The sequence below is a fragment of the Lepidothrix coronata genome, unplaced genomic scaffold (genome assembly GCF_001604755.1).
Source record: "Lepidothrix coronata isolate B3197 unplaced genomic scaffold, Lepidothrix_coronata-1.0 Scaffold261, whole genome shotgun sequence".
NCBI classification, from domain to species: domain Eukaryota; kingdom Metazoa; phylum Chordata; class Aves; order Passeriformes; family Pipridae; genus Lepidothrix; species Lepidothrix coronata.
Genome location: NW_016690441.1, coordinates 167,769 through 293,109, shown reverse-complemented (window position 1 = coordinate 293,109; position 125,341 = coordinate 167,769). Strand labels below are relative to the sequence as shown.

Here is a 125,341-nt window from a genome sequence, read left to right as displayed (position 1 = left end):
CCTCTGCCCAGCCTGTCCCCTCGCAGCCTCCCGCCGCCCACTCCCTCACGCATTCCCCTCGCTGCTTCCCACTCCCTTGTCCCGGCAGGGCCTCCGCAGCACCTCAGCCCTTCAGGGCCTCCCAGCGCCCCGTCCCCTCAGGCTCTCCCCCAGCCCCCACAACCGGCCCGGCAGCGGCGCAGCCCTGAAGGAGCTCCACGGGAGCTGGCTCAGGAGGCACCTGCCAGCCCTCAGCAAGCCAGACAGCAACACACGGGCAGGCCACAGATGCTGCTTCCCAGCTGGCACAGGGCTTGTGGCCACCTCCCAGGGCCAGCTTCTCAGGGAGCCCCACAGCTCCAGGCTCTGCCCATCTGCTCTGCTGCAAGTGTTGAGGCTCCAGCAGAACCCCCCAAGGCCAAGGGCCTTTTGGGCACTTGCCCTTCCCCACTGCACCTTTGGGCAAGTGTTGTGGAGCACAAGGGCCCTTTTCCCCTCTTCCCAGATGCCCTGTGGACACCGGGCACCAAAAAAAACTGTGTATGACAATATTTGTTTAATATTCCGTCACTGGGGTAATAGGAAGGGCTTACAGAGAAGAGACGTCTTCCCCATAGGCTCTGGTGGCCCCAACAGACAGAGCTGCCTGCATCAACTCTCCACACAGCTACAGCAGCACAGGCACACACAGCCTCAGAGAGAGGGCCGGGTACTCCATGCCCTGCAGAGCTGGTCTCGGGGCTGCTGGAACTTGGGGTAGGGAGCTCTAAGAATGTCAGTGTTTTCATGTGTGAGGTCATGGTTCTTGTCCCGTGTCATGGCTTGAAGGGCTGGAACAGAGAGGAACAGAGACAAGGTCAGAGCCCAGATCGGTGGGGACCGGAGGAGCCCCTCCTGCCAGGGCCATCCCCACCCAGCTCTTGCTGTTGCCAGGAGGGAGCAGGGCCCAACGGGATCAGCCAGAAGGTGCTGGCCACCAAAACCCCCCGTGCCCCTGAAATCTCTCTCTGCTCTGTTGGTGCAGGGAGCAGAGCCATGCACACTTGGGGCAGGATTGCAGCTCCCTGCTCAGGGTCTGTGCTCCTCTGACAGCCCCTATTGACACCCACGCTCTACAAGTCTGCTGTAACTATTTCATAGTCTTTGCTGCCATCCAGCATCCTTTTTTGACAATTGCAGTCGCTGAAACACTTTAGCTTTTGGGTTTTAGTCCATAAATGAATCCTTTATTGTGCTGTATCTTTTTGCTTTGCAGCCTTTAATGCTGATTGGTTGCTTGTCAGTTTGAAGATATTTTCTATCTGTTCGCAAAATTTATGTTCAGTCCTCTTCATCTAGAAGTTATAAAATTCTCAGCAATTTGAGCAAAAATCATAGAACCATAGAATCAACTGGGTTGGAAAAGACCTCTGAGATCATCAAGTCCAATCCTTGATCCAACCCCGCCGTGGTTCCCAGCCCATGGCACTGATGCCACATCCAGTCTCACCTTAAAACCTCCAGGGACGGTGACTCCACCCCTCCCTGGGCAGCCCATTCCAATGGCTGATTACTCTCTCAGGAGAAAATTTCTTCCTAACATCCAACCTAAACCTCCCCTAGCACAGCTTAAGACCCAGCCCTCTTGTCCTACTGCTGGTTCCTGGGAGAAGAGCCCGACCCCCACCCGGCTACAACCTCCTTTAAGGGAGTCGCAGAGAGTGAGGAGGTCTCCCCTGAGCCTCCTCTTCTCCAGGCTGAGCCCTTCCAGCTCCCTCAGCCTCTCCTCACACCACTTGTGCTGCAATCCCTTCACCAGCCTCGCTGCTCTTCTCTGGACCTGCTCCAATCCCTCCATGTCCTTCCTGATCTGAGGGCCCAGAGCTGGACACAGCAAATGTAAGGTTATACTCATTGTTTGTCACATACATAACTTTAGCCTGAAAAAATTCTACATTAATTCTTTATTAACTATTTCTACTTAAGTGTTAGTAGAAACATTTAAAAAAACTTATTCATACTGTACATGATTTAACAAACAATGTTTAACAGCCCCCTTTCAGTTGTCCCGTTTCCAAGTCTTGAAACTGGTTCTTCTTTGTTCTTGGATGGCTAATTTCTGTTTAATTTCTCCTTTTAAGCAATACAAAAACATACATCCTTTCCATCTGCAAACTGTGTGTCTTATCTTAAAGGTTATAGGATTCTCAGGCAAGTTTCTCAAGCAAGCAGAAGTATTAACAACATTATTCTTAGGCAAGTTTTTTTCAGACAAGCAAAAATTTTAGAGCATCAATCCCAGGCAGGCCTCTCAGGTAAACCAAGCAAAACTATTTAACAGTATTAACAACTTCTTCAAGAGTAGCTTTGCTTTTGCACTGCAGTGTAAAATATTCCTGCCTAGAAGGACTGTTTCAAAGCACTGAGACTGTTCAGGACAGATGTGAACACACCTTTTGGTGTCTCCTTGCAGCAAGCATTTGGTGACTGACAAGTATTTTGAGCTTCATTTTTTTTAGGAATAACACGCGGTATCTCTGGAAAAGAATCCCTCCTGCCATCAGATCTGTAAGTACTGGATTTACAGCTGTGACCACTGCAGAGAAGACATTCTTCTGGATGAACACTTGGGAGGGTTTTTGGTCACAACAGGCAAATGCTGAACGTGGTGCAGTTTGGTCAGTGGGACAGACTTGGAAGCACTCAGAGGTCCAAAGTGACCTTGTGTGGGCAGCAGGGAATTGCCTGAAATGATTCCTCTGTGCTCAAACACTAATTATGAGAAATGACAACTGCTGCCAAATTTGTGTAGGTTTTCCTGAAAGGATTTTAGGTATCGGGTGTAAATAAAAACCTCATGACAAAACCTTGTAAAAACGAACTAAGTTGTTTGTAGTAGGGTTGTGTCTGTGATTGTATATTCTACATACTGGAATTTCATAAACCACATGGTTTGTTCTGTAACAGCAAAACAGACCATTAGTTACCCAGTTTTTTCAGACTTCTGAGCAGTAATTTAGGGAACTTGGCTTGGCATTTCAGAACCTTGGGACACTCATAAGGTTTATCTGTTACCTGTGACTTGAGACAAATGTTTTAGAGACTGTGAAATGGTAACATGCAAATTCTTGCTACCAGAGGGCAGCACAGACTGCTAAGAAGCCTTCTTATTTGCCATAACAAATTCTCTGTAGCTTTAGAAACAACTGATTTTAGATGCCATTAGTAGTTTAACTCATTGTTTTCCTCAGTTTTTTTCCTGCTTCTGAACTGTTTGACACACAAGCCTATTGCAAGTGGAGAATGCCGTCAGACGCAGGGTTTCCTGAAGTGGTTTATGTACTGGTGGGGGTACATAAGATCTGCATTTGGAAGTGAATGGGGTCTCTGAGGGGTTTTGTCCTGGCAGAGCAAGTTGTTGTCTCTGGCTGCTGAGTGAAATGGGTCAGTGGCTTGTGGGAAGGGGGGGAACTTTGGAAGTGCTCACTTTGGGGCTGGTAGTGGTTTTCCAAAGGCGTCAGAACTGGGAAAATATCCTCAGATTTCCTACCTGTGGAGTTGAGTCTCTGTCTGCTCACAGTGTTTCTGTGTCCTCAGATGGCACCAGGAGATGAGCCCTTGCCCTGGTTTCTCAGGCTCAGACATTGATAGTTGCAGATGATTTTGCAGCTTTCCTTGGGCTTCCTGTGGAAGACGCTGTGAAAGGTACATGGCATCTCTTCCCTGGGTAGCTTTGGTACAGGTGAGTGAGATCAGAGAGCTCTAAGTGATGATTAATAAAAACGTGTATACAGATCCTGAGACTGTTATAAAGACAAGTGATGGGGCAGTGAATAGAAATCATGTCTTTGGATAATGGTCGTATTTTTGTAAATTATATGCCACTACTTATTGTTTATTCTCCCCTTCTATATGTTAAAGCAATTCCATGGTGAGGGAAGAGTGAAAGGTGAAGCTAATTCTGTGTGCTGTTGCTTTCCTGATGTTACTTGTTGAACTGCATGTCTAAATATAAGCATTTTAATAAGAAATCTGTCTTGGAGTTATGGCATACGCCCAGTAAGCCGAGATACTTTTCTACTGGCCTTAATGTGCCTCTTTATTTTGCATTTCTAGCAATCATATAAGGAAATGGTTCTTACAAATGCACAAATGCCCTTCCCGGTGGGCTAGAGCAGGACTGGCCAGTAGACTTTGCAACTCGCACGGTGATGCCTAAAAAGCCAGGTAGGGGGAGCTGTTATTTCATGAAACACCGAGGGCAGCCTTTTCGAGGAATTGGGTGTTAGTTTTGAATTAAAACTGCACAGAATTCTGTTAGGTGTGTTTTGGAGGCTAATACTGCTTATAAACATGGGACAGGTATAAAATGTAAGGAAGTACAAAATGGTGGGTTTGGTTTGGACTTCGGAGTGGTTTGGATTAAACTACATCCTCACGTGAACTTTTTTAAACAAAAGCTGTCAGGATATGCTGTGATTGCTCTGCTCCTCTGCTGCTGGCTCTGATTCAGTGACAGATAAGCTGGATGATCTGCAATGACATTTCTTAATCTAAGAAAGATGAGTAAAAAAATTTAGCATTTTGAACCTGAGAATTCTTTCAGGAGAATTAGAGCATTTTTGGGCAGGGATTTAGTGAATCCTTGTGTTCTAAGGAGCTCCAGTTGTTGATATAATTTCCTTTGCTTTTAAAATTTATTCTGCTGGATCTTATCTTTACTGTCGTGGTGTTGATACCAGAATCTCTGTTCCTGCAAAGCTTGGGCTGCAGAAATACTTGGCTTTTTTTTTTTTTTTTTTGCTAAAGTTTATCTGTATCTGGCTGAGGCAAAAATAAATATTAAGCTATGGAAGCAGGATGGAATGACTGGTGTTAAGCTGCTCTGTGCAGCTCTGGAAGAAGGAGCCAAATTCCAGCATATCTGAAAGGGCCACATGTATTAAGCTAGGAATTGGAAGAGGTGCTGATCACCTCATGGAATCACAGGCTTGTTTGGGTTGGAAGGGACCATGAAGACAATCAGGACTCTGGCATCCGAATTCACAGCAAAGAGCACGTCCAGAAGTGCCTCCTCACCCTCCTGCATGTCATGAGTGTCTTCCACGGCACCACCCGGCCTCTTTGGGAACGGGAACGGCTGCTGGGAGCTCTGGCAGCAGCACCTGGAGAGCAGGTAAAAAGAGCCATAGGATTGTTTTGGCTGCTGCTGGATGTCCCTCTGATTGATCTATTTCACAGTGCGTTCCTAGGGCACATTGGTGGGTGATTCCAAGAATTTGAAAATAGTGGGAAAGCAGTGGGACAACATGTGAACTTGATCCATTTCTAGTAATTCCAACCTTCTCCCACAACATAGTTCTGGGGAAACCTGGTTAAAGAGTAAGGATGCAGAGGAACAATGATCTAAAACCCTCTGGCTCTCTGTCAGAGCAAACCTGGTCATTCCAGTGGATCTCTCTTTGAAACTGTGGGATCTTAGGGTTTTCCAGGAAACAATAACAAGGACAGAGGTGAGGTCATAGGCTTCCAATTCTAATGATTTGATGGACATAGGAATGATTCTTGTATGTTTTACACTCCCCTTTTTTTTCCTGGAATAATTTTAAAATGATTCCTTTAACAAACCACCTAAATTTGAGAATTTAAATTTGAGAGGAAACAATGCAAAACAAAAGGCAGGGAGAGCTCACAAGAATCCTCATGGAATACTGGAGTGGTTTGGGTTGGAGGGGACTATAAGGATCATCTCATTCCATCCCCTGCCATGGGCAGGGACACCTTCCACTAGCCCAGGTTGCTCCAAGCCCCGTCCAGCCTGGCCTTGGACACTTCCAGGGATGGGGCAGCCACAGCTTCTCTGGGCAACCTGTGCCAGGACCTCACCACCCTCACAGGGAAGAGTCAGAATACACCAAATCCAGCCCTTCGCAAAGGAGGAAACTCCTGGATACCTGGGCAGACTCTGCTCAGTCCCACAGGGACCCACTCTGTCCATCCTGCCTGCAGAGCCCTTGGCGTGGATTTGCGGGAGCACCTCAGGCTTCAGGGACAGCACATGGAATCCAGCCCCCGCTCCAGCACCCCGAGCTCAGTGCCTCACCCCCTGCGGAGGTAGGGCGTGATTTCTGGAATTATTTCATTGTGTCTGAAAGAGATGAAAGTGTAATTGAAACAGAGGAGCAGTTGATCGCTGTGAATTCTTCTCCAGAGGCTACATCCCAAACGTCACAAGAGTTGGAGACCCTTGGGAGATGCTGGACAAAAAGATCATCCCTGAATGCCCCTGAGCTTGTTGCCTCTCATGAGGATTTATCTAGCTGCCAGGATGATTGCCCTGCCAGGTATCTTGTTACTCCATCATCTCACCATAAACAGTCCTCCCACTGCTCAGGCATGAGCCAGACCAGCCCTGCAGACATCCCTGCTGCCTGCCCTGAGATGCAGGTCTCAGCAGGGAGTTAGTTCCCGTGCAACGGCTTTTCCTTCAGCCCACGAGCATCTAATTTGATCCAGGGGCTTGCAGAGCACAGAGCTGGCAAAACTCGATGAGCAGATGTTTTCTGAGGAGGCCTGTGCTCCTCTGTGGCCCAGAGAGGAGGATGTCAGTGGCAGCCCCGCTCAGGGATGCAGATCAGTGCAGAGATCAGTGAGAACACGCTGCTGTCAGCAAGAGCCACGTACATGTTGTACTCTGTGCATCACTGCACGTTCCTGCTCCACCAAAGCCTCCCCCTGCAGTGCAGAGGGGCAGGTCACGTGACTGAATTCATCCTTTGCAGCCACACAAATCCTTCGGTGTCACTCCGCAGCGGGTTGCTCTACCCCTTGAGCTGGGGGCACCAGCTGGTATTTTCATGCCAGTTAAGTGCCAGGCTTGGGAGCTTTGCAAGGCTGTTGTGGCACCTGGGTTCACCACGGCCCAAAGACTGGACTATGAGCTGCCACAGAGCAAGGCCTCCTCCTTGGTCTGGGCATCATGTGAATTCCCTGTCAGAGCTCACCTTCTAGGGTGTGGACCAAAACTGGGGGGGAAAGGGAAATTTGGAAAAGCTAATGGACTGCCTAGGCCCTCGATGCTGCAGCCTGGGCTGTGTCTTTGAACATGGAAAATGCCTTTTCCATGGTGCATTAAGGCGGATAAACCTTCCCTAAGAGTCAAAAAAGGACCACATTCACCCAATATATAGCAAAATAATTTTCTGGCTGGTGGTAAACTTACCTTGAAACCAGCACAGCAAGGATGGTTTCGGATAGGCACCCAAAATAAGCGTCTTAAATATGTAGCAAAGGTGGCCTTGCCATGAGGCTTCCTCAAAGCCAGGGACTTCCACATCCCTGGAAGTGTTCAAGGCCAGGTTGGAGGAGGCTTGGAGCAACCTGGTCTAGTGGAAGGTGTCCCTGCCATGGCAGGGTGCGGAACTGGATGGGCTTCCTTCCAACCCAGGCCATTCTATGATTCTAAAATAAGGACAAGCTGGCAACCTCCCAGCATTTCACTTTCCTGACCAAAGCAGTAACTCACCAAACACCTCTCCTCATTGCTCATACCTCTACATTTTCCTTGGAAATGAAACAAAAGCTGGGAAGGTCCATCTCCCCGTGGTGCCTGTCACCACCTCCCTGCCAAAGCTGTTCCTGTGCTGACAGCGGGTGTCAAGAGAAGACACATCCTCCGTGTGAGATGCTGCTGGCATGAGAACCCACAAAACAAAAACATGTGTCACCCGTGGCTGGGCTGGACTTAGGTCCTTCTACTTCAAGAACAGTAAGTCTGATGCATTGAGGAATCAAAGCTGCTGTGCCAGAGGACAAAAAACAAATCTCCCAAAGAATTAGATTGCTCTGAAGGCAGGGAGGAAGCCTAACCCAGATTAACTGTGACCTGGGAGAGGAAACCAGTGAAAGAAATGCTGGTGGTGGTGGATGGTGCTTAAGGGCTGCTTGGCATCCCTCTCCTCTCTGCTTGGAGGACCAGAGACCCCTAAGTGTTAGATAAAACAGGGAAAACCACACACAGAGTAAAGCAAGACAATCCAAGGTTTGGGACCCAGCCCTGAAGAGGAAGAGGAGCTGGCTGGTGGGCAGGCTGCAGCCCCACAAGTGCTGATGCACACTGGTGCAGCCCATGGAGGTAAAGCTGGGCTTTGAGCTGGAGCATCAGTTATCTTGGATACAGGACCTCGTCCTGGCACGTAGCTGCCTGGCTGGGCAGCAGCAGTTTGTCAGAGGGACAGGATGGCGAAGGTCACGTTTATTTGGAGGGGGTTGGATGAGACATGCTGCACCTGGACTTGCTCACAGGAGGATAAAACACCCCCTTGTGAAAGCTGATCAGGCTTGATGCACTCTAAAGCTCTGGTGTCTGAGCTTTGCAGGGCGGGTTCAGATGAAAGGAACACCCTTGGGGTGACAGTGCAGAGGGCCTGTTCACAGCTGGTTTGGGAGCAAGGAGTTAGGACAGACCATCATCCACTGTGAACTCATCCTGTCCGTGTACCTCCTCTCTAGGAGCAGTGATGTGCCAGCCCAGGAGGAAGGGGTCAGCATATGGACCTCAGGGAGCTAGAACATGTCCAGTCAGGCTTTGCTGGCACTCAGGCTCACTCCTCCCAAGTTTTACTCCCACAGACACTCAGACCCATAAAGACCATCCCTGTTCCAGCTTGCTTGGAGCTGACAGGTGACTTGCTGCTCGGTAGCACAGGAATTTTTTAGGGACAAGCACACTGTTGTTCCACCTTGGGGAAATGAAGTGATTTTCACGTGTTCCCACTGCAGGATGAATGAATGAGACGTTTGACAGAGGACACATTCGTAAGGCTGGCAAGCCCGCTGGCTCTGGGTTTTATATGGAGAGCTGAAGGCTGTTTTTCCACTCATTTCTGCCATGAGTGGTTGGAAAGGGTGATAAACAGCAACAGTCACCAGGCAAAGCCATCCCCACCTCTTCCTACCCCAGCACAGGTTGATCTTTCACATCCAGGGACATCCCCAGCCTGAGGGGCTGCAGCAGGATCCCGGCACCACGAGAGCTGCAGGTGCTGGTTGCCCAAAGAGATGCCTAAAGGTGGGGAAAGGTTCATTTTCGCAGAGGTTTCCCATGAACTGAGAGATGCTTCCAGCAGCAGCAGGGAGGATAACAACCTCCTGAGCCTCCACAACCAATGTTTGCTCCCCAAAGCTGAGCTACAGGACAAAGAAAGACTCAGCTTCTCCTTTGGCTCTGTAAAACCAGTCTGGCTTCCTCAGCAAAAAACCCAAACAAAACCAAACCAAAACCAACCAAACAACAAACTCATGAAACTTACAAACTTCAGCAAAACAACATCATATTCCCCAGGAAAATAATTTTCTAGTGCTTTTTTTTCCCCCCTTTTCCCCCAGTTGTAAGCAGGAGCTTGCATCTGGTCATGTGAGCAGCTTTAGCAGATGAAATTGGGTTTTTTTCCTCACACTTGAAAATAACTTCAATACCAAATTAGGGTCTCTCACTTTCTTACTGGTTTGTATTTGACTGTGTGGGAATAACCTGGCAGAGCCAAGGAACTGATGTTTGCTTAAAGAAAAACTCTCCAATAGAGCTCTCCTGCAGAAAAATCCATTGCTCTGAAAATTGCCTAGGCCAAGTTCAGCTGTGTTTCTAGATGGATTTGGGCAAAACCCTTGGCTTCAAAAGGAGCTCCAGCCATTTACAGGGGGAAAATCCAGCAGCTCCCATATGATGCCTCGTCAGCTGTACCCAACACAGTGAACAGCACGGTGGAAACAAAACAGTTTTACTTCCTTGTTAGAAACTCGGGGTCTCCAGACGGAGAAGCCCCTGAGGAATAAATACATACTGGCCACATACATGCTATTTCCTGGGATTTTTTTTTAGTACTAACTCCAAACAAAACAGCCACAATGTGGAGATGCTGTTTATATCAGCTCCCCATCAACTGACAGGATGTTTATAAAGGAGAGAGCAGCATTACATAGCACAGACCCCTGTGCCCACCCAGTAGGGACTCCCATGGCTCCAGGGAGACCTCAGAGCACCTTTCAGTGCCTAAAGGGTCTCCAAGAGAGCTGCAGAGGGACTTGGGAACAAGGGATGGAGGGACAGGACAAGGGGGAATGGCTTTAAACTGACAAAGGGTGAGGTTAGATGGGATATTTGGAAGGAATTCTTCCCTGGGAGGGGGAAGATGGGGAAGCCCTGGCACAGGTTGCCCAGAGAAGCTGTGGCTGCCCCATCCCTGGAAATGTCCAAGGCCAGGTTGGAATGGGCTTGGAGCAACCTGGGCTAGTGGGAGGTGTCCCTGTCCATGGGAAGGGGTTGGAATGAAATGAGCTTTATTGTCCCTTCCAACCCAAACCATTCTGTGCTCCTATGGAAAGAGATGGAGAAGGGATTCAACTCCTCAAATGCATGTGCTCACCTTGAGCAGAATGCAGGGTTTCCCCCTCTTTAATTCAGAGCTCTATCAAATCAGGAGAGTGTCCCAGTTTTCACAGCTGAATTAAGCCTATTCAACTTTGCTCCAAAGATTAAAAAGCAGCAACATTTTGGACAGATCACCTGGCAGGATACCCACAGGGTATTTCAGTGTCCAGCATTGCTGCTCTCTGGGCTCCTTCTCACCCTATTTATCAAACTCTATTTATCACATAAAAACCCACATGGGCAAGATAAAGTTTTTTTTTTCTTATTTCTTTAATAGGGAACCCTAACAAGAACATACCCCTGTGGCCTGGGATATATGGCACATCAATAGAGAACTCTATATTTCCAGGGCTCTTCTCTCACTTTAATCATAACACATGATTTTTTGCTCTTTGCCACTGGGTGCACAATGACCACAGGTTTCCAATGAAGTGGCTGCAGCAAATTCTCAGGTCTTTTTTTCCCCTCCGTATCTTCCTGACTAACACAGCACTCATTCATGGGTATAAATAATTCCCTATAATTCCTTTTTGAGAACAAATAATTCCCTATAATTCCTCTTCAGTTCGTCTGCCGTTACATCATCCTGTCCGCGTGGGCAGTGAGTATTTCTGGCTTCTCCCTGACTCCAGCTCTTTTCAAGCCACCTCACCTCTCTCCCTGTAATTAGTAACAGGCTTTTCCATCACAAAAGTTGGAAGTTTCACTGAACTGTTGAAATTCAGCCCATTTCAAACAGCTTTTATGCAGCACAGGACTTCAAGTTGCCACAGGACTTGGAGGCCATTTGAAAGATTTTTTTTTGATCCTCTTGTGCAAGGCTTGACCTGGAAAACTCCACGACAAGAAAACAGGAGCAACCCAAAACAACGGCTGGCAAGGTCTGTGTTGGCCAAAACACGTCTCGTGCTCCCTGAATTATCTTTTATTCTGGAGAAGAGCGTAGCTGTCTTTCACAGAAGCGGAACATCACGGTTCACATCACAGTTTACTGACCTAGAAGATGAACATTGTGTGAGAGGGGGAAATACCCACATTATTTACATATTTGACAGTAGTTTGTTCCCTGTAATCACAGAAACTGAAAATCCCTTCAAGCAGAAGGGTTTTTTGCAGATGCAGTTGGTCAGGGCTCCAAGTTTCACCTTTTGAATTATGATCTCTCCTACAGGCTGTGGATTAAGACTGTATATATACACTCAGATTATATATACACACAACCTGGGGCGGGCTTGCTTTTGTTGCTGAGATTTTTAAGAGGGGAAAAGAAATCCCACAGAACCATAAAATCATAAAATGGTTTGGGTTGGAAGGGAACTGAAAGCCCATCTTGTTCCATCCCCCTGCCATGGCAGGGACACCTGCCACTAGCCCAGGTCGCTCCAAGCCCCGTCCAACCTGGCCTTGGACACTTCCAGGGATGGGAAGGAGGTTTTGCAGAGGTGTTTTAACATCTTGGCCAGTGCTGCTGGATGGAAAAGGCAGAGCTCTTATCTTTCCTTACTTCCCACTCTGACCTGCCCATCCAGAGATGCTCTTGCTCTTTTCCCTGGCTGTTTCAAAGCCTGAAGTGGTATCAAATGCAACAGAAATACATCAAGAAATATTTGCACAGAGGCAGACAGACAAACAGAAAGAGAAGGAGAAAAGCAGAACCAGGAAAAGCTTCAGGAAAATATTTCCTGGACCACTTCCTAACTGGGGTGCTGGTGGAGTGGGAAGCAATTGGATAAAAGCAACAACAAATAGTTTGAAACTAATGAAAACCATCTATTGCGAGCGAAATTAAAATGCAATTTGCAGCCCTGCCCTTGTTCCTGCAGAGCAGCTCTTTGCACTGATTTGCAAGCAGAGAAATAGGGGTGTGAAGGCCCCAGTTGGATCCCACATCTCCAATCCACTGTGTGGATGCTCAGCCGGGGATGGAAAAGTAACAGAGCAACCCTTGGTTTTGGTGGTACTCCCTGATTTCAGAGTGAGCAGCAGCCCCACCTTGCAGAGGCAGTTTTTACTTGAGGGGAAAAAGATGAATTTGGGTTTGGTGGCTGCCCAAGGGGTCCCTGGAGGAAAAGCCAGCAGATGGTGCTCAAGGATGGAGCCAAGGTGGGATGCTCCTGGGTGTCCCCATGCACAGGAACCCAGAGCCAGCCCCCCTGAGCTTGTGTGAATCACATGGGGGAAATCCACAGAGCTGCTTAAATCAGGGATAGAAACGGCCCAGCTGAAGCTCATCAGCAAAGAACTGCAAAGCTTCACCACTCTCTGCCAGTTCCACTGAAGACTTTTTATGAGGGGCTCAAGCTGGGACCCTTATTCTGGGGATGAGAAGACACCAAGGTCCCCTTTGCATCCAGGCAAGGATGTAGCACACATGGCTTTTTTTTTTTTTTCGTGGGTAGAAAGAGAATTCCTCAAAACCCTTCTGACTCATAGCATTAATCACGTCTAGTTATTAATACACCAGGGAGAAAATCTTACTAAACTTAATCCCAGCTGCCTCTACAAATTACCAGTGTGATGTGATTCAGTCTTTTACTAATTATCAGAGGGTTTGTTGGTGTCTGGGGCTGGAAAGTAGTCTGTTCCTGCAGATGTCACCCCCTCTCCCCAGGTGTCACTCACCCCCAGAATGTCACAGAAGCCACAGAAGGGACCTGTCTGGGTTCCCTGTCACTGCCAGAATGGACAGGGAGCGCTTTTCCAGGGGTCACCAACACAAACATGGAGGGAACTGCTAAAGGAAGGATTGGAAAGTATCGTGAGCAAAAGGGGAAAAAAGTAACCCCACCCCAAAATGCCCTGAGAGTCCTGGCTGGCTGCTCCTCAACTGTGTGCCAGTGACAAAGCCCCTTTTTGGAAAGGAAAACCTCTCAGCTCGGTTATTACAGCCATAAAGGCAGTCAGATGGGAATTGAACGGCTCTTACAGCCTCATTAATTATTGGAGCACTGGTAAAAGTCATTTCAATATTAAAACCATATTAAGACAAAAAAAAGGAACAAATGCTAACACTACAACAAGAAATTAATCTAACTTCCAAGTTAAATATGTTCTTAATCGAGCTGCGATAGGCACTCAACACATGTGCACATTTTACTAGTACTGTTACATTATTTACCTGGAATCCTCTATCTTGGCTGTTTTCAGTATGGTTCTGAGGGTGCCTGGAACTTTCCCATGGTTTGTTCTTCTGGGTTTTTTTCAGTCAAACAAAAATGTTTCCCTGTGCTCCTCCATTGCCACACAGAAAATTCTGGTTTTCAAAGGTGATTCCGAAGTAAAGGCAACAAAGATCCCAGCTGCTATTGAACTAATATGACCAGACCATACTGGTTACCACTGGTGGTGGCAAGCTGGAACCACTGGACCGCATTTGGTGGATGTAATTCTTCATACAGGTAACAGCACCCACAGTCATGAGCTGCTGCTTTACTGGGATGCTGGTGCTGCTGAATCACAGAATGGCCTGTGTTGGAAGGGACCTTAAGCACCATCTCACTCCCAGCCCCTGCCACGGGCAGGGACACCTTCCACTAGACCAGGTTAATCTAGAGCCTGTCCAGCCTGGCCTTGAACACTTCCAGGGGTGGGGCAGCCCACCTGGGCTCTCTGCCTAACATCCAAAATCACCTGGAAAAGCCCTTGGTTTGGATGCTTCTGCTGACATAACGCACCTCCATCGTGCGTATTTTATCCTCCAGCAGCTCTCTCTCAACCACTTTGAGTGAAAATAAAAATTTTAAAAATTAAAATAAAATAAAAATAGGCTGCTTGTCAGTGCTTGGCAGCCGCTCCCATTCCCACCACCTCTGTTCAGCACTCACCGACTGACCCCCAGTGAGGAGCTTTAGCTCCCTTCTGCCAGGCACATCTGTTATTTGGGAACACCCTGCCTTTGAGCTTCAGCCTGACAGATTTGGAGGGGGGACATGACACCCTGCTTGCTTTGAGGCTCGAGGCTGGGGAGGTTCACTCTGTATCCCACTGCGAGGTCGGCGTTCAGTCTCTGCCAGCACCAAGACAAGCACCATTTCTAGAACAAGCTGTTGCATCACTCCAAGGGCTCAGCACTTTCCTGAAACATTCCAGCTATTTCTTTATGGGGCTGGTCTTGTGAACAGGACAAAACCAAGAGCAAACATCATAAATCCCTATTTGAAAGGAGAATTTGACTATTTGATTCCAGGGAGTCCATCTCTGTTCCAGCCTTATATGGAACCAAACAAGAGCAAGAGATAAGAATTAATGTTTCCATACCACTCTTTCTTGAAAAAAAAAAACCAACCAGAAACCCACTCCAGGCTGAAATGTTTGACTTTGGCCAGTGATCTGCTCTCGCTAAAGGTGGAGGAATAAAATTAGTCCCAGATTTAATAGGCTCTGCCAAATAAAAGGTTAAAGGTATTCTTTCCCATTATATAAGTTTAAAAACTTTCAGACTCGATTTGTTGCCTTTTAAACTTTTCCTTTAAACCTATATGTATTTTAAAATATGTATCCTTATGCTAAGGAATTACCTTTTATTTATAAGTTATGCTGTAACATAAATCCCCCACTTCTTCCTCCGCATCTGGGTAGGTAAAAAACTCCTGCTGTTTTCAGTAGGAAACAGCAGATTTCAATAGGAAACTGTTCGAAGAGACTCTCTCCCGCTGTGTAGATGCTCGTGACTGTTCGGGGGAAGAGGCTGAGCTTCTCGCAGCCTCGAGCATCTCGGAACGGCGCTTCATAACTTAGTATGGTCCTTGGCACGTCCTGGCTCCTGCAAATATCCAAGCCCAGCCCTTCCTGACCAAAAGACATAGTTTAATCGACTCCTTCCATTCCACAGGACCTTTGTTTTTTTTTCTTTTTTCTTTTTCCCTTTTTTTATACATTTCTTCTCACAGATAAGGGGGAAGCACTCTGGATACCGCATGGCCAGCGCGGGAAGGGGAAGCCGCACAGTGCGGAGGCGTCCCCCGAGGCCGGAGGGGGGGACGACGACTTTGTGTGATGAGCAGCTCTGACCTCAGCCCCAGGAGCGCCAGCACCAACCATCTGGATCCCATTTGCGGCGCCGGCTGGCCCGGCCCCCCGGCACTGCCGCGCCCGCCGCCTCCCCCGGCCCCGCCGCGCTCAGACCCACGGCAGCTGCCGCGCGGGGACCAGCGCACCCCGTCCCGCATCCCGCCGGTGCCTGCACCCCACGGAGCGAGGCAGGCAGCCACCGGGAAGGCTGAGCAGCACCGCATGCCATGAAGCAAGGGTGAGAGGCGCTTCGGAGCAGAAAGTCCTGGAATAAGCAACTTTTTTTGGAGGTTTGCTCAGGGGTAAGTGTTGCTTTCTGCGCGGGAGCCCTTAGCCTGGGCTATAGCCCCAGCCAGCTGCTGTGCCATTTCCCCCCTTCCTCAGTGGGGTGTTAGTACTTGGGGAGTTTTCAAGGAATTTTGGACAAAACCCATTCCCAGGTTTGCATCAGTGTTGGAAAAGCGGAGGTGCGGGTGGGGGGGAGGGCGATTCTGCCGGCTTACTACTCTGGGAGTCTCCTCCCGGAGCCGATGCACCGCAGTTGTACAGGGACGCTCCTGTCTCTGCCGCTGCAGGTGAATGAATCCATTCGAAAGAACTCAGCAGAGTACTTCCCCTGCTATTACAGGATGGTTTTTGCCTTTGATACCTCGAAATCACTGCAGCAGCAGTCTGATGGGATCAGAGCAGGATGACATGGGAAGCAGTGCCCCAAGGAGGTCATGTAATATTTTGGGGAGCTGCTTGGGCACAAGGAGGTGGGAGCATGAATGGGACCCTGCAAGGAGTGTGGCTAAGGTGGTGTCTCAGTGCCTCTTTCCTGCTCCCAGGGCTTGGGAGGTGTTTGATAGCCACCTTCACCCCTCCTGTCCCAAGGTGAGGCAGGATGAACCTGGCAGAGATGCTGGTCAGCCCATCCGTGCCACTCGAGTCCTGCTGCCAGGCATGTCCCCATGGCTCTGGGGTGGGCCAGCGTGTGGCTCCAAGAATAATCCTCATCCTCCTGTGGTCATCCCCAAAGAGGGAAATGAGCCAAACAGCCTTTCCCCTGAGGGAACGGGCTCTCCAGCCTTGCTGTCACCTCCTGTCTCCACAGCTCCCATCCACACTCCCTCCTGCCTTCCCCAGCCCTCCTGCCCCGTAGCCCCAGTTGCCCTCGACTCCCTGGGGCTTTGACACAGCAATGCTCTTGCTGAGGGGGCGGCTCTGACTAATGCTGGAGACACCCTGCCACCATCCCGCTGGGCTCAGCAAAGCCCTCCCTTCCCAACTGGAGCCTGGAGCAATAAATGGTTGCGGCCAAACTGGTTTCCTGACCAAGAACGGGGGCCAGAACTGGCTGGAGCAGAGGTAGCCAAAGTGCCTCTGGTTCCAGTGGGTGTACTGGGAAACTCTCAGCTCATTTCTGGTTGCTGTGATGACTCATGTGCGCTTTCAGGGGAGGAATCCTGCATTTTTCAAACTTCTGGCTTTACCCCATTACTTACTGGTTTAAGGGGAAAAAAAAAAAGTCAGTGCTTGTGGTCAGATAATTACTGTGCTTACATAGTGCTGCTTCTGGGGCACAACCACCCAGTTTAGGAGGTTTGTGGAGGACAGACAGATGTCTCCAGCCTGAGTTTGTTGCACGGAGCCGGAGGATTCCTTCAAGGCCGTGTAGGAATGCAGTGGCAGAGGAGAGACTCTGCACTTCCCTGGCACCATCCCTTAAATCACTGGTATCAGAGTTCAGGGAAACAGACTTTTCATCCCCAAACCTTCATTCAGTCCTGCTCTTTAGAGAGGTTGACCGTGACCAGGGCTGTGATGGCATTTTTAGGACAGGAGTGGAGGGCTTTGTGCTTGTTGCCACCACATTGCCATTCATTCATTCATTCCCTTTCCGTTTTCCAGCACTCTTCCCAGTCCCCCTTTCTGGTTTTTCAAACATCTCTACCATTTTCCATTCAAATGCATTAACTTGCCCTGACTTCAGGGTGAGCTAAACCAGCCCCTGCTTTACTCCCACATGTCAAAGGCGGGGGGAGGCGGGGGAAGTTCCTCTTCTACTTTTGCTACGTGCCTGTCCTGAAACAGGAGGGAAGGGAAGGGAACATCTTATTCCTTCCATTAGTACAAACTGTGGTAACTGCACAGCCTTGCCAGTCTTGGACTGTATTCCCCCAGCCTGGATGCGCTGGATTTCCAGGGGTGAGGCTGTCTCTGTGCTGGGCGTGCACGGCAGAGGGTGGCAGTGCGTGCCTGGTCTCTGCTGTGAATCACAGCCAGCCTTACCCCTCCGCGTGCCCATCACTTTTTCCACGTTTTTAAGTGCTCTGTGTTCCACATTAAGCAGCCGATTTGTTTGGGTGGAGAGGCTCCGGGAGGCTTCAGTTACTATACATAAAGAGTCATTGATCTTTGAGGGAGTTTCCTCTTCTTTTTTAGCAAATACTCCCTTTCCCCTTATTAACGACTCTATTTTAGTCTCAGCCTTAGGATGAAGAAAACAACTAGATTTTAAGCCAGCAGCATGCTTAGAAGGACAAAAATGAGTATATGATTCATATCAAACACAGCCAGGGAACTAGCCTGGATAGGATATAAACACAGCCTAACACTGTCACTTTGCTGAATTGGAGCTCACAAGGTTTGCAAAATCAGGAAAATTTTCCACCCTTTCAGGCTTGTTTGCTCTTAATATTCAGGTGTACCTTTGTAGGAGCCCAACAAGCCTCACCTTCCCAGTGCCACATGGCAGCAACCTTCATGGAAACGCTTCAAAAGAGTCCATGCAGATTTAAATGGCTCCACCTGTAGCCATGAATAAATCCAGGATCTGTCCTATTCAAGCTCATCCTGAGCCTCTGGAAGTAGTTTTGCTTCTCCTGAATGCCGTGGAGTCAGGTGAGATTCAGTGCTCTGCGATGAAGAGGCAGCCAGGCATGGGACACTTATGTCCCTTGGAAAAGGTAACCCAGCTGTTTCACATGGAAAAATCCTGGCATTTAGCCTCACATGTGCCCAAATCACTGCTAGGAGTAGCTTTTGGCTAACAATTTGCCCAGCTGAAAGAAATGTAACAGGGTATTTATCCAGGCAAGAGAGGAGCATGCCATCTGTGCCTCTAAGGCTCCATATCAGGAGTTCAGATTTCTCCTCCCTGCTTGCTCCACAGCGTGACCAGATGCATATCCCACTGCTGGGGGTGCAAACAGCTGTTCTGGGTGGCTGGCACTCACTTTCAAGCCACTGGCAAGGCTTACAGCAGCCTCTTGTCTTCACTGCCAGTTCCTATGGATGTGGATACAGCAGACAACAGGCAAGCCAAAGGGATTTGAGGCCAAGCAGTTTGGTTAGGAAACAGGGTGATGATGAGATCCCCACAAAGCAAATTGAGATGAAAGCAGAAACAGCTTGGTTTTGACTCTGACATCCCACGAGACAGACTTTTAGAGGGGTCTGGAGGATGCTCACAACATCTCATCTCTTGCGCCATCTCTGGGACGATGCTTTGCCCTCCCTCATCTCCTTTCAGGAAACCTGTTGGGACCTAGCTGCAAATCCACCTCTTTCTCTCAGTACAACATGATGCACCCTCTGTGCACAAGGAATTTAAGAGATGACATTGTTTCTCAGGTTTTTACTCCATATATTCTTTGGGGATGCTCTGGGGCTGGGCAGGAAAACTGGAGTACATGTACCACGGTTTGAGGCAGTGAGGCATTCCTGGCTGTGACAGGTGGCAAAGCTGCACGAGACCAAGCCCAAACCCAGACCATTTGCCCCCAGAAAAGCATACCAGTTATAGCTCTGTCTACCATGCTTGCTTTGGGTCCTCTGCCCTTTCCCAAAGGCTGCTCAGCTCTGCACAGCACGAATGTGTCGCTGGGAGGGGGAAAAAATGTCCCAAATGTCAGTATGGTTTAGACCTTAGAGACCATCTCATTCCAGCCCTCTGCCATGGGCAGGGACACCTTCCACTAGCCCAGACTGCTCCAAGCCCTGTCCAACCTGACCTTGGACACTCCCAGGGATGGGGCAGCCACAGCTTCTCTGCACAACCCGTGCCAGGGCCTCCCCACCCTCCCAGGGAAGGATTTCTTGCCAATATCCCATCTAACCCTGCCCTCTGGCAGTGGGAATCCATTCCCCCTTGTCCTGTCACTCCAGGCCCTTATGAAAATATTAGTCACTGATTTTGGATTTCCTGCTTATCACATGCCAAGAGTCAGTTCTGTCCACCTCAGCCCTTTAACCTTAATAAAAAAAGTATCAAACTACAAAATGCCAGGACAGAAAACCCCTCTGACAGCTTATTGCTTTCTCTTAAGAGTCCAGCATGACAGATAACATCAGTGCCTGAAGCACTGCCCAGCTGAGAATTCAGATTTAAGAGGAATTTTGCAACATTAGTTATTCCCTCTGCATGCTATTGCACCTATCTATATCCCTGCATGACACACATCACATTCCCATAGATGCTTCCCCACCTTCCCAAAGCCAGGCAGCCCAGCTCAGAGGCAGATAGAATGAACCAAAGTGGTATGCAACAGCTGCAGTAATTTTTCCTTGCCTTTTATGTTTTGCTTTCTAAGTCTTCTCATCTTTTGAGATGAGAATCTCAAAAAAAAAAAACTTTTTAAAAGATTTTCTTTTAAACATACTCTAGTGAAAAAAAAAACAAAACAAAACCACATACACAAGCAGATGATTGCTTAGAAAGTGAATTTGAAACATTCCCTCGAGGGAAAATAAAGGAGAAAAAGATGTAAAATGTCGAATTTTATGCACAGAGAAATATGTAATATGCAAAAAATAGCTGCTGGGGAAAATATTTAAGGAAATCACTTCATTGTGTCAGGGATAGAAATGATTGCTTTTTGAGAGCATTATTAGGAACAGATGTATTTCTTCTGATGGAGGACATATTGTAATATTAAGAGGTCAGCACACACTATATAAACTCCAAACACACATAAAACCTTCAGATTATTTAAGTCTAACAAGGAGTTAGTGTTTTAGCACATGAATCATGAAGAAACTGGCTCCCCACGTTTTGGTGCTAGTTCTTAACAGTTCAGGAAAACTCTTTCCTTTCCTAAAGACACTCAGCAGCCAGTTTTTTCAGCTTATTTTTCCAGCCTGCAGTGTTTATATCAAATGCTTCACCAGAGCTTTCACCCCCTCCCAGGACTGCAAGGGACTTTTCATTTAAAAAATGAAACAAATCCACCATAAAATCGCCTTACTCAAGATATAATATTGAAAATCCAAAAACCCAGGAGAATAAAGTTGCAAAACAAATACCTGCCATAAGAATGGATGGTTTTGCATGATGCTGAAGCTCATCACTTGTTGATGAACAAGTCCCTCTGCTTTCACAGGACTATGATGTGACCACGATGGAGGTCACTGAGAAAGCTGGAAATAGATCTGGAGGCCTCCTAAAGGCAAAAATGGGAAAGGAGGTGATTAAAAAGAGTAGCCAATTTATTATTGCTTGGGAAAGGCATTGTATTTCCCAGTCAGGGAGAAGAAATAACAGCTGACTCTGGGTGTTGGTTTGGTAAACTGTGTTATCCAGGTTCCTCTCATGGTGCCCATGGGCTGTGGGAAGGTCACAGGGGATCCCATGGGCAGGGAGGATTTTGTAGCACCAGGGGGTTTCTCTTTTCCCTTCTGCTGCATTTCATGGCTGTAAACAGGCTCTGTGCAGCTGCTCAGTGCAAAAACCCCAAAGCTCCCAAATGTTTGCTTCAGTCTTGTCATTTATTGGCTGGCAAGACATTAATTATCACTGGTTTATCCTGATGCTCTGCTCGTCCCCAGCTGTTGCTGGGATAGGCTGCCAGCATTCTAATACACAGGATGATAACATAACTTCCTAGGTTCTGGAAAAGAAATATGAGCACTTTGACAGCATACATTATTTTAATGGGCTGTTTTTCCTTTGCATGAATTTTAGTTTGTATTTTTCATTCATTGCTAGCAGCATTTTAAATCTGTGGCATCCCAGTCTAAAGGGGAAGGGAGCACCCAAGATTCTTGGATGCTCAGGGTTGAAAGGAAAGACAAAAGTCAGAGGGTCCACAAAAGCTTACACAGTTTTATTGGTAAATTACACACTTGGCATGGAAATTGGTCTGTCAGACCCTGATCTCTGACACACACATTAGCCCCCTTATCTTAGAACCACAGAATCCTAGAATATCCTGAGTTGGAAGGGACCCACAAAGATCATGGAAGTCCAACTCCTGGCCCTGCATGGGCCACCCCAACAATCCCACCATGTGCCTGAGAGCTCTTCTTGGCTTCTACACACTCCCAGTGGGTGCTGCAAGGCAAGCCCCTCTCCAAAAACATGCAGCTCTTCCCTAAACCTCTTCTTCCCCAAGGGGAGATGCTCCAATGGGGTCGAATGGGTGGTTGTCATGAGCTCAGTGCTTTTTTGCAAATCCCAGCTCTGGGACCTACAGAACTTTCTGTATTTGTGTGCTCAGGGGTCAAACCCCGTGGCTAATCCTGCATCCATGGGGAAGCAGAGGTTTTCCCTCTCCATGTGTCCTTTGGGTGAAACTAGTTTTTCCAAGAGCAAGCTGTCCATTGGGGAAACGGTCCAGCAGAGCAGGTTTGCTCCCAGTGGAGGCATTGGGAGGTTGGGCTTGGAGTGGAACAGCCAGGAGGATTGACCGGTGCCAGCTCACAAATGTGATTTTTTAATTTATTTGTGAATGACAGCGATACCTCTGGGCTGCAGCAGCTGCCTGTGTGGATTGAGGGATTGCCAATAACAGGGAAGACTTGCTGTGTCTTAACTCACATTGTGTGCTAACTGCTGGCTCTGGGTGCCTGTCAAATGTCTCTCCATCTGGCATCATTACTGTTGTTATTATATCATTATAATTATTATTCACAAATGTGGGGGGAAAGGTAGAAGGTAGCTTTTTCCAAACTCATAAATGCCAATGTCAGGATCAAGTCAGGTTTTGGGAAACCAGGTGGAAGTTGTCCCCTCTCTTCCACTACCCTGCCCTGTGATAGCCCTGAGGAGTGTTTCTTCAATGAAAGTGGGATTAGCTGCCTATTTCCAAATTTTTCCAAATTCCCAGCTCTTGGTTCCATTTCCAGCCATGCCAGCAATGGCCATCAGTGTAATTACCGTGGCTTTCCTCTTCCCCCTAGCCCTCTGAGGCTCTTGTATTGGTCATAACTCCCTGGATTGATGGAATTGGCAAGGATGGTATTAAGAAAATTGAATTACCTTTTTTTTTTTTTTTATGATGATGACCTGGTTAACAGTTTGATGTATCTGAGTCACTTTTGGCTGATTTGAGTAATTGAGCTCCTTTTGTGGAATGAAAAGTATTAAATCACTGTGTTCCCTTTTGGGAGGATATTTTCTCAGTTAAGCAAGCCTTGCTGGTTTCTGCTCCGTATGCTTGGAAATGAAGATTAAATAATAAATTGGTCATCTCCATGACAACAGAAACACGGCTTTCCTGACAGAGACATTGTTTCAGAAGGCTTGCCAGGTGGATCACAGATAACAAACTTGCTTAAATTATATTTTTGGCTCCGAGAGATAAAATATTATTCCTGGGGCCTTTCCAAAATACGATCAGCCAGCATAGGCTATTCCACCACTGGGGCTGTGAGCCTGGGGGAGTCCAAGGCCTTTTTGCTGTACAGCCAGATCATGTGGTTCAGTTGGGTCTGGAGTATTTAAATTTCCATTTGTACATTTGCGACAGCTGAAAAGGTGAGCTGAGGCTAAGCGAGAGGTTCAGGGCAATTACTGTGGTGTTTAGAAAAAATAAAATAAGAAATGGCAACAGCAAGAGGGAACATCTTGGCCAAGATGTTTCAGCTGGTCATCCGTGGGTGAGGAGGGCAGGTGAGAGGCAATGACATATTTTGATGGTAGAAATGTAGGCTCAGCAATTTCCTGTGTATTCAGTATTACCTGGGACAGCACAGGTGAGAGGAAAGTCATCTCAGTCCACAGGGGTGATTAAATGTCAATTATGTGAGTGAGGATTCCTCTTGCAAAGGGTTGCTTGCTACGAAGTAGACTGTCCAGCAGTAAAATATTTTCTTTCCTGCCAAAATGCCACAAAAGCCTTTTAAAACCACATAGTTTCAGCTTTTCTATCTCATGCCTCATCCGTGCCTGGCCAGCACTGCTGCTGTTTCTCACTCTCCCTGTTTTTCTCCCTTAGGTCTCATACTGGGTGCTTTGAAACAAAGAGAATAAAAGGAAAGCTCAGAAAAAAGACCAAAATGAGGAAACACCGACATTTGCCCTTTGTGGCAGTGTTTTGTCTCCTACTCCCAGGATTTTGCTCGGTTCGTGCCCAGCAGCAGGCAGGTAAGACCAGACTGCTTCCCCTGACTTTGGCCCTGTACAAACGAGCCACTAGCTCACCCTGTTTGTTTCTTAACATGCATGTCGATGGTATGTTGTGGATTGATGACCTTCTGCTCCGCAGCTCCCACCTCGCTGAGGGTCCCTGAGGACCCAGACCTTGCCAGTGCGCACGGTGCCCTCCCGAGCATGTCGCTGGCCCGTGCCGTGCCTTTGAGGATGCTCTGCGGGGGACTGGGCTGTGGGGTGTGCACCCAGGGTGGCCCCGAGAGGGTTTTCATGTGGGCAGAGCTGTTCTGCCCTCCTTGCATGTGTAGGAGGGCTTTTAGCAGTGAGAAGACCACTGCTACTGACCTGCAGGGAGGCTGCTTTAAGAGGAGGTGCTGGTGCCTTTGGGACCAGAGCTGGTGTCACTGCGGGGGGTGTTAACAGCAGGAAAAATATGGAAAACCCATGCCAGCACCCAGGCTGCTTAAACCAAGGAGCCCTTCCTTCCCTGAGAACCACCACAGAACCAGCAAAGCCCTGAGTCAGCAAAAAACGTGCAGGAGACCATGGGCAGCTAGAAACGGAATGAGCCTAAAATTCACATCTGGAGCTGCCAGCGTCTTTGTCTGGCTCAGGGCTGGTGTCCAAACCTGTGAGGGGAGGGGAGAAGCACCTCAGCTCCCCCTCCCTGGGAAGGGTAGGTTGCATGCTGTCCCCTCCTGTCCCCCCCTGACTGCAGTGTCAGGTGCTGACGGCTGCCTGGTTGTTCTCCAGCGCTTCTCGTTTTGCTGCGGGTGATGAGGGGAAGCTCAACTTCACTGTCACCGTGTGGAAGGGGCTGTTGGTTGTTTGTTGGTTGTTTGGGTGAGGAGGAGGAGGTGGAGGAGATGTGCTTGTGCTGATCGTAGAAAATCCTAAACCCCCATCTGTTTTTTTAAAGCTGTCAAAACCGTTGCCGTGGCTGATATAATATTTCTAGTGGATTCCTCCTGGAGCGTTGGGAAGGAACATTTCCAACTTGTTCGAGAGTTTCTGTATGATGTTGTAAAAGCTTTAGATGTGGGAGGAAATGATTTCCGCTTTGCCCTGGTCCAGTTCAGCGGAAACCCCCACACAGAGTTCCAGTTAAATACCTACCCCTCTACCCGAGACGTCCTGTCCCATATTGCCAACATGTCGTACGCGGGGGGAGGCACCAAGCCTGGAAAAGGATTAGAGTACCTAATCGAGAACCATCTCACTAAAGCTGCTGGAAGCAGAGCCAGTGAAGGCGTCCCCCAGGTTATTATAGTGTTAACGGACGGACGGCCCCGGGATGATGTGGCTCTGCCATCATCTGTCCTTAAATCGGCCCGTGTAAACATGTTTGCGGTCGGCGTGCAGGATGCAGTGGAAGGGCAGCTAAAGGAAATAGAGAGCGAACCTTTCGATACGCACCGTTTCAACCTAGAGAATTTTACTGCTCTCCACGGCATAGTTGGGGACTTAGTGGCAAGTGTCCGCTCATCCATGACTCCAGAAAAGGCTGGGGCCAAAGGACTGGTTAAAGACATCACAGGTAATGGCTGGCTGGTGGTATCTGCTGGCATTGTGCTGTTTGAAGCCTTTGTAGGGGCAAGACTGAGATGGACGTTCAGAGGTTTAAAAATAAAGGTTTGAATCATGTGGCCCAGTGTTTGTAGCTACCGAGCGTGCCATTGTTTGCAGACCAAGCTGGCATCCTTGCCAGAGCTGCTGGGAGTTAGCACAGGAGTCCTTGGATGAGCAGCAGCATGTTGTGCCTGTCCTTTGGCACACATGGTATGGAAATGCAAATGCAGGGAGCTCTGCAGTTATTAAATTGCCCCATGCTATTCACACCAAAGGCAGGGAAAGAGGGGATGAACACACCAGACCTGATGGTGACCCTGACTGAAAACCCTCTGGAGACCAGTAAGGTCCCTGCTGATTGCAGGGATACCATGCAGGATGTCACCTTGCAGCTAGTGGGGGGGAGACAGGCAGTGTGCCACTCCAGGAAGTCACATTCTTGGCTGAAGACAGCAAAAGAAGTTGGGTGGAGAACTTCTCTGCTGAAAGCCCCAAGCCTGAGCTGGCCCTTAGCCCCTCTTCTCATGCACTTGGAGAAGGTGTGTGGTTGGAGAGTCACGGGAATGCCTTCTCTACAAGGCACTGGCTTCCACCTGCTGCAGTGCTGGACCCTTCCCATAACTGAAACCTCCCTCCAGGCCACCTTGGCTCCAACAGATCTGCACTGACCACAAGACAGGGGCCCAATTTTCATGGAAAAAAAATGAGACAGTCTCCCTCTGTCCCTCCTGTTTATGAAATTCCAGCATGGGAAGGGCCTTCTGAGCAGCTTTGTTGTGTTTCAAAACAGAAGTCCTGGAGATCAAACCTTTCTTTTTATTCCTGAGACTCCATCTGAAGGTCAATAGCTTGTGGGGTGACGTAAGGCAACGGGAGCGTGATGAGGCAGCGTAACATTAATCTCCCTGTGTTGTCTTTCCTATTAACCCTCACGCCAGCCCCACTGGGTGCTCTCCATCTCTGCATGACACCGAGCAACACCAAAAGGCTGTGCTCATGTGTGTTTTTATTGTGCAAAGCGCTTGACAGGGCAACTATCCAGGCCACGTGAAAGCCACAGGGGAGTAGCTGCCCCAGAAAGATGACAAAAGGCTCACCAATGCTAAGAAAATGATACCAATATACGTGGAAAATGGATGTTACACCCAACCTGATGGCAGCACTGCAGCGGCTGTTGAGCATCTTTGCCATGAAGGACCCCAGTGATTCCTTTCTGAAATCAATAAGGAATTGGTCTGTGGCAGCTGGCTGTCCTCCTCTGGGCCATGCCAGCAGGTAACCCCACAGTGTGGAGTCACAGACATTTCTTTAAAAGCATTAGAGCCAAAATCCTACTTCGAATATATCATGAATTTCCAAGTTTGTTTCTACTCAAAGATATTTTTTGCAAGTATTTCCTTCCCATCCTATAACGCAAACTTAAAAAATCCTACTATTGTAGTTTTATCCCTATGTGACTTCCATGGGCGATACACAGAGTATCACTAAACATGGGAAAAGTTGTTACAGGTCCTAAACCTTGGATGACAGTAGATTGAAAAGCATGGTACAAATAACTGTTTGCATAAGAGTTCAAGAAGTCATTTATTGAGCTGATAACTCCACGTGGCAATAACATGCATAAAAGTGCCATGGATGTTAAGTTAGAAATGAACCCTAAGAGGAAGTGGAAATGTAATAAAATCCCAGTCCCAAAGTGGTTCCTGTAGAGAGAACCAAAAGTGTTGGTCTGTGGCAGTCCCCAGAGCTGACTCATGTAAGTACAACAGTCAGCCCCAAGTTTACCCTGATGGATTTGTTAAAGCTGAGCTGTCTGTCTCATCTGACCTTCCTTGCTTAGTTGTGTAACCAGCATGCTTTTATTTGTTCTCCACACCGGCTTGTTCCATAAATGTGCACTGAAATACAAGGTTTTTTTACAGTGATGACAAATTATCCAACACATCTGTTTCATATCTATTTTCTTTCTGGTGGGAGCTGGTGTGATGGCTCCCATTAGTGGCTGAAATCTTGCTCCTCAAAAGAGATAAGCAGCCTGGGCACAACCACTTTGAGATTTCCCTTTCATTTGTATGATGAAGTAGGACGTGTACATCCCAACTGATAATGGCACAGTAAAGACAGACCTAAGCACCCCTAAATTTTGTCTCCAGGGAGAAATAAATCCTGGAGCTCTTTGCTGAACCCTGTTGAAGTTCTCCAAGCCAACACTGGCTACTGAGTTGGCCCAGGGGAGTGATGGTGCCCTGGAGACCTTGTTGCTGGAATTGCAGCATTATTTGAATCTCTGGAGGGCATTGCAGTGTATGAAAACATTTACAGAAGAATGATCAAACAGGCAATAAATAAACAAACAAATAAATTATTGGCACTGCTGGTTAATAGCAAAGACCTGAGGTTTATTCCTGGCCCTGCCAAACTGCATGTCAGTTTTTCTACTGGTTTCACCTTTGGCTTTCAAAAGTTGAGAGCTGATTGATATTTCTAAATGCTGCTTGTCATTCATTTGCAAATAGTCTGAAATTTGAGTTCTTCACAAGATTGGAGATCCAATAGCGTGGAAATATCCAACCATGCTTTAGGGGTGTTCTTCACCCCTTCTTTTTTCCATGCATACAGCCCTTGGTGATGTTGATGGTAAAATTAGTTGAGCAAAAGGAGGAAGGGCAGACACCAGGGCATTTTGGGTCTGCTTTGGTAAGTCTCACAACAGAAATGCTCCCCCTCAGCACCATGTTCATGCCATATACAAGCTCTGTTTGGTGTGTGTATATTCTCAGCAAATGCTTGTGATCGTCTGGGTATGGTCACAACAAATAGAGTTGGATAATTGTGTCATGACTGATTTCATCACCCTTTTTTAACCTGATTCTGCATTCTTTGATTGAATATCCAGAGTCCATAGGAAAAATACAGACCAGACTCCTCTAGCAATAATCAATCCATCCTTGTGCATAATATTTAAAGTGAGACAATTTTTGCATGGCCCGGGTTGAGAATTGTGTGGGTCCACCTTGCTGGACAAATAACACCGGTTGGATGCTGGCAGCTGGTCAAAGAGTTACAGTGCAAGAAAAGCAACCAAAACCTTTTCAATTGTTTCTAACAAATGCATTTCAAATAATACTCCTTCATGGTGGGAAAAGCCAGTATATTCAACCACTGTGTTTAACCAGAAAAGAGCAGAATTGTGACAGAGAGGCTGAAATGTTCCGTGCATCCAGTAAATCCTGGCTGTTTAGCTTCCAAAAAATAAGAGACTGCGATGATAAAACTCCCGGTGAATATTACTGTCCTCACCTGCCATCTTTGGTGTGAATTGCCACCAAAATCCACCTTTTTCTTGTGACTCTGTCTAAACATTTGGACAGTACTGGTGGAATGGATCTTGGTTTCCCAAATTTTTATTTTGCCAAGTTTTCTCCTTGTGTGCCAGCACTGCTGACCCCTGCGTAAATACAGCCACTGGCTCAGGTTGTGTCCACTGAAACCCTCTCTTGATGGGTCGTGGATGCTACTGGGAAGGGGCTGGGAGCCCGTATTCAATCAGAATGCAGAACTAAGAGGCAAACGTCACCTCCTCAGTGATCACGTGTTTTGTTTTCTCATTTTTGTGTTTCTTACTGGTTTTCCAAGAAACATGTCAGAACACTGTACAACCGCATGTAATCACCCATTTTAATGCTTTCACCTTTTGCATTTCTTTTTTTTAAAGCTCAAGAATCTGCTGACCTTATTTTCCTTATTGATGGATCAAACAACATCGGAAGTGTCAATTTTCAAGCCATACGTGATTTCCTTGTAAATTTGATTGAAAGCCTCAGAGTTGGAGTTCAGCAGATACACATTGGGGTGGTGCAGTATAGTGATCAACCCAGAACCGAGTTCGCTTTGAACAGCTACTCCACAAAAGCGGATGTTCTGGATGCCGTGAAGGCACTCGGCTTCCGCGGTGGCGAGGAAGCGAACACCGGTGCAGCACTGGAGTTTGTGGTGGAGAACCTCTTCACCCAGGCGGGAGGCAGCAGGATAGAGGAAGCGGTGCCTCAGATTTTAGTGCTGATAAGTGGTGGAGAGTCTAGTGATGATATCCGAGAGGGCTTGTTAGCGGTGAAGCAAGCTGGTGTGTTTTCGTTTAGCATTGGGGTCCTGAATGCTGACAGTGCAGAGCTGCAGCAGATTGCTACTGATGGAAGCTTCGCATATACTGCCCTGGATATCCGTAACCTTGATGCTCTTCGAGAATTATTACTGCCCAACATTGTTGGAGTGGCCCAAAGACTCATTTTGTTAGCGGCCCCAACCATTGTGACTGAAGGTATGTATGTCTTTCTAGACCATTGCATTTCCATGAATCGATGAATGAATGAGCTTTTGCACACTTTGCAAACATATTTAGCTCTTTAATTATCTAAAGGATTTTTTTTTTTTCAATTCATCTCTCTGGTCTGGTTATGGACAAACCATGGGAAAGACAAATAGTCCTGTGGCTAATGTGCAGAAACTCGTTGGACCAGTGGGTCATCTTTCAAAAACCATGAGGTTTTGTTGCAATAAATCACATGAAATGGTGTTTTAAAGGACAGAAGCAGAGTATAAAAAAAGAGTATAAAAAGGCTCATATAATCCTTACTGGGGTATCTAAACACCACAGGAATAAACACTGCAGCACTGTCAGCTGTGAAACATTTATGTCATGTGAGCTTACATTATATGTCAGTTGAAAGTGTCACGAGAATAAAATGTGGCTGGGGAAGCTAACAGGGATGTTAATGGATCCCTGTTTACCAGCGTTGAAGTTATCAGCTTGCTAAAACAGTAAAATTCCATACCTCATGGGAGCTGTGGGCTGTCCTTGGGAAAAGGGTGAAATTCCTGCGTTGTTAACTTTGTTAAAAGGCAAGCAGCCCTTAGTGCTTCTGAAGTGAAATCTCTACCTGGCTAACATACATTTCCCTTTGATCCATTAGCTGAGAAAGTTTACAGGTTTCCACAAGGCCACGGGACATCAAAATGCAGGTGTCAATGTTCCACTTAGGTCACTTTGTCAGCCTTAAACCCCATTGACATTATTTCTGGACTAGCATTAAGTTGGGTGCAGTAGAATAAAGAATACCTGGATTTACTGAGCAAGTAGGTGATTACGAGTTTCTCACCTTCTGGGCTTAGGACTAGTTTAAATTCACTGATGGAGAGGTTTTATGAAAGACACAATATGTCATATTTCAGAGGCCCCTGGAAAGGGCCAGGCTGGAGTTTCTGCACTTCATTAACAGGATGCTTAATGCAAACAACACTTTTGGGATCCCGTTGCCAGTCTGGAGTTCTGTACACACTGTTCCTCATGATGTATGTTGACATATAAAACTGCATTCCAGATGTCTTCACTGATCTATGTCTAAACATGATTGCTGTCCCATGGCTCAAATCAAAGGGAGGAATTTGCCTAAAAGATCATTTTATGACCTTGGCTTGATTATTCCAGGAAAGAACATAAAGAGCTTTTTCTTGTAGCATCCTACAAGCACCATATTTAGCTAAGTAAGATGAAGTCAGCATGTCTAGCTAAAATGTGCACGCCAGGACCCCTGCAAACCTCTCTTTCCTCCCCTCTGATTTTTAACAGTTTGAATGGCGAGATTAAAAATGTAGGTACATTTGGTTTCATCTGCACTTGCCTATTTCTCCCTGAGAATGCCAGCTCATTCGTGGGAGGTGCTACAGCAGCACTGGCTCGTGCAATTACATAGAGATGGATATGCTAAATGGAGGAGTTGCTATTTTCAAAGGAGCTTTAGGGAATCTCCTATCTCTAGCAACCATGGTTGGTTTGCATCAGCATCTTGGAAGCCTGGAGTGTAAAACACTGGTTTGGGAGACGCCACAGCCTGAAGTGGGTGCCAAACCCATTGGGGTGCCACATGTTCCTGTGAAATACTAAAGTCACCTCGCTTCACTTTAGCTCTCTGGCTGTACACTCATCCTCCTGGGATGAATGGGTATCTCAAAGTGACTTTCTGCCTCTCTTCTCCTCCGTCCTTCAACTACTGGGGGAGCCTGGATGATTAAATTAGATGAGGTGCTTCACTAAAGGTAGCTGAGATGGCAATGAGGAGGGAACTATGCAGGGCTGGCTTTGCTGCTGACACCCTCTTACATTCCCAACTTTTGGAGTCACAGATGCAATGCTTTGATCCCAAATCCTTTGAAATTCTTGGGAGACTTGCCATCAGCTTTACAGAGCTTTGGATTAAACACTAGGAGATGTGTACAGCCTTGCTTAAAGGCTTTTGCTCTAATTGTATCCATTGACATTAACATCATATGTTGTTTCTTCCTCTGGGTTTTGGTTTTGGTTCTTGCATTCCTCTAAGGAATCACAGTGCAGGATTTGAGACCTGCAAGAGGAATGAGTAGTGGAGGGAGCTCCTCCTTCCTGGCCTCCCGGATCTTTCTAAAGCCCCTTTGATGTTTTCCCCAAACCTCTATATAAAGTCAAAAGCTTCCAGGGTCTCCATTTTTGGGTTTCTAGCTGCTGACAAGCTAAGGACATGCTTTGGACTCTCTTCTGGGTGACGCAAAGCAGAGATTTCGACCCTTGTTATCAATTTGAAAAGTTTCCTGTTTTCAGCCTTCTCCTCCTTGGAGTAACTGATGAGGAAAAAAACCTGGCTGGAGGGATGAATGTCGGAAGTCACGGCTCTGGGAAAGGGATCACAGAAACAAATGCTCATTCCTTTGTGAGTAGCTCTGTTCTGACAACCTGGGCAACCAAATGCAGCTCACTGACAACACACATGAGACTGTGGCTCAGGAAGGGCACCACCACAATCACTTCAGGCTTCTTCTTATCATTTTGTGTCTGACAGCGCCATGGTGGGCAATTTTAAACTTCATTTTTTGATAATTGGTCCTTAATGAAACTCTTTCCAGCACAACTCTGGGAGAGGCTTTTGCAAAGGCTCAGGCTTGCTGGTGGAGGCAGGTCTCTTGGGGTCTGAGGGCAGAGGGGCAGCCGAATCACAGGGGTCATGCCAGCTCTAAATCACTCCTTGGGGTAGCCCAGCCTCAGGCACTCACCCCTACTGAGAAACCTGACAGCCACCAGCCTTTGGGAGCACTGCTGTCCGTGGCCAGCTGGTGTGTGGCCAAGGAGGACTGCAGCCAAAGCTTTGTTCTCTGCTGAAATCCAAAGTAAACAGCCTCCAGGCAGTGGAGCCCTGACAGGCTGAGGGGCTGCCCTTCTACATCCAGGCAGGGCAAGGCAGTGTTTGCTACTGCTTGCCCTGAGGACTGTGAGGTCCCAAACATGCCAGGTCTCCTCTTCCCCCAGGCTCTGTACTGGTCATAGCAGTGAGCCTGGGAGGTGATGGACCTGCCTCCTTGAATATTGACTCCGTCTCAGGAGCTCTTAGGTGGGTAGGTGATTTAAGGACCCCCCAAGTCCATAACACAATGAGTCATAGTGCTCAGCATAACTTGGAAGCAGCACAGGGTTTCCTCTTTAACGTCAATGGCATGAAATCAGGGACATGATGATGTGAATGGGGTCATCTAAAAGATGGTATTAAGATTAGGCCCCGTGATGATCATGTAGAATGCTGTTATCATAATGATATTGGTCTTGCTAATATTTACCTTTTTTAAAATATATTTGCTGTGTTAAATATGATGATGCTTTGGTTCTAATGCTGCACAACAGGGGTTTTTTCCTCCCTAATTATCCTCCTTCAAACTTAGCCAGGGCACTGGAATGCTCTTCCATGACTGGGCTAGCTGTGCCAAGAAAAATCCTAACTTGTTTTTGTTAGATAAGGAATAAAATGTAGGATTTGAAGACCCGAAATCAGGTATGTTAAATGGAAACCGTTCTTTACTTGTGTCATTGGTCTTTGGAACTAATCCTTTTGAGATGCTGAAGCATGATTCAGATGGTTTCACTGCAGATGGAGGGAGCATCAGCTGCTTATTTTATCTCGTGTGCCAGCTAAATGCCAAGATTTCTCTTCACTGTTTGACTTTCATCCTTTGGTTTGACATGTACAGACATTTTAATATTAAAGTGCGTAAACAACAACGTTTTTGCCACTCTTCAGCTCTTCTGTGTTTTAGAAAGGGGAAACATTCAAATTTATTATTAACCCTCTGTTAGAACCTAAAAAGCAATTATGTTTTGAAAGCAGGACCCTTTTAAAGGTATCAAGATTAACAGTACTTCAAGCCAACAAGAAGTTCTAAACATTGCTGCACTGTTGATATAGAAATGATGCTGAGTATGGTGAAGACTTCTGCTAACGTGATGTTCATGTGTTACTTGCAGTTATTGAAGTGAACAAGAAGGATATAGTCTTCCTGATAGATGGCTCAACTGCTCTGGGGGCTGCCCCCTTTAACGCAATTCGTGATTTCGTTGCCAAAATTGTCCAGAGGCTGGAGGTTGGACCCGACCTGATCCAAGTGGCAGTGGCGCAGTACGCAGACACGGTGAAGCCAGAGTTCTATTTTAACACCCACCAGACCAGAAAGGATGTGATGACTAACGTGAGGAGGATGAAGCTCATGGGTGGCACGACACTCAACACTGGCTCAGCGCTGGACTTCGTGAGGACCAACTTCTTCACCAGTGCTGCTGGGTGCAGGGTGGAGGAGGGGGTGCTCCCCATGCTGGTGCTCATCACTGGGGGTAAGTCCAGGGATGCTGTTGACCAAGCGGCAGCAGAGATGAAAAGGAACCGGATAGTGACCCTCGCTGTGGGGTCGAGAAACGCCGACCTGGCAGAACTTCAAGAAATTGCCCATGAGAGAGATTTTGTGTTCAACCCAGAGGACTTCCGCCTTCAGTTCATGCAAGCCATTCTACCTCAGGTGCTGTCGCCTATCCGGACACTCTCAGGAGGACTGATTGTCCAAGAACCACCCTCAGGTAATTAATTGCCTTTTTCTAATTAAGGAAATATGGTTTTTACGTTTATCAACTCTTATTCTATGCCATGTGGAGATAATGGGGGAAAAAAAGCATCAAACACATGTCCAGCATGGTTAAATGTTGTCTCTTTTTTTAGTAAGTGCAGGAACAGGTTGGTGAACTTGGTAGTGTGGTTGTTGTTACAGCTTTATCACCCCTTCCTGAAGATATTTGTCCCGTTTCATGTTTGTCACCAAGGCCTGGATGTAGAAGATGTGCTTTACTAGTTAGGTACCAAAATTGTTCAACAGAGGCTTTTGCCCTCACTTAGGGTTTGTGTAACCTATTAATGGAACACATGGGGAATGTTAAAATCTCTCCTCAGTTTGAGAATCATTGGTGGTGGGTATTTGCTCAGGAACATAGAAGTTTCTTCGGAGTGTGAAGAACATAAGCCCATTTGTTCATGGAGATGTCCAGAGAAAGCTACCCTGATGCTGTTGGACTGAGACTCACCCTTTAAGAACATATTTACAGTTTCCTTATCATTTACTAAGCTCAAGCCCTAAGAGGTGTAATTGAGAATGTTGCAGTGTTGTTTTTCATTTAGTCTGTTTAGAAGATGATCCAAAGCCCCGTGGAGCCAGTGGGTTCTTTTTAGTTGGTCTTGCCATTGACACCAGTAGACTTTGGAAGCAATCCAACTGCTAGGGTCATGTCTTTTGAGGGAGCCTCCCCTGCACTTCAAGAGATGTTCTGGGTGCAGAGAGATTTTATACTAAATTTCTCAGGATTTTTTCCCCGTAGAGAAGCTTGCGGTTGAATCCATGCTGCACTAGATCAGATTTGAACCTTGCATTCCTGTCTCATGGCATTAAAAAACCAGGACTTCTTCCAGCTCCCAGTAAGGTCAATAGTGAGGTTCCCGTTGGCTTAGTGGCTGTTGAACCATGTCCATATTTTTTCTACTTTATAAAGTAATTTAAAATTATAAACCAAGTGCAAAAGAAATGGAATGTTTGGAAAGAGCCCATAAAGAATTAAAGCCTATGGGTGATCTACATACAGAGCAGACATTTTGAGATCAGTTTACCAATACTTGTCCTTAATTAAGATGAATATCACAGGACTTATCATTTAATAAGCTTTGTTTCAGAGTGTGTTTCCTGCTAATACAGTTTTTGCATGGCTATACACCAAATCTTGCATTTTTATTTTTCAATGTAAATTAAAAATGTTCCTATATTTCCCTGTTTAAAGCTCATTTTTGTGCAGCTTCTGTTTTTTCCAGTCTTTTTGTTCTACTGTACTCGCAGCTATTCACATACATAATAAGCAAGGGATCAGATCCTACTCCTTTAAATAATTAATAGCAGTAAGAAAACTGATTTTGACACTGGGCACTTTCATTTTAACTGGATATTGTCTCACCCTGAGCCTTGAATGGCACTTTTCTGGGAAAAATTAAAAATACAGGAAGCCAAGACAATCTGTAAAATCTGAGAACAGTTCCTGTATTCTAAACAGTTGGGGTTTTTCCCCTTTTGTTTTCAATATGTCAGTATTTATGTATTTTATATACAGGACAGCATGCTTACAGGGAAAAGGCAAGCTAGAGAGATGGATGAATATAGTCATAAACACTTTAAATAGAAAGATAATGGGCAGAATTAGCAATGGGCATAAATAAATTTTGAATAACTCTTTGGAGGAAGGCATCCAGGAGGGATGAATTAGATGAGTTATCAGTTCTATGAGATCTTGTTTAAAATTTTGGTGTTTTGGTCTGTGATCTACACATGATGTGTTTAGAGCAAAAAAAGCACAGGGTGATAATCCTGTGGTTTCTTGGGGTGTAGATCTGTGTGCTGAGGCACAGATGCCAGAGATACAGCCCGGGGAGGATTTAACCCTAAAAACAAACCGAGAACTGGCTGGTTACTGCCCAAAGTGGGAAATTTCTCCTCCTTTGCCAGCCCACAAATGGATGTCTGTAACTGCCAACATTAAAGTGCATTAAATGCAGAGATCAGAAGGCAGGTGTCCTCAGGCAGCCACTGCAGTGTTGTCTGAACCAGCTTCTCTGAGCCTTAGTAAAAGTTATTTTTAATACCCACTCAAAACACCAGCCAGTTTGGCTACTTGGCAGAAGTGTTTCCCCATGCAGGTGGAGCCTAACTCTGCCCCACAGGCCAGCCACTGCAGGACTGTGGAAGTCACTGAGGGAGAGGACATGTCTCTCCACCTCTAGGGATGCACGGGAGCATCCCTGTGGAATGCTCAATAAGGGGGTGCTAGCACTGGTGCCAGAAAGCCATATAATTCCCTAAAGCTTTGCTAGGAAGCCCCAGGTCTATGTGTGGTGACTTCCAGATGAGCAAGGTGTCTGTAGGTGTAATTTGATGTTGCTCCACCAGAGTCAACCAAACTGCTTTCTGCTGGTTAAGGATCTGCCCCAGAGCACACAACTCTGGCATCAGCAGCCATTGGAAATATCTGCCACGAGAGAGGCTGTTGATAAACCCGACATTCAGAGGAGTTTTCAGTACAAGTCAGAATCCTTCCCTGCCCCATTCAGTCATTTCCATTAAGGTCCTCGTTTCCTCTGTGCTGATCACACCCTTGCTCTTCTCTCTCTGTCCTAACCAGGTTTACATGCGTGTACGGCGTATGCTGCATGCACACATGAAAAAAAATTTCCGTTTTTGTTTTCTGTGATGTCTCATGTTGTTTTCTGTGCTCTACTGCAGTTCAAGTAACCAAAAGGGATATCATCTTTCTTTTGGATGGATCACTCAACGTCGGAAATGCCAACTTCCCCTTTGTGCGGGACTTTGTTGCCACCCTAGTTAATGACCTTGATGTCGGCAGTGACAAAATCCGAGTTGGCTTAGTGCAATTTAGCGACACTCCCCAAACCGAGTTTTCCCTATACTCCTACCAAACCAAATCAGACATAATTCAACGTATGGGGCAGCTGAGGCCCAAGGGGGGGTCAGTGCTGAACACTGGCTCTGCACTGAACTTTGTGCTTTCGAACCACTTCACGGAAGCTGGTGGGAGCAGAATAAATGAGCAAGTGCCACAGGTCCTAGTCCTGGTGACGGCAGGGAGGTCTGCAGATCCCTTCTTGCAAGTTTCCAATGAATTAGCTCGAGCCGGAGTGCTGACTTTTGCTGTTGGCGTTAGGAGTGCGGATAAGGCAGAGCTTGAACAGATTGCCTTTAATCCAAGAATGGTGTATTTTATGGATGATTTCAGTGGTCTGCCAGCTTTACCCCAGGAATTAAATAAACCTATAACAACATATGTTAGTGGAGGTGTGGAAGAGGTTCCACTCGCCCCAACAGGTAATACCTACCTTCCTTCATGTTGACTGCATTAAGTTATTCTTGTTTAAGTTAATTTCTTCTTTCCAATGTACACTTTGACATCTGTCCAAGCCCTGAGTCATCAAAGTGGTTATGGCTGTGCTTAACTAGGTGATCTTTGAGGTCCCTTCCAACCTAAACCATTCTATGAGTCTATGAATACATGGCTTGACACTGGCAGCTCTTCATTTTGTTAAAGTCACTGCTACCATGCTTTAAAAGCACAGTTTTGCACTTTTTGGTAGGTCAGGACCAAAGGAGGATCCGAGTGAGTCTATGCCCACCAGTCACTGCCTCAGGTGCTCCCTTTCTGTTGCCATAATAGTACCACAACCTGTAAATGCATTACGTGCACTAAATCAGGCAATGGGAGCACGAGCTTTTGGCCACAAGGACTGGTGTGGAAAGGTTAAAGTCACACCAAAAGCACAGAGGAGCAGAGGTACAGGTACAGGAGGCCAAATCCATTCCCAGAATCACTTGGTCAAAGTGATGTTACCAGGCTGTTACAGAGGCTGGATTTGACTCCCTATGTTCAAAGTTATCCTCCAGTGTTAAACCCAAAAGCTGTCGGCAGGTTTAACCCTTTTTAAACAGGTATTTTCTCACTAATTCCATTATTGTGGCTGTGTGCTTATGAAGACATAAGAACAACCAGGATTGGTTAGTATGGAAAGACCATCAAGATTATTATGAAAGATGTTAAGACACACAGATACGAGATGCTTGGGTTTATCTTGGGTATTCAATGAGATTAAAAGGGCATCAGATGGAAACAGGTAAAAGTTTTTTTCTCCTCTGAAAGTCATAACTCACCTATGGATTTAGACGTTCCTTGTGATGCAAATGGGAGAAGGTACAGAAAATGCTTTGTGTATGTGTGTATGAACTAATCTCTATTTGTTTTCTACTGAGCCTTTAAATAGAAAAAAAACCCCCAACACTGCTGTTTTACTTCGTGCTTGTATTATTGACATATTGCTAGACCTTAAACATCACTGGATCAGCCAATTTATGACATGATCTGATGTGATTCAATATGTGGTATGTCTGTCTGGTGCCTGAATTTATTGGATCTTACGATAGGGGTGTTCTTGGTTAACTTTCTTTCTCAGATAAATAAGTCAAAGGGGCTGTTTAATCCTGTAGACTTTGAATACTTTGGTAAATGAGAATATTGAAAGATTGAAACCCAGCTGACTTGTAGAGAAGTTTCTAGGTTGTTGTGTAAGGAGAAAAATGCCTTCATATCTCTTTTCCCCCTCTTTTCATTTGTGAATTTATTCTAGAAAGCAAGAAAGATATTTTATTCCTGATTGATGGCTCAGCCAACCTCTTGGGTAGCTTTCCTGCCGTCCGGGATTTTGTACACAAAGTCATTTCTGACCTGAACGTGGGTGCTGATGCCACACGAGTAGCAGTAGCTCAATTCAGTGACACCATCCAAGTTGAATTTGACTTTGCCGAATACACGTCTAAGCAAGATATGCTTCTCAAAGTGAAAAGGATGAAGATTAAAACTGGGAAGCAACTGAACATTGGAGCTGCACTTGATGAAACTATAAGGAGGCTGTTCGTCAAGGAAGCTGGAAGCAGGATCGAAGAAGGGGTTCCTCAGTTTTTGGTCCTCCTCGCTGCTGGGAGATCAACTGACGATGTGGAGGAACCATCAGATGTTCTGAAGCAAGCTGGAGTTGTGAGCTTTGCTATCAAAGCCAAAAATGCCGACCTTGTAGAGCTGGAAAGGATCGTTTCCGCCCCTCAATTCATTGTGAACGTCGAGTCCCTGTCTCGGATTTCAGAGTTTCAGCCAAACGTAGTGAACCTGTTGAAAACTGTCCAGCTTCAGCCAACAGGTATAGGGAGCCCTGGGGTTTCCAAGAAGCTGAAAGAAATTACTTACCTGCCCCATCTCAATTGGCAACTGAGGCATTTGGGTCTGGTGGTGTTTGAAACAATTATGTAGAAACTGCTATTGCACTTAGATTTTCCTCTCCTCAGACCCTGATCCAGCAAAGTATTAAGGTTCAAATTGAATTTTAAAGATAAGTAAGGAAAAGGCCTTTTGTTCAGCTGGAAGAGCTGCAGTTGGTGCTGTTACATGGGTACAAACCTGAAATAAGGAGTCATTGCCTCAGAGACAGTGCGGTAATTGATGTGCAGTGCTGGGCAAGGGCTAGAAGAAGCAGACACAGGCTTGTCTTGATTTCTTTTTCCATCCTCCCTTTTCTGGAGGAGTGGTAGTGTGTAAGGAGCACTGCAGAGCACTGGATTCACTCTTGCTCTGTTGTTTCTTACAAGATACGATGGCAGTTCCTAGATTTTGTTCCTACGCACCAATAAATTAGATGCTCTCGACTCTATTATGGTTGAAGCTCAGTAGATGAGATGGATTAATTGAAGAATATTAAAAAAAGAATCATAAACAGGATCACACTGCCACAATTATAAATTCAGTCTGTGGTGCTGGAAATCATGAATGTACAGCTGTGTGATTTCCTGAGGCAGCCCTAATTTGAGCATTACCTTGTCTTCGAACAGGGGGTGGAGACAAGGAAAAGTGTAATAACATCCACATCATCTCTTCAAAAAAGTCCTGAGCAGATGGACTTAGAATCATAGAAACATAAAAAAGAAATAGGGCTGGAAGGGACCTCAAAGTGCCATCTGCTACAAGCCCTTGCCCCCAACAGGATCTTCTTGTCCAGAACCAGCTGACATTGGTCTAATCTGTTCTGGAAACCCTCTGGTGGAGATTTCCCAGCCTCCATAATCAATCTGTTCAATCCCTTTGATCTATATCAATAAACATTTTCTCTTAATGTCAAACTTCTGCCTCCTTAGTCACAGTTTAAGCCTTTTACATCTCCTTGAACTCGAGAAGGATACAGATGTCAGCTCACTCCCGTGTTTTGTGTGCTATGCATGTCTTGTCTCTGTCTTCATGTCACCAGCTCTGTACCCAGCTCATTCAATCTACCTTGGTAGGCCTTGTAGATCTTATTCTGCATTTTCACCCTTTCCTCTCCAACATCAGCCTGCTCCAAATGACCAGAGTGCAGCAATCGCATCCCCTGGTCATCTCTTGCCCCACCCTTTCCATGCTGATTCATTACCCTTCTCATATTTGTGCAGTTTCTGCCTCAACAAAGACTTGTGCAGCTAGTGCTCTTGAATTCCACCCTCCCTTTTCAAACCATTTGTGTCATGTCAAGATCATTTTGAATCCCTTGGACCACCAAGGATAATTGTGCTATTAGCTCACTGATAGCTGCATCCACCCACTTTTCCTAGTATTCTTGGCTAAAAGAGAGACACTTTGTTAGAGTGTCCATATTTTTTTCTTCTTTATCCACTATCTAGACACTTTTAATAGGACTTTTTCCTGCTCCTGAATTTTAGAGGAAGTATATGAAATTGGGACACACCAGGCAACATCTGCTCCCTCTTCCCACCTATATTAATGTTCTGGTCCTATGCATTAATCCACCAGGTTTCCAACAGTCCTCTTAAATAATAAATTTGATCTGAAGTCTGCATTAAGAATTCAACTGCCCTTGTTATTTCTTTATAATGTCTAGCATTCATAAAGCAGATATTTAAGATTTTCTTCAGAGAGACAGATCATGTTCCTGCCAAGATATTTTGGGAATGCTGTCCAGCAGTTGGTGTGTTTNTGCTTGGTTAAGCCAAAGCTTTGCAATTCTGCTGATCAGTAGCAGAATCCATCAATAATTCTCTGATCTTTGGCAATTCATGGTCTTGGAGGTTTTTCTATTTTTTTTTTTAATAAAGAATGTTTGTTCACAATTAACTTTTCTTTTTTCCTCCCTGAAAATAGTAAAAAAAAAAAAAACCAAGCAAAAAAAACCCAAAACAAGCAAACAACAAACTCCTGCCCCCCTCCCCCCCAAGTATCTAACATTTTAGAAGATCATTTCAGCATTTTCAGCTGGATGTCCTTTCCAGCTATTTCTTATTTTTATTCTGGGCATGTGCAGAAGTATTTATTTCTAAGTCCAGTGGTGCCTCAGAAAAGCTCTTCTCTCCCTCTCTTCACCATCTCCCCGTGAGCACTCCCTGCAATATGCCATTTCATCCAGAGACTCAGAGTTTGCTGCGAGCAAGATATTCCTGATGCCCCAGACTCCTCCTGCGTATTGCAAAGCCAAATATCAACTTCCCAGCTCCCTTGAGAGCAGATGGCTTCTCCCAGCCTCAGGTAGGAGATGGCACCCAGAGTCCCTTTGCATCCTATTTCCTATGAATCTATGATTCTATGACCCGATGGGTAAGGCATGGCATCCACTGCACTGTGGTTTCCACCAACTTCCACCCATCTGCCTCTTCACCAGGGATTGCATCCAATGGCAAAGGAACTGAACCACTTGTCCTGACACCTCGCTTTCTCCTCCCCGAGCTTTTGTACTCCTTTGGTTTGATGTACGTGGAGAATATTAATCACTGCAAAACAGCATCTCACTTATTCCCCCCTTCCCTTACTTGTCTCAAACAGTAGTTGAGAGAGGTGAGAAGAAGGATGTGGTGTTTCTAATCGATGGCTCGGATGGTGTCAGAAGAGGTTTCCCTTTACTGAAGACGTTTGTCCAAAGAGTTATTGAAAGCCTGGACATCGGTCGTGACAAGGTCCGTGTCGCTATCGTACAGTACAGCAACATCATACAACCTGAGTTCTTGCTCGACACCCACGAGGAGAAAGCAGATCTCATCAGTGCCATCCAGGAGCTGAAGGTTATGGGAGGATCTCCTCTGAACACTGGAGCAGCCCTCGACTATCTCATCAGGAATGTGTTCACGGTGTCGAGTGGCAGCAGGATAGCAGAGGGCGTCCCACAGTTCCTGATTCTGCTGACTGCTGACCGGTCCCAGGATGACGTGAGGAGGCCCTCGGTGGTCCTGAAGACGAGTGGCACGGTGCCCTTCGGCATTGGGATTGGAAATGCTGACCTCACAGAACTGCAGACCATTTCCTTCCTACCGGATTTTGCTATCTCTGTTCCTGACTTCAGCCAGCTGGATTCAGTGCAGCAGGTCGTCTCGAACAGAGTCATCCGGCTGACCAAGAAAGAGATAGAGTCACTTGCCCCTGATCTGGTTTTTACATCTCCCAGCCCAGGTGAGAAGATGTTTGTGTCTGCACCAAGAGCCAGCAGCAAAATATGATGTTTAGTAACATCATGGTTGCAACACAAACCGAGAAAAGCAAAGATGGTCACGGCTAAGACTCCCAATCAATCTTGGTCTCACTGTTGATGCACTACTTAGGGTTGGTAGGAGCTGTGTAATTAAGCTGAGCCACCTTTAAGCCCAGTCTTTCAAGGTGGTCCACGCTATATCCACATGGAAGACCCAAAAAGTGAATGCTATTTCCTTAATCTTATTTTAAATGGATGGATTTTAAATCCATGCTATTCCTTCTGGAGTGGAAATTGCATCATTTAGATGCTACAGGAACACCATCACACTGCTATAAATCAAGGTCAGCTCTCTGCTATATGTAAGACATGCTGATTTTTCTTGTATTTCCCACCCTCATTCACCAGGGGAAGGGAAATTTGAAGTGGGCAATGGGAAAAGGATCAGATCTTCCATTTCTGGTCTCACTCGGAATGAAATACAGCCAGTGTATGCCTGAGGTGAAGAGTAACCCAGATCAGTCCCTTAGCAGTTCACCATCCTACTCTGTCTGTTCCTAAGCCAGGCCACCTTCCTCTATCCTCATTTATCAGTGAGATATACTGTGATAATTCAAGTTCTGACCTGAATTACCACTGCAAAAAATACTTAATTAGGAATCAAAAAGTCATCCTGGAAAGGCAGAAGCTGAGAGAATAATAGGATAGAAACTTTCCTAGAGAACAAACCCAAAGAAAGAGGGGTAGTTCTGAGTGTAAAACCATCCCAGGCTGCCTAGCAACCTACCCTGAGTAAGGACTATCACCAGGATATGTTTCCTTGGGTGGACATCCCACAAGGAGTTATTGTTCCAAGTGTCCCCTGCTCCCTCTTACTTCCTTTGCTCTGGAAGTTGCTGTTCTTGCTCCCCGGGGATGTGCCTAGCAGACTGGCCCTGCCTCTGTCTTGCACCCAGAGCTGCCTGCTGGGGCTCCCAGGAGATAATCACAGGCAACGAGACAAGGAGCATCCTCCCCATGGCCAAAGGCAGTGGTGTAGATGACGAGCTTAGCTCCTTTCCATGAGCAATGCCTGGTGCACCTTCTGACCACTGCCTTCTCTCCCGCAGCGGGTGTGAGGAGGGACGTTGTGTTCATGGTGGACGGCTCCCGCTACGCCGCCCAGGAGTTCTACCTCATCCGCGACCTCATCGGGAGGATAGTGAACAACCTGGACGTGGGCATTGACACCACCAGGATCTCGGTGGTCCAGTTCAGCGAGCATCCCCACGTGGAGTTCCTGCTCAACACCCACTCCACCAAGGACGAGGTGCAGAGCGCTGTGAGGCAGCTGCGGTCCAAGGGTGGCCAGCAGGTGAACGTGGGGGAGGCCCTTGAGTTTGTGGCAAAGACCATCTTCACCCGGCCCTCCGGGAGCCGCATAGAGGAGGGTGTCCCTCAGTTTTTGATCATCCTCTCCTCCCGCAAGTCCGACGATGACTTTGAGAATCCATCGCTCCAAGTCAAACAAGTGGGGGTGGCACCTATGATGATAGCAAAGAATGTGGATACTGAGGAGATGATACAGATTTCCCTTAGTCCTGATTATGTATTCCAAGTCTCCAGCTTCCAGGAACTGCCCAGCCTCGAGCAGAAGCTGCTGACTCCTATTGAAACCCTGACTGTGGACCAAATCAGGCAGCTGCTGGGAGATGTGCAACCCCCCATAGGTAAGGTGCTGTCAGGACTGGCTGTCTCCAGGTTGCTACTCAAGTAAATGTTGCCCAAAAAGCCTTCCCTTAAGTTGAGGTTTTCCTTAGACAAAAGCAAATGTGCAGCACATGTACAGTCTTGGAAGGAAACTTCCAGATAGGTGGAAATTCTACTCAAGTACCTAAAGTACATTATAACTTATAATTTTCAAGTCAATACATTGCCTATTTCGGTTTTCAGTTCAAATTCTGCAGTGTGTACAGTTGCCTATTCCCATCTAGCAGCTCTCTAGGAAACAGACATAAAGCTGGAAACATTGACAAATCCAGATTAGAGCATTAATAAACAAAACAGATAAGGCTCTGAGTGATGCATGCTTCAAATATCAGGCAGACTGTTAGCACACACATGCCCACTTGCACACAAGCCCTTCTGGAGAGGGCCCCCAGAACACCATGACTAAAGTTGGCTAAAATATGTTGTGTGACTTTACCTCACATGAGAGCAGATAGCACAGAAATCCTCCAGCAAAGCTTCAGCAAAGGCTTTGTCACACCAGTAATTTCCTCTCTTCTTGCTTCCCCGCAGATATTTCTGGTGAGGAAAAGGACATTGTCTTCCTCATTGACAGCTCGGACAGCGTTAGGCCTGAGGGGCTTGCTCACATTCGGGATTTCATCAGCAGGATTGTTCAGCAGCTGGAAGTGGGGCCAAACAAAGTGCGAATCGGGGTGGTACAGTTCAGCAATAATGTCTTTCCTGAGTTCTACCTGAAGACCCACAAGTCCAAAAATGCTGTCCTGCAAGCCATCCGCCGTTTGAGGCTTAGAGGGGGCTCCCCCCTGAACGCTGGCAAAGCCCTGGACTATGTGGTGAAGAACTACTTCATCAAGTCTGCGGGGAGCAGGATAGAAGATGGAGTGCCCCAGCACCTCGTCGTCATCCTCGGAGACCGGTCCCAGGATGACGTGAACAGGCCTGCTAATGTGATCACCTCAACAAACATCAAACCCCTGGGTGTTGGAGCCAGGAATGTGGACAGGGACCAGCTGCAGATCATTACCAACGATCCTGAGCGCGTGCTTGTGGTACAGGACTTCACAGGACTCTCAACTTTAGAAAAGAGGGTACAGAGGATTCTTGAAGAGCTTCCAATACCTACAACAGAAGCACCTGGACCATTCTTACCTGGTAAGGCTGCTATTCTTCCTGTAGACTTTTCTGAACAGAGCACAGATTGTATCTGTACAATGTGAAAATGATTCCATGATTACACCTTTTGATTCCCATCCCTTTAGTCACATTGATAAAAAGAACACTTTGAAACGCGTCTTGCTGAGCATAGGAAAGAATGGAATTAAATTAGAAAGGAGATAAGGGTGTCTATCACAAAAACAAGTAATGCTGTATGAAGTGTTATACAAAATCTTTCTTCTTGTGTGGATGTAAAATCCTGCCAAGGGTCGATGAAACTAAAGTGGTAGAAAGGAGAGAGAAACTTCACCTTGCAAAGTGATGCTTCACAAAGCACTAAGCCACTTAAATATTATAGATGCTGCAAACAATTGTTAACAACTGTGTTTGCTTTGTGGTTTTTTCAGGAGGTAAAAAGCAGGCTGACATTGTGTTTTTGCTGGATGGCTCCATCAATCTGGGGAGAGATAACTTCCAAGAAGTTCTTCAGTTTGTCTACTCTGTGGTGGACGCCATTTATAGGGATGGGGACTCTATCCAGGTAGGACTGGCCCAGTACAACTCAGATGTCACCGACGAGTTTTTCCTCAAGGACTACTCCACCAAACCTCAGATTTTAGATGCGATCAACAAAGTCATCTACAAAGGTGGGCGAGTGGCAAACACTGGCGCAGCCATCAAGCACATCCAGGAAAGACACTTTGTGAAGGAGGCCGGCAGCCGAATCGACCAGAGGGTGCCCCAGATCGCCTTCATCGTCACGGGTGGGACGTCCACGGATGACGGGCCGAGGGCCTCCCAGGAAATCACGCAGAAAGGCGTAAAGGTATTCGCAGTGGGCGTGAGAAACATTGACCTGAAGGAAGTCAGCATGTTGGCCAGTGAGAGCGCCATGAGCTTCAGAGCATCCACAGCCCAGGAGCTGTCTGAGCTCAATGAGCAGGTCCTGGTCACGCTGGAAGCCGCTATGGAGGAGACACTGTGCCCAGGAGTAACAGAGGTGACAAGAGGTAAGCACAATTCTTTTGTAATGTGCTGAGGTCGTTCCCAAGGGTGGCTTTAAATATCCAAAGTGTTTTGATGGACTTATCCATTCTACTCTTGTGCTTTGCCTACAGCCTGAGGTGCAGCATGGGCTCATTCCTCCTTCATGAGTGTGGTGGGGGACTGCAAACCTTTGGTACAAGAGCTGCCTGTTTGTGTGTGTAACATGGTGTAGCATCACCACAGAGGTGCCATCGTGGTGAAATTCATTTCAGATGTGACAGTCAGGCACTAAATCACTGGCCTCCTATCACTGTCTCAAAGGGGGTCCTTTATTTAGCTGCCTTTGGACTAAGTCTCACCTCCTTTTTCCCAGATGTGTAGGGACATGATAACAGTATCATCTTAACAGACAAACTTATTCAGTGCCAAAATGAAAAGTGATGGTCCTTGTTTTGCCCTTGGTGTCTATTACAAGCTAATTGGACTTCTTGGCCATTCGGGCATACAGAATGTGCTGGAAATCACAGAATCATAGAATTCTAAAATGGTTTGGGTTGGAAGGGACCCCAAAGATCATATAGTTCCAACCTCCCTGTCATAGGACACATTCTGGTAGACGAGGTTGCTCCAAGCATCATCCAACCTGGCCTTGAACAGTTCCAGAAATGGGGCAAACTGTGCCAGTGCCTCACCAGGAAGAATTTCTTCCCAATATCCCATCTAACCCTGCCCTCTGGCAGTGGGAAGCCATTCCCCCTTGCCCTGTCACTCCATGCCCTTGCCCAAAGTCCTTCTCCAGCTCTCTCATAAACCCTTTAGGCACTGGAGGGGGGAAACAATTTTTCTTGCCAGACCATCCAGGGTGCCCACTGGATCTCACAACAAGTACATGAGGAAAAGCCAGGCCGTGAGTGGTTGTAGATTAAGGCAGAATTGCCTTAAGAGGGAATCCCATGATTCGGCTGCTTCAGAAGCCACGCAGGGGAATTGCGGTGAGTAAGTGAGCTGGTATTGCTGTCAGATCTGACTCCCAGCAGCTGGTTTTACTTACTACATTACAGCCAGTCCTACTCCCAGCGTGACTGAACACAGCTCAGCCCTCTGGCATTGAGCAGAGGCGTCACCTGAACTGCTGGAGAAGCTGGAGAGTCATAGCAGCCCTGAGCTGAGCAGCAGCTCCAGCTGAGAATGAAAACTGAGTGCAGGGAAAAGCAAACCACTGCTGGTGGTAACCAGGAGCGCTTCCCAAGTGCAGCACCAGTGGGACTAATATCAAAGAGAATTCAAACACCTCCCTGTTTGAAAGCCTATGTAGGAGAAGATGTTAAATCCTGAGGAAAGGCATCCAGCAGCCTGATTTCCCCATGCTCCAGACCAAAGGGCAGCTTGGTGGCTGCAGGGTGATTCCACGCCCCCACTAAATATTCCAGCAGAAAGGCAGACTGTGCATCACCTTGTTGGCTTGGGCCGAGCATCTTCAAATCCTGTTTCTTCTCTAATTCCCAGCTATCTCATATAAATCCTAGCTACACCTTTCAGGGATTTGGGATCAGTTACCTGGTTGTCACCTCCCTCTGCATCCCTGAGGCTGGAGGACTGTCACTTCAAGCACAGGCAAAGGGTATAGGTACACTGTGCAAGTACTGACAGGTTTTCACGCAGTGGAAAAAAAGGAGCAGTCTTGGCTGCCTGGTGAAAACAAAAATTTCTCTTGGACTTGGTTTAGGCAGCTCCTCCCAATCAAAAGAAAAAGAAAAAAAGAAAAAAAAAGTTAAAATTAATAAAAGGCAAATTTTTTCAGGTTATCATTGCTATGATGAAAGAAATAGAAGGCGCTTGTGTATCAAGTGCTGGCAGTTCTTGATGCAGAATGTCTTCACTAATGACTAAAAGAGTGACTAAAAAAGCCATCACTTGAAAAACAATCATCACATTGCTCAATGATGCTCTTCTCTCTCTCTGCATTTCCCTTTCAGATTGTGACTTGGATGTGATACTTGGCTTTGATGTCACGGATGTTGGGCCCGGCCAAAATATATTCAATTCCCAGAGAGGTCTGGAGTCCCGGGTCGAGTCCGTGCTGAACAGGATAACGCAGATGCAGAGGATCAGCTGCACTGGCAACCAGGCACCCAACGTCAGGGTGGCCATCATGGCCCAGGCACAGGGGGGACCCGTGGAGGGACTGGACTTCTCCGAGTACCAGCCCGAGCTGTTCGAGCAGTTCCGGGACATGCGCAGCCGCGGGCCCTACCTCCTCACGGCGGACACGCTGAGATCCTACCTCAGCAAGTTCAGATCCTCGCCCTCTGGCAGTGCCAAGGTGAGTCAAATCCAAGGCCACTGGGGGGGTGTTGGCCAGGGAAGCTGGCTTCTGGTGTATTTAAAAAAAAAAAAAGCGACTGTAAACTCATAATGATTTTTCAAAAATTATTCGTTAAATAAGTAAATTTATTCACCATAAATTTGGTCACCTAAACCCTGCCTGTTTCCGGTGCTCCCACTTCATTGTCAGGGTCCTGTCCTGACAGCTGATTGAGCATCGCTGCAGCCAGTGCCCATGACCACTGCTTGGCTGCAAACTATTGCTCTCCAGATATTTCCCTGATCGTGCTCTAGCAACAAACACCTGCATGAGACAATGTGTGGGAACCTGGCACAGAAATCCCTGGAAAAAAACATGGCCTGGAAAAGGCGTAGCAGTTCCCCCATCTCCTCTCAGACGAAGCATCCCCTGGAAAAAAGGCCCTTCAGGTTGCACTTTGATTGTGTTTCTGAAACTTTCTGATATAAACTTATTTCTCTCCCAGGTCATAATCCATTTTACTGATGGTGCAGATGACCCAATAAGTCTGCTGGAAGCTGCTTCATCTACTTTGCATGCAGAAGGTAAACCTTTTACTCTTCAAGGCAGTGATTATAGTCCATGTTTACATGTGGCCCATTTTGCCCCCATTTCTCATGAATCCACTGGCTTTGGGCAGTAAGGAATAAGGATTTCATGAGTTCTACAGGCACTGGCTGTTCTTCACTGCCTTCCTGTGATATTTAGCTGCCTGCAGCCACCTAAGCACGTGGGTAACTCACACTGAATGTGCCCGTTCTCAGTCGAATAAGCTCCTTTTGCAATCAGAGAGGTGGATAAGGATGTGTCATCACCGGGGAAGGTGTGCAGGCTCTGCAGAGCACCTCACCCCATCCCAAAGCCCCCTCTGCTTCCCCCCTCTCAGGTGTCAGTGCTCTCATCTTCGTCGGGCTGGACCGAGTGAGCAATTTTGACAGAGTGATGCAGCTGGAGTTTGGCCGTGGGTTCACCTACAACAGACCTCTCAGAGTTAATCTGCTGGACCTGGATTTCGAGCTGGCAGAGCAGCTCGTAAGTAACTTGGCACAGGCAGCGCTGCCTTGTAATGCTGGAGGGAAGCCCATGGCTGGATCTCCTGCAGGGCTGAACCGTGGCTGAATTACACCCTCTTGGCTCTGCTCCTCCCTCCTCCCTACCTCACGTCAGCTCTTCTTACAGATGCCACAGCAAACAAAGGAAAGAGCAGATCATGGCACTGCCTGGTCTCCTACTGCTCCAGACGAGTGGGATGGGATAAGACACCATCAAAAGCTGCCGTGCCAAAAATCTGCCCTCTGCCTATATTTATACTGTTGGGGTTTTTAACCTTATGGTAGTGCCTTGTCATACCTGGCCAGTGTTAGAGCTTCTTGCAGAAGCACTGCTTTCTAGGTTTCTTTCCCCAAGCTGATTCTGTTTAGTTAGTTTCTACTTAATATTTATGTAATCCGAAAAAGCAAACAAACAGTAAGTCACTGTATTTCAGACGCGCTTTTGACAGACAAAGGAGTTTCCCTTTAAGATCCCTGTCAATCCAACCCATTCCATGATTCTTTCTTCTTCAAGATTTACTGCCCTCCCATATACATAGACCCTCTTGAGTCTGTTAGGCTATTTGCTCTCAACCTTGGAATGTCCAGTTCCCCCCAGTTTCTCATCTGCTACCAGCATGGTTGAGGTCCTTTTGCAGTAGATTTAATAAGATTGGGCTTAACCACTGATCCCTGTGGTAATCTTGCTAAGCCCTTCTCCGCACATCAAAGTGCAGCCACTTGGGAGTGAACCTTGGGTTTTGGGATAAAAGCTAGTCTTCAGCCCATCCCCAAGTAATTCAGCCTAGGAAAACCCTTCCAAAATGTAAATGTGCAAAGCTGGCAGGAAACATTTGCAGCCAGCAATGTACTTGGCAAGGAAAGTGATTTTTTTTTTCTTTCCATCGGATGATGCAAAAACCAGCTGCAATTTCTCTGGGCCCATATCTTTCTTTTGAATTTTTTTTTCTTTACTATATACTCACAAATGGTTCTCAGCCTGCATGTTGCTGGTGAGCTACTCACTGCCACAACTTTCTTGTGGCCTATTCCACAACCTGGATTGGTTTCTTTGGAGCTGAGATTTCTCTCTTCAGTGACAGGCACTGCTCTGGGGACTGATCTCCTGCTAAATGCACTCTGTGAATTCTGCCCCACACAGTTCCCATCTAAACCCTCCTTCTGATGTCCAAAATATAGTGTTGGCTTCTTCTTGCTAACCATGTAACCTAACCAGTCTGCCAACACCCCCCCCTCTTGCTGTTGGGGGTGTTTCAAGGCAGAGGGACCCCAAAATGCTGCTGGGTCAATGTTATGTTTGTCACAGGAGCAGTCCCACAGCCTTGCAGGAGTTATGGGGCTCTGCCAAGTTTCTTACATCTTAATGTTGTGTCCTGTGTTGTTTGCTGCAGGACAACATTGCAGAGAGGACGTGCTGCAAGGTCCCGTGCAAGTGTTCAGGACAGAGAGGGGACAGAGGTTTGCCAGGCCGCATAGGACCAAAGGTAGGTCATTTCACCTGGGGATAAAGGGTCCCTGTGCAAGGGACCCTGGTGGTGATGGGTAAGTGATGGGAAGGTTGTAGTGGGTGGTGTTAACGAGGGGATCATCTCCACCCACAGTGGGTGATGTTAACGAGGGGATCATCCCTCATTTTAAAACTGACCCTGGGCCATTCGTGGGGGTTGAGAACTGCTCTTCTTCCCTTTCCTCACAGCCTCTGTGTTGTAAAACATCCAAGAGGGCAGGGAGGAGTGGCTGGAAGGAGGAGGCGAAGCATTTTGTGGAACGATTTTGGGACATCAAAAGGAGATGGTTTCTCTCATTAACTTGTTTACTCAGATGACCAAGTTGCTGCTTTGTGCAAATCTAGGGAAATCTGGAATATCAATCACAGAACTATGAAAGAAATGCATAATCCTCTCTGTTGTCTTCTAGGGTGTCACAGGTGATCTTGGATATGGGGGCTATCCTGGTGATGAAGGAGGACCGGTGAGTGGTTGTCCCTGCTCAAGCAGGGACCTCACTATAGCAAAGCATTTAGAGGCTTTTCCACTAAATATTTTCTGCTGGGGATGTGGGTGTGGATTAGAAGAGACAGAAAGCAGAACTTTGAGGTCCCCTCTCCCAATAGCCTGAGTAGCAACTCAGGTCCCAGCTGCTCCTGGGATAAAGTCAGTCAGGAGCTTCTTGAGAGCTGGAGAAGCATGATGGGGGGAAGAACTCCCATTACTTGATGTGACCCAGGTCTGTGCTGTTTCTCCAAGGCAAATAAAATCCCCAGCTTCATCAAAGCTGCAGCCTATGCCAAAGTTTTCCAGCAGCTGAAAGCTTTGAGGTAGTCCAAGGATGGAACCAAGAGGGGTGTTTCCATCACATGGCAGACAACATGAGTCCCATGACTTCTTACTAGCACTGCTTCATCCAAACTCCTCATGAATCCCACGTCAGCCCTGTAACAAACATCCCCGAGGCATCACTCCCGGGAGGTGAAGCCGAGGCCAATGGCACAGGCCGGGGCCAAGTGCTGCAGTGAGACACTGCGTGCAAGGCAATGTTTTCCTGGGGCCTGGAGGTCAGGGTGGGATTAGACGCCTATGCAGAGCTCTGGGGGTTTCATCTTGTAATTTTATTTTTGAAAGAGAAGTTTTATAAAGCTCTTTCATAGCTGAGAGTTTGGGAAGGATGTTTCTCTCCCAGTGATAAAGACTTGCAGTTGGTCTCCACGTGAGGAAAGTTGTGGGCAGGAGATGGTGGGGTGATCAGGTAAAACCTGATGTTCCATTTGCTCCTGTGCCTCCAAGCCACCTCCTGTGGCAGTTAGCCACAGAAACTCGCTTAGCAGGCAAACCCTGACCATTGCTTTTTCCCCTGCATGCAACAGGGTGAGCGTGGACCACCAGGTGTGAACGGGACACAAGGTTTCCAGGGATGTCCCGGGCACAGAGGAACGAAGGTATGTGTGGCACCAGCCTGCACAGAGCAGACCCAGAGTCCAGTAGGTGGGAGTCCACCAAGGGCAACTCCTGCTGCTTTAGAAGGTCACACAACAGCTGCCATGTCCACTCCAGTGGTGGTGTCCACCTGGCCAAGCACCGAGGCTTTCAGCACGAGTCATGGCTTTAGTGTTGCTGTGAAGAGCAAAAAGGAAGCCCGGAGACACCCAGGCTCAATCTAAGACAAGGCTGATCTATTTTCTGCAGTCTGGCTCTGGGGGAAAGATTTGGGAAGAGATGGATCTGTTCTTAACACCAAAAAGTGGCTCAGAGCTGCGACAGTGTGTGGATGGAGACAAGTGAGCCATGGCTGCGGCTTTAAAGAGGAACCTTGAGCTAATCGTTCAGGATGTTTCCTACCATTTGTTCTGACCACAAGATCCTCTGTCAGGGAGAAAAGGAATGCATGAACCAAGCCCATTAGTTGCAGCTGAGATACTGAGTCTCTTTAAAAATCTGTCCAGCCTTGTCAAAGGCACCAGGACTGACTCTAGATTAATATAAAAATGGATGCAGGGAGAAAAAAAAGTCAGTGGAGAAAGAGTTGTGGCTAAGGAGTGAGCTATTTTACTGGATCAGCTGGATTAACCCCACAATCCACATATTTTATCTTGGCACAAGCCTTGAGGAGGCAGCTGAAGAAAAATATTGGCATAAGAGGAAATAGGCAATGCCCTGGTCCTGGCTCTGGGTCTGCCACCAAGCCCAGCTCTCCTTTCTCCACCACTTCCCACAGCAATGAACTGGACAAAAATGGAGTAACTCCCTTTTCTGATCTCTTTAGGGTTCTCGGGGATTCCCAGGAGAGAAGGTAGGGAGCTATTTCCTCATGCCATGGCGGTGAGCATGAATGTATGGACACATCAGGATCCCCCTCCCTGTTCCCTTTTCCCTCAGTGAGCATTTGCCCTTTGCCTCTCTTCCACAGGGTGAACTGGGAGAAATGGGCCTGGATGGTATTGATGGAGAAGAGGTCAGTCATTTTAATTGCTTTACTCCTTATAACAAGGTGCTTCAGTGAAGTGTTTAAGGAGCACTTTGGAAGTGGCAAATATGCTAAAATATTCTTCTTTTTTTAGGGAGACAAGGGTTTGCCCGGCTCCTCTGGAGAGAAGGGATACCCCGGCAGGAGGGTAGGCTTTAATCACAGTGGAGCTAAGGGATGGTGTCAAGGTGGATTTGAGCCAGGGGAGGGGGGAAAGCCATCACGCTGCCCTCAGGGCTGAGGGCCTGGGCAGAGATGCTTTTGACAGGCAAGGGCTGCTCTCCCAACCCTCTGTGTCTTCCTGCAGGGTGATAAGGGAGTTAAAGGTGAACGAGGAGAGCGAGGTGACCGCGGGGTCCGTGGAGATCCGGTAAATACTGCTGAGACATCTGCTTGATTTTCCACCCACTTCCCACCACTCCTGGGTGTCATCAGCTCAGGCTTATTAAATGGTGCTTGACAGTGGCAGGTCCAGTGACAGAGCAGGAATTGGGAGGTGACATGTGGGCACCACATGCCTCTTCATACCAACCTGTCAATCACTGTTTCACTATATTAAAATCCCCCTTCCACCCCTTCTTTGGTATTATTATTTCTCCCTTGAAAAGCTGTGTCTGACTGAAAACAGCAATAATACTTCATCTATTTCAGTCAAAAAAGAAAAAAAGAAAGAAAAGTTGGTCCTGAGCTCTAGCAGAGCAGTTTATGATGCCTGATTTTCATGTCCCACTTACACAGATGTTTCTCATTGCTCTGTTGCTTTCAGGGAGATTCGGGAGCTGATAACACTCAACGAGGCTCCAGAGGCCAAAAGGGTGAAATTGGACCAATGGTAAAATTTCTTTGCTGTCTTGTGTTGTTTTTTGGTTTTTACAACAGGATGGGAAAGAGAAAGTATGAAAAAAGGGTGCTGTCAAAACCGTGCAGGTTTCTTAAACTCATCATGCCTTGTCAGATGGAATGGGGTTTTTTCCACTAAAAAATGCTTCTGGTTTGCAACTTTCTCTGTGAAGATGTCAGTTTAGAAGATGTTTTGTGTACAAGGTACCTTTTCAAAAATAATTGTTATTTTACAATGTCTTTTTTGATATTTTCACTGAAAACAACTTTGCATATGGAAATTAACTTCATATGTTCTTGTAGGTCATATACAGAAATGGAGAACTGTTTAGATGATACCAAATCTGAACCTCCTGATTCACCTGAAACATTGGGAAAAAAACCCCAAAACACACTCTTCTTGGAAAATTTCAAAAATCATATGTTTTAAAATCAGCTCAGAATAAAAATGCATCTTAAAATGTCAGAAGGGACTTCCCAAAGAATGGGGATGTCAAATTGTGCTGGCTCAGAAACTTGATTGAAAGTCTCTGTGACTTGATAGAAGGATTGTCACCAATGCAGGACTATTAAGTAATGTGTGAGAACATGAAAGGATCCAATTTTTGAGCTGAACATATTTTCCCAGTGCCTGCTCATCTCAGGGCTCTCACCTGAGTTTTGTTTTTCCCTTAGGGAGAACCAGGACCACCAGGGCTCAAGGGCCAAGACGGTGGAGTCGGGAGGAAGGTGAGCTGCCAGACCACCAGTCAGCAGGGGCCAAGCTTAGATTGACAAAAACTTTTTCCCTCCTGCCCTTCCATGTACTTTGTTTCACAACCATCAGGGATGCAACCACAAAAACCAACAAAGAAAAAAAAACAAACACCCAAGCTCAAGAAGAAAAAGCCTGGGGGCTTCCCTGCTTGTTGTAGGGATTTTAAAGGTCTAACCCTGAATTTATTAGCATGCAAATAACTCAGTACTCAGATTAGTGGAGCTACAACTGATTTCTGTGTAAGGCCAGGCTGGACGGGGCTTGGAGCAACATGGCAGGGGGAGTGGAATTAGGGTCTTGAAGGTCCCTTCCGACCCAAACCATTCCATGATCCTGTGATATGCATCTACATTTGGCTGCTGGTTTTGAAAAGGCAAAAACCAAACTGGAGCTGGTGTGACTGGAACATCTGGAGATGCCTTCCCTGCTCCCATCCCAGGGATGGTGACACACTCCTGCATACATGAGGGAGCAACACACCTATGTGGTGGAGTGTTGGGGGATGTGAGGAGGGAGAAAACATGCCAAAGTTTGATTAGAGACAGCTGGCCATCCAGATTTCTCTCTCCCTCTCTCCCCAGTAGTTTAAACAATTCAAATTTAATTTTGGACTCAGAGCAGCATAGATACATGGACATAAAAGCAATAGAGAACCGTGTGGTTACATACTCCAGTAACAAGCCTCATTGTTTCTCCATTCCAGGGTATGACAGGACGAAGGGGACAGATAGGGGTTAAGGTAAGTGGTGATGGGGACAGCACCTTGGGCTCCTGCCACACCATGGACCAGGCAGCCACAGCACCCAAAGACATGTGCCAAGAGATGGGCCCTCTCTGCCTGCTCTCTCCCCCAGATTTCCCTGCTCCTCCTGCTCAGGCTCATCTCCATGTATGCTTCTAGCTGGACTGGGTGGAGAACCAGCCATTCTGGGGCTGCCTGTCCTCTGCAGCATTCCCTGGTCAGATGTTTTGTCTCCATGTGCTGCTGGAGCAGTGTAACAGGGTCAAAGCATAAAGGAGGTTGATGCCCATTGATTGTAGGGGGGGAAATTACCCCACCCATGCTGTGCTTATTCTCTGCTATAACTATATTCTGAAAAAGGAGCCAAACCAAGAAAAGAAACAAACACCATCCCTCCCCCCAAAAAATCTGTTCTTCCCTGCTCTTTGTGCGGTTGTAAATGCCCTGAGGTCTCCTTTCCCTTTGCATGATGTTGACCATGTCCCCCCATGCCAACCTGCACTGTCCTGTTCTGTACTTCCAGGGCACCGCGGGTGCTCCCGGTCAGGCGGGACCGGCTGGAGAACAAGGCATGCGAGGGCCTCAGGTCAGTGAGTCTGCAGCAGAGCAAATGTCTTGCCTCATGGTGCTGCTGTGTTGTTTCATCACAACCACTTACCCAAAGAGTCTCATCAGCAGGGACTGTCAGGGTTTGGGTATTTTTGGGTGTGCTGTGGCCAGGCTGTGCTTCCCAGGGACATCAAGCCTGGAGCATTCACACCACCCAAAGTGTGATGAGTTTACAAACCATCTCTCAGGCACTGCAGCATTTGCTTTCTTTGGGGTCTTGGTGTGTTTCTGCCTGTGTGTGTTGATAGTGTCTCTTTTCTCTCCATGCAGGGTCCACCTGGCCAGCTTGGCACACCAGGCATAAGAGGAGAGCAGGGTGTTCCTGGACCCAGGGTAAGCCTGCTGCTGCTTCTCAGACATTGACCCAACTATATCCTTGTTGAACTAACAAGATTCAGCCATGTGTCTTTCCATTCCCTAGGGCTCCAAGTCTGTTCCACTCTCTTATAACACACTCTTCCAGCATAATTCTACTCTCAACTTACGCTAAAGATTTCTTGATCAAGAGTTATAGAAGAAAAAAGTTAAAAGCAACCACAGAGGGGTCAGGACTTCAGTGTTTGGCCTGTTATGGTTTGCCATTTTAGTTCAAAAACATCCCTGAGTGATGGGCAGGGCATCTTCTGTGACCTTTCACCCTCTGAAGCCAGAGCATAACCATCTCACGTGCTTCCTGGGGGCCCCCATGTAGTTATTTCTCTTTCCTACTACATGGACATAAAGCCAGACAATACTGCATTTCCCCATGATTTTTCCCCTCCTGCTTTCCCAGGGGGGTTCTCTAAGGACAATAGGAGGTTGCTGCTGACATTTTTATTGAACTGAGCTGGACATCCAGCTCTTCCCAACCAGGAATCGGACTTCTGAATTTCCTAAGGTGTTTTGAGAGGCACCAGCCCTACTAGTCAATACATGATTTCTGTGGTCACCTCATTCCCTGGTTTCTGGCACTCAAGTTTTCTTGACAACATACCTCTCCCCATTTCCATTCCAGGCTGGTGGTGGACCTCCAGGAACCCCAGGAGAGCGTGGCAGGATCGGTCCCTTGGGACAGAAGGTATGTCTTCATGAGCACTTGGCATCAGCAAACAAAACAGCATTGAAAAGCTTCTGGATTTTGCATGAGCTTAAAAAAATATATGAGACGAACCTCTTACGCTTGTCCAGTGTGGAGTGAAGCAAGGTCAGTGCTCTGGTTGCCTCATTAGGCTCCTGTTTCATCAAACAGAGAGGCAAAAGTAATCAAGTAACTGGGCAGATTTTCAGATGATGCCCACATGGGAAGGTTGTTGTGCTGGATCTCTCTAGACCCTCCATATGATTTTATCTTTCTTGAAATCACTAAAGGTCCCACTAAAGAGCAAGAATTTGGCAGAATTGCTGGCTGTGTAGGTCCAGCCGTGCCTCTCTGCCACAAGGACCACTGCAGACTGGTCTATGTAAAGAAACCAGTGCTGATGGGGTGGGAAAGGCTCAGAGCTGCCTGGAGTTCCAGCACATGCTTTAACAGATGCTCCTGTTCACAGGGTGAGCCTGGAAACCCAGGACCCAAAGGGCCGAATGGACAGCCAGGCCCACGAGGAGAGATGGTAAGTGTGGCCACGCCCTCACACCTTTGAGGACACTTAAAGAAGAGTTTCTCAAAGGCCTGTGCTTGAGTGGATTCTTTCTGTTGATGCTGTTGGACCTGTGGGGTTTCAGCTATTTATATATGACTTCATATTAACAACTTTGGCTTTCCAATTTTAGGGTGATGACGGACGAGATGGAATTGGTGGCCCAGGTCCTAAAGGCAGAAAGGTAGGTGTATGCTCAGCATACCCAACTCCTTAACAAAGACAAGGAAGTTGCCAAGGTCTCCAGTGCAGATGGAGAAGGGCATTTTGTAAAACAGATTCAAATAAACCCTTCTGTTGTTTCAGGGAGAACGTGGCTTCGTAGGCTACCCAGGGCCCAAGGTAGGGTGCAGCCCATGAGCTATGCATTCCTTTTCCAAGGAATGTAGCCATGATCCTGCAGATTTAGAGCTATAATTTGTGTTTTTCCCCAACCAGGGTGGACCTGGTGACCGTGGTGTTGCTGGAGGCCCCGGCCCAAAAGGAAACAGAGGCCGCAGAGTAAGCTGGATCATGACACAGCTTTTCCCTTCTGCATGAACACCCTGAAAAGATGTACACATCTTTTCCCCCAAGTGCTCCTGGCAATCCTGCAGACGTTCACAGGTAGAACTTCTCTTTGTCTCTAGGGAGATGCAGGAGAACCTGGGGCACCTGGTCAGAAAGGAGAGATTGGATATCCTGGACCATCGGTAAGTGTTCATGGCATTGCTGATGGAGCCTCTGGCTTCACCCTAGGAGAGAATCCTGACTGAGAAATGTGGTGGTCCCTATTGGTGCCAGGCATTGAAAAATAAGCCCATCACCTCCTCCTGCTGATTTCAAGTTGGGCAAATCCCTCTTTATTTGTCTTGGATGTGACTCTAAATTTCTAACTAGCTGTTTATCACTGATAAATATTTACCCATCCTCAAACCGAAGGAAAAATTCAAGAGACACATTCTTACCAGGCACTAGGATTTCCCCATGGCAATATGCCCCTTAAAATTCCTTCTAGGACATTCTCAGCTCCTTATTATTTATCACCTCACACAGGATATGGTCCATGACCAAACCTGGCTAGCACAGAGCATCCTAAAAAGGCCAAGGTGACTTGAACTTAGAGCATCATAAATTATAGAAACAAAAAGTCATAAAATGGTCTGGGTTGTAAAGGACCTTAAAGGTCATCTAGTTCAACCCCCCCTTTTGGGTTTGGTCTCAGCTATGTTTACTCCCCACATGGGAAAGCACTTCCCCCTGTGCTGGAAACACACATGAAAACAGACAGGTTTTCCCTTGGCTTCTGCATAACCTGTGGTTAAATAATTATTCTGACAGTGTTCATGTGGCACCCTGAAAATACACACTGCTCTGAATTTATTTATTTTATTTTTTTTAAACAGGGGCTTAAGGGCGATAAAGGAGAATCCAGAGATGTAAGTGTGGCATAATTTCTCTCTTGTTTTGAAATACTCTTTGGTTGGCTGTGTGACATATCTCCTTTTTCCCCCTTTCTCCCTCTCTTTTGTTTTGTGAAGCACTGTGCGCTTGTGCGGAACATCAAAGACAAATGCCGTGAGTACATCAGCGCTTTGCTAAGTCCCTTTCTCTACCCTTCTTTGCCCATCATGTTACATGACTGGCACTGACCATGCTGCTTTTTCTCTCCATCTTTTCCACAGCTTGCTGCTATGGTAAGTCACATTCAGCCCTTTAAACCCCAGGGTGACCGTGTGACAGAATTCTTGCCCTTCCCACATGCATGGTATGAATGATTTACCCCTGCTGAGGACGTGGTCCTTGCACCCTGACAGCTGTTTGAGGCTTGATTTGTTCCCAATGCACATTCCTGGCAGGTCCCAAGGAGTGCCCTGTGTTCCCAACCGAGCTTGCCTTTGCTATCGACACCTCCTCGGGCGTGGGCAGGGAAGTTTTTAATAGGATGAAGCAAACTGTGCTCAGAGTCGTCAACAACTTAACCATCGCTGAGAGCAACTGTCCTCGTGGTGCCCGGGTGGCTCTGGTCACCTACAACAATGAGGTCACCACAGAGATCCGCTTTGCTGATGCCAGGAAGAAATCCAGCCTCCTCCAGCAGATCCAAAACTTCCAGGCAACCCTGACCACAAAGCCACGCAGCCTGGAGACTGCCATGTCCTTCGTGGCCAGGAATACCTTCAAGCGTGCCCGAAGTGGCTTCCTTATGAGGAAGGTGGCTGTCTTTTTCAGCAACGGAGACACGAGAGCCTCCCCGCAGCTCAACGATGCCGTGCTGAAACTCTACGATGCTGGGGTCATACCCGTGTTCCTCACCAGCAGGCAGGATGCGGTTCTCAGCAGAGCTCTGGAGGTTTGGGGTCGTTCACCCTTTCTTTCCTTTTCTTCTCATGACCTCAGTCTGGTTTGTGGGGGAGACTGATGGCATTGGATCCTACTGGCAGTGAGGGGCTGGCTTCCACAGGCCTCTCAAGTGCTTCAGCACTGAGAAAGCATTGCTGGCCAAACTCATCCAGCGTGCCTATTGGGAGAGAAATCCTAATGCCACAGTCACCACAGCGCGTGCTGTGAAACGCTACTGAGGTTATCATGAGTCATTTGTATTCCAGACCATGGCTCCAGGGTGCCAGGTATGGTATGAAAAGAAGGAAGGAGTCTCCATAGTGAGAAAGGTCTGGCAGAAAAGGGTGGGAAGACTGGAAGTACATTAGCATAGTTGGCAGAGGGAGAGTGGACATGCAGAGATTTAAAGCCACAAAAAAGCCCCAGACAAGCACGCTGAGCACTGGTTCAAGCACTTGATCCTTTTCTTGGAGCTTGTGACTCTAAACTAGTCCCACTAACACATGTCAGGGCCATGAGGCTCCTCCAAATGGGATCCACCAATGCCACTGTGTTGGGCAGAGAATCTCTCAGAGTTGTGCATTGCCTTCCCTTACTCTGAGCTGAAAACAAGAGAAGGCAGCATTGCTAACACTATGTTTCTGTTTCCATCTAACCAGATCAACAACACAGCAGTTGGCCATGCCATTGTTCTTCCAGCCAGCAGCAGTCAGCTGAATGAAACTATCCAAAGGCTCTTGACTTGTCACATTTGTCTGGGTAAGTTATCCAATTTCTCCTCTAGACAGTGCTAAATCCTTCTGGTCACACAGCAGTCAGTTGTAAGTGGTGCAGAAGGGAAGCCCAGCTGGGAGTCAGCCCTTTTGTTGATGAAGAAAAGGGATTCATGTTCTTGGGTTGAGCAAAAAACATTGGCATTGTTGAATGAGGCACACTGGGAGTTCTCAACTTTGTAAAGAGAAGCTCCTTTTTAGTCTGGTTCCCACTTTAACAGCCCAAATACTGGTAGCAAAATGCTCTCAAAGATGGCCTTCTGCCATTTATGACAGAGTGCTTCAGAGATCCTCTTGGACACAGAAGCATGTAAGAGTTCTAAGTGCATAACTAAATGTGTTGTGGTGTGAAATGAATTTGGTATCAAGTAATGGACCAGCCAATGTCCATGGCTTGATAGTATTTCATATGATGCAAGAGATTTTTACAAAGATAAAAGAGGGTGATTTTTAGTTCCTTCAGGTGAAACCTACTGTATTTCTTCCTTAGATGTGTGTGACCCCAATCCAATCTGTGGTGCTGTTACCCAGAGACTTGGATTCAGAGACAGAAGGGCAGCCCCAACAGATGTTGACACTGACATAGCCTTCATCATGGATAGCTCAGAGTCCACCACACCTCTGCAGTTCAGCGAGATGAAGAAGTACATTTCCCACCTTGTAAGTAACCTGGAAATCAGCTCGGAGCCAAAAGTATCCCAGCACCACGCAAGAGTGGCAGTTCTCCAGCAAGCTCCTTACGAACACGAAACCAACTCAAGCTTCCCACCAGTAAAAACTGAGTTCTCACTAACAGATTATGGATCCAAAGAGAAGATCATTAACTACCTTCACAACCAAATGACCCAGCTGCACGGCACGAGGGCTCTGGGCAGCGCAATTGAACACACGATAGTTCATGTTTTCGAGAGTGCACCAAACCGTCGGGATCTAAGAGTCATAGTCCTGATGATGACAGGCACAGTGAACAAACAAGAACTTGAGTACCTGCAGAGGGTTGTCACCAATGCAAAATGCAAAGGGTACTTCTTTGTTGTCCTGGGCATCGGCAGGAAGGTGAATGCCAAGAATATCTACAGCCTAGCCAGCGAGCCAAGTGATGTGTTCTTCAAACTGGTCGATAAACCAGGAGAGCTTCATGAAGAGCCCTTACTGCGTTTTGGCAGACTGCTGCCATCTTTTATCAGAAGTAAGTCTAACATCCTGCAGCCAAAGTGTTATGGAAGGGGCAACTCAGAGGGTTTAATCTCACAGGTCTGGTCTACCTGCCTGTTGGCGGCGGGGGGTGGCTCTAGCATGGCCATCTCTTTGGGCAGTGGGGCCCACTGAAATTAGTCTCTTTTTATATCTTCCATTCTGTTTGGTGCATTTATGGCTGCTCATAGGTTTGCCTAGTTGAGTAAGTCTGGGGTTTGTTCACTTTGGACTCCCCATCCCATCCCATCCCATCCCACATTGGCTCACCAAGTAGAGTTTGTACTTCTGTCTGCTTTGACTTGGTCTCCATGGGCTCACCTGTGGGATCTGACCTCATCCTGCATGGCTTGCCACTCACATCTGCAATATATCCCATAGGGTCTGGTCCTGCTGAGGCTCTTGGCCCTTTGCAGTCTGCCAGCACTTCCTTGGAGCTCCTTGAACACCCAGTGAATCTTTCTTCCCAGTATCAGCATAAATAACACGTCTAGCAGGCACTTGTATGGCTCAGGCTGAGATCTGGAGTTGCTGCATGCAGACTTAAGGACCAGATGGACAGGATTCTTTGCTCAGGGATAAACAGTGCTGCTGAGTCTGGGATGTGCAGACTATGCCTTGAAAATTTGCATCTCAGCTTAGCTGGAGACCCCAGGCTGGATCTCCAGCAGCCAGGGATCCTAAACACACCCAACCAGCAAGGACAAGAAATGGACCTTCTCTAGGAAAGCTAGTTTTTCTCTAGGAAAACTAGCTTTTAGCAAAAATTCCTGAAAATTAGACTAGTGGGCTGATAAACCACTGATTCAGGAATGTCTTGCACTAAATAGAAAGCAAATATCTGGAAATAAATATTTAGGTTTTCTCAGTTTGCTTTTCCCATTAACTGCATACAGCAGCCCTGGAAACTTCTAACTCTTGAGAAAACATCATCTGTGTGGCTGGAAGTGCCTTGTTATAAGAAATCTGTTTACACCTGACAGACTAAGACACACAGCCCTCTGGTATCTTGTAGTTATGGCTCTCATGTTTGTAAACTGGAATAACAAATCTCCCAGCCCAGGGTGCTGCAGCAGCCACACCAAACATCAAGAGACATTCCATAGCAAGCAAGAAGAGAGAAGTTGGGGTTTTTTTTAAATGAATAAGAAATATATGTAATGTATTGCTGGTGGGTAACCACCATCCTCAACACCAGTGTTTAATGTCTCTCTCTGTCTCCAGGTGACTTTGCTTTCTACCTGTCTCCAGAGATAAGGAAACAGTGTGAGTGGCTCCAGAATGACCAGCAAGCCAGGAGCCAGCACCCCGTGCACACCGGGCAGAAAGCAGTGTAAGTACTGGTTTGTCTGCCAGACAATAAGTGTTGCTTTTTGTCTCCCTCTTTATCTCAGAGAGAAGCCTTCACTTCACAGTCCCTGTTTGGAAAAAGAAAGAAAAAGCAACATCAATACCAACAATCAGGATTATCTTTTAATTAATATAATTTTAATAATATTTTAATTAATTTTAATAGCTCCCTTAGTGCTGCGTCAAAAGAGCAATAGAGATATCTGACAGAGAGGGGTAGACAAGTACACATATGATTTTCAATTTTGGTTCAATTTCATATTTATATATGTATAAAAATATGAAGGACATATATACTCCTTTGATTGCGTAAATCAGGAATTCCAGAAATTACAATTAATTTGGGGGTTTCTACTTAACACATTATTTTCAGAGGCTGGGCTGCCCTGGATTATCTGATATAGAGATTCCACCACAGAATGCATCCTAGTATTTTCTGAAGAGAAGTGAAGGCTTGTACCACCAAGACTCCCTGCTGGCACAGAGCTGTGCTGGCTTTAGAAGGTTGAGCCCCTTGAAATTAGGCATGTTACAGACCTGTCTACTGAATCACAGAACACTTTGAGTTGGAAGGAACCTGAAAGCTCATCAAGTTCCAAGCCCCTGCCACGGGCAGGGACACCTTCCACTAGACCAGATTGCTCCGAGCCCTGTCCAAGCTGACCTTGAAACACTTGGAACACTCTTACGTGTGTAAGGTTGGTGCATAGATAGACTTGTGCCCTGAGTGACGAGCAGTGCTCTGCAGCACTTTTCAATGCTTGGTTGTGGGCAAACCTAAAGCTGGCAAAGACTATTGACCTCGGGTGGGTTCTTGCCAGTGTTTTTTATGTCCTGTCCTCTCTGCTTCCAAAATCCTGCTCACAAAAAGAAGAGCCGTCTCAGCTGCTTTTGCTTCGGCAGGTACGTGGCACCCAACGCGACCCTGAACCGGACCCTCAGTGCCAGCACCACGCTCAGCGCGACCATCAAGCCAGCAGCGAGCGCCCGTGCCAGAACCACCACTGCCAGCACCACAGCCCAGAGCAGAGCCAGCGAGCAGAGCACGGCCAGTGCCGTGCTGCCAGTGAACGCCACCGCTCCGAGTGCAGCCAGCACCACCACCCACGCCAAGGCCACCGCCCGCGCCACCGCCAACGCCACGGCCAGCGGCAGGAGGAGACAGGGCGGTACGTGAGCAGCTCTCCCCACGCCAGCACTGCCTCCCCCTCGGCTGTGCCACAGGGGCTGTGGCTGTTTTTCCTCCCCAGGAGGATCACACCTACGGGAAATGTCAGTAAGAGTCCAGATTTTGTGCTTGCAGAAACAAGTTTTTAGGTGCGAATCTGGAGATCTGCACTGGGGGGTTGACTTGTCAACTTGTGTTGAGAATTTTGTGCAAAAATGATTGGGGGACAGGCTGACCACAGGCAAAACATAAGAAGAACATCTAAACCTGGGACAATCCATCCAGCAACAGGGAACTTCTCCTTCCAGTGTGGCCCTTTTGCTTCCTCTGATTTCCTCGCAGCATTACCCCTTGGCCAAGCTTCTCTATTTATGGTGATTCATACAATGGCATTGTTTGAACTCTGTCAGCTAATGCAAATAATTATTTCATCACTGAATCAGCATGGAGACCTCTTTGGGAACTCTAAAGCTCTTTCATGTGAGCACAGTTCACGTAAAAGAGATTTCCCACGTATTTTTGCAAGGGGGGTACAGGCAGATCTGTAGTAGCTGAGCAAGTAACAAGAACGTGTCAAAGCACAGGGATGCTTATCCAGTCACTGAAGGCATGCCTCTGCATAAATAATGAATAAAAAGCAATATATAAAAGAAATCAGCTTTTGCAAGGTTAATGCTTTCAGTAAGCTTGAGGAGAACAAATACTGCTGGTTGTTTCTTGCTCTGCTGCTGCTTTTCAGCAGCATTTATAAAAGTCTCATTCAATATTCTGCCAGAGCAGGAAAACCTTTCCCTAATAGCTTCTTTGATCTATCTAAGGTTGTGTTAAGCTTATCATCCCTGGAAGTGTTGCATGAGTCTTGGAGCGACCTGGCAGAGCGGAAGATGTCCCTCTCCAGAAGGGGGGTTGGAATGAGATGACCTTCAAGGTCTCTTCCAACCCAAACCATTCTGTGATTCCAAGTTCAAGCTTAGGCAGGCTTGGCTTGAAGGTCTTCAGCAGCTGTGAATCCATTGCACCCTAGAGCAGGATCTGACTGGACCCATTTACAGTTGTTGGGAAAGTGCTGGGAATTTCAGGCTGTGTAAATCTTGTAAAAAAGAAAAAAAACAAAACAAGCTTTGCTTTGCTAGATTGCAACAGATGATTAGAAATAAATAAATCATCTAGGCTATAGAAAACAAAGCCCCTCTGCAGTGTGCTGGGTTGAGCACCTGAGATAGCAAAGTCCCAGCCTTGGTTTCACATGCCTTGGCTGTCTGTGGACTAGGAAGAAGATCCTGCAGCACTGAGGCACATTTTCCCTGAGACCTTTCCTCCCTCATTCATTGTTTTATTCTGATTTTGCCTTGCAGCAAAGACCCACGACCTCCAGATCACGGATGTCACCGAGAGCAGTGCCAGGCTGCGCTGGGCCAGCCCTGAGCCACACCAGGCCAGCATGTTTGACATCACTGTCACCTTGGCACACGACCACTCCCTCGTGCAGAAGCAAAACCTGACTGGCACCGAACATGTGATCCGAGGACTCAGAAGTGGACAAAAATACATCGCCGTTGTTACCGGCTACCAGAAATCCCAGCCCAAAGTAACCTACACAGGGACATTCAGCACCAGTGAGTACCTCTTAAAAATACTTTGTTTTTTTTCCCCCATTGAATGGACACAAAAAAATGGGGATAAAAATAAGTAAGGGACAGGGAATCAGTTGGTAGCAACAACCCCAGCCCTGGCAATGCTCAGTTGTGTTACTGCATGTCTGCAATCCCCCAGACCAGCAGCAGGTTATGAGATGGGGCAAATGTGTTTCTTTGAAAAATGCAAGTTAAACTTCAGTGGGCTTGAATTGACACAGACTGTGGGATAATTAAAGGCAGTCCCAGAGTGGAGTTTGTTTGTACGTGCTGGAGGGTTTGTACAATGGTGCAAAAGGTCTTGGTGGGGGTCCAGCCAGCACTGCTGCAATTAATAAGAGTCAAACTGGTAAATTCAGTCCAGCCCGATTGCAAAATAAGCAAGAAAAGCTCCTTCTCCAATCGCCATTTCCATATGCTCCTGTCTACTTCCCATACTATCAAAAAAAAACCACAAAGAAGAGATTAAATGGAGGGTTTAGTCCTTTGGGGATCTAAGCTCCACGTGTACAGATCTCATGTGAACCTCACCAACCTGAGCCTTCTGGCATGGCCAAAAGTTGCTGCTTAAGATACAGTCAGGTTTTTTTAATACAGTTTGGCAGAGAGGTGACTTGGCTCGGTGGTATGAAGTTTGTGCTGGTTGTGCCAGTGCTGTGTCTGGCTGCTTCTGGCACTTCAGATCCAGTTTCAGTGCCCACGGAGAGCCTTTCCTTTGGCTTCGGTGGGTTTGGACCAGTCTCTTACCTTCACAAGCAGTAAACATGCCCACAAAAATGTGGAGAAAAGACATCAGTGTGGAGAAGTAACATTTGCAAGTGCTGAGTTGGAGCTCCTGATGCCTAGGGAAGCTGCATTTCCCATAGAATAAATCTTGAATGGGAACAAACTGAGCAGGCAGTGGTGACACCACATTAGCCCACAAGCTGTGACCTGGATACTGAATAGCATTGTCCCCTTACCCACACCCATGCTGTCCACTAAAGAAAAGCAAATCCAGCCCTTCCTGTGTCTGCAGCCCCTTGCTACACTCCAGCCCCGTGGGAGATGAGCCACAGGAAGGGTCACAATGCAGTGGGGTGCAGCCATGCAGGGCACGTTGCAGTATGAACCGTGTTCTTCCCATCACGAGGATTTTCTCCCCCTGTGACAATCCTCAGTGTAGTTCCTAGTGGAAAGGGAGGTGTGATGGGAGGAGTGTTGTCCAGGAGAGCCGTGGAATGTACAAACAGTCCTCGAGGGAACAAGAGAGGACCCATCACGGATTTGCTCACCTGGAGGATGCCATTTTTATTCTGTTGTCTCTAAGACCAGAAGAGCAAAGTTAAACTGGCTACAGAGAGGCCACATGCAGCTCCTGAGCCCCCACCCAGTCAGTGCTGTGGGGTGAGAGGGGACCCTCCCCAGCGGTCATGTGGGGCCCTGAGGATACTGTTTGGGATGACCCCTGAGGATGAGCTGGGTTGTGCAGCAGAGCCGCTGGCTGGGAGGGAAGGGAAGCCCTCCAGGCACAGCTGGGTGGTTGTGGATGACTCATCCCATCAGCTGCCTCCAATAAACATTTCTGAAATGTATGTGTAGGGTAAACAGACCCAGATCTGACTCCTGCAACTCGTGTGCATCCCCTGCGCCGGAGCTGGGGCCAGGCAGTTTGTTTGTGGCTGAGCTGAGGGCGCTGCTGCAGATGCCCTTCCCTTTGGCTGACCCCCTGCTCCTTCTCCACAGAGGCCTCGGCGCAGACCAAGGTGTCTCTGGCCAACATGATGCTCAACACCGAGCCACTGGAAGGGCCTGACAATGGTGAGTATGGTGGGAGTGCAGGGCTGGGGGGCTCTGGCAGGACCCCACTGAGAGCCAGTCTTCTTGCCTGCTCCTAAATCCGTCCTGTCTCAAAGTCCTCTCGGGACCAGAGGATCTGTGAGTCCTTTGCTTTGCAGAGCCAACAGATCGTGACCTAGATGACGTCCTTGGCCATGTGGGTATGAGCCCTGTAGTGGGGTCTCTGCCCCGTGAGGGATCCAGAACGCCCTGAAGTTGCTGTGGTCTTCATGGGGAACTCAAACCAGGTCCTGTTCCTATAATAAGGATGGGTGATGAGCCACAACCCAAGTGCTGGCCACTCTTCAGGGACAAATTGTGTCCCATGGCCTCCCTGGCACATGTAGATGAAGGTGTGGATACAGAACATCACCTGATGCTTGCTCATTCCCTCCTTCCTCATGTGGGGCAAAAAACAGGTCTCAGCCTCTTGTTTTGTCACACAGCTCCCAGTAGGGGCTTGGCCAGACTGGACAGGGCTTGGAGCAGCCTGGTCTAGTGGAAAGTGTCCCTGCCCATGGCAGGGGTTGGAACTGGATGATCTTTAAGATCCCTTTCAACCCAAAGTGTTCTATGATTCCATACCCAACAGCCAGAGATTGTCAGGAGTCACATTTGCATAAATTAGACTAATTGGTAGCCTCCCTCCAGTTTCACCCATCTGCCCATCCCCTGCTGCTCTGCCATGGGTGGTGTATGTAGTAAACTGCTAAATGAGTGAGCTGTCAGCTCCTACTCTGTGGTTGATCCCATTAACCTGTGTTAATAACCCACAATCACTGTAGCTGTTAATCGTCATTTCATCGCTTTGGTTGACATCAAGCCCATTATATCAGCACTATTACACTCAGTTGTATCATCAATGCCAGGCTGCAACTCTTCCTCCAAGGACCTGGAAGGGCTCTCAGCCTTCATCAAGCAGCGCATCCAACCATGGAACTGTTGTCCAAAATGCATCCCATGTTTTTCTTTAAACATTTTGCTTGCACTGTGGCTCATTTTCTTCCCGTGGAGATGCTGCTGCTCAGTGTGCTCAGCCAAGAATTGTGAAGCTGCTGTTGAGCTCTGGCTGCTGCTCGTGCTGAGTGGGACAGACATGGACCTCACGCCTGGCTGGTGGCACCACTGGAGGGGCCGAGGGCTTGTGCCAGGCAGGGATCATCTCATTTCTGCCTTCCTGCATGACCCGTCATCCCACCCTTCCCATATATTCCCGCTCCTTTGGTCCCTCTCCCTGGCACTGACATCCCCTCAGAAGCCTTGTCCCCACCCTCGTGGCTTCATTTAACCTGTTGTGTGCCAGCCCTTTGGAAATAAGGTTTGTAGGCTTTTCCTTCTCGAAGCAAGATGGATGTGCTCGCCCTGTGCTTCCACACAAACCTCTCATTCTCAGCTCCTCTTGATGGCCCACTTGCAGCAAATGCCACTGCCCGAGGATTTATGTAGCTGACGAATGGAGGGAAATATTCCCCAAGGATGCTAATATGAAGGGTTTGAAGGTTTTCACCAGGCTGAAGACCTTAAAGAGGGCAGGGAATTTGGGAAGGGTTTAGCCGAGTGTCTGTGCAACAGGAGAGACCCACATGCAAATCTTCTGACAGACCTTGGAGGAAGCCCCAAATTCTGCCCTCCTTATATAGGTAAAATAGCATGGATGGACTAGCATTGCTAATAAAAACTCTGGGGTATGGACCTAAATTATCTATTTTGGGGCCAGGAAGGCAGCGTATGTTTAAATCTGCACCAAGCCTTCAAGTCCACCAGGTGCAGCTTGCTTTCAGAGATAAACACACTTAAAGATTCAAAGCTGCAGCCAAGACAAATAGCTTTAAGAATAGATGGAGGGGAGTTGTGTGAGGGCTCAATCCTGAGTGCACCAGCAGGGAGTAAGGGGCTCCCACCACGCTGCTCCAATTTGGAGTTTGGATGCATGACAAAATCAAGAGCGAGGAGAGGTAAGCTGGAGGCTGAGGGAAGTTTGCATCCAGCAAGAGAAATCACATGAGAAGGAAATGCCACCAGTCCTGTACTGGGCTTTGTTTTCCTTTTTTTTTCTTTTCAATCTCTTTGCTTTTTCAGCTTGTAACCCTTTCAGAGTCACTTAACCTTTGCACCTTTTGACATGCAGATTGGCCAGACCCTTGCTTGCTGGACTTTGACATGGGCATGCAGTGCAAGGACTATCAGATTGTGTGGTTCTTTGACTACAAACACAAGTTCTGCAGCCAGGGTTGGTATGGTGGCTGCGGAGGTAATGCCAATAGATTTGAGGCCGAAGCTGAGTGCATTAGCAAATGCTTAAAGCCATGTAAGTACCACATGGGGATTAATCCTTCTGTATTTTATCCTGTTGTCAAATGATATTTGGATTGGAGAGAAAACATCGTTTAAATCCTAACCCATGCTCTTTTTCCTCCAGCAGCAGCTGAGAAAGCCATGCAGCAGCATGAGAACAGATTATCGTCAGGTAACATCCAAAAAAACCATTAATAATCACAAACCAAGCAAATCCATTCTCTCACCTTGACCATTTCACAGCATGTCCTAGCCTGTCTGGGCTACCACAAATAATACAGACTTAGTTTTCCCTTGCTCCTTGACAAGACCACGCCCAACCATCCGCTTTGCATGAGCAAGTCACCTTTGCATGTGTGTTGTCACAGCAAGACATGCTTTGTTTGCACAGCCTGACTGCAAATCACGGCTCTGTGGCAAAACCACTCGGTAGATTTTGTGCAAAACGTGGGGTTGGTGAACTGGAGCTTGGAACGGGCCCAAACCAGTTTCCGTTTTCATTGCATGACCAACCAATGCCACCACTCTGCTGAGATGCAGAGAGTTCCAAACATTTCACTGCCAGTAACCAGAACACTTGATGGGAAGTGACTCCAAGAGACTCAGGCCTTGCAGGCAGATGTTTTCATTTTGCACCAAAAGATAAAAATCAAGATTGAGGGAGGAGCACGCGGGAAAATGGCAATGACCTCCTCTCCTCAAGGAGTTTCTAAGGTTAAGGGGTTGTGTTTGCAAACCTCTTCAAGACCTGGGATGGGAGTAGAGACTTCCAGTCACCACTGTGGTGGTTGAGCAAGGTTGGGATGGGAACCTGATCCCAGCAAAGCCTCCTTATCATAGCAGCCTCCCCCTCCCAGTGGTGTTTCAGGGCTCTCTGCAGAGATGGGAGGAAAACCGAGGAGTGAAGACAGCTCTGGTACCTAACGGCAGGGCATTAGTCCTTGAGGGGTCATGGCAAATTAAGGACCTCTCCCACCTTTTTGATTTTCTTAGGTTTATTTTAGTCTCATTAAAAGGAGGTTGGGAATTTTAGGCTTGGTAATTTTTGTCACTGGCAGCCCGAGTCCAGCTGTGGTTGCCCCTAAGGAAATGTGCAGGCAAGTAAGGAAGAGGCCACCACCAGCCATGGAGATGTCTGGGGTGGAAAAAGGAGATTTGAAGGCGCTTTGGGGATTCAAATGGGCATCATGAATCCCTTGGCTGCAGTTTGAGGAGTTTTCAGCCAGAGGAAGCAGCGTACAGCCTGTACAGCAGAAACCCATATCTTCAACCTAGAGCAGGACTGCGCCCTCACAGAGCAGGGAAGCCCCCCCACTGTGGTTTTCTCCAGAGGGCCCTGCTTTTACCAGCCCCAGCCCATGGGCCAGCCCCTTCTGATCATCGTCACATGCCTTGATGGTGTTTCCAGCAACTGTTGTTGAGGCTAAAATGGTATTTCATCAACTTGGCACCGTTCTGCCCCAGGCAGATAGTCAAGAAAAGCAGCTGAGGGGCCCTGGAGGGACGCTTGTGTCTCTGCCCGCCACGTTCCACTCACCACTTTGTCCTCTTCTCTTTTTCTGAAAAACCAGAGCTTGAATCCACCACAGAAAAAGAGACACAGGATTCACGTGCAGCTCAGCTTTAAGATGCTGGGCACTGGGTTGGGCTCCCAGTTCAGCCCATACCAGGCACAACACTGAGAAATGAGTTCTTTCTCAAACCTTAGGGTTCTTGGGGTACAAAAATATGCACAGACCCACCTTCCATTTGAAACCTTTTAAAAGCTGTGATAACCTTTATTTATTGACTTTATATACATATATATATATTTCATGTATAGATGTGGCACTTGGTGGCGTAGTGGTGGACTTGGCACTGCTGGGGAATGGTTGGACTCAAGGGCTTTTCCAACCTGGATGGTTCTATGATTCATTTATTATTATTTTAATTTTTTACCATGTGCCACTGAGGAGCCCAGGCACATTTACTCCATGGGGTGAATTAAAACCCTAGCTTGCCATGGCTCTCCCCATCTTTTGAACTTGCCAAAGCCAGCCGCAGCTTAAAACACATTTTAACTCCTTAGTTCTTGCTCTCCATCAATTATTTGAAATTTTTGGAGAAGCTTTTTCTTTCATTTCAAACTGAAACAGGAGAAATTTAGGTTAGATATATAGAAGAAATAAATTCCTGTGAGGGTGGGGAGGCCCTGGCACAGGTTGCCCAGAGAAGCTGTGGCTGCCCCATCCCTGGAAGTGTCCAAGGCCGGGTTGGACGGGGCTTGGAGCAACCTGGGCTAGTGGAAGGTGTCCCTGCCCATGGCAGGGGGTGGGATTGGATGAGCTTTAAGTTTGCAACCCAAACCATTCTGGGATTCTGGGGTTCACTGTGTTTTGGACTTGGGGTTTTTGGTAGGTTTCAGTTGAAATGCCCTCCAGGGGTTGAGCCACACTCATGGTGATGTGAAATTGGAGAGTGGCACAAGCCACTCATGGGAATATGACTGCAGACAAACTGAAGATTAAAACTTAAGTGAATTTTCCACAGCTTTCCTGAAGCTAGTTCTGCTTCTGAAGTGGTGGTTGAATTTCCCTATGCATCTGCTGATTCTGAACACTGATTCCACCTTCCAAAGGGATGAAGGGGGGGGGGAAGTTGGGTTGCCTGGATACTAGTCTACAGAGAAAAACTGTATTATACTTCCTGAATGTTTTGGTTACTGGTTGGATTTGATTCCTGTGCAGGATTTGGGGTAGAGTAATTTCTGTGTTCACATCTGCTGGATTTCAGAGTTTTGGAATGTGTGGAAGAAGGGAGATGAGCTTAGGGAAAAAGAAATCTGAATATAAAAAAGGCCAAGAGCCTGCCAAAGGCATGGGGAGGCTTTTGGCTGTAGGAGCCCAAAAGCAAAGCTGAACTGGAAGGTCATACCTGAGGATGGGGGGGGTGCAAGGTCTGTGACATTCCGGACATTTCCTGTCCATCCCAGGAGCATCCCAGCCTCACTGCAGCATTCCTGAGCTCTGAGCAGCTGCCAGCACCAGCTGCAATTTCCTTTAAAGTGAACCTGCTGCCCAGGGTCCACTGCCTGACCTACTTTCCAACTGGGATTTCAGGGATAATCCTCTGCGCCCTTCTTCCTATTAAAATGTTAGAGGGGTTTTGTACACCTTTGCTTTCAGCAGGCACTAAAGAAACTTGCTGGCAAATGCATCTATGTATATATTCACCCTCTATCTATATAGTCTTTCCTATATTCTTTTGTGTAGCAGAGACCAGGTAAGATCTTTCAGATCCTTGCAAAATGCTTTTCCTTATTGCTTGGGACAGGTTGAGTTAACTCTGCTTTTGGGGGGGGGGGAAGGAAAGAAGGTAAAGGCTTTTTTTTTTTCTTAAAAAAGGGTCCTGGTTGCAAACACTCCTCTAGCAAGAGGAACTCACACTTTGTCTGTTGTGACTCCCCCTCATCCAGGATGGGTATGCCCTGCTGAGCAGAGGTGGCATGAGCTCCTGCTGCACCCCTGTGTGCAAGGGAGGTTTCTGACATGGTAAATTAATGGCTAATACCAGATTTCATTTTATTTTTTAAAAGTTATTTGGAAATTTCATTTTAACACATACAAGTGCTTTGTTATTTTGTTCCCTGCTCACCCAGCAAGGGATGCAGGAAAAAGTGGGCAGTGTGTGGTAGATCCAGGAGCATCTTCACATGGAAGATTTCTCTTTTCAGAGGAAGGCAGGCATTTTAACAGGAAAATGATGGTGCCAATACATTTTCCCTTGCAGCCCAGCCAGTCCTCTCCCAGATCTGAGACCTGCCAATCACTTCCTGCAGATCCAGGGGATTTGCAGGCGACTGCTGCTGTGCAGTGCCCTTCCTTCATCTCATCATCACTCCATGGATACATGGCAGCAACATGGATGAGGGCTTTGGATCAGGGCTGATGACTTCCAGGGAAAGACCTTCTCTTTGCAAGGAAAGAGATGGGATTTAGTCACAGGAGACTTGCAAAGTCAATGCCGTGGTTGCCCTGCCTGAGCTTGCATGCCAGCCCTGCTCACAGGCATTTCTCTGTCGTGCAAACGCGGCCAGGAGAGGCTGCGCTTCACCCAGGAGTGCTATTGCTGACCACTCTTGCTCCTGCTTTTATCTGCAGCCGTGGATATCTGCTGGCTGCAGAAGGACGTGGGGACCTGCAGGGACTTTGTGCTGATGTGGTACCACGACCCCAACACCAGGAGCTGCGCCCGGTTCTGGTACGGCGGCTGCGGCGGCAATGAGAACAGATTTCACACGCAGAAAGAATGTGAAAATTTTTGCATCTCTGGTAAGAAGGGGTCAGCCAAATCCCTGGCATTCTCAGTCCCTTGCATGGCTGTTGTGGGGTTGTTTGCGATGCCGGACTCCTCAGCAAGCCCTGGCAATTAACTCAATTACCTTCCCCCAGTGTCCTGCATGGAATAACCTTATTTATTTCCTCTTTCTCCATCAAACCCCTTTCAGGGAACATCAACTCTGGTGTGATGACGACGATAAAAACATAGAGCCCAGGGCTGGCCAACACATACCTCTGAGACAGCCAGGAGCATCACCATTGCCACCTTGCCCCTATAGAAGCTAAGGGTATAGACGACCTTGCACTGTAATATTTCATGCTTTTAACTTCCAAGCAAACCCTGAAGGAAGGGGTTTGCTGCATGACCTATCAATATGGTGCTAAACTGTTTGTGGACTGAGTGCTACACATGCCAGGGTTATATTGTATAGCTTCAAAATTGCCAAATATTTACCTAATTGTAGACTTATTGTCTCTCAACGTGTCTCTAAATTACCCTTTTTATCCTGATTTCGGCAGTTTGCCTGTCTAAGGCACCATAAAAATGAGTAAAAAAAAAAAAGAATCATAATAATTTCACTGCAACTTGCTACCTGCTTGCTTTGAACCTTCTCATAACTGAGTGTACCTTTACAGGAGAAGCCTTTGTGTAAGAGAGTGGCTGATTCAGATAAACAAGTGGTTCCATTTTCACTCTTCTTCTTTTATTGTTTTTCTCCTTTTGCTGGATTAGATCTCAAACTAGATCTCTTGTATACATTTGTTACACATGTGGCCAACCGAACTAGCAAGGAAAAGGAAGCAAAGTTTCCGAATGCAAATGCACTGCTGGGACCAAGGCCTCAGTTAACAAATTTTTAAATTGTGGTGTAGGATGCCTCTGGCATTCTTCTGATGTTGTATGTTTTATAAAATACGAAGCAAAGCAATCTGGGGAGGGGGGAGCGGTGGGTGGGAGAGGGATTTTATTTTTATTGTGAATTCTGTGTCAGGAAGTCTATACAAAGAACTTTTAAATAAAGTCTAATGGAGGTTTTGAGAAACTCATGGGTTTGTCTTTGTTAAAGCCACAGTGGGTATCAGTGGAGTGGTTTTCCAGGGTTTGGAAAGCAGTTATTTGCTGGGAAATCCCCCTGTCCCTTAAAGGCAAGATGGATGTGGTATGGATATTCAGGGGAGCATCACTGAGATGCTGCTGGTAACCTGGAGTTTTCCAGCTTGGAAAAAGGTGGAAACTGAGATGCCTTGGTTGTGAAATCTCCATCCGGGAAGAATTTAAACTCAGCTGGACATGGCATGGAGCAACTTGACCTCAGCTGGCTTTCAGCAGGGTGTTGGACTTGGATGTCCCTTCAACCTCTGTGACTCAATGACCCCATAAGTATTTTCATCTGTCTCCTTTGCTGTCCACAGCCATGATTTTGACCTTTGGCTATTCCTGTCCTTATCTGAGTTCAGCCAAGGAAGCCAAAATTCACAGAAACAATGCACATTTCCCTGCCTCTCCAAAAATCCCCCCTGAAAAACCTGAAGCAGATGAACGTGACCACCCCAGGTCACGGGGCAGCTCTGGGCTCTGGGGCTGATGTTCCTCAATTTCCCCGAGCCCCCACTGTGGTCTGCAGGTGGGGGTGGATAACATTTCCCATTTCCTGCTGGAGGTGCAGGGAAGGAAGAAGTGAGCCTTGCAGGCACATGCCATGGAGAGGACAACTGAACACCAAAAGCAGGGCAGGCCCAAGGGAGAGGGCATTGACTTCTGGAGAACTGGGTTGTATTGATTAAATTTTGGGAAGCAGACCCAGGGCTCCTTACAATTTAGGGCTTATCCAGTGTTTTCCTCCATGGGTCAGGGTGGTACTGTCACAAGGAGAAGGCAACTTGATGCTCTCCTGCTCCACATTTTGAGGTGATACTTTCTGAAGCACTTTGGGTGGGTCTCCAAGGACCACGACAAGAGACATTCCACGTGTGTTGTATACGATGCCTTTGGAAGCACCTCCCCAACAGGATGATTTGCCCTCCATAGCACCATTTAAAAGACTGAATTTAGCTGGTCCAATGCCTCAGGCTCCTTGTTCAATGCTGCACACGATCAACAGGATTCCGAGAGCCTCACCTGGACTTGTCCAGCTGAGTGGGGCTGCAGGTCCCTATGGATCTGCAATCCAACAGGTGGGGCAAGAAGAGCTCGCGGGGCTGCTCTGGGCTTTGTTCCCGTGGGGCTATACAGCTTTAGGCACCCCATTCTTGGCATGCAGAGCAGCCCAGATCCCAAAACCTCCCGTCAGTACTAAGCCACTTGAGTGGGGATAGGGCACAGCAGGACAACGCTCGGCTGGGGATGAGCCGAGCCATGGCAGCGGCACTTGGGAAACTGCACTGTTTATTTGGCACCCTGTCCGAGCATATCACAAGGGCTTCCTTAAAATAGAGGGGAATGGGTGAATGTTATTTATTTATTCTTGTAACCGGGTCTTGCAGCGGCTGCTCCCGGCTGCGGTTGCTCCCGAGGACACCGCGGTCCGCCCTGCCCCTCACCGTGAACGGAGCCGTGCCCCAAACCCCCTTTTCTGCTCTCACGGGGGATAAAAGCTGCACTGAGGTTAAAGTGATCCTTCCCTTCGTCCTCCCACTCCTCTGTAGCACGGGAGAGGTTTCCCAGTGCCTGTGCCGCCTCCGTTTCCCGGGAAAGCTGCTTTCAATGAACCGTGCAGACCTCCGGGATGCGAAGGCGCAGCCTGGGCTTTCACAACTTGCCGGGCGGGGGAAGGAGAAGGAGGCTTGGGAAGGGGGCCCCTCATTCCCTCCCATGCCTGGGGCGTTGCATCGCCTCTCCCGAGCCTTTTAAGGAAGCACGTTACGCCCCGGGCCCCCGGCCAGCGGCCACGAGGGGCTACACATGGAAGTCATCTGCAGCTGGGAGCGCATCTGCCAGCGTGGCTGCGGGACCAGACCGGGAGTAAAAATAGCTCAGCGCGTTCTGCTCCCGGCTGCTCATGGGGAGCCCCGAGATCCACGCCCTGCTGCTTTTGGGGTGGCCTTAGAATCCCCGCTAAGCGGGATCTCTTATGGAGGCATCCTGTCTAAACTTCCTCCATCAAAAGTGGCGTTGCTTCACCCCTGCCCAGGGATGGGACAGCAAAGACACAAAAGTCAGACTCCAGCCTCGAATTTCCCTGCGAGCTGAGGGCAGGTTGAGGAATAAAAGAGCTTCTCTGGAGTTGCTTTAAATCCCTGGAGTTTTACAGGAACGGGTCAGGGAAACCTTCGCAAGGCTGATGGAGGTTGAGTTGACCCTGACTTGGAGACCTGCATAAAGTCCAAGTGAGCCTTGAATTTAATGCTTTGTCTTCAAATCTGTGTTAATTCTGTCCCAGTCATAGAATCATAAAATGGCCTGGGTTGGAAGGAACCTTTAAAATTAACTCGTTCCACCCCCTTCCACCAGCCCAGGTTGCTCCAAGCCCCATCCAACCTGGCCTTGGACACTTCCAGAGATGGAGCAGCCACAGCTTCTCTGGGCAACCTGTACCAGGGCCTCCCCACCCTCACAGGGAAGGATTTTTTCCTAATACCCAATCTAAACCTACTCTCTGTCAGTTTGAAGCCATTACCCCATGTCCTGTCCATTCATGGTCTTGTAAATAGTCTCCCTCCATCTTTTTTGTGGGGTCCCTTCAGGTAGGGAGGGGTGAATTACAATCAGCAAAGCCAGCAGCCCTTCTTTTACTAGTGACCCTCGTCATGGAGTATTTCACAGTAAGGTTGCCCAGAAGAAGCCACAAAATCCTACATCCCCTCCTGCATCCACACCTCCTCCCTAGAGGGAGTTAAACATTGAAAGCAGACCCTTAAATTTAAGACATCATCACCATTTAATGCTTGGTTTGGTGCCCTTAATGCTGTAGCTTTGCATTTAATCCTGGCCTTCTTGAGACACCTTTGCAAGGAGAGGCAAAGTGGCTTTGACACATTTTATTAGCCAGTATTAAATTTATTACATCAGTAAAGGAAGCCAGTCTAACAGTCCACAGATGTACACATGTACCTGCCTATCCTGTATCCTTCCAGTTAAAGAGGGTTTTCCAGCAATACCCTACATGGCAAGTGTTGACATTGCAAGGTCAAGAGTTGAAGGAAAAGGATGTCTTCCACGCTGGGTGTTCCTGGAAATTAGGACTGTATCCAAGTGCTTCAGCATAGATGCAGATAAACTTTAAGCAGTTGAGCCTGGAGAAAAGGATCTTCACATAACTGGGGCAGAAATATGGGCATTTTCTTGGCCAGGAGTCTTCTGTGTGGCCACCACCCTATCCTTGGCCCTTCCTTCTGCTTGTGAAATGGAAGTGCTACATCTCCCAACCCTAAAATCATTAAACTTCTGAGTAACAATAAGGTGGGAGAAAGGGATTTGAAAGATCCTAGATTTTCTAGGTGCTCCTTTGCTTTTTGATTGTGTTTTATAGCCTCATAAGCTCTTCAGGGCAGAGTGGTTTCCCCCTGGGAGCAGCATCTGGCTGCACGAGCAAGCACCATGCCTGCCATCTGAGCCGACCCCAGCCCAGTATCCTGGGTGGCTTTAAATCCTGGGATCATTTTAAATCCATGATAATTTCTCAGCCCTTGCCCAGCAGCTGTGGATCACTCACAAAATGGCAAGAGGGAGCTTGCTGGAAGCACAGCCTTCCCAAAAGCAAAGCCCGTGGCTAAATCGGACGTGGCGGGACAAACAGCCGCGGGAATGGCTGGGACTGTGCTCCAGCTGTGGGATGATTTATGGGACGGCAGGAGCGCAGCTCTTCCTCGGCTGAACGGGGCAGATCCGAACCAGATGTCTAACCTTTATCTCGACTGCTGAGGAGACGGAGGAGCAGACAGGGGAGAGAGAAAGACGTTGGAGTTTCCATTAGCTGCCGCTCCGCTGCCTTCCAAAGCCAGCTCAGAAAGAAAAATGAACACCAGGAGCCAGGAAACTTTGCTTTGGTGAACTATATGTTTTGTTTCGCCCTCCGCTGCTATAGCAACCGCGCTGAAATAAAAGTGCGGCCGGCTGCGGTGACCTCATCCTATTGCTCCACCAAAATCGGGTATTGTAAAGGTATAACCTGGGCAGAGGATTGAGGACGTGCCTGCCGCTGTGCTCTCCAGGACAGTGGGGCTGGAAAGGGCAGGAATAGGGGGAACGAGGGCAAAAGGTTGAGGATTTTTCCCGCCTAGAGAGCAAGAGACATGGGGGGAGATGTGGGAGAGTGGTGGGTGCTGCCTTGTGCTCCCAGGGAAGGGGCAGCTTTTGGCCATGGGGGATGAAAAGCTTTTGGGAAGGCTCTGTTGAGGGGGGAGGTGGGACAAAATGGGGAGTACTGCGTCCAGCTCTGGGGTCCCCCAGCACAGGAAGGACATGGACCTGTTGGAGCGAGCCCAGAAGAGGCCACAGAGATGATCAGAGGGATGAAGCACCTCTGCTGTGAGGAAAGGCCAAGAGAATTGGGATTGTTCAGCCTGGAAAAGAGAAGGCTCCAGGGTGACCTAACTGCAGCCTTCCAGTACCTGAAGGGAGCTTGCAAGAAAGGTGGAGAGGGCATGGAATGACAGGACAAGGGGGAATGGCTTCAAACTGCCAGAGGGCAGGGTTAGATGAGATATTAGGAAGAAATCCTTCCCTGGGAGGGTGGGGAGGCCCTGGCACAGGTTGCCCAGAGAAGCTGGGGCTGCTCCATCTCTGGAAGTGTCCAAGGCCAGGTTGGATGGGGCTTGGAGCAACCTGGGCTGGTGGAAGGTGTCCCTGCCCATGGCAGGGAACGGGACTGGATGAGCTTTGAGTCCCTTCCAACCCAAACCTAGGGATTCTCTGATTTCCAAACTCCTAGCTCCGTGCCTCACAGCCAAGGAAATACCCTAGGAATAACATCCAGCTCTCACTCATTGAAAATTAGCTTCCAAACATGGGATGAAAGCACACCAGTGTGCTGCTGGGGATCCCCTCTGAGATGGGAGTGTCTCAATTTTAGGATATCCCAGTGAGCAAAGGCCAAATAAGCCATTGTTCTTGAAAAAAGGTAGAAATTATTTTAAAGTCTGTGAATTTATTTATATATATAATATTTAAAGCTTATAAATAGGTTCTGCAAGATGGTGAGCATGGCCAATGAACTGAAGAGGAACTGAAGGCCTGGAAAAAAAGGTTGCTAGGGACAAAATCAGTAGTTTGTTATTTCTAAAATACCCCTCTAGCTTTCCAGCAGTGATTAATTCGGCAGATGGGGAGGTTGCGTTGGAGGTTAATGAAAAAAATGAGCATTGCATTAGACTGACTGGAATATTGCAGAGGGCATGACACAGCCTTTGGAAACAACTGGAGCACTGTGGCCACTCTTCTATGGCGTTTGGATTTCAGGCTCCCCTGCTGCTTCCCTGCTCCAGCCCTTAGGAGATCCTTATATTTACTGATGGCAAAGCTCGGATGACAACGTTCCCACTGACTGTCTAGCAGCTAAAAGTTTAAGTGCCATTTGGAAAGGAAAGTTAAATGCTCTCACTCACTGTTCACACATTTTTTCCCAGAAATCTGGCAATTTTTGGGGCAGGAATGATTTTCTAAGGGAAAAAAAAAAAAAGATAATCAATGGTCTAAAAGGGAAGTTTTGCAGCAGGAGGATTAGTTACAACGAACCTGACCTTTCCCATCAAAACCCACAGCTCCACAGATCTCATGGCATTGCATTTTGCCCCAGTTCATTTTTTTTTAAGGCTGCTAGAAGTGAGAAATGATTTTGGAAAAGCCAGAATCCTGCCCTGGGTGCTGTGCATGGCTCACTGGGTGAAACTCCAGCTCCCAGACTCCCAGCACTTGGAGTTACACAGGGGTGGTTTTTGGATAAACTGACTGACAGTTTGACACACAGCAAAAAGTTGCCAGATCCCAAAGCCTTTTCCAAAATAATTATTCAAAACCCCCACTTGCATTGTACTCCTTCTTTTTCTCTGTGCTTTCTCATCCTTCCTCCCTTTTCCTTGTGGTGCAAACCACGGGCAAAGGCACCACAGCTCTGCATCGTCCTCTGTGCCCCCCTAGCAATAGATGTAGGTGGTCCTGGGCTGGCAGAAGCATTATATTTAATGCTATTTCTCCCTCAGGATGGATTATTTAATGCTATTTCTCCCTCAGGATGGATCATTTAATGCTATTTCTCCCCCAGGATGGAGAAAGGCAGAGGGGCACCTCCAGAGCAGCCTGGAAGCTGCACCTCTTCTTCCTACCTTAAAAGCCTGTAGGTTGTAGGTGTCAATCCAGGAATAAGGCAGCAGGTTGGCCAATGAGACACCTAAAAATGCAAATATTACCCTGAAAAACCACAGTGGCCAAACCCACGAGGTCTCTGAGGACAGTCACAGCTTCTCACACAGGTATAACACAGCTTAGGGACCTCTGAACTCATGGCAGCTGCCATGAGTGACATTAGGTGACATTTTCAGATTGCCTGTAATTTTGGGAAACATGTGCTAATTGTCCTAGCAAGCAGAATTAGAATTATCTTCCCAAGAAAGGCTTTTTCTTGAAGTCAGCTGACTCAGAGCATCCTGCCAACGCAGCCCAAAGGGCCCCTTTATGCCCACTTCCCAGCAGGACAGGGTGGATCAGTTGGGTTTAACTCCTAAATGCAAAAGCCTTGTCAAGTGCTAGAAAAATATCTGCAGTTTGGAAGAGCTTAACAAGCTCTGAAGTACTTGGGATTAAAGCCAGCTTCATCCTGGAAGTGGGAGAGGAGCAAAGAAGGCAGGTGTCAATGCCTGAGAAGGGCACAGGTCCTCAGGGATGGGGTTAATCCCAGATTAAACACCGTGATGAGAAGACTGAGGAAAGACCTCATAAGAGGCTAAAACTTCCTCAGGAGGGGAAGTGAAGGGGCAGGCCCTAATCTCTGCTCTCTCTGAGCAGGAATCGGACCTGAGGGAATGGCTGGAGCTGTATCAGGAAAGGTTTAGGTTGGATCTCAGGGAAAGGTTCTTCCCCCAGTGGGTGGTGGGGCACTGAACAGGCTCCCCAGGGTTTGGTCATGGCCCCAAGGCTGCCAGAGCTCCAGGAGGGTTTGGACAATGCACTTGGGAACAGGGTGGGATTGTTGGGGTGTCCTGGGCAGGGCCAGGAGCTGGACTGGATAGTCCTTTTGGGTCCCTTCCAGCTCAGGTGATTCTAATTTTTAGTGGTTTTTTTCCCCAATCTGAACAAAGTCATATCTGCCCTATTTTCCTGCCCCAGCTGCCTTGGGAAGGGATGTAGGCATACAGAAAAGGATGGTTACTCTTCCCACCTAGGGCTTGCATCACCTCACAGCTTCAGAAACCATCAGCCATCACCTGCATATCTGCTTTTAACAACCCAGGTCTTTTTTCACTTTTCCACAGCTTTTTTAATCCCTCGTCCATTTGGCCCCCCTCTATTCAAAGCCCCCACTTTTGAGACCCCAGTTCTGCCACAGACATATGAGCCATTGCTGGACAGAGAAGACTGAAAACAGTACCTCGTTTCCACCCCTCCTCTTCTGCCACTGCAACAGGCAGAGCAGCTGGAATGCTGCATCCTTTTTCTAGTTTTTTGGGGGGAGAATAAAAAGGCATTTTTGTTTGCAGTCTGGAACCAAACTCATTGCAAAAGAGCAGCTGTACTCTGGTCAGCCCCGTGCATCGTCCCTGCAGCTGTGTTCCACCGCAGGGACATCTGATGCTGGTGGTCACGTAAAGATGGGCAGGAGAACATCCCCCTCACAAACTTCCTTTGGCAACCTGTGCCCGGGAGTGCTAAGCTCTGCTCTTTTCCAAGGGGACTTGAGGATTTCCCAAAGCAGTGCTGTGCTGATCCCTGGATGCCCACGTTCCCGGCTCCCCTCCTTGCAGCGCGGGCTCAAAACTTTTTCCCAGATGGGTTTCCCTATGTGGGGGCAACTCATCCTGAATCACAGAATCTCAGATGGGTTTGGGGTGGAAGGGACCTTAAAGATCATCTCATTCCAACCCTCCTGCCAGAGGGTTTTCCTTTGCTACACGCTCCACAACTGTGCATCCTGCTGAATTCCTCCAGGCCTGCGAGAGGCTGCATGTGATGAGTTTCCCAGCCTCAGCAGCAGCATGGGAGGAGTTGCAGTTCCCAGGCACTGCCAAAATCCACTATCTCCCCATGAGTTTTCATCTCACCTTTGCTCCCTTGGCATTTTCAGCGGGCAGGGAGAGGTCCAAGCCCTGTTTGTCAGCCCCCAACCTGCCGGAGGCACAAAGGAGCTGCAGGAACTTGGCACAGCAGTGAATGCTTGAGCCTTCCCTCAGTTCTGGGATACCAGGGGGGGAACAACCCTTTGGCAGGTACAGAGTAGAGAGGACTAGTAGCAAGGATTTATTTCTGCAGAAGATGCATCTCCTAAATGACCGCCTCCTCCTCCCCAGCCCCAGCTCCCTACACGTCTGTCTGCACCAGAAATCTCAGGAATTTCCACAGCACTGCTCTCAGGAAATCTCTGCATTTCTCACAGACATGCCTATGAAGGGACACCGATTGCACAAGATGGTCCCAGCACGGGGGAAGTGAGAGTTCAGAAAAAAAAAAAAGAGACAAAAATCGCAAGCAACAATTGCTCTTGGAAAAAGCAGTCAGAAGTTTGAAGCGTATCCAGACCACTGCTCTGGAAATCAAGTTGAAAAATCTTGTGACATCAGGCTCTCTTAGGGGGTCGCTGCTATTTCCCAGCTGTAAAACCCTGGGAATGTTGCTAGCAGCACATGGTGGATTTAGAAGAGCTAGAAAGACAATGCTGCAGTGGCCAAGCAGCATCTTATAGAACCATTAAGGTTGGAAAAAGTCATTATGACTGGAAAACACCTCCAAGATCCTTAAGTCCAACCCGACTGATCCCCCATCTTGTCAATTAGACCAGAGTCCAGTCGTTCCTTGAACACCTCCAGGGATGGGGACTCCAGCATGGGCAGCCCCTTCCAATGCCTGACTATCCTTTCAGCAAAGAAATTCTCCCTAATATCCAGCCTGACCCTGCCCTGGCACAGCTTGAGGCCGTTTGCTCTTGTCCTGTCCCTTGTCCCCAGCAAGCAGAGCCCAACTCCTCCGGCTCTCCCCTCCTGTCAGGGAGTTCAGTGGTCATTGACCACATTGTGGCACCTCTGGCAGCTCAGTTTTGGAAAGCACGAGACACAAATAACTCTCTATAGGTAGCAAATCTCCATGGGTTTGTTCTGAAGGTCCAGCTGCATCCCAGTTTCACCCACCTCTGGCCTCAGAGAGCCTCAGTGGGAACTTTTGCTGTGAGACAAAATTGGCACCTCTGGACACCTGATTTCAGGCCAGGCACCTTGAAGGAGATAAATATTTGCATTTTTGAAACGAGCACACACTTATTCCAAGAAGTGTCACTGGAAGTTTATGGATATATTAGCAAGTCACATGTAGATGGATAGAGATGGTTATCCCAAAGAAGGTAGCACAATCCTGAATTGGTCAGTGATTGTATCCCCTAGGAATAAGACCCAACTGCCCTATTTTGGAGGTTGGAAATGAAAAAAAAAAAGAAAAAAAGGAAATTTAACAATAAAATATATAAGAGGAGTTTGTCCTGCTTGCTGAGCAGTGGGAGATGATGGATACTCCACGGACATGGAGCAGCAAGAGAGGCACTGGGCTGAGCTCTGTGGTTGAGCATCATCTCCCTGCCTCCCACACAGATCCGGGACCCAGCCATGAGCTGCGTGAGCTCATCACTGGGGGGGTGCCAGCCTGACCCAGGAGGGAAGGGAAGGAGAGGAAAGGCAGCACGAGGAAAAGGAGGATCAAAAAGAAAAAAGGAAGGAGGGGGTTGGGGTAAGAGAAAAGAAAAATGGAAAATATATGTGTATTTAAAAAACTAAACCAAAGGAAAGAGGAAAAAAGAAAGAGGGAAGATAAAAAAGAAAAATGGGAAGTATATGTATATGGAAAAGGAAAAAGGGGAAAAGATAAAGGAAAAAGGGAAAGGAGAAAAGGCAAAAGAAAAAATAAAGAAAAAAGGAAACAGACAAAGGAAAAAGGAGAAAGATGAAAGAAAAAAGGAAATAGGAAAAAATAAAAGAAAAAAAAAAAGAAAGAGAAGGAAAAAGAAAAAAAGGAAAGAGAAAGAAAAAGAAAGAAAAAGAAAAAAAAAAGAAAGAAAAAGCTTGAGGCTGAGTCCACATGGACCTACAGCAACTCACGGAAGGAACAAGGAGTGGGATGGGGACGAGGGCAGGGCCAAGGGAGTTTTTTCCTGCTGAAAAGAGTCTCCCTGCCAAACCCAGAAACGGAGGGGAAAAGTCTTCTTAACTTCAATGCCTTTTGAGCCCATATGAAATGGAGCTTTGAGCCCTGTGTGTACAAGCAGGGAACTCTCCTGGCCCAAGGGGCTGAAAAGGGGCTGGCTTTGGGATTTCACAGACCTCTTTGCTCTCCATGAGACTGGCAGGGGGCAACAGCCACAGCACACACTCAGACAAGGAGGGGTAAAAGTAAATAACCCTCTCTGTGGAGAACCAAGTGTATTTTTGAAGACCCTGCTTGGCTGGTCTCCCCTCTGAGCTGGTTGAGACAAGGGGATGATTTGTGGCCACAAATCCCTGCGTGAGATTTGGAAGAGGTCCCTTGCTGACATTACAGCTGCTGTCTCCTGCTTTAAAGGGCAGGCTGGGGGAAAAAAAGGAGAACTTACTTCATCAACAGCCACAGCAACTTTAACAGTCATGCAGTTGCCATTGTCTGCTATGGTTCCTGCATGACTGGGATTGCACCATGGAGCAGGATCCCATGGGAAAGCCTGTGGGGCAACTCACCCCCTGCCTCTCCAACAATACAATTGCATTTTGCCGGGAAGGTTCTACAAATTCTGCAGAAGTGTGCTTCAGCCACAGAGGAGCTCAGTTACAAAACCCCCATGTACTCACAGAATCACAGACTGGTTTGAGGTGGAAGGGACCTTCAAGATCATCTACTTCCAACCTCTGCCTTGGGTACTCAAGCTGTCCTCATCTCATCTCACCTCACAATAAGCCACCGATAAAGCCTCTTAACTATGCTCTGGGAATCGTAAAAGCACCTTCAAGGCAGCATTTTATCTGTACTGTCCCTATGGGAACCAGGTTGGAGCACACCCACAGGCTGGCTTGGGCAGAGCCTGGCGATGGAGGGGGGTTTGTACACCCAGAGTCAGCAAACTCTGCCAACAAAATTGATGATGCCATCACTGGGGGACTGAGAAGAACCCAGCCCTCGGGTAACTACAACCCATCTGCACTGTGACTTTTCTGGAATTATTTTGTTAGCAAGGCCAAGTGGATAAGGAGACTTTCCTCCCAGTGGCAAATCCAGCCCTGCTGATGGCCTGAAGGATGTGAGAAGTGAGTGGGGTTCAAGCATGTTTTAAGCTGTTTCCCTTTAGGGTGGGAATCAGAGATGTGCTGTGGGGAGCTCGGGGTGGAGCAGGGGGCTGCTTCTCCATACAATCCCCCTGGGAATGCAATCCTACCCTAAAGTGGGAGATTGGCACCGAGATGGGGCCTTTCCATCCTTCTGCAGTAATGACCCTTCTCATTGCAGCCTTTCCCCACATTTTTTTAACCCCCATGTTCTCACACCATCCCAGTCCTTAACCACTAAATAAGCCTTTATACTGGGTGTCCCTTGCAACCTTACCAACATGGCTAATTCCTCAGGACACAGCAAAAACAAGTCAATAACTCATCCAGCTCTCCAAGCCCTTGGCTTTGCCATTTTTCAGAAACTCAGGGGTGGATACTGGCTGATCCAAGGCAGAAATTCTAGTAATTTCCTCCAATTAGTATCTTTTTCCTTTACTTCACTGATGCAATTTTCTGCAGAGAGCTTTACTGCATCATGAGGTGTCTCATGTTTTACAGGGACGGCCAAACACCTCCTTGAAACAGCAACTGACTGCCCAAGCTGGGCTCAAAGAAACTCAGTGCTTTCTAGTAATACTTTAATCTAATAATACCTTAATCTGGGAAAACTTCAAGCTTTGATTTAACTTGGCACCCTCTCATTTCCTGGGGAGTTTACTGTATGAGAAGACAAAACCACTCCTCCGTCCCCCAGTGGCACAGGCTTGGTTGAAAACGTGTCCCCAAAAGCTTTGCTATTTAGCTGCTTTCTCCATAATTTTTTTGGATGAAACAATATTTCTCAGAGAATAAAAGCCAGATGTGAGAGCCCGACATTCCTGGCAGCCACTCAGGGTGGGAAGCTGGCAGGTGCCAAATGCACAGGGAGATATGGACTTACTCAGTCTCACCCCTGATTTCTTATCATCCCACTTTCCCACACATCCAGCTCCTTCACTTCCATTATCATCCAACAGCATCAAGGATAAAAATACATTTATTTCCATGATTTTCCTGATGTTATTCTGGCAATCAGTAGGATAAAGATGAGAGACTCCAAGGGGGTGATGTTGGAGGGCAGATTTTGGGGTGTGGGAGGAAATCCTGAGGTAAAAAAAAAAATGCAAATTTTGGGGTGAAAAGACAGATTTAGGGGCTTGGGAGAAAATTCTGAGATAAAAGGGGCAGACTTTGAGGTTAAAAATGCAGATTTTTGGGTGTGGGGCACATTATGAGGTAAAAAAAGGTGGAATTGGAGGTGTGTGGGGAAATCCTGGGGTAAAAAAAATGCGGGTTTTGCAGTCTGAGGCAGATTTTAGGGTGTGTGGGAAATTTCTGAAGTAAAAAAAATAAATGCAGATTTGGGGGGGGGAAAGAGCAAATTTTGGAGTGTGGGAGGAAATTTTGAGGTGAAAATGCAGACTTTGGAGGTCTGAGGCAGATTTCGAGGTGTTGAGAGACAATTCTGAGGTAAAAAAATTCATATTTTGGGGTCCAGGGCAGATTCTGGGGTGAAAAGGCAGATTTTTGGGGACAGGGGGTGGGGGAAATCCTAAGGTTAAAAAATGCAAATTTGGGGGATCCGTGGCAGATTTGGGGGTAAAAAAAGCGTATTTGTGGTTTGTGAGGAAATTTTGAGTTAAAAAATGCAGACTTTGGGATATGAGGCAGATTTTGGAGTGAAAAACTGCTGATTTGTGGATCTGAGGAAGATTTGGGCATTAAAAGCGATTTTGGGGTGCAAAGGAAAATTCTGAGATAAGAAATGCAGATTTTGGGGTCTGGAGGCAGATTTGGGGCTGAAAAGGGTAGATTTTGTGTAGAAGGTGCAGATTGTGGAGCCTGGAGGGATATTTTGAGGTGGGAAAGCCCAATCTGGGGTGAAAAAGGCAGATTTGGGGCTGGGGGATGAGGGCAGAGGTTTCTGGGCCAGCCCAAGAGAAAGGCTGCAAACGCCCTTTGCATCCACCCTTTGCTCTTGCTGTTGCTTCTGACCAGTGCTGGGAAGTGCTGCTGGGTGGTTTGTGTCCCACAGAGAGAAACATCTTTCTCCTGGATTTTTGCTTGAGGTTGCTCATTTTCATCTGATATGCAAAAATCCCTCCTATCTCAGATGCGAGACCTCGGTATTTTCTTCAGTCCTGAACCTCTCACATGATTGCACTGGCACAGAAGCCAGAAAAGTTTAGTCATGGTCTGTGTCCCTCCTGTGCCAAGGAGGACAGAAATGAAAACAACCGCTTTCAAAGACAGTTGATGGACTGAATCCCAGCCCAGAGCTAACAGGCTGGAGACACATTTGCCCCAGGAATCCTGTTAGCCACACACACACACCTTCTCAGTCAAATAAAAGGAACCTCCCATTCCAAAAACCTGCAGTTTCAGGCCAAAGGATTGAACACAGGAAAGAACCACAAGTTGAAGACTTTGAAAAGAAGTTTGTGTTAGAGAGTATTTCCCACCTTTCTCAGTTTCCTTGAGCTCTGCCTCAAGGAAATGGCAATGATCCTCCCTTCTCACAGCACCTGATGCTGGAGACCTCAGATCCCTCTGGTCTCCTGCTCCATCCTTGCCACTGCTCCTAGGGAAGCTATTCTTCCATCTCTGCCTCAGCTCTTCCCAAATAAACTGAGTCAAACCTCAGGAAAATCCTGATGTTACCATAAATATAGGGGGTTTTAAGGAAAAACTTGACGAGGACCAAAAAACAGATTGGGAGAGATTCAAGGCGTGGAGGGACATCTATGGCAATTAAATGGACATTCTTATACTGGATTGGACACTACCGGATGGACAGTTTTTCCCCAGTTTCACCCCAGTTTATTGTTATGTTGTTGTGAAGTTTCATATACCTCTGTTTGTTGTTGAAAATTTTATACCCTCCATATTGTTCCCTTCTTCCCTCACACTTCCCTGCTTTCCCGCTCCTCTGCACCTGATTGGCCCCGGTTTGCTGCAGTGCAGATGGAGCTACCATTGGCCCTTTCCCCTGGAGACTCAAAGTTGCCACCCACTTTTCTCCCTGTCTCCCAATCACCACTCCCCCTGAGCTGCCTGTCCCATGCTCCTCCCTAAGCCTGAGTCCACCCCCTGAAACTACCCTATTTAAATCCCTGTTTGCTTTAATAAAGTTTGGCATTGCTTCCCGACCTCTACTGTGTCCTGACCCTCATTGCAGTGCCGTGGTCCCATTTCCCTTTCCCCCCGGACCGTGGCAAAAACTCATGTCATCTTTCTTTAATTTATTCCCTTCAGTGTTAGGAGTTTCATACTGAATCTCATACTGAATTTGATATCTGCGAATCCTTCCCCAGGAAGGACTGGGAACTCCCCATGGGCTGGGATTTCAGGGCAGATCCCAGACCCGTGTATGAAAAGTGGATAGCTCCACAATCCCAGTGACTGCTGTGGCTTTCACTCTCATTTTTATTTCTTCTGAAAGAAAGAACAAAGCAAAAGAAAAACCCACTCAATGCTTCCCTTGTTTTTAAAGCAGAAATTCCTAGTTGGCCTGTTGACACTACCTGAACCTGTCTCTGCTGTATGTAGTGCTCAAAGGGGGCTGAAATGAAGTCTTGTCCCAGAGCAAGGGCAGCCGAAATTCAGGTTTCCGCACACCAAACTTCATTCCTCTGCCCTTCAGCTCCATGCCCAGGTCACTGTGTTGGAAGACACAGCTGCAAATGTCCATTGCATGGATCATGGCAGGACTTTGCCCCTTTTTTTCTGCTGAAAAAACACACTGACTTTATGTAACGTGTATATATCTATCCCTGGAGATACATAATGGGTTAATCCATAGAATGACTTCAGTAATCGGGGTCAGATGTGCATGAATGACTCAACTAATGTGTTCATGGAACAAATATCCCTGTTCCTGATCCCTGGCCTTAAAATAAGTGGAACCATAAAGTGGAAGCAGTCATGTGGTCCCTCTTGGTCCTGACATCCCTACCTCTGCTCCTTACCTGCACCCTGCTAGAAGCAGTTCAGCTACATCTCTTCAGATTTGCTTGTATTTTGCTCACACATTCAGGACAGGAGTAAATGAGGGCTGTGCAACAGAACAGTGAAACTGGGTGATTTGCTAGCTAGCTCTAATTTAGTTGGACATCCATACCTGACATGCCAGAGGACACATCTGTGTGGAAGCATGATGTGCAGCTTAGGGTGGGCTGGTGCCAGATTTGGCTCTGAAACTAAGCTGTGGAGAGAAGCCGTGGACTGGATGCAATTTCCATCAGTTCTGTAAAAACCTCGCTTCTGAAGACTTTTAAAGGTCTTGAAAATCTCCACTGAGCCATGTGAAGGGCCAGACTCTAGGAGGGGTATGAGGTGGGTGATAACAAGCAGGGCTGAAACCCTCAAAGGACTAAGAAATATGAAAGGCCAAGCTGAGCTGGACTGTGGGGGCAAGCAGTGAAACTCCACATGATGTATCCCAAAAGAGAGGAGTTTTGCTCCAGAAAGCCAAGACAACAGGTCCACAGATACCATCAAGGAGCTTTTAGGAAGAAAATGCGTGGCAGAGAAAATTCTAAAGTGGTGAGGGGCTGGGCAAGTTGTAATGGGAAAGAACAAATGAATGTGGAAAAAAGTCCACGACAAAATAAGAGCTTGCACTGGTCATATGGCTAAAACTATGGGGAAACTCATATGGAAGGAGAAGCAATTCAAGTCCCTAGTCCTTAAATGGATAAAAATGCTCAGATACATTGGAAGCAACATCAGGACAAATGCTGTCCACAAGCTCTGGCAAGGCAGAGGCTGCACCGTGAGCAAGACACTGCCAGCCTCGAGGACATCTGGAAGGAACTAGTGTCCAGAGCTACTGCTAAACAAATGTGTTATCTGGTTAAATAACTTACCTGGAAACACCTTCGTGATACAATCCTGCTGCAGCCACTTAAGGGGGAGAAAAAAAAAAAAGAGGTAAAAATTGTGATAGAAGAACATGAGCAGCACCTCAGGTTTCGGGAAAGTCATGTTGCCCAAAGTCTTGGGGAAGGCTTAAATGGTGAGTGAAGTTAAAATTAAAATCAAAATAAACCTGCAATCTTAGGGTCCCAAACAGAGAGAGGGAGGCTACCTGCTCCTCTGGATGGAATGATGGATCATTCCCAGGGTGAGGAGTCCCAAGGTGTATTTGGATTTCCTCCACCGTCACCTACCAGTCATTTTCCCCACACTGCATAGGTGGACCTTGACTGCTCTCCCCTTTCAAGGAACAGTCTTTTGCTGCTTAACTGTGCAAATAAATTCCAAATATAGGATTTTCCAAGTTCCAGTTTTAATTTGTTGTTCTACCAACATGCCCGAAACATTTAAGCCCCAGGGAATCTGGGAGCAATATAAGCAGTAACAGACTAACCAGTAAAAAAATCACCCAAACAAAACAAAACAAAAACAACAAAAACCCCCCAACAAACAAACAAAAAACCCCCCCACAGAACAGTGGCTTCTTTTCAAGAAAGATACACTATTTAGGTTTAAGTCAATTTACTGGCAGTTTCAGGTAAATTATAGGAATTTTATAGGGTGCAAAATGCCCTGGTACTTGTCAGATATATGGCAAATAATGCTGTTCTCCTCAGCCAGGAACAAAATGTGAGGATATCTCCATTTTAGGAAGTGAGCTGTTATTTCACTTCTTCTGGCCAACAGAAGCCCTTGCACAACACACTTTACTGTCTCCAGTATTTTCAGTTTTCAGCAGATCTCCCTGTTCCCTCTGTGTTCAGTTATGGTTCCTTAAAAACACTTAAAAAGAGAAAGGCAAGATACGAGGACTGATTCTGGTGGAAGGTGTCCCTGTCCAGGGCAGGGGGGTTGGAACTAAAATGATCTTTACAGTCCCTTCCAACCTGAACCATTCTGTGATTCTATGATTTCAGAACCATCTCCTTCATAGAGTGAAAAGATACTGTGCAAATGTGAAATACTGCTTCAAATCATTTACTGGCTGGTGACAAGGTTTTGATCTGAGCTGCATAACAAGCAACCACAAGACGTTGTACAGAGAAACACTCCCCCCAACAAGGACACAGAACCCCACAGAAGGCTGAGGGACAGTGAATAACACAGGGGCAGGAGGAAATGTGAGTGCCAGTCGCAGCAGCTCCAAACTCAGAGATGTAAGAAGCAGGTAAACCACGTGCATGGCCAGTCCAGGTCAGCCCAGCCCCTTACATCTTCACCTCATCAAGGGTGACATGTCAGGCACTCATTTTATTGCACTTCTGCCTTGCAGTGCTTCTTCAGTGACAAATCACAATCATTAAGGTTGGAAAAAACCTCCAAGATCATCAAGTCCAACCGTTAACCCAGCACAGTCACGTTCACCGCTAAACCATGTGCCCAGGTGCCACATCCACATTCCTTTTGAGCACTTCCAGGGGTGGTGATTCCACCACATCTCTGGGCATCCTGTTCCAGTGCTGGAATATCGGGTCTGGACAGAACTTGCCGCCATGCAGAGACCCCCCCAAGGGTGCTTCAGCACACAGCCCTGCTCCCCTGCACAGTCACAGCCCCACACAGAGTTTCCTCAGGGACATCAGGAAAGCAGGGAGCTGTGGCAAGGGTTTCTGCTTGCAGATATCACTTACCAAAACCTGGCTTCATGCCAGTGGCTGGACCAAGCTAACATCAGACCAGTAAACCAACCCCACGGGACAACAAATCTGGCAGAGCCTTCCTAACACACTGGATTAGTTGGGCTGCCCCAAGGCCATCGGTGCTTGGCCACACGCCAGCATTTGTCTCCAAAGGAGGCACCTCAGTGAAGAGTGGTAGCACAGCACATGTGGTATGATGGGACCATCAGAGAAGTACTGCCCTTCTTGCTCTCAACATGGAAAGAAAATCACTCCATCACCCGAAATGGTCCAGCAGCAGATCTGGCTTCCAGGCCAGTGGGACCATGAGGCGTTGGAAGATTTGTCCATCACTTAATGCACTGCCCCAGTGAGCTCCAGAGAGCCTGTGCTCAGCCCCAGGCCCGTAAGGAGGGAGGAATAAAGGGCTGGGAGCTCAGGGCTCAGTGCTGTTTGGAGGTAGGACATCCACACTTGGCCCAAAGCACTCTCAGGGCAGCTGCTTTGATCTCTCTGTGACTGCATTAATGTGCAGAGCAGAAATATCTGGCGGTCAGCTGGGACAACATACAGCACAGCTGGGGACCCCAGAGGAATCTGAGGCTTTCTGAACTTCTGCAAACACTTCCTTCTTTTTTTTTTTTTTTCTCCCATCCCTTTTCTTTTTTCCCTAAAAAGTGTGTTTCTTTTCCCAGGGAGAGATATCAAGCTCATGATGTAACAGCTAAAGTGACGGCTGTTCTTTAAGATAGTAGGGATGTGCAGTCACAGAAGTATGAAAAATTATGGGAAAAGTATCTTTAATAAATCAGCCTCCTCTCATCAGCATACAGAACTGATCTTTAAATCCAAAAACTGCCTTCAGATACACACATTAACCCCAAATCTCCAAACATCACTTGTATGTGCCCAGATAATTGTGCCTGGCTTAAAACAAGAAGTTTTACTTTTTTTACTCTGTTCTTGTACTGCATTGCAGAAGGAATTCTTCCCTGTGAGGGTGAGGAGGCTCTGGTACAGGTTGCCCAGAGAAGCTGTGGCTGCCCCATCCCTGGAAGTGTCCAAGGCCGGGGTGGACGGGGCTTGGAGCAACCTGGGATAGAGAAAGGAGAAAGGTGTGGTGGAAGGGGGTGGAACTGGATGAGCTTTCTGGTCCCCTCAAACCCAAACCATTCTATGATTCTATGATTTATTTTATGATTAAAGCACAAGTCACTGTTCAGCAGCTGGGCTACTACCAACCCACTGAGGTACCACTCGGCAGTGAAGAGACCCATAATGGGTGAATATATTTGCACTTCTGAGACTTGTCACAGTTATAACAGGTTTTTCCAGCATAACTGAAGACTCTCAAGTCTGGAGTTTCACAAACCAGGGAAGCTTCTACCTGTGCTTCCCTCACAGAGTGGGACTAGTGATACCCAGTGTCCCTGGATGCTCATTTTCCGTGCATCTACCCCAGTGGCTGTTTTCTTTCCATCCTCACCCACTAAGCTGAGGAGTCTAAAAAGAGCCTGGGCAAGCTCCTAATGCCCTTTACTTCTCTGTGCCTTGTGCTAGGCTGAGCTGAGGCTATGGTTCAGTGTTTCTGAACACCCATTTCACACACTATCTGGCTTACAGAGTGCACCAAACCCTCCTGAAAAGAGAAATTAAGATAGTAAGGTCCTTCAAGGTCCTCCAAGTTAAATGCTCACCTAAGCTAGGCATGCAGGACTCTTTATCTGATGGAAAGAGAAAGAAGAAGCCTCACAGGGTGAGTCAATCTGTCCAAAGATAGATGGGAGGGATGCATATTTGAGACAGCCTGCCATTCCCTTTGGAAGACAAATCCCACTTTGCAATATTTTGCATTTTTTACCAACAACACAATAATTTCCAGATGACTTTTGTCCTTCTCTGCAATATCTCCAATGTGTTTGGGAGCCTTGTAGAAGAAAGGGCCTCTTATCCCCGTATGCCGTGAGTCATTTGGAGGAAAGGGAAAACCCTTGGAACATGGGGATGTAACTGGTTCACAGGGTTGCTTGGAAGTCTGAAAGAGCTGTAGGCGTCTGTGGACATGGAAATCTCTGCAGGGGTTGGGGGAGGGCTGGGAACAGTGACCAGTTAGGGCCTGAGCCAAACCAGGGCAAGATTTTTGCTCGGTGAGTCTGATGACTGTGTCTGTTCACCAAGGGAGAAATCTGGCAAGAGTGTCACCAGGATGACAGATATGGAAAGTGTTGGCAAAAGGCACAGAGCCAAAGGAGTGGAAAGAAGGGAGAAGGTCCCCACAGAGACTATCCCACGTCCTCTCTTCCCATCAGCCAGTACTTATTGGATATCCAACAGGCTGGGGCCAGCTCGGGGTTTCTGACATCCTCCTTTTCATCCCTAAAGAATACCACAGGCTCCTCTTAATTCAAAGCTCCCTCGATACAAATTATAAGTTCAGGTTACATGGGAACAGCGGGACTGAGGTTTCAGGGCACCCAGAATCTTGCACACAACCTGTGTTTTGCCAGGCTGAAGGCCCACATGGCTGACACATTGTCCATGCTGAGGTATTTCAGTTAGAGGCAAGACTTGGAGAGAAAGCCAAATTATTTGGCTCAATAACCTTGCTGGAGGCCTGAAAAACCTGCAAATGGCCTCTGCAAGGTCACTTCTAGACACTGGTAGGAGAGAGGAAGTGGCAGGGAAGAGTGAGCATTACAGGATTGCTCTGGGTTTGCGGTCACATGAAAAACATCTTTGGCAAGAGATGAGCACATCTCTCCATCACCACTGGCAGTCCCCACACCAAGAAGCAGCTCAAGGCTACTGAGACAAGAGGGGGAGAAAAAAACCACAGGGCTGGGTGGGCCATGTGAAATGAGATTTTCAGCCATAGTCATCTTCCTTACCTCCCGTCCTGGTGAAAACAAGGGTGTGATGCCATCAGCAAAGGCTTCCCACAATGAGTTGCATTAAGATGGAAGAGGTCATTGCTGTTGGGTACAGCAATGCATGCAGCTCTTCCCATCAGCTAAGGCAGATGCTTCTCTTGGTGACACCAATCTGAAAACAGGACAGAGATACAGCTGATGAAAACCTCACAGAAGAGGGAAAGCCAGCCCAGTAGGTAAATCTTACCCATTCCAAATGTCCAGGGCAGACATCCCAAAGGCAGGTAGCAGCTCTCCAGATAACCCTCACATCTGGTGCTGCCATATGAAGTGTCTGAGGCATAAGTTTTCTGCAAGATGTGGTGTTTTGTGTACTGGCATCGTCTCAGTTACGTGACTGGCAGGGTGGAAAGTCAGCTAAAAGCACTGGGCCATGTGCAAAAGAAAGTAATAGCATGGATTTCCCCCTGGAGATCAAAAAAACCCTCAACAATACCCAGCAGATTTTAGAAACAGAGGTTCCTTGGGTAAAGATAGCCCTGGCCAGCTGATACCCTGTGCAAACCCTCTCCTCTTCCTCAGAATAAATACCTCTGTTTCTATTCAGAAGTGATATTTGAAGCTAAGAAACACCAAAAAAAGTTGAGGACTTAGGTATGGACTGACCTTCACCTCTGTGTGAAGCTTCAAAAGACCTGCACACCTCTCAAAAGGCTGCCAGGTGAAACTGGGCAGATTTCAGGCAGAATCAATTTTGACCAGCTGAAGTTCTTTTCAACTCACTGCATTTCCCTACTGCCCTAATGAGAGCGTTTGTATTACCACAAGAACTGCCCAGCGTAAGTTTTTATTATGTGATAAATAAAAACAATGACAATTCATCTCCTGTTACAAATGATTCTGCTACTGACATGCTGAAGCTGTCACAAGTCTAGAGGTCACCAAAGGATTAAACATATAGGTTTGGCATTTATTTCTTTTGATGAAAAGGTATATTAAGAAAAAAAATAGTTGTTCCCAGATACATTTGGGAGCACTGGAAAGATGTGGGTAAGTGTTGCTATGCAATCCACTAGCATGAAGTAGTCCTTTGTGGCTCAAAGAACAATCTCCAGAGTTAAAACTAGTGTTTTTGTCAGGATAAATTCCTCATGCCTTTGAATAGGAGCTCCAAAGAGATGGAAAGGTCTATTTACTTACATCACTCGACCTCTTGTTTCTCCCGAGTTTTATTAACAGAACCCTGCTTCTATGGATTTACTTTGAACAGCACATCAAAAGCACTGTTAGTGTAGGAGTTAGAGCTACATTTGGTTGGAGAACCTTGTAACACGAATTGTTTCCTAGAAAGCTCAGAGAATGCTAAAAAAAACAACCAAACAAAGACAGGAGCTGACCTGGCCCAAACATTTGGTAGGTGAGACTTGAAGGAAGCAGCTCCCTGGCAAGCTGCAAGTTATCATGCTGTCTTAAAACAGACTGTTTATTCTAAGCCTGGGTAACCACAACATGAGGAAAAGCTGGAGGATGGACTGTATTTCTCAATATAGAGAAAGGGCAAACCCTTTTCTAAGATCTTTCACTTTAGGATTTGCTTTACATGGAGCACCTAATGCTGCTAAACAAAGGCAAGACATCACAAAGCACAGACAGCAGACTGAAATGTCCCCAGAGCCCAGGATTTCCATGGCAATCTGGAATTTAAACCGGGGAAACCTCAGGCAGGTTTCCCTGAATAGGGGAACGATTAGAACATTTTGAAAGCTCTACACCCTGCTGCAGGGGAGCTCTGTCTCCAGTCACCCTCTGTGTAAATCTGTCCTAGAGCACTGGCAGTGTTGAGAGTCCAGTGAGTAACTCCCTCTAATTCCTTCCAGGGGACTGAAGGCACGGCTCTGGGGCAGGCAGGAGTTGCTGTCTCCACTTCAAGCCTGACTCCACTGCACCAGATTCCTGCTTGGGCATTCCACAGATATTACAATCCCTACCCTCCCGTTGCAATCCGACTGGCCAGTCCTCACCATTCCATCCAGTTTCACCCCGATGGAGTGAAAAGGCTGCTGGCAGTGAAATCTGGATGTGCAAGGATACACTTATCTACCTGAGCAGGACCATCAAACCACAACAGGCTGCTTAAGCTCTTTATTACTCTCAAATCCAGCTTTTAAGTTTAGAATAACCCTGGTAAGCTTCTAATTCTAAGTAAATTCAGAAGTATGCATGTCCTAACCATCACTCTTGGGATAACCTTCAGAAAGTAAGAATTTTGGATGGCACGAAGCTGTTGAGAAAACAGTTTTACACAGGATCATACCAAATAATTTCCTGTGATGCTACAGCTGAAAATACCACAAGTTTAAAAGAGAGGAAGGGAAAATTCTGTTTCCTCAAGGACACAGCACAGTTTTAAACAGGACAGAGTGGATGCTCCTGAAAGAGCTTTGCAAGGTCTCTATAGAAGGTTGGGATCTGGAAAAAACATTGGCAAGACAGAATGGAAAGCAGAGGTAGGACCTGTTGGAACTGCTGGGAGTCCTGATGCTGCGTGGGAGTTCTGGGACAAAGGTTTTATCACCCTTTAATTCCCTGCACCAGCTTTGGAAAATAATTGCTCTCTCTATTCCCAGGTTCTCCACATGTAAAATAGGAGGATTAACAATCTCTCTCTGACTCTGGGTGCTTTTGTAAGTCAAGTGTATGTAATAACATATTATAAAATCAGTAATGTTAAATTATTGCAGGTTCTTATTGCCAGACCCCATGGATCATAAAACAGGTTTACAAAGGAACTCTCATACCAGTGAAATGAATGCCTGCTTATCCCTACAAAAAGAATCACACTCAGGTGGGCTGGCAGGTGTAGTTTTTGTTCTCTGGAAAACCTCAATATTTTTGTATAAGCTCTTAGAAAGGCAAATTAAATAAAAATAGCATTGTGGAAATTAATTGGTGAATTACTTAAAAAAAACCCAAAACAAACCACAAAAAAAAGCCCGAAACCCACCTGAAATATCAATGTAGTTTGTTCTAGCAATGCTGATTTCTTTTTCTGATAGCATAAAATCTCTTCTTCTTAATGATGTAGAGATAATTTGTTGCAATAACAGTAAAACAATAAATCAGACTATTAATATACTATAAAAATAGCATAGTCTATAGCATACTGAAGTCAGATTCTAATAAAAGCATCTCCATCAAAAAGGCAAAGCAGCATAGAAAAATGAAATGTTTTGACACTGTCAAAACAAAAACTGTTGTGTCAAAGCCTGGGAAACCCACGCCAGCCGAGGAAAATTAAGCTCCCTTTCCTGGCTGCAGATGAAACATCCAGACAATTTTATCACAAGCCTTTCTGTCTCCCACTTGAGCCAGACTCCTGATAACTGATCCATGAATACAGCCTCATCCTGCCTGTCCCAGAGAAGCCAATGGCTGATGTTGCTTGCCCGTTGCCAAACTACAGCAGCACATCCCAGCTCTCCTCTGAGCACTCTCAGCTGCTTTACAGGCCAGGAAGGATTTGTTTACGAGTGTCTGACAGCAGCACTAAGTGGCCTTGCCCCATACAAGAGCTTCATTAAGGCTTCTGGGGGGATTAGATCCATGGGGCCCCCTGTGTTCCTGTTAGAGCCCCACTTCCTACTTGGAGACCAGCTCTTCCCAACCTCTGAAACACTCCTCAAAGGGGTAGCATGAGTATCCCAAAGCAGAGTCATTCCACTCCCTTTGGATCAGAATTGCAGAAAGCAGATGAAATCCAAGGCGAACCCTTGAGCATTTCATGGGAACATTCCCAATGGCTCCAGCAGGGTTTCATTTGGATTTCTGGGCTACAGCCCAAAACACCAAGCTCTCCAGGTAACTGGTGGGTTTGAGTGCCAGGGAGATCCTTGGAGATCCTTGGCTGCAGGTGGAGGCAGTCCCTTCCCAGGGAAGGCACCAAGGAAAAGGTCACAGACCACTGCGATGTTTTTGCCTTTGTCATGCAAATCCAGCTCATCTCCCCAGCGCTCAACAGCCCGGACCAGCTGTGCAGCTTCCTCAGGCAAAACCGCTGGAAGCCGCTCCACTGTAATATTTCATAAAATCCTACACCCTGCTCTGTGTCCTTGCATATGTATGGATAATATTTGTTTGCCCCACATGTCGTATGCTGCAGAAGTATTTTCTATTTCCTGGCAATCCTGGAAATCATTAATGACCTCAGAGCATAACAGATGGTCTTGCCCTGTTTGTAAAAAAAAAAAAAATCACAAAAGGAGGAAAGTTTGCAGGATCTGTTCAGAGTGTCCTATGGCCAAGCCCTGCTAGTGAGAGCCCAGCAGTCCAGAGGGACCCACTGTAGGCTGGGACACAACCTTTAGGGAGCTCCTTCTCAGAGCAGAGACTGTCCCAAGGCTTTTTGTAAACACCTGGCTAATGTGTGCTGGGCAGCAACGCTACCAGACGTGCAGGAGAAGCTGCCCTGCTCCTCTCCAGCTCAGGCAATGGGTTTGCATGAAGCTGAGCTTTCCTTCATGCTTTGACAGGAACAGCACATGGTGTGCTTTCACACTGGGACAATTTGGAGATAGGATTTGACTGATGGGAAACCCAAAGGGGAAGACCCGGCTGGTCCTGAGCAGAGAGAGGAGGATGTGTGCTCCTTCTCTCACTGAAAGGGAGACCATGGGAGCAGCTATAGCCAGGACCAGGAGGTGGAACAACCTCTGTTCTAGAGAGCTGACAACCCAAACAGCTGAAGAGAAAAGTACTACCCCACTTAATTACAGGAAAATTGAATCAGAGAGGAGTTTAAAAGGTAGGCTTGAGGTTGCATGGAAAAAACTCTGGCAGAGCATGAGCTGAACTTACTGTCCTGAAAGAAACCCACATCCCAGCCCAGCCCTTCACACCATCTCTCTGACCCCCAGCACAACTCCTGCACTGGATCTGTCCTCCAAAGGGTGCCAGCAATCCTGGGGAAAGATTTTCCTGCTGGAGAAGAAATAAAGGGTGGGGTGGGATGAGACTGACTGTGAGGGAATTGGGATTATTTTTATCATTGTGGCGCTTCAGACTTTTTTTTGGTCTCTCTCCATTTTCAGCTCTGCAGATGAAGTAGAAACTACGGTTATCACCACTGAAACTTCTTTCTGGCACTTTGACTGCTGCCCTGGTTCTGACCCCTCTTAGAAGCAGAGCGGGGAAGAGAGAGGAGCCAGCAGCTGCAAGCAGCACAGCCGTGCAGCTTCCTGAGCTGCAGCCTGACAGCAGGCAGAAGTTAAGGGCCTCTCTTTCCTCTGTACCACTGCTGTAGGACTTACAAGGATGCAGTCATCCTTGGTCCTAACTTCTGGAGCAGATTAGCTCCTTTTCACTTCATTAAAACCTTTCTCAGATGACCAGCTCATTTGAGAAGGCACCTAAAAGCAGCTAGAGGAGCCTTCAGCACCCACAGTTGAACAATCCTCCTGTTTGTTGTAGTGTTTCAAATTTTCAACAGCCCCTTTATTTCTGTTTCTCTTTTCTTTTGTAAGCAGTTTTCTGGGAGCAACAACCTCTCCCTTTGACCTCTCACATAACACTGGGTGCAGTGGGTGCTACGCCTGCCCAAACTACTCAAGGAATTCAACAACAGAGCCAATGCCTGCTCTCCCAGATTCAGTCCTGCCTGTCAGAATTGTTGGTTGTTAGGATTGCTGTAACATTTGAAGGCCTCACCACAGAGCTTTTTTACCCCAGGGATGTCACATGGATTCAATCATCTCCCAGTAGCCACCCACAGCTCTCCCAACAGCTGCACAGAGAGAAAAATACCCGCAGCCATGACTCAAAAAGCAATCACAGTTCAAAACTCTCAAAGTCTAAATTTCTCTGTCATTTGGGGCTTTTTTCCCAAGTCTGCTGACTGCCTGGGACTCTTCCCACTGATCTAAAAGGTCAGGGATTGGGTAAATACAACTAGGCAGGGACTGCATCCCCACTAACTGCTGAAAAGCATCTGTCTGCAAGGTGAACATCTTGCTCACCACATGCCACAGAATTAATTCTTCCTCTCCTTCTCCTCCCCACCTTTCAGACCACGCTGCACAACATAGTCCTGCACCATGGCATTAAACTTCTCCATGAGTTTGTGGTAAAAAAGACTCAGGAAGGTTTTTGGTAGTAGCTTGGGGGTTTTGTTTGGGTTTGGGGATTTTTTTGTTTGGGTTTTTTTGGGTTTTTTTTGGGGGGGGGTGGTTGTGTTTTCTTGGGAAGGGGTTGTGGTTTTTGTTTGGGAGATTTTTTGGGGGGTTTTGTTTGTTGTTTTCAATGGGAAAAGCCCTCTCCAGCATTTCCCCACGATGCTTATGCCCCCTTGGAAAGCAGATTGTGGGACTGTGATGCTCATGGTCCCCTTGGAAAGCAGATTGAGGGCCAACCAGCAAGAAGCTGGGTCCAAGTGGCAGGTCCTGTGGAGCTTGGGATCTCACCCAGGGAGCTGGGGAGGTCATCTCTGCCTTTGGCAGTGACGGCAAAGAGCGTCTCAGGAGAGGTGATTTCAGCTCCTGGCTTGAACACAGGCCTCCTGCCTGACTTGGCCAACTCAGTCTTTTCCCCTTTAATCCAATATTTCTTTTGCTCTGCCTTGTCAATATGTATCACAAGTTTTATGGAGGAAGGGCAGGGTTAGGCATGTGCTTTCTGGGCTTTGCTGAACCATGGTTGTGACTCCCAGGATCTGCTGGGTACAATCCCACTGTCTGCCTTCCTGGGAAGCTGTAAATGCCCTTTCAGCCCAAAGAGGACCCTGGCTCTGCTTAGTTTTCTGAAAACCAATTAGTTATTACAGACATGCCTCAGCTATTAGCACATCATTAATCAACATATCACAAATAAAGAAGCTCTTTTGCTATTTCAGGGCACCCTCCAAGTAACTGTTCTAATTGTTGATAACTACTCTGCCTATATTCTTGTGATGTGCTTTCTTGCTGTGCATTTTTGAATGCAGTTTTCTCCCACTCACCTCATGATAAATCTTTGGGTTTTTTTTTTTTTCAGAAAAAGAACATGTGCTTTTATTAGAAAAGAATTTATCTACATCAGGAAGGGTTTTCTTTCAGGGCTGGGGTAAATTTTCTAGTTAGGCAAAGGGAGCACGTGCAGCCTTAACCTGAAAAGCAGCATAAATTTTGCTTTATGCATCCAATGACACTGAGAAGCACTTTAAAGAAGGTTTTCCAAACCCCACAAAGAGTTGGGATTGACTCAGATATTGTCCCTAGAGTGCCATTCTCTGCCCACGTTCTCATTTGGGAGAAAAACACGACCTTTCCAGGAATATTTCTGAGATAACTACTACTGTCATGGTACTGTTAACAAGCAAAGCCCCATTTGGTTCTGGTTAGCCTAAATTCTAACAGTGCAATCAAGGCACCATGGCCACTATGGTAAACCAAGAGGTGCACCCAGAGAGCAGCTCTCAGCATTCCTTCAACGGGAGAAGCAGCCACCATAGAGGGACTTGGGCAGTTAAAGGAATTACAGCAGCTGTGGGGGGAGTTCAGATATGTCTCCTGAGGGAGCTGGGGGGGCTCAGCCTGGAGAAAAGGAGACTCAGAGGGGACCTTTTTGCTCTTTCCCACTCCCTGACAGGAGTGGGGAGCCGGGGGGGGTCGGGCTCTGCTCCCAGGGAACAAAGGACAGGAGGAGAGGAAACAGCCTCGAGCTGTGCCAGGGGAGGGTCAGGTTGGACATCAGGAGGAATTTCTCCCCGGAAAGAGTGGTCAGGCCTTGGCAGGGGCTGCCCAGGGAGGTTTGGAGTCCCCATCCCTGGAGGTGTCCAAGGCACTCAGTGCTCTGGGCTGGGAGACAAGGTGGGGACTGGGCACAGGGGGGACTCCGTGGGCTGGGAGGGCTTTTCCAACCTCAGTGATTCTGTGATTCTTTACACTAACAGAGTGCAGGTTTAGACTAGATATTACAAAGCAATTCTTCCTTCTGAGAGTGGGGAGGCCCTGGCACAGGTTGCCCAGAGAAGCTGTGGCTGCCCCATCCCTGGAAGTGTCCAAGGCCAGGTTGGACAGGGCTTGGAGCAACCTGGGCTGGTGGAAGGTGTCCCTGCCCACGGCAGGGGGTGGAACAAGATGAGATTTCAGGTCCTGCCAACCCAAACCATTCTGTGATGGCTGTGTGACCTTACACCGAGCAAATCCTCCATCCTTCTTTTTGGAAAGATACATTGGGCTTGCCAGTGTTCGAGCAGTGCCTCTCCTAGTTTTTCAGCTTTCTCCCCCACTTCAGTGCTAAATCTCTCATGATTAATTTCAGCTGTGACCTAGAAAAGAAGCAGACCTATATTCACTTTTTATGTATTCCTTTCCCTTCTCCTGAGCCAGCAGTCAAAGCTTTATGAGCTGATATTTTCCCCTCCCACCTCCCTCGTGCCCTGACTTTGCAATGAGTATTTGCCTCAGGATTTCACACACTCACCCCTCAAGAGGTGCCTGGTCTCTTCCACTGTGCACATGATGCTGTCCAGGTTTGCACACTGTGATTCCCTAGGAAAGGGGAGCCAAGAGTTGCATCTCAGCTGCTGATAGGAAATCGGTTCCCATCAGTTTTCCAGTGCACATCCCCAGAGAGTGAGTCAGGGCTTAAAAACTGACTCCAAAAACCAACAGACAGGAAACAGAAGAGTTTCTATTTAACGAAGCAAATACTCCTGAGACAAGCTGGGATGAGGAGGAGGAGGGAAGGGCCTTTCCAAGACTCTACCACGGAAAAGGAAGAACCCGTGGTGTTAACAGGGCTGCCTTTTGTCTCCTTCCCTTATAATTTCTGCAAGTTCTTTTAATAGAGATGGACAGAGCTGAAGGCTCTCTGGCAGCTTTGCTGCCTTCATATTTCTGTTTCTATCATCATAAACCCAAGAAAATCCAGATTTGCACCTTTCCAGCCATGTATACATTATTAACAGGACCTTTGGGATGCACTGCTTCTGCCATGAAAGCAAATGTCATCTTAAGAACAGTTAATTCTGCTGACTAGAAGGAAGTAACAGCACTTATTTTTGTTCCCTGGCAATACCTAAGCCTTTGAATGATATCAGATGGGCAAGAGTCAACAACCCAGCCTGAATAACGGGTTGCTCAGACTGCCTATAAACAGATTTTAGTGTCCCTCTTTTATATAAAGCTACACAGAGCCAAGGGGTCTGCTGGGGACTGACACACACATGCCTGGAACAAGAGGGTATTGAAGTAGCTGTAAGTCCCTCTAATCCCTTCCTACCAGAGGAGCCACCAGGATGCTTCAGCTCTCAGGGTGGCTGGGTGGTGCAGGAGCAGGAAACAGCAGCCAAATTCTTCATATCTCCTCAGCCTCAGCTGAAGAAAAGCCCCAAAGCAGACGGTAATTAAGCCCCAAATATTTGCATTAGATTGAAAATATGGTTATTTTTACCACACTGGCATGCAGAGCCAGGAACACAGACAGGGAGAGGCAGCTCTGTGCTGCCTCCTTACACAGCTGGAGCCCTTCCATCTGGGAGATGGTAAGATCCAATAAAGGTTAGCTTTAATGGGCTTTTCACTCAGACTTCAGTGCTTTTGTGAAGCCAGATGATGTTGAGGATACTGAATTGCTTCCATAAGCTACAGGAAAAAGCTGTATTAACTCTTTTTGAGAGGACACAACATTTTCTAGTTGAGACTCGAGGAACAGGTGCCAGGAGCAGTGGATTTGGAGTTCAGTCCTTCTCCAAGAACTGGGCAAACTCAAACACACCCATGGCCCTCTGGGCTAGGTAGCAGCAAGGAGGGGGTATGACATCATACCCTGCTGGCTGTCCTTCCTCAAGCCAATGGAGAAGACAACTGTAGGCAGATGAGTCAACCTGGGCTGAAATCTGGTGGGAATTCTAACCCAGTAACCATTTAGGGTCTTATTGTTCAAAAAAATCACATAATTTTATGTCCCCTCATCACCTCCTTCTTGGTCTACTTACATTAGAAATATTTTGGGCAGGAATCACTCACTCCTTTTATCTCCCTGTTTAGGGCTTATCATATCAAGTCTGTCTCACATAGTGTCATTGAAAGAGGTGAAATGCCCAATCTCTTCATTAATAAAAATAGGATAAATGTAACCTACCCACTTCATTTTGGTCATATGTTACATTTACAGCCTAATGACACCGAATTCTGGGACAGGATAGGAAGAAATTCTTCCCTATGAGGGTGAGGAGGCCCTGGCACAGGTTGCCCAGAGAAGCTGTGACTGCTCCATCCCTGGAAGTGTCCAAGGCCAGGCTGGATGGAGCTTGGAACAACCTGGGCTAGTGGAAGGTGTCCCTGCCCATGGCAGGGGATGCAACAAGATGGTCTTTAAGGACCCTCCCAACCCAAACCACTCTATGGTTGTTACTGGTGATAATTTTAGGAGAAACTTGTTCCCCCTGAGACTAATGTTGCTATCTCTGCTTTAGAGCAGAAGTCTTTCAGAAAATGTCCTGATACTGCAGGACCAAGGCTCACTTAACTCAAGATCACACATTCATATATCTGAAAAGTCCACCTTTTGTTCAGATTATTTCTTTGATATCCATTTTACATGATAAACAGAGGTAGGAACATTCAGGTGAGCTCACAGGAGCTCTGTGCTCCCATGTTGTGGGCTGAAACACATGGGGAAAATTTTATGTTCCCTTGGGGCTCTTGTTTGGGATTTAATTTCTTGTGTTTAAAGAGAATTCAGGATGGTGAGTGCTGAAAACTTGGCTTACTCTGTCAGATTTTACAAAAATCCTATTGTTGCTCTTACCCTGGATTCACAGAAATCGAGATCATCCACCCCTTATTTCCACAGAAGTGGAGTTCATAGGGTAAGTGCTTTGGAAAAGTCCTGCCTTACATCTCACAGCTGCTAAAGGTTTATGAAAATCTTGTCCCCTGTTGCAGGCCATAAGAGATGGGCTCGTAAGAGATGAGATGTTTGAAGAAATGTCCCACATAACCTGGCAATAATGATAAGGAGGAGACTGAGACCATGTAATTAGGTTAGAATCTGCCCATTCCTCACTGTGCATTGAGGGTAACGAAGGTCCAGCTCACACCACAAGGCACAGCAGGGAGCAGAAGCTGTCAGGGAGTTTAACAGGACAGGATTTTGCAACATGCTACAAAAAAATTCCCAGTCAGTGAGCCAACAGGAATCAATCTTTGTGTCACATACTGTATGTACTGGGGCAGGGTGCCCAGCTCATCTGGGAGTCTAAGTTTGGTGATTGAGTCATCTCAACCTGTTAAATGGGATCCAAAGGTTTTCCCACTTGGTTTGAGGGAAATAGGCACACACATAACTGATGGCAAGGCAAATTTCCTTCTGTCGCAGCTCAGGCAGGGTCAGGCTGCACCACTGAATGTCAATATCTCTTTACATTTGTGCTTTTTTGCTGCCCACAGAATGAGTCTGAAAAACAAATAAGATTTTCCCCAGGAGTCAAAGATGTCAGCAAGTATCTGACAGACCTGGCACAGTGGTGAATGGCAGCTCAGTGAAAACCAGCTCAGTGAAACCCAGCTCTCAGAGGGCTGGGCATAGTTTTTGCATAGACCTGAGCCTTCCATGCAAAAGCAGATTCATTGCTGCCTGAATATGCTGCGAAATTCCAGAGCAAACAGCAGCCACCCTAGAAAGGGGAAGCCCCACATTGTGGTCCAGCCGTAAAAAAGCTAAGAAGTCCTTTGGGAGGTGTGGTTGGCCCAGAATTCCTCCCTCTTGTCAGCCCTTAGAACAGAGCTGAAATACAGGAGCACAGACCATTCGTGCAATAATATAATGTAACATCATCCATGCAGTAACAGTGCTCTGAGACACCATGGATAGCACACGTGCTCCCTCCTGGACCAGATTATCCCACCCTGCCATGGAACAGCCTCTCTCCTGTGATTCAGTGCTACATCCTTGCTGTCCTCCACACTTAGCCCTGACACTGGGCACTGCTTGTCCCTCAGTTATAAATTCAGAGACTAAGGCCAGATAGAAACATTACATTACCACAATCAAACACTGGTTTTAGTCTAATTATCCTTTGTTATGCTTCTCTTTCCATCTTATTTTAAAGTCCACAAGGGGTGAGGAGTACCACTTGGAGAAAAGTGAAATGCAATACAGTCTAAAGAGTCAAACCAAAAAAAAAAGCCAGTAGAAATGTCATCTCATTTTAATCCAGAGCTAAAATCTTTGTCCTTCCAGAACATTATAAACACACAATTTCCTTTGGAAGCTGTTAATGACTGACTCTGAGACCCACAGACAGAAAGAAAGACAAGACAACATGTCTTTTAAGTACTCAAGAAAGCCTAAAGGAGGAAGTGGGAGACATGTCTGGAGGAGGAAGAAGACACACAGAGCTTTTAGGCACAGCCTGCTGAGAGAGTGGTATGTTTTTGACAAGGAAACTGTTTGTTTCTTTTGGGATCATAGCAACAGGACATCACGGACATGGTGTGCGAGCAAATAATGATTTTTCCAAGGAATACCTCTCTCCAAATAAAGTAATCAATTTCTCATCTTAATGGAAAAAAACAAATCTATACAAACCTGCCAGGCCAGAGAGACAACACTATTCTCCTCCAGCACCTCTTCTGTTTTTCCAAAAACATTTCCCAGCTCTAATTCCAAGGTGGTGAGTCCTCTTATCCAGATAGTTGAGCAGCCTATTCTTGAGAAACACAAATCACAGATAAGGAGGTGACCCAGACAGTTCTCTGAAGGAGTAAAAACCCTGTGTTTGTTTGCTTTCAGCTGCTTCCTCCAGGCCATCCCCATGGCTGCTGCTGGGAACTGATCCACCAGTCCTTGACCTGCTTCCAGCTCAGATATGAGCGACTGTCCCAGAGCAGCTTTGCAGGTAGCAGCAACCTTTTCTCTGGTCTCCCTTACCTGTTACAGTCCAGCTGTCCCCCAAGCCTAGACTAAGATGGGAGAATTTCAAGAGAAATTTCAAGGGCTCTTCAAGATTTCAAGAATGTTAGGGGCTCTTCTCCAGCCCTTGGCTGGGTTCGGTTTCACAGAATCACGGGAGGGGTCAGGTTGGAAGGGACCCCAGTGGGTCAATGGTCCAACCTCCCTGCTCAAACAGAGTCATCCTGGAGCACATTTTACAGGATTGCATCCAGATGGTTCTGGAGTACCCCCAGTGAGGTGCCACCAACTATCCTGAAGTGGGCTGATAGCAGAAAACATCCCAATGTGAAGAACGAAGTCACCAGCACCAGTGATCCCACTCCTGTATGTCTGTTTGCATTCCTCCTTTCTTTTCCAGCTCTTTTTGGCTTGGCAAACAGGAAGAAACAAATGTTATAGCTATCCCAATCTCTTTTCATGGAATCATTTCAAATGACTTCTTGAATCACTTCAAGGGCTTCTTTTGGAAGTACTTACAGAGGGGTAAATCCTGTTACAGACTAAACTGCTGGGACCTTGCTATGTGGGAAAACTGAGAGTCACATTAATCGGCAGCTTAACTGAAATCTTCTGCTCAGCCTGGAAATACAGCTGTCTCAAGTGCAGCTGTGACACCTGAAAAATTTTAAGGCAGAGACATGGTAAAAAAAATCTGTAAAGAGCTGGAAATAAATAGACTCAGGTAGTGCCTGGGTTGAAAATCGCTGAAGGGCAAAAGGGTGTAAGGGGAAATCACAGAATCACAGGATGGTTTGAGACCACATCTTTCCATCCCCTGCCATGGGCAGGCACACCTCACACTAGACCACGTTGCTCCAAGCCCCATCCAACATGGCCTTGAACACTTCCAGGGATGGGGCAGACACAATCCACAACATATCAGATGTTAGGAAATAAAATTAAGAACATTTGTGCTAATTTTATAGGCGATAAAGACTGTGGAGAGGTAAATTATAGTAAGTATGGGTCATTAATACACCACATGTTGAATTATTTTCTGCATTGGTGTTTTGCAGCAGAGCCAGGGTGAAGCTCTTTATCCTGGGACAACAGACACTAAGTGGTGCCTCAGGTTTTATTATTTATAATTATTTAGATTTATTATTATTATTATTATTTATTTATTCCCACATAGTAATTAAGAAACTGATGCCAATGAAGTCCAAGATGAGTAATGCCCTGAAAACTCAGGGTCACACACACTACTCTGTTTCTTTGTTCCCTGATACTTGAGGAAGCAAAAGATTGCTTTAAGTGCTCATTGAACAGAGGATGCTTTCCAGTTGACCTGCTTAATGCTCAGGATGGTTGTGAATCAATTGTAGAAGTACCAATTAGGTGCTGAAAAGTGCATATAATTAACATTCACAATTTAGGGACATTTCCCTAAAGCAATGTAATCTTAACAATATATTTGTATTCCACAATATCAGTTTGATTCTTTCCTCATCTTCCATCCAAATCCAATACATACCTGGTTTAGTGGAGTAAGTCTGGATGATTGTATTAGAAAGAGACTTCAAAAAGCTTTTGGTTGAGGGTTTCTGTAGTGTATCCAGATGCTTTCATGACTTCATAAACATGACAGAACTCATCCAGCCTCAGCTCTGAATGCCTGTTCTTAACAACATAAAAACTTTGAGGAAATCAGCACCTTAAAGAGAATCTTGATTGCTCTTGGAATACAAATGAAGGCTTTTTTTTTTTAAGTTTCAAAACTTCACTTCTGAAAGAAACAGAATAGACATTTCTCAGTACATAAAAAAGTATTTTTCAAACTAAACATACTGATAAGAATGTGTTCAGAAAAGCAAAACACATGCAGAAGGACTTTAATGGCTGCAGTTACTTTGGGAAGGTAAATCCTTTGAGCCCATTTGTTCATCAACACAGCAACTTGCCACAAACTCTCCATCCTCATTCTTGTACTCAGATGATTTTGGAAAAAAACCTGAGTGCTATCCATTTCAAAGTGTCCTTTACTATTTAGGTACAATCACAGGAAAAAAATAGGACACTTCTGAACGTACAAAAATAATTTCAGTAATCACAAACATTACAGGAGCAGGTTGAAATGACTGACTACATTGCTATTGAAGAGAAAATATTTTGAAAGGGGAAGGGAGAGTTCATTTCTAAAGAATTTCAGAAGTCCAAGATGAAAACTGTCTCTGGGTGGGGAAGAGCTTGATTAGGAAAACATTTTTTTAACTCTTATCCAGAGCATTACTCCAGTAGGATGCTCAAGTTTATGTCTGACCTTAAACACACATTGTCACTGGGGCCAAAATCTCCCCTCTGCCCTGAGGGATGTGCTTAAATGCCATGATAAACTCAAAGGAAAGCTTCCTGGTTGGAATCTGTCAGCCTGTTGACTCTGTCCCAGACCTTTACAGCATCCCTGTTCAGCTCCTTCACTGTGGAGCTTAATGCTCCTTCAGCATTAACACTGGACAATCCTTATGGACTGCTGGCACCTTTTTCTTTCTTTTTTTTTGGCTCAGGAACCAACCTCATTATTTGGCTTGATTTATTCAGCATTCCCACTGTGCAAGGCCAGGGAAGAAGTGTGTTAGCTCTTTCTGCAACAACTCAGGGTGTCGTTGGTGTCCAAGTCCTGGCTGGTTTGGGACTCTGGTCCACGTGTGATTACCGACTGGAATTTGGTGGGAGGCTGTATTTAATACCACCCTTCCTTCCAGAGAAATAGGAAGGCAGAGAATTTTTGAGGACCACAGGTGCTTTATAAAGTCTTACCACAACTGCAGGAGTGTAGACAGCAAGAAGACAGACAAATTAGCCAAAAAAGAAGGATTTATGTAGGCAGGGTGCCTGCAGTGCTGCACCCCTACTCTGTAACATGCAGAGCTTTGGGCAAGCATCACATCTCTGGACCAGCATCTACAGTGGCACTGCTGCCCTTTCCTAAGGGACCACTTACAAGATATCCTGCAGGCACTGGACACCCTCACCGCCTTTGGTGCCAGAGGTACCAGTATGAGACAGGATCAGAGGCAGAACACATGTCATACAGCTGGAGCTCTCACTGCTCATCTCCAAGGCCCAATATCAACATAGAGACTCCAACCTCAGGGCTTTGGAGAACTAAATAGAAAGGGAAAGAAAGCAAGAAGTCAAAAGCATCCTGTCAGGCCAACGTCAGGGCTAAACATCCAAAAGAGACAAAAGCCTAAAAAAATCATAACCATGACACTGAGTCAGTAGGGATAGAAGTCACACACATACATGGGCTCTACTTGCTCTTCCAGCACTCCTGAGATATAAAGCATCTTTCCTTCCCTTCTCCCTGACCACCAGCAAACAGTTTTGCTAAAAGAGTAAGGGTCCTGTAGCAACTCAATCTATGCCAGATCTTTGCTGTCCTCTAGTGCTGTCACCAGCTTCTCCCAAGTCATTCCAAGCTAAACAGATGAGGATTTTTACTGTCTCTTTACAATCCAGTTTTTCCATCTGAAAGAGGAGGATAACTGTATATAACTTTTTGCTCCACAGGGGCCACTGAAGGCATAGATATTAATGTTCAGAGATGCCCAGACATAAGACAGTCAAAGGAGCATTTTCAGGGAATTTTGTGCTTTTAGTCCCAAAACAGGGAAAAAAGAAACTGGCATCAGCAGTGACATACCAATGTAGCCTGATGTCATAGAAGAGACATCTTCCAGTGACAAAGCTTGTTCAATATTTTAAACAAATTTTAAATTGTGTTTAGTCTGGAAGTGATTATTTTGCTTATTCAGACTGATGTTTAACCACACACTGAAAATATGATCAGGTGGCCCAGCTCCAACACAGGAAAATGGATCACAGTACCATAACCAACAGTGCATTACACAGGACTGAATAATACAGATTAATACACCATCATTAAAATCCCACAATTTAAACTCTGGAGCCGAGGTTTTATAGTGGTAGGACAAGCGTGATACATGTTCTCCTTTTTCAAATCCTGCAATGTTTCAGGATACATGGGAAAGCAGATGTTTTTAATAGTCTGAACCTTAAACAAGCTTATTCTTCCAAATCAACTGCATGCAGTCAGGAGTGAGACACTGCTGCACGAATGGTCAAAATGTTCCATCTGTCCTGACTCCAGTGGAAAATGTGTATTCTGACCAAAATAGAGATTTTCACAATAAGACTTATTTTTCCCTGTAGTGTCCAAGGCCAGGTTGGACAGGGCTTGGAGCAACCTGGGCTAGTGGAAAGTGTCCCTGCCCAAGGCAAGGGGGTAGAATGAGATGATCTTTAAGGTTCCTTCAAACCCAAACCATTCTGTGATTCTGTGATTCCACTGTCCTTATGCAGAGTAAGTCCACGGATACTGCTTGGCCATGCACCCACTGTGGTGTCATCTGAGATGGCAGAGCCAGGCCCAGACTAAGGGGAACCTATGGATGTCCTGTGCACTGACTTAAATATGCTTGAGAGACATCAGTCACACTGACAACTCGGAGAGGTTCAAGCAAACCTAAGGCTGCCAAAGAGGGTGTTCAGAAAGCAGGAGGAGAGAGCACATGCAAATCTAGAAGCAAAACTGGAGAGTAATAACCTCTTGGAAAGAAGAAAGTCCAGAGGACTCTTAGGAAGGATCTCAGGAAGCACCATTTTACAGGCGGGACCACAAACATCTAACACAGGAAAGCTTTCAAAAGAAGTGTGGCGTGGGTTTAGACCAGAAACTATAAAGCACAGCTGCTCTAATCATCTTACTTTATTAAGAGAGAAGTGAGAGATGTCTGTTGGGAATATTGCTCCTTCTCATGGCCCAGAGGATGCAGGCTGAAGGGATGATCCTCCCCTCCCACTCAGCCCAGAAGGCAGCGACCCCTTGAGTTAAGCCAACAGAGTCATGTCAAGAGCAAGCAGAGAGGAAACCATTCCCAAATGCTACTCACATTACATTAGCTACCCATGGATCTCTCTGTCCACATCTTCCTCCATGTCATACCCCTGACACACCTGTCCCCTGCTCCCTGTGCCAGTCAAAAGCCCTATCAGGGGAAGATTACAGAATCACAGACTGGTTTGGGTTGGAAAGGACTGTAAAGTCCATGTCATTCCAAGCCCCTGCCAGGGGCAGGGGCACCTTCCACTAGACCAGGTTGCTTATATATTGTTTGTTCTGTCTTCCTTGAGATCCTCCTGAAGGATTGGAGGTTTGAACCCCACTGAAGGGGTTCAAACACACAGAGTAGGAGCATGCAAGCAGCCCTCTGAATACGCTACCACCTAATAATGGGAGGATGCTATCTTCTCTTAGGCAGATTTGCTGGGGGACCTCAGCCATCAGGTAAATCCTGTGCTCTGGGCTTGCCTTAATGGATACAGCGAGGGACAGAGCCAGGCTGGGGAGGTTTGGGACCAGCTCTGCCACAGTTGCACCCAAATCCTTGAACACTGACCTCCTTTCCCAGCAGCAGCCGTGCTGGGCACATGCCACACCAGATGCAGGAGCTGTACCAACATGGAAAGTTGTACTTCTGCGGTGAGGCAGCTCCTGAACAGGATGATTTGATGGGGATCTCAGTTTTGTATCCAGTAACCGAAGACTGTGGTCTAAGTGTTGTGGGCTGCTCGCTGGGGAACAACTGTGAATGCCCGGTCAGACCTGCTCAGAGGAGTGTTTTCCAGGGATTTGTAGGAGCTGCACAGCTTAGGTGACACAGGACATCCCTACTCAGAAGTGCTGAGAGGACTCTTCATCATGGGGGCAATACCAGGTTAAAGACATGGCAGGAAGAGAGTAGTGAGCACTGACAGAGAGCAAATCCCATTTATTCCCTTTCACAGGTTCCCACTGAGCTGTCCAGTGCCACATATTAAATACGTGCTTCATTCAGCAGAGCAGCAGCTCAGCTCCCTGATTTCCTTAAGACAGAGGATTTTATCTGGAGCAAACTTCAGCTGGGCTGCAAAGGTAGAGAGCAACATGCAGCCCTCGGGGGCAGTCCACATCGGATGCAAGCAAGACAGATATCAGCAAGGCCTCTGCCTCCCAAACCTCAAGGAAGATGCAGTTGCATCATGTGAAATCCCTTTAAAGACATTCCCTAGCTTTCCTTCACAGTGACAGCAAGGAGGGAGGAACTGGCAGGGTCCCTGCTCCCAGCTGCACGCAACTAATCCACATGAATTTTTTTTCCACCTCAATTCCTGGGAACATTTACCGTGGAAGAAGCCAAGCCTTTTACTGCTTCCAACTCCAAAGATGCTTCTTCTGCATCATCCATTTTCTACCAGCTGTTCGAGCTCACAACCAGAGTCAGACCAGTCAGAGCAGAGCTGCAGGACCCTGACTCCCTGACTCCCTGATGGAGTACAGGCTGCCTCCTCCATCCCAGGTACTTTGGCTTTGCCCTCCTTCTTCTCCACATTGATCAATTCCTGCCTTTCTCTTGTGGGTACTTCCACTCACAAGCATCTGCCAGCTGCTCAGAGTTTCCCAGAAAAGCCCTGGCTTCCCTGAAAAGCCTGTCTCCAGCTCAGAAATGTGCTTCCCTGCCTACAGCACAGCAGCATGGGGGAGTATCACCTCACCCTTGGGCAGCCAGAATTGCACAGCAAGACCCATCCTTTCCCTCAGCAACAACATACACTATTGTAGGTACACTGGGTGCTGCCATAGGTAGAAGTGTCTTTGGACTTGGTCTGTCAGCCCTGCTTGGTGCCAAAGTAGATGATACCCACCAGGAATGGAACACTGGAATAGAGGTGAGGAACAAGGAATCACCCTGTAACTCAAGCTATGAGCAGCTGGCTGAGCAAATGGAAAGGTGGACCCTCAAGAGATGTGGGATCTCTTCTCCACATTGCCATGTGCCCCATGAAAGGGCTTCAGGAGAAATCATCTTTCTCAGGGCTTCCCTTTCCTCCACTCTCTTGTTGGCATTTCTCCTCTCTTTAGCCATCTTAGAGTAAGGACCTGGTTCTCACAGGAAGCAAGATCATAGAATGCTAGAGTGGCTTGGCTTGGAAGGGATCTTAAAGCTCATCTTGTCCCCCACCCCCTGCCATGGGCAGGGACACCTTCCACTAGCCCAGGTTACTCCAAGCCCTGTCCAGCCTGGCCTTGGACACTTCCAGGGATGGGGCAGCCACAGCTTCTCTGGGCAACCTGTGCCAGGGCCTCCCCACCCTCACAGGGAAGAACTGTGTCTATATATCTAACCTAAATCTACCCTCTTTCAGTTTGAATCCATTCCCTCTTGTCCTGTCACTGCAGTTCCTGATGAAGAGTCCTCTGACTTGGAAGATTGGTCTGAGGTCTCCAAACAACCTTTTTCAGACTGTCTCCACAGGGGAGGTGTTCCAGTCCCCTTAAAAACTTCATGGCCTCCTCTGGACTTGCTCCAACAGTTCCATGTCCTTCTTACATTGGGGGCATCAGACCTGTACCCAGTATTCCAGGTGGATCTCACCTGAGCAGAGCAGGGGGGGAGAATCCCATGCTGCTAGGGATGCAGGTATCCAGTGGTTTCATTTCTACCAAGGTAAGCAAAGGTGACGTGACAGGCAAACTCCTACCTACATGATCCAAAAGCCAGAATAACAGACCAATTCCCCTGTCTCCCAGATATTCACCCCATCTGCTAAATGAAACCTTAAGTACCAAGGCGTATTTTCCAGACTACAACCACTTTCCCCTGACTAATTTAATCCAAATAATAACAGTATGAATTATTCTTCTCCTCCCCCCCATGACTCCTGAATTCCCACGCCATAGCTCCTCATTAGGCCTGGTGTTAATTAGAATGGACTGTGAAGTTCACTACATCTGTGCAAAATAGTGGGGGTGGACAGACACATGATCTGAGCTCTTGTGAAACCTCCAGGTCCCAAAAAATGACCCAAATAATGGTGATAGCTTCTTCAGTAATTTCTTTTGATATTTATCTTCCCATGAAGTTCAGTAAAAAGAAAAATAGAGAGGAGCTTACAAAAAAGTAACCTCAAGCGCTTTGAGGAAGAGGGAGTTATTTTGCTCAAAAGCCTTTCATTAATAATCCCCTTAATAACAGGTTTTATTAGCTTGTAAACGTTTCCTTTTGCTCAATCATTTGATGGCATCCTTGGCAGCAACACCCCATAATTCTTCCTAGCGTGTGTGTCAGCCTGCTGTTTAAAGTTTAAATTAAAGCAAGGCTTGTGGTTGAGGCTCTAGTTCACAAAAAGGGAGGGAAAGCATCAATCTTTAAAGTAACAGTGTTCCTATTAGTATGGTAGCTCCCTAGGACAGGAAAATCCTGGAATACCACCCTCTTAAGTAATGGATTCAAACTCTGAACCAAAGACCTTTCCATCCCTTCAGATCTGCATCCTCACCCACTCTTCCATTGAAAAATCCTAAGCACTGAAACAACTGTAAAATCAGGCTGGGAAGTAAATGTATCTGTCTCTAAAAGCGGGGTTGTAAAACAGGGCAATAAACAGAGCTGATTTCACAGAATTACACCAGAAAAGAGCTGTATGCAGTGCTTCTGGGAATCCTATCTGGAGTTCTTTGAATCATATCACAGTTTGGATAGAGAGGAAAAACAGCCTTTCTACCTGGATCCTGCTGACCTCTCTGGATCACAGAATACCAGAAAGGTTTGGGTTGGAAAGGACCTGAAAGCTCATCCAGCTCCAGCCCCTGCCATGGACAGGGACACCTTCCACTAGCCCAGGTTGCTCCAAGCCCCGTCCAACCTGGCCTTAGACACTTCCAGGGATGGGACAACCTGTGCCAGGGCCTCCCCACCCTCACAGGGAAGAGTTTTTTCCTAATGTCTCATCTAAACCTATTCTCTGTAAGTTTGATGCACTAAAACTGGTGAACTGCATCTCACACACTGGTCAGTTTGATGCTTGTACTCTCTCTGGTCTCCCAAAGGCCCCACGGAAACTTTGTGGTGCAAACAAGAATGGAAGCTGTAGGACTTTGGACCAGCTCCTGATGTCTCTCCTGTTTCTCTCTTGGCTTGGCTACCATGGAGGATTCTGGAGAAAAATAGCAGGACACTGAATTAATATTCTCAGCCAAAAAAATGAGAAGGAGGCCTGGCAAGTAAGTTTTCACTCTCCCCATGATTCACCAGGAAGTCAGACAAGGAATGTCTCCACCAGGAGAAAAATAGGCTCAGCTTAATGGCATCTGTAATGGTGACATATTTCTTTATGAACTGCCAGTTAGTTACTGGAACAACCTCAGCACAGAACAAGAGTGACTTCTAGTGCAGTCCAGGAATATGGCAAGTGTTATTGCTTGGCATTATCCCTACATGTGTTTGAGTTCATCAGCCTGTGCTGCCTAATGCAAACTAGGCTAGGTCTGAACTGCAAAGTGCCTGCAAAAGTGACGAGATGTGGTGGCCCTGGTGAAAGTAAAAGCCTTGTCTTGTTCCATCTTACAGACACGGCAAGCCATCCCAGGTAACTTCATAAAGCAACAGTGCACACCACACACGGCTGCTGGTGGCAGCAAACTGGATTTCCTGAATGCAGACTTTTCAACTACAGTGGTGTAGTTACCTCACCGACCAGTTTGAGAGCTAGAGTGCTGCCTGCATGATATTCCTGATGGAGGCTGAAGCATCTCCTCTCCACCTCCCTCACTGACCCTTCAGAGCCGCTCTGGCACTCTCTCCAAATCTCTACCCCTTGACCATGCTAGGAACAAGATGCCCAGATGTCAGATCTGACCCAGCAGAGCCATGCTTATGCTCTTAAATGTGGAAGAGTTTCTGTTTTCACCTGTTACTGCTTCACACTAACTTTGCCATTTTTGAACCTAATGACATTCACACACAGCCTGGGCAAACTAATCTAGCCCTGCCCAAGCTGAGATCTGCAGGCTTCCATCGACATCCCACTGCACTCAGACAGGACTGTGTTACCAGCTCAGCAGAAAGCCATGGGACACCAGATGTTCCTAGCTGTGTGGAGCACTGATTCCTCTCTGGCTGCTGGGACACGAGAGACAATCCATCAGGAATTTTTAGTCACCTCCTTTGCTGTGTGACCAAATTTGTCTCACAGCATACATCGTGTCACACAGGGTCCTGCTTCTATCTCTTGCCCAATGGTGACCTGGTGGAAGTCAGACAGATGACAACAGCCTGGTTGATCTAAAACTTTTAAGAACCAGAGCCCCACCATGCCCAGTACCCTCTTTCAGAGTCCTGTTCTCTCTGCCTGTGTTTTTTGTAGTTTTACACTGTCTTCAACTAATGGCAAGTAAAAACAAGCCCCTGGTATGCTTCTACTGAAAGTGTTTTATATAAAACTGCAGACAGAGAGGAACAGAAAATGATAAAATTGAAATATCAGAGTGGGGGGGAAATAAATGGTTAATACGGTTCGTACGTGGTGCTGCCTTCGTGCAAACACGATGTCAGTTGTAAACTGCTGGCAAGTGAAACCAAGAGGGATGGATCTCAGCTGAACAGTATATATTCCCTGGGAAAGAGAACACAGAAGTTGCCCATAACTGCACATGGCTATCCTGTTTGTACAAGATCAAATTCTTTCCTGTGCACGTAGCAGCCTTTCCAGAATCACAGTCCATGACGTCACCCAGTGCCAAACGCCTTCCTTGTGGCTCTGCTTTTAACACTGGAGCCCCCAAAACAACAGGAGAATATCACACACAGTCACTGTAGGTGAAACCCTGGGTGTCAACTCATCATGGAATCACAGAATGGTTTGGGTTGGAGGGGACCTTAAAGATCATCCTGTTCCCCACCCCCTGCCATGCCCAGGGACACATTCCACTATCCCAGGTTGCTCCAAGCCCCATCCAACCCAGGTCCTGAACCCTTCCAGGGATGGAGCAGCCACAGCTTCTCTGGGCAACCTGTGCCAGGGCCTCACCCTCCTCACAGAGAAGAACTTCTTCCTAATACCTGATCTCAACCTACTCTCTGAGTTTGAAGCCATTCCCCCTTTTTCTATCACTCCATGCCTTTCAGAAATTCTCTCTCCGTCTTTCTTGCAGGCTCCCTTCAGGTACTGGAAGGTCTTCACTTCTGCAAGCCAGGATTTCACAGGGAGATTATCACATCCCACCCATTTAGGGATCCAATGAAGCCAGCCAGATCATCCTCCAACCACCTTCCAAGAGGACCAGGCACCACAGAAACCTACTTTAAATGCTCTAAATTGCCCCAGTCAGGACCCTTTCCCCACCCCGGCCTGAAGTGCCTTGGAGACCTGAGCATAAGTGATGGGAAAGTTTGATCGAGTTCTGATACCCGAGTATTCCAAGCCCATCAGCAAACTCTGGTATGTTTACAGCCAGGTATTCAAAGCCAGAAGGAAAACCACAAAGCACCGAGCCTTCAGCATGTTGATCTCTTCAGTCCCTGCTGATCAGAATGCCTGAATATGTTTTTGAACTTCAGGTGCTCTCCACTGCAAACATACCCTGACATATCTTCTCCCTCCACAGAAAATATCCTTTGAATAACAGTTGGTTTGAACGCAGGGAAGAGACACTTCTGTCAGGGGCATAAGTTATTTAGAAATATTTCACTAGAACACTGGAGCAAATAGAGACCTCATTGAAAATGAGAATGCTCATAGGGAAGAGTGATTCCATATGAGTTTTAAGTTTCAAATTTCACAAAATGTTTTGCTGTAACATTTTTCAAGGGAAAAGTTCCAAGTTTAGAGCCTGAAATGGTTTCATTTAAAACAATGTTTCTTTCTTCTACAGATTTCTGTTTCCAAGCTGGGCTGTTGAAGATGGACTGAAATGTAAGACATTTTTCATGTCCTCAACAGGTCCAATAATATACTTTTCTCTTTTTATTAGAGGTGTGATTTCTACCCCGTCAGATTCCAAATGGAAAAAGAGATACAGCTCATCTTTTTCATTCCTATTTAAAAAACTCTCCCCCACCCTGACACAGTGAAAAGAAAAAAGCCAAAATAGCTTGTTCTAGGTGTGTTTGTGCCTCTGTCTCCCAGATAAAAAAGCCCAGAGTGCCTCAGGCTTCCTAACTCAAGTGTATGACTTTGCCTGGAGCAGTGGAGCACATTCAGTTTGGAGAGCAAAGATTTAAGGCTAAAAAGAAGCTGGTTTGGTTTAGACAAAAGCTGCATCATTCACCCATAGCTCTGTTGAACTCTCTGCTACCAGAAAACCTCCAGCAATCACTGGAAGACAGTCTCAAAGACTTTCCTGCAATGTCCATAAGAAATGGCTTTAATACCACACCCAGCATAAGAACTTGCTGTATGTTCCAGGCTGCTGCCAAGACTGACTCTCCTTCCTGCATCTTTAGTTCCTGGGCAAAGCTTTATTTCTAATCTGTACATAATGTTCAGCTTCATCTCTTGCAGTTTATGAACTTGAACACAAAGGCAATTCTCATTGCCACTGGAAGGAGTGAATCTCCCCTCATTCCCTGGAAAAGGAAAAACAGCATCTGCCAAGGCTGACACTCCAGCCTAAAGTTTTCATATAACACAAGGAAAAACACCTCTATAACTTCCTTACAGTTGATGACAACCAAGTCACCAGAGACATGGAGTTTATTTCTAGCTCTGACACAGACACCTGATGTGAACTTGCACATTCTTGAAGACCTGTCTCTGGCTGAACCAACTCTTTAAAATCTGAGTAACTCATCACATTGAATAAATCTGTAAGGGACATAAAATGCTACTCTGTCCCTGAGAAAAAGTCAGAACCACATCCCGAAAATTCTCTGCAGCTCAGTGCTCAACAAAATAAGCATCTTGACTCTTTGTTTTCTAATGCCAAATTTATTTCCAAAACAAATGTTCCTAATCTTTAGTGCCAGCCTAACTTGTGAGTGGTTTATCACTGAGTCAGAGAGAAGCTGCCTCTCACCATGGCCAAGATTCAACCCGGCTAATGGCAGGTACTGAGCTCCTTGAGTCTGCTCGAGTCTTTACGTGACTAATGAAGGGACAGACAATGTTGTAAGGCAGTTCAGATGTTGATAGAGCTGAGTCACCCCTTCTCTGTAACCTGAACATGCCAGACATGACTAGAAAGAAAATAGTAACCACTATTTTGGGGGCAAAAGCCAATTTTTCACATCCATCAATCGCTAGAAGGCCACACTAGCCAGACTGTAAACTCACTGCTGTGCTTTATTAAAGACCTGAACGCAGCAGGAGCGCAAGAACGTTTCTATGCCTGAAGCCTCAGCCAGAGCCAACCCAGCTAAATTTTCCATGGAAAGCTTTAGCTTGAGGGAGGAGAGCAGGGTGGAGGTGACAGTATCAGTCACTTAGTGACAAAGTCCTGCCTGGCACTGCCTCCTCAAGGAATGAGCCAGCTGCAGTCACTGCTGCGAACCTTCAACCTCATCAACCAACTGAAGGGGCCCTATTCATATCTGAGCAATACTTATTTTAGCCAGGAGATTCAGCCCTGGGAATCTCTTTGAGGACAAGATAAGCCTAGTGGGATTTGGCCAGTTAATGCCTATCCATATCACACGGTATCCAAACACCAGCTCAAAGTACAGGACAAATATCCTTCCATTACACCTAGGAAGAAGAACAGGCAAGAGATTGCCCTTATTTCACGGATATGGGAAAAGAAAGAGAAAGACTGTGGCAAGAACACCACTCTTACTACTCCAACACAAGGGCAATCAATACCTGTACCTTCATGATTAATGTCCCCATTATAGGGTGGTTTGCTTTCACCACTTCACATCAGCAAGAAAATCACAGTCTTCTCCTTTCCAGGCTCTGCTAATATCCTAAAATCACAAGAGCTTTAGGTGTTGCCTGACACTCACACCCAGGTCCTTCAAATGCTCCATGCCAATAACAACACCATTACCTGACTCTTCTCTACACAGTGAGCTCGTAAATATCTACAGAGAGAACAGAGTATCTGGCTTGATAATCCCTATTTTCTGACGCTGAGTTTCCAGCCCGTGAAACATCACAGCTCAGACTGGTGCCATGTCCTCACATTGCCAGAATATGTTTCATGTCTGCCCCAGCAGAAGGGTTCAGATCCACCTTTGTAGCTTCAGGCTTGGTATTTCCAGATTGGGGTCTCCACACCTTGCCTCCACCTTGGACCTTGTGCTGCTCCCTCAAATCTCAGCAGTACCAACAGCACCCAGCTCATCCCCTTCGCTTCCCCAGGGGCCACAGAAGAAGCTGTGCTGACCAGTCTCACTTCTGATAGCCAGTTCTGTGCAGGCCAAGGAGACTTTCCTCTCAGAGCTGTCCTGCCTTTAAGAAGCCCAGATTTTAACCAGTCACACAAGGAGTACAAACAGTACAATCTATTTCACTGAATATAGTTTTGCCACTGTCTAAGAGTTCAGACAAATGATTGAACAGGTCCTATCTGGCAACAACACACACAAAACCTAAAATCAAGCCATTTTAGAGTGTCTTACACATGCTTTTAGGTGCTTAAAATAGGCCACACTGCAACAAATCCCTGCCACTAGCTAAGTGTAAGTAATTCTCCTTTTTGGCTTACTATCAAACATACATCCGATGAAAGATGAGCACAGTCCCATAGGAAGCCATCAGAGCTGAGAAAGCTCCTCAGGCACCCACTTGAGAAATTGATACTTCTTCTTGCCAAGCTGCAAACTGATGGGTAACTCTGACATCTTTCTGCTGTTGCCCCTGTGTTGGTGTTGACAGCGGGAACAGGAGAGAACAGAAGTCACTGAGGTAACTCGAGTACCTGATGCAGGCACATACGTATTTACTGCTTCAGGTCAGCTGCCTGTCTTTTCAGAGAAGTCCTAGAGTCTCTCATGTCCTTTTCTTTATGCATGTCAACCTGCAGGACAGATGGAAAAGATTCTGGAGAAAAGGTGGTATTTGGTGTGAGTAAGAGTGAAAATATTTTGGCTGGGAATGAGTGGGTATGCAAAGGCGTGGGAGTTGTGATTCATGAAATGCTTCCCTTCCCCAGCAGTTCCCCACCTTGCAAAGAGCAAGTCGCTGGCGCTGGGGAGCAGGAACTCAGTGGCCAGGCATTTGGCAGGAATGTTTCTGGGTCAAGAGCCAAGGCTCGAGCTGCGTGTCAGCCAGAGCGTCTCCTCAGAGCAGCTCTGATGGAGCATCACCAGGAACAAAGCAACACTTCCTGAAACT

The 125,341-nt window shown here is 46.9% G+C and overlaps 1 protein-coding gene and 2 long non-coding RNA genes across 10 annotated transcripts; 2 read left to right on the top strand and 1 right to left on the bottom strand.

Moving 5' to 3' along the window:
* The first annotated feature begins 4,914 nt into the window (after positions 1–4,914).
* On the top strand, positions 4,915–21,934 carry LOC108507577. Its single transcript, XR_001878189.1, has 3 exons — positions 4,915–5,173; positions 6,805–6,807; positions 21,924–21,934. It is a non-coding gene; the product is annotated as an uncharacterized LOC108507577 (long non-coding RNA).
* Positions 21,935–23,629: 1,695 nt separating this feature from the next.
* Positions 23,630–75,982, top strand: COL6A3 (collagen type VI alpha 3 chain). 8 transcript variants are annotated; one of them, XM_017835650.1, is made up of 45 exons: positions 23,630–23,747; positions 24,673–25,290; positions 29,038–29,640; positions 33,643–34,245; positions 36,978–37,577; positions 38,888–39,454; positions 42,115–42,735; positions 43,864–44,463; positions 45,035–45,637; positions 46,048–46,650; positions 48,604–48,950; positions 49,438–49,516; positions 49,858–50,003; positions 51,415–51,507; positions 51,941–51,994; positions 52,887–52,958; positions 53,783–53,809; positions 53,927–53,971; positions 54,078–54,131; positions 54,291–54,353; positions 54,750–54,815; positions 55,499–55,552; positions 56,284–56,319; positions 56,846–56,908; positions 57,202–57,264; positions 57,926–57,988; positions 58,458–58,520; positions 58,681–58,731; positions 58,854–58,889; positions 58,986–59,048; positions 59,177–59,239; positions 59,933–59,965; positions 60,068–60,104; positions 60,212–60,223; positions 60,386–60,879; positions 61,529–61,628; positions 62,133–62,831; positions 64,061–64,169; positions 65,090–65,355; positions 66,710–66,970; positions 68,714–68,788; positions 70,935–71,114; positions 71,226–71,273; positions 75,241–75,411; positions 75,588–75,982. In XM_017835650.1, the coding sequence occupies exons 1-45, from the start codon at positions 23,660–23,662 to the stop codon at positions 75,626–75,628; spliced, it is 9,633 nt and encodes a 3,210-aa protein (XP_017691139.1). In that variant the 5' UTR covers positions 23,630–23,659; the 3' UTR covers positions 75,629–75,982. The 8 variants fall into 8 exon arrangements, with proteins under 8 accessions (XP_017691139.1, XP_017691140.1, XP_017691134.1 ...); XM_017835651.1 differs by lacking the exon at positions 24,673–25,290; XM_017835645.1 differs by lacking the exons at positions 24,673–25,290; positions 36,978–37,577 and having other exon boundaries at positions 71,229–71,273.
* Positions 75,983–93,252: 17,270 nt separating this feature from the next.
* On the bottom strand, positions 93,253–120,634 carry LOC108507573. The gene is made up of 5 exons (XR_001878188.1): positions 120,590–120,634; positions 111,699–111,844; positions 109,859–109,979; positions 105,456–105,590; positions 93,253–93,585 (listed from the first exon to the last, which is right to left on the bottom strand). It is a non-coding gene; the product is annotated as an uncharacterized LOC108507573 (long non-coding RNA).
* Positions 120,635–125,341: the final 4,707 nt, after the last annotated feature.

Bases quoted from the DNA above. Each gene is read 5' to 3' on its own strand.
- COL6A3 (XM_017835650.1), top strand. From the start codon at position 23,660: ATGAGGAAACACCGACATTTGCCCTTTGTGGCAGTGTTTTGTCTCCTA. The intron at 59,966-60,067 runs GTAAGTGTGGCA...TGTTTTGTGAAG, and splicing joins ATAAAGGAGAATCCAGAGAT to CACTGTGCGCTTGTGCGGAA. The intron at 71,115-71,225 runs GTAAGTACCACA...TTTTTCCTCCAG, and splicing joins TAGCAAATGCTTAAAGCCAT to CAGCAGCTGAGAAAGCCATG.